General features: G+C 38.0%; 1 protein-coding gene across 1 annotated transcript; it reads left to right on the forward strand.

Annotated features, from left to right (window-relative positions):
* Window positions 1-5,495: 5,495 nt before the first annotated feature.
* Window positions 5,496-106,333, forward strand: PDS5B (PDS5 cohesin associated factor B). The gene is given in 36 exon segments (XM_050331319.1): window positions 5,496-5,612; window positions 25,957-26,082; window positions 28,583-28,786; window positions 32,960-33,046; window positions 33,150-33,247; window positions 34,344-34,470; window positions 41,095-41,175; window positions 43,251-43,391; window positions 49,028-49,143; window positions 50,839-50,933; window positions 53,025-53,102; window positions 53,105-53,169; window positions 54,047-54,198; window positions 56,205-56,318; window positions 57,837-57,918; window positions 64,757-64,805; window positions 66,353-66,492; window positions 66,568-66,683; window positions 67,634-67,739; window positions 69,359-69,519; window positions 70,166-70,289; window positions 71,069-71,227; window positions 71,979-72,047; window positions 75,764-75,900; window positions 80,344-80,467; window positions 85,913-86,117; window positions 89,770-89,884; window positions 90,240-90,372; window positions 91,158-91,277; window positions 91,528-91,590; window positions 94,005-94,150; window positions 96,091-96,196; window positions 99,208-99,650; window positions 99,742-99,843; window positions 102,767-102,908; window positions 103,743-106,333. Coding segments are annotated over 35 exon segments (4,344 nt in total). The 5' UTR covers window positions 5,496-5,612; window positions 25,957-25,974; the 3' UTR covers window positions 103,779-106,333.
* Window positions 106,334-144,179: the final 37,846 nt, after the last annotated feature.

A 144,179-nucleotide genomic window follows, 5' to 3' on the forward strand; every position in this document is an offset into this window, starting at 1 on the left:
GCTGTAGCATGAAACATTTTATTGCTGTCTTCCCATGCATGTCTCCAAAAAGGCACTGACCTCTTTAGGAAGAGGTCGGAGATAAAGAGACATCTACAGCTGACTCAAGATGACATGTTTGGGGAGGGGGTAATATTTCTTGTTTTGATAAAAAGACTTACTTTAGTAGCTCATTTAATCTTGCTAGTGTCCCATTGTAGCTATTAACTATTTAATGGAGAAAGCAGACGAGTAGGTGGAGTGATAGGCTTTCTACAGTTCCTCACACTGAAGAGTAACATCACATCCTCATACGCTCTGTAGTTTTGTTGTTATTTTGTTTTGGTTTTGGTTGGTTGGTTTGCCTAATTTTGTGAAATACCATATGGTATTTAATGACTCTTGTCTTCTTATTAGAAAACAGCCACAAGGCAGATGCAGATAGGTATTTCTGGTAGAATCAGACTTGTTAGCACTGAGATTAAATTGGTACTTCTAAACTTCAGAGATTATGTTGCACGTATATTAAAGCTAGTAGCTTCTGAGCATTGCTGTCTTATTCAGCTGTTTGATTTTTGTTTACCAGGAGACAATGTTGGAAACAGCACACACAGAGACAGAAAGACTCTAAAAATTCCAGTCATCTCAAGTCATTGTTTCCATGTGGCTTCCTTGCAAATTACTTAAGAGACATAGGAGATACTAAAATTAGTTGCAAAGCTAAGTCACATTCATAGTAGTATCAGCTGTTTAGTAGAAGAGTAACACTAAAAAAGTGAACCAATTTTTCTTTCTCTGAGACAAATCACTATACCTGCAAGTCGAAGGTCTCCCTCCTAAATGGCAAACCCCCCTTTCAGTGTGAAGAGCTCAGTATGTAAATGAAATATATTTCATCTGAATTGTTTTTCTAGTAAAATATTTTTGATGCAATTGTCCAAGAGTCACAATTATAAGAGAAGCAAACAGAATGGAAAGGTCATTATACCTATGCTGGAAACAAAAGTATCATTTTCACAAGCATGCTAAATTAAAAAAGGGAATTTAAATAAGTGTGATAAAAAGGGGAAAAATGCACCATGTATTTCTTCAACCTTTCAATTTTTACTCTTCTGTTCTGCCCTGATTTTGTTTATAGAACAGTTTATAGAAGGAAACAAAGAGCACTTTAATTTAAGTGATTTTTGGTAACTCATGTAGTGTTAGAAATTTAACTTGTACTTTGCATTCATATAAAAACCCCATCAACTGGCTTCCATTCTTTGTTATTTGTGCTGTCCCTTCATCTGACCCTGGTGATGACTGCACGGAGGGATTTAGTCAAAAGCGTGCTCTTAAGTCATATGTGTATAGGTAGGGAAGTTGATAAAAACTTCCCAACTTATTGCTATCAAAACCAGGCGTTCTTGGTTTCTGCTCTGTAGTCCCTCCCTTCTTCCATGTGTTAGTTCACCTTCCTATGAACTGACTGATCTTGCTATCCAGGACAGAGTTTTAGAATATTGTTAAGCTAAAATATTTTCTTCTCCTGGTGGAAAAATAAAACCAACAAATCAACCAAAACAAAAAAGATTTTGCTCCCTCCAATCTATTCCTTCCCTGGGAAGTCCCCAGGGAATATAAGATTTTTGTAAGCAATTTTAATATTTCACCATAGTGAATGAGTAGGGATTGCTGAGGTCTGCAGCACTGAGTCATTCTAGGAGCCAGATTCCAATTTTTCTTCATCCCACAGTGAGATGCTGGGGTGGTATGAAAGTCTATTTGTCCCTTCCTACATGTCAGCTTTTTTCCTATTCAGTCCTGTAAGGTATACCTTAGAGCTCTTGTTTTTATAAAACTGTTTTGTTTTATAGCTATTCTGTTTTGAAGTATCCTAAAAGTTGATATGTCTTTACGTATCTCTTTGGTTCAAGTACATGAATGAAAAAAATTGAGGGCAAAACATACATGCAAATGTCTCAGGGTTACTGTAATGAGGAAGGAGACACAGTAAAAAAGTTTAGTGAATCTTCTGCCGTTGGTGCTACCTTGACTCCTGCTTACACTGAAAGGCCAATACCATAAAAGAGTATGATCACGGGGTCACTGAATAAACATAATGTCTTGGGAAAGTGCCAGTATAGTTTCTGTGAAGGGAGAGAGTGACACAACCAGAGACTTTTAGCAGGTTTGTGAGTCAGGAAGTGCGAGGACAAGGACAAACCAGGGAACATACCTGTATTTTCAAAGAGCATTGATGCAGGTTTCTCACTAAAAGCTGTCAAAGTTACCATGCAATCTGAGTTAATGTCCTATACTGAGTTGGAAATCTGGTTGAAGGATGGAAACAGAGAGTAAAGCTTAATGGTTACTTTCCAACAATTCTCTCTTCCAGAAATGTTTGAGTTTACTGATGTTGTTTTATGCAACAATCTTTGATCTTCATCAATGACCTGGAAAAGGGAGTGCACTTAGAATGATACTTACATGATAAACTCTTCCAGGTAACTAAATGACGTGCTGGTGGAGAAAACTCCATAAGGCCTCATGAAAGTGAACGGGTAAAAAGATAGGCTTTGAGAAGTATGTCAGTGTAAGGCAAAGCATAGAATTACCTGTCAAACCTGGAAGTTTAAATTCATGAAATCTTGAAGTCACTGTTGTCAGCTCTCTGAAATCTTCGACTCAAACTGCAGTAGCAACCCAAAAAAAACCTGGTAAACAACAGAGGTCTAAGCCATCAAGAGGAGTAGTACTGAGAGTAAGACAGAAGGCAGTTCTCTTGCTTCTCTGTGGGAAATCTCAGTGTACTCCTATCTTGAATATAGTGTGCAGTTCTGGTCTGCAAGGACACAATGAATTTAAAGAATGAATTGAGAAAGATAACTAAAATTGTCCAAGGGGAGAGATTGTCAATCTGATAAAGTAGGGACTAAAAGGCCCTTGTCACTGCAGTCTACTATTTTCTCCCAACGTTTTTACAGGAAGCTGTGAGAAGGGTAGTGCTGTGTAGTATGTTCTTTGACTATGTTCATCATTGTCACTTGAACACTGTGAAGAGTATCTTTAGCACACACAGTCTGGAGCACAGGTCTTACAAGGAGTGACTGAGGGAGCTGGGGGTGTTTAGCCTGGAGAAAAGGAGGCTCAGGGGAGACCTTATTGCTCTCTACAACTACCTGAAAGGAGGGTGTAGCCAGGTGAGAGGGCAATCTCTTCTCTCAAGTAACAAACGACAGGACAAGAGGAAAGGTCTTGTCCTACCAGGAGAAGTTTAGATTGCATATTAGAAAAAATTTCTTCACTGAAAGGATGGTCAGGCCTTGGAACAGGTGAAGTCAGCATCCTGGAAGGTATTTATTGTGGCACCTGGGGACATGGTTTAATGGTGGACTTAGTGGTGGATTAATAGTTGGACCCAAGGATCTTAAAGGTCTTCTCTGATATGAAATGATTCTATGATTCCGTGTAAAGGATTTGGTCTTTGAAGTTCTGTGGCACCAACCCACTGACTTTCTCTATATGACATATTGCAAGCAAAATATTTATTTTGTGTAAATATTTTTAATCTTTCTCAAGTAAACAGACTCTGTAAGTAACATACACTTGCCTGTACTTTTGGGAGGTGGCAAATCCGGCAGAAGTGAGGCTGTTTACAGGCACCAGTGACACGTGAGACAAAACATTTCTCATGGGGGAGGCTGAGCCTGCCCTCGGGACACAGACAGCGCTGGCACAATCTGCACCGTGCAGCTCTTTTCTGGTAGGACTGCATCGAAAAGGGAGTGGGTGCTTGTTACTCACTCCCGTAGGCAGAGCAGTGGTTCCTAGTACTTTCCAAATCGGTTCGCGAGGATGAGGGAGCAGCGGTGGCGGGCGGGCTCCCTCCGGAGGACCGCGCGCGCTACTGCGAAACCGAGACGGGGAGGGAAAAGGAGTGACGATCACCTCCAAAACACCGATTTTCGAAACTGTGAAGGGTGTCGGTGCAGGTGGGAAATGACGGGCAGAGCGTGGACGAGGGAGGCCCCAGTCACACAGCACCTTGTCCTGCTCCGCGGGATGTCCGACGCTCCAGGCGCCCGGACAGGTGTCGCTGCTGTGACCTGCTCCGTCAGAAAAAAGGGAGCAAAATGTTCGCATCGGAGTATATCAGTGCACTGGTTACTTTCACAGTCATCCACTGGTTTGCAATTTCAATAGTTGTGTGAGTGTTTAACTTTTCCACTGTTTTGCAAGTATCCCTGCACCCATGTGCAAGTGTTCCATAGGAAAAAGATGTGTTCCCCGACCTAGGATTTTTCTACCTCGGTGAGCCCAGATAGACTGCACTAGGGGAATTGAGGGTAAATTTTTTTGCTCTGCATCAAGAAGTTATATCCTTGACTCCAAGTCCAGGATCCTTCCCAATAGAAAGTAATATAAAATTATCAAAGTCTTCCTCTGTTTTCTGTCTGTGCAGTAGTACTTTTGCTTTCAGGAGGAGTGGAACAAACATAATTCACTGGCAAAAATGTAAACAAGGGGAGTTTTGGAACCTGAAAAGTGATTTTTATGTAACAGTTCCTGGTAGGACTGAAGTAGACTCTGTTAGAAAATGAAGGTATTTAATGTAGTTTAAAACTTGAATGAAGATCATGCATGCTGGTTAAAATGTATTAGCAATTTTAGAAATGCTTATAGAAAGTCTGTAAAAGATTTAAAACACTAGTTACAATGTCTTGGCTATTGAAGTGTGTTCCTCACAGTAGACAAGGCCGTGGGTGTATTTCAGCAAATCTATTGAGTATGACTTGCTTTTTTAAAATAATAATCCTCTAAACACTTTTGTGCTCTCCTGATGTGTCAGGAGAAAGTTTTTCACTCAGAGGGTGGCTGGGCACTGGAGCAGGCTCCCAGGGAAGTGGTCACAGTACCAAACCTGTCTGAGTTCAAGAAGTGTGTGGAACAAGACTCCCAGGCACATGGTGTGACTCTTGGGGTGTCCTGCACAGGGCCACGAGTTGGACTTGATGGTCCTGGTGGGTCTCTCCCAGCTCAGCATGTCCTATAATTTTGTGATAAACGCAGCATTTTATCTGTAGCGGTGAAAAGAAACCACAACGCTTTTCTGTTTGCAGTTTCCTGTAAAGGCGCCCCTCAAACCCTTGCACTCAGTGAAGCAAAACCGAAGGGCTCGAGGAGCGACTCCTGGTACTTTTTCTGCTCCTTCTCCGCAGGCAAGCGGCTTCATTCCTTATTGTTTTACCACAATCCTTTAATAATCCGTGTTGTTTAGGGGCAGCGCTTGCCCCTCCGGCTCTGGCAGCTCACACCCGCAGCGGGCTGTCCGCGGCCGCCCCTCGGCCCCTCTCGCGGCCGGCCGGCCGGGCGGGGGGTGCCTCCCGCCGTGCGCGCGCGGGCCGGCAGGGGGCGCTGCTGCCCCGCGCTGGCCGCTCTCGCGCCGCTCGGCGGTTCCATTGGAGCAGCCGGAGCCGAGTTGGCGCCATTTTGAAGCCGGCAGGGGGACCGGGGCGAGCTGCGGAAGGGGAGGGGGCTGGCGGCGATTGGCTGCGGCGGCGGCGGCAGCGCCTCTCCGAGCCCCGAGCGGCGGCAGCGCGGAGCGGACCCGCCTGCGACCAGCGAGGAGAGGCGGCTGCGGCGGCGGCGGGGTAAGGAGCGCGGCACCTCGGCCGCGGGTACCCTCCACCCCGTCCCCGCTCCATTTTCCCTCCCCGCGGGCGGGGAGGCGCCCGCTCGGACCGAGCTCCGCGGCCGGCGCTCCAGGGGGAGCGGGAGGGCAGAGCTCCCCTCGGCCCGCGGCGGAGCTCCCCTTTCCCATCCCCCTCGCCCCTCCGCGGAGCTGCTCCCCTCCCCCCTTTCCTGTCCCCGGCGTGACAAATTAAATTTGCCGCGCCCCCCCGGCCCCCCGGGCGAGGGGGTGACCTTGGCTGGGGTTCCCCGGGGGCCGGGGGTCACCCCCTGGCCCCGGTGGCCCGGCGGGCGGTGTCGCGCCCGGCGCTGGTGGCTCCTCGCGGCGCGGGGTGGCGGGGGGGGGGCGGGGAGGCTGCTCGCCCGTGGCGGGGAGTGAGTGATCGCGGCTCCCCGCGTGTCCCTTCCCTCCCTGCCCCGGCTGTCCCTTCCCTCACTGCCTCGGGTGTCCCCTCCCTCCTTCCCTGTCCCGGGCAGCCGGCCTGGTTCCCACTCCGCGGGGCAGCACCGGGGCTCCCGCCGCCCTGCGCGGCTGCTGCCCGGGCTGGGCTGGGGACACCCCCGTCGCCTCCCCTCCCCTCCCGCCCGGCGCGGTCTCTGCGCGCCGCACTTCGCAGCGCTCCTCAGCGGGAAGAGCTGCCGGGGACCGCGGCTTGGTGGGTCCTTACTTGTGTACGAGCCCGGCTCTTTCGTGCTGGCTTTGCCTTTTTTTTTTTTTTTTTTTTTTTTTTCTCCCCTGCTCTTTCTTTTTCCCTCCCACTTTGCATCAGGCTCTGTTAGAAAGCGCTCGGGAAGGGAGGACGGGGAGAGGGGGTGGGGGGCGGTTGCCGCCGCCTGGTAGATGGAAAACTATGAATTTTACATCTGAATTGCCAGATGGAGAATGGTTAATTTATAGGTTATGTATTGTTTACGTTGAGAGCCTCCGGTCTGGAATCTAGGTTCGTAACTTCATCCCGCTGAAAATAAATCACTATCTGTTCTTCAAAACAAATCAACAATTAATGACGGTGAACAGTCCTGGAAAATTAAACTGCAGCAGACGAGCTCCTCTAGAGCTGGATTTTGTCTTGCCAGCCTTATTCTGACTTTTATGCTTGCTTGCTTGCTGCACGGTTGCTTTCTGAGGGCTGTGATTATTTAGTTAGGCGTTTAACACAACTGCTGAAGCATTCTCGTGTTGGTCTTTGTTTTGTGCTTGCTGTGTAGGTGCTTTGGCTGTAACTGATTTCTCTTTGCTGGGGATGGAATAGAAGGAGCATTGAAAATTTGAGTGCCTTTATAGTTGAAAACGGGTGTCAAATCACGTTTTGGGAAGGGGATAAGATGACATGCATTCTCTCTGGTTTTCCTCTTACAAACCAGTGGAATAGTTCAGTTTTCAGGTGATAGAAATTTTGCCTGATAAGTCTTGTATATAATATAGATATGCTAAACGTTATATTGTGTAAAGTAATAAGTCAAAAACGTGAAACATCTGAACATATACCATGCTCAGACCATCCTAAAAGAAGACTGAGAATGACAGACCATCAGGTGAGGTAGTTTAACAGAGGTGTATGTATCATGTTCATCACAGCGTTCGAAAGCGTGCACTACTGGAGAAAGTAGTTGAGTACTTTAGCACTTGCATGACGTCCTGTGTCTGTGTTCAAAGCAAGGTTGTACTTGATGGCTATAAGGTGGGGGGCTATGGAGTGCATATGTGTGTGGTGTGGTGTTTTGATTTTGAGTTTTTTTTAATATAGTTCCTATATATCTACGTGTCTCTTGCATTCTCTTTACTAGTTAGTATACAAACTGGATATACTGTAGTTGAGTTTTTGATTAAACAACCAGATAAATCAAATTAAAGTGGAAAATCATATGTGTATAGCACTTGTATGCAACTATTCTTTTCTCTTGTGCCATGAAAATATTGAATTTAGACTGTATCTAGCAAGCTTACTTATGGACTGAAATTGAGCAAGTCAACTAAGTCATTATTAAGCTGTAATTAACCATATAAAAACCAACAGTCATTGCTAGCATTTGGAAAAGCACAGTAAAGAAGTATGGGCATGACCTCAGGCTTTATCCATTTTTGTGTTCTGCAGAGGCTCTGTTACCTCCAGTATATCGAGGTGCATTTTCTTTTGGGAAATGTTGCTCTCTACCAGTCTTTCAGGTTATACTCTGTCCTTTCTTCCTTGAGTCATTGAGTCACCCAGTTTATATTCATACAGAAGAGTAAGAGGGTGCATGGTTATGTGCAGGAGTCTTTTAGTTTAGTATTTTCATTTAACTGTGTTTGGAATAAATGTTGTTTTTTTCTTTAAACCTGAGTTTGGAAGAGGTGATAAGGGCTACTTGTTGCACAAGGAGAATTTTCATGGATGCAATGAATAAGAAAATGTAAAGCTGAACAATAAAAGCAGGCAAAATAGGAGATGAAGGAAAATGTGATACTGCAACTCATAATTTTTCCCTACCAGTTTCATTCCTTTCCCTTAATGTTACTTATCCCAAATACATACCCTCCTCTTTCTTGACATCTTTCCTGCTGCCTTCAGACAAAGTTCCTTTATAGAATCAAAAAGTGGGTCCGATATGTCGTACATTATCTTACCACTTGTCAGTACCATTCTCCTTTTAACACATTTCTAAAATAATGTTGTTTTTAATCTTAGCACTAAATGTCAATAATGCAACATGACATTATCTTTGAATAGACTGAGAGAATATCAACGGCTTTCAGTCAATTTTGAAACTGGGTGGTAAAGGAAAACTGAGTAAACTTCTAAAAGGATGTGTTAGTGTGACAATCTTTGGTGGTGAAGTGTTGTGTTAATTTTCCAGATTTGTAGACCCTCTGGACTGTTTGAGCAGCATTGACAGACAGATCCTGGAAGGAATCAAGGCTTTTAAAGAATTGCAAAACATATACTTTAAGAAAAATAATTTTTCCTTGCCCTCAGAGGTTGAACATCTAAAAGTCAAGACTGCGCATGTATATGAATGGCATACCTATTGCTTTTCCATTGGTGGCCTCTTCAGTTGAATGTAGTCTCATGGAAAAGTTGAGGGGTTTTTTGTCTGTTTAGTTCTGACAGTTAAGTAAGACATATCAAAAGTGCAGGGTGTGAATGATAATTAACTTTGTTATTTTAGCAAGTTTGTGGTTTATTTCAAAACCTCTTTAGAACATTTTGGGTTCCACAATAAAAATGCTACTAATTTGAATATTTACTGTAACACATATAATTTGAGGGAATTCCATGTAAAACAACTCATATTTTAGCTGCATTTCCAAGAATGAAAGTGTTAACGCCTCCACTCTTTTTAAAGGTTATTACTGTCTGTCTCAGCATATACTGCTTTTCAACCTTTTCTAAAGTGTGAGGAAGTGCTTGAAGTACTTTCTGAGGATTAAGTCCTCTATTACTTTGTCCCCATCTGTGGAATTTACTATTTCACATCCTATCCTAAGCACTGGAAAAACATTTTACATCATTCTGCGTGTTTTATACTGCCTGATCTTCACCTCTATTTTTTCTTCTTCATCTCACAACAACTTTGGTATTAATATGCTGCAAGAAATAATAATAAAAAAATCTACCATACCTCATTTGCAACAGATGGGCATGTTTGTACTAATCGTCTTGTGTCTGTCACCATTTATATGGTAGTACCGTAACCAGGGATCAGGACGACCCCATCTGGGGTGTTCAAATTTAGACCCTGTTCTTTAAAGATCGATTCCATACAATACTAACTGTGTGTACTTTTTCTCTGACTTTATTGGAAATCCTGGTGGATGTTTTTGCTGCTGAAATGAGATGCTTCACTTGCATGCTTTTTAATGGACAAAAAAAGATATGAAGTTAGCAGTCAGAAATGTTTTTGTCTTAATTGCTTCCATTGTGTAGTCACCTAGACTGCATTTTCATATTATCATAGAATGGTTTGGGTTCAGAGGGATCTTAAAGATGGTCTAGTTCTACCCCCTGTGCTGTGGGCATGAATACCTTTCACTGACCAGGTGTTCAGAGCTCCATCCAACCTGGCCTTAAACACTTCCATAGATGGGGCAAACTTTCTGGGCAACTGTTCTAGTGCCTCACCACTCTCACAATAAAGAACTTTTCCCTAATATCTAATCTAAACCTTCTCTCTCTCACTTTGAAGCTATTCCTTGTCCTATCACTGCATGGTCATGTAAAAAGTCCCTCTCTGTCTTTCTTTTAGGCTCCCTTCAGGTACTGGAAGGTCACAATTAGGTCACCCCAAAACCTTGTCTTTTTCAGGCTGAACAATCCCAATTCTCTCAACCTTTCCTCATAGGAGAGGTTGCTCCATCCCTCACATCATCTTGATGGCCCTGCTCTGTACTTGGTCCAATAAGTTGATGTCCTACCTGTGCTAGGGGCAGGAGTCTTTTTAAAGAGTTCTAGATTCAGCTAAAACGTAATCAGCTTAAGTGACTGTTGAGTGAGGCTTTCCACCTCTGTGTAAATATATTGGTTGACCATGACTTCTGTCAAAGCAGCCACTGGCTCTCTCTGAAACATCTCCAGTGTATCTACATTGTAGGTCAATTCAACATCAAAAATCTAAATTCTGAAAGTCTTAGAAAGGAAGGGAGCAAATAAGAGACTATTAAAAGAATGAAAGAAATATAATAGTTACCCTCACTAAGTACAAATATACTGCTCACGAGGAAGTCCTGAAAAAAATTTACATCAAAACTTCCTGTATGTAATCTTTGGGCCACCTTGAATTTGAGTGTTTATTTGGATGTACAGTTTCAATGAAGACAAATCAGATTTCTAGGAAGTTATTGTTAGGTTTCTCTTCTTAACAAAAAGTTGAGTTGTCATTTATGAAAAATGAGTGGAAGATACTTCATGGAAACTTTTAATTAGATTTAGGGATTCTTTTTACCTGCATCTCTCTTCTTACAATTTGAATGACTTTTCCTGTGGAAAATGTGACAGAGGTGCTGGGCAGCTTGCCGTTAGGTGTGATGCTGTTTCGATAATTTTGTTATTTGAAAATTCAGTATGAAGCATCATGTGTGCTTCCTCAACACAGGAACAAAGTATATGGAAGCATCTACAGCTTTTTGTGCCACCAGTCTGTGAAAGCTTTTGTGAGGGACAATGTCTGTGGATACTCCAAGTACCACCCAGTGCTTTTCAAAGGTCTAAGGGAGACAAATTGTCTTAATTTCATAGTCTTGATTTTCTTCCTCTGGGAATGAAGTAGTCAGAATAAGGCTATAACGTTTTGCTTTCCTGGTTTTTGGAAACAGAAGAAAGAATAGATAAGCCAATGATAAAACCTTCAGAAGATTTGTGAGGGAGTTTTTCAGAGAGACAGTGAGTAGGAGATGCATTTCCTCTTCTATTTGCCCAAATTAATTTATACGATTTTTAGTTCTTGGAAGTGTTTCTATAACTGAAGGAATTAAGAACAGATATTTTCCTACATGTACTGTTTTTGGAAAAAATATTCTGTGCTCTTTTTTAATGACTGATATATCTGTACTTTGAGAACTCAAAACATTTTGAAAGTTTTCCCCAAGTGACCAATGTTGCCTGTAGTAAGCTCTCCATTAGGTTGCCCATACTGTTTTATACATATATATATATATGTAGGAGCATATTTAGAGTAACTTTTTATTTCTTAATTGGACATTGCCGCCTTAATCTTCTGTATTGCATACAAAAAAGCAATATTAAATATTTAAAATATTTAAATAATTAAAACAATATTAAAATTGCAATTTCTTTTTTAAAAATAGGAAATAGTTTAAATTAATTTCTGTCCTTGTAAGGGTATGTTATGGTAGTTTTTTGTTATATTTTTTTTTCAGCTCGCTGTCGCTGTATTTAGGAATTAGAGCTGCATATCAAAGTTGGCGGACATATTTTCCAAAAACTGGGAAGTGTAAAATGAATTGTCAGGGGACTGTGGGAAAGGAAAGCATATCTAGTTGATTTGAATGATTGAATGTCACTTTGGGATACTGGAATTCATTCTTTCTGTCAGTTTCTTGTGATCCCAGTCAAGGCTATTTAAACCAAACTTTCCCAAAGAGTGTATTGCGTATTAGTAGTGCATCCATTTCCTGGGAGACAGGCTCTAGACACGATCTACTTCTGCTTGGCTCAACAGAAACTTTAGTTTCAAATGCAGTTCTGGATAAAATGGTGTACTTGAAGAGTTGTGTCCTAAATTTCTCTAACTGCAGGCAAAATTGGTGGACAGTTCTTAAATTTCTGTTTGTAACTTGAGTTACTTGTCTATAAAATGAGAAGAAAACTAATTCTTGTAAAAAATTTGTGAAAGTGTTGTGGAAGCAAGTTATGGCACACTAACATAATACCGCTGTGAATCCTTACAAAAACCTAATAAGAAATTAAATCTTTTCAGAGTGTGGCTTAAGGAGAATATAAGGAACAGACATAAAATTTTAAGGAGAAAAGTTGAATAGCTTTACTTTGAATGAGAGTGAAGAAGCCCTATGGTGTGGAAAAAAGTAGTGACGGATCAGGTGTATCAGCTCCTTTGTGTGCATTCTCTGTAATATTGTATAAGAAACTTTAATTCTGTTTCCTATCTCTTAAAAACTGATTTTGCAATTATTTCCATACTTTCATTGTTACTTTTTAAGAAAACTTAGTAAACATCCACTGTATGGATGTGCTCCCATGAGTCATTATGTTGTAACCTTTAGCCTCTTGTATCTACCACTACTTGATGGAGTGATGTTAGCAGCAGTAAGTTTTTCTCTTGTAACCAGCATCGAGTGGGATGAGGTATGAGAGCTTTTCAGTGGATTTTTGCAAACATTCTTGATTTTGGTGAAAGGGCAGTGTAACATATGGTGATTGCATGTTGTACTGCAGGCCCTAGAAATGACTTAGTTCTGCTGTGGTGCGTTCTCCTCCTGCCATCTGCAACTGATCTTTCTGCTCTGGTCTCTCTATAGTCACTTCTCTGTCTAGTTTGTCCTCATACCTCTTAGGTTTCTACTTCCAATCCTTCATTGTCTAAGTTCATCTTACTTTCTCTCTCACCTTGTTCAACACTTCTTAGACTTTACAAAATTGTAGAGTAGGTAAGGTTGGAAGGAACCACTGGAGGTCATCGAGTCCAGGCCCTCCTGGCTCAAACAGTATCCCCTAGAGTGTGTTGCTGGGAACTATGTCCTCATGGCTTTTGACTATCTCCAGGGAAGGACACTGTACAACCTCTCTGACCAGCCTGTTTCAGTGGTCAGTCACCCTCACAGAAATGTTCTTCCTTGTGTTCAGGTGGAACTTTGTGTTTCGGTTTCCATCCGTTGCCTCTTGTCCACTTGGCACCACTGAGAAGAGTCTGGCTCCATCCTCTTCACATCCTCTCTTCACATACTTAGTTACATTGTACATATTAGGAACCTCAAGGCTGATACGTTATATAAACTGTGGTGTATAGAAGTGGGGTTTTTTGTTGTTTGTTCGGAGGTTTTTTTTTTTTTTCACTTTTTGTCCCTATTTTTTCCCCCTTTTTCTTTCTCTTCCCTCTTCCATTAGCTTTGCATCTTGGTTGAGTGCCTTTTCCATAACCCCTAAACTTCGTAGTCCATTTGTCTGATACAGCTTGTTAGTCTCTGCAGTGGAGTTAGAAGTGTATCCGTATCTTGACTGTTTCCATGGTAAGCGTAGCTTTTTGTCTTAAAACCTTAATTAAGACCGACTTCTCTTCAGCTGAGAATCTGGCTGGGGTGTGAACAAATCCATCTTTTTCTTCTAAAGAAACAGCAACATCTGGCTGTGAGCAGACAAGTGGATTAGAGATGGATTCATCTGTCAGCAGGATTTACCAGATGTGTTTGTTAGTCTGGTTTAGTTATGTTCACCTTCTAAATTCAGGGGAATGAAGAGAGAGCAACCTATAATGTATACATGAACAGTTCTGATACCTTAAGTATTGGTGGAAACCAAAGTGTTGTATTGTGATTGTATGCTTACAGTCATAGTGCAAGCAGCTATATCTATTTATTAATAATTTAAAGCTTACTCCTTTTGGTTGCAAAACCCATCTCTAAAAAAGGAGTAAAGTTTCTTTCCTATAGATGTTACCTGTGTCCTAATGGATTCTATTTACAGAACACAATCCAGTGGGGAGTGTATAGGGTTTTTTGTTGTTGTTTTTGATTTAGTTTTTTGTTACTCTTCTCCTGGATAGGAGGAGAGGTCCTTCTTGGGGAGTGGGTTACAGGATATTGTAAGGAAGTGATCTAACCTAGTAAATGAGGTACATGTCCTTACTGTGTATCCAGCCTCAACAGATCTGAGCCTGGGCACACAACGTAACATGCGCACTAATGCACACTGCGCGTGTGGCTGTCACTGTGCAGTGAATGTGTCACAGAATCATAGAAACTCTCAAGTTGGGAGGAAGTCATAGGAATCATTGAGTCAAACTCCTTGCTCCACACAGGACTAGCTGAAAGTAAGAGTGTTGTCCATGCACCCCTTGAACTCTGACAGGTTTGGTGCCATGACCACTTCCCTGGGGAGCCTGTTCTGGTGACCAACCACCTATCTGTGAAGAACCTTTCCCTATTGCCCAATCAGAACTTTGCCTGATGCAGCTTCTTTCCATCTCCGTGTGTCCTAATGTGAGTGATGAACTGCAACTGAAGGATAATTAATTATTAAACATTAATTTCAAAACAGAACACAAATCACAGAGTTTGAAAATTTTCCATCAAGAAGGTTGACATAGAGTAGGTATGCTACTGTTTATACTGAAGCCAGGATTAGAATGTATCAGTGTATGTAAATTTCTGAAAGGGGGATACCAAGAAGGTAGGGACATTCCTCAGTGGTGCCTGGTGACAGGTCCAGAGGCAGTGGGCACAAACTGGAACACCAAGTTCCTTTTGAATACACAGCAACACATTTTCACTGTGAGGGTAATCAAGTACCAACACAGGCTGCTCTGGGAATTTACAAAGTTGCTATCCTTGGAGATGCTCAAAAGCCATCTGGATACGCTCCTCAGCAAACCAACTTTAGGTGACCCTTCTTGAGCAGGGAGATTGGACCAGATAACCTCCAGAGAGCCCTTCCAGCCTCAACCATTGTGTCAAAATACAAGCCCATAGGGCTAAATAATTGTAAGAGATGAATAACTGTATTACAAAAAATTACAGAAGTGAGTAGATTATGGGCAGAGACATGTTGGTTGAGCCTTGAGGTGGTTGTCAAAGATAAATTAAGACTTGAACATCAAAACAGTCTTCAGCTTCAACTTATTTTAAGTGATCCCACTGGTAGATTCATGTATGGCAACAGGCGAGTAGACTTGTAAACTTTATTATTAGTCCACAGGACTAATAATACATTTAGTTAACCTGGTTGTAGTACGTCTTCATCTAATTTGTGTTTTGTAATCACAGTTATGGGTTATTCCTCTGTCTTTGGGAACACAATTATTTTTTCAGTGTATGGTTTTCTGTCACAGTTTTGCAAAAGGTAAAAAAAAAAGTTTTAGCTCGGGAAAAAAAGCTGAACTGATAGAAGCCATCTAGGTAGACAACATCTGTTTGTAAAACACCTGGCTGAATGTGGTTTTGGTACTGAGATTTCTGTATGCAGTTAAAATGTAGATGTTTGTTTATGGTTCATATTGATTAGAAGTGAATGCAGTGTTGTTCAACACGACATCTGACTTTGCAGTTCGACACCCATGCTTTCTTTTAGGTCTTACAATTCAACCCATCCCACTAGCATTCTTTGTTTGATCTTTAGCAATTCTGTATCACATAATTTGCAATAGCATGTGAGGCATTTAATTTTGTCTTATTTTAACATTATATGCGAAGTTAGGAATGGAAAGGCATCTCACTTAGGTATATAAATTCTGACTTGTAGCAACTTTATTTTGATTGTCCATCTGGAAAAATTTTCAAAGTGTTTTGCTTCTGTGGTAGCATGCCAGTGTTCTTAACGTGTGAATTTTTTGTTTGTTTGTTGGTTTAGTTTGGTTTTTGATTGTTTTTGTTTTGTTTTGATTTTATTTTTGATCTTTTAAAATTGTTTTTAATTTCTTCTAGTTTTTATTTTTTTAGTATTTTATTAATTTCTTTGGTATTATTAGTGTTGGGGTTTTCTTTGGGGAGGGAGAGGAGGTTTGTTTAAATTTAATTCTTAGAAAAAACACCTCAAACAAAGCAAAAAACCAACGAATGTTTCCTGGTAGGACTCAATAAGGCATTTTAGCCAAATAAATGGTATGCTGAATACCAACTGTTGTTTCCTCCCAGGGGGCAACACAGTGATTAAACTTGATTTGTACCTGTTGTAGTTGTTTATTTTCCCGTTATTTTCCCCATGGCTTCCATGCTGTTCTTGCATGATTTTTTCTCTCCTTCTGTGAAAGTACTACATCTGTTAATCATTTGAAATTATGTAATGCAAGATATCTGAGGTTTCTGTGACTGTTTTTTGTTATGCTGTTTTGAAAATAGTTAATGTAAAGGAAAATAATAATTCCTGCCTCTTTCCCCCCATTCTTTTTTAGCAGTTGGAGGAAGGAAGCAAATCATTCCTGCCTTACTAAATCTTAAAGTAGTTTCCCTGCTAAAAGAGGGCCTTGATATTATGGTCATAAACTAGTGATATTATGAAATTTTGATACCTAGTCTGATTGTTAGTTCTTCTCTTGTTTTAAAGTACCAGCGTAAGAACTTTCATTGTTTCTGGTGATTCAGGTAAAAGAAATATTTTGTGGGAGTTCAAGGTCTGCTTTTTCAAATAACTATTCACATACCATACAACAGCAAGATACTAATCTCCTCTGTATACTGATCTAGCTGTGTTGTATTCTGTTTGGATATTTTGCTGTTACTGACAAGAAAGTTGCCTTAATTTTTAATTTAAAACCAGAAGTCTTCCTCTAATGTTCAGTTTTCCTTCAATGGCTGCGCTATTTATCTTGGAACTTTTGTTTTGTGGTGGTTTGTTTTCTTTGGGTGGGATCTCCTGGTATTTCTGGTATTTATAGAGAGTTCTGAGTCTCTTCCACTTAGCCTACTGAGAGTTTCTTCTTGTTGCCTCTGTGTATGTGCTGTCCTGACGTAATAGACTTTGTGTGCTTTTTCCAGTTGAAATTGTCTGGTTGATAAGTGCTGGTAGCCGCACATAGTATTCCAAACCAGTTCTTGCCAATACCTTGAAATATGTGTTAGATGTTGAGGTCCTGGTTTTGTGGGGGGTTGGTTGTTTGTTCCACAGAATGGGTCAGGTTGGAAGGGACCACGTTGGGTCATCTGGTCCAACCTCTGTGCTCCAGCAGGGTCATCCTAGAGCACATGGCACACAGGATTGTGGCCAGATGGTTCTTGAATGTCTCCAGTGAGGAGTCCCTTGAAGTACCTTGTTCTAGAATTAATGCTGAGTAGCACAACTGCTTAGGAAAATCACTGTGAAACTATACCTGGACCTAGGCATAGGACCCGTCTTTAGATCCTTTTTTTTCCCCTTTGCTGTTGATTTTCTTTGACTTGTAGCATATATTCTTGTTTGGGTGTTCATATGCACTGTTTATATTTACAAACATTTCTCTAATCTTTTCTTTCAGTGTTTTACTGGATGACAATCTCTGTATCCATCCATCTATGATTTCCAATTGCATGCTTATGTAATTAGTGATTTTTCAGTGCAAGGAAAGTACAAATAGTTTTATCACAGACTGATCAAACATAAATTGACCCGGGGTAATATGATAAGCCTTTAAGTTATCCCTGTTTTTAAAATTCTGACTTTAGCGTGCAAATTTTTTTTTAAACTGTTCAAATATTATTGATATCAAATTAGTGTAACTGTACTGACAGTATTACTATTTTTTTTACTCTGCATTATTAGTGACAATGCTGCTTTTATTTTCTTGTACTATACCTTAATTTTAAAAATTGAAGTGTACCACACCATGATTTTTAAATACCTTTAAAAAGCTCTGTTATTTCAGTGATTCATGAATTCTCGAGTAGTGCCTGTACAGTTGCCTTAATTTGAAAATGTGAAGTTCTTAATGTAGATACAGTAACTTCTCATTAAATACACCTGTTACCAGTTGTCACAGCAAAGTTTTATCTGCTGTTTCTTTGAAAATGGGTATTCATCTGGCTTTATAGAATACTTCATAATTTCTTTCTCTCCAGTCATTACTATACTGCATTACTTTTTTTTTTTTTCTTGATTGTAGCCACTGAAATGCAGGTTTGTTTTTTTTTTTAGCTTATTTACAATGGACATCTCAGTTTGGCTCCAATCCTGTCTTTATTTCTTTATTTCCTGGTCTTTGTGGTACAGCTCTCCTGTTTTGAGGGCTGTAATTACTACTTACAATTTTTACTAAGTGGTTGTTTAAATTTACTTAGTATTATGAAAACTTTTCTTGCACCCCAGTCAAGGGGACAAAGAGCTTAAAACTCAATTATGTTCCTTTGCCATGGACATTGTCTATGACTGTTGCGTTGGAATTGTATACATCACCGAATTGCCTCTGTTTGAACGCTGTCAGGACTGGTCATAGTTTGTGTTTTCTAAGATTTTGTATGGTTGCAGAATATGACCACCTAAGGAATGTTTCCCCTAGTACTTGGCTAACTGACAAATATATTGCAGATGTCTGTTTTATCAACATCATATTTGGTCAGCCTACACTCTTCTTTCTCTATCAGATTCTTTTGCTATCATCTTCCAGTTTTTATCTCCTTGTAATTTCTTTTCCTGATGCCATACACAGAAATAAGACATTTTAATTGTAATTCCCACAGTCCCTTTTACTTAGTCTTGGGTAGAAGTATGGAAGCTGAGATCCCACAGTAATAGGGCAATTTTATTTTTTCCTTAGGTGGTTGAATGGTTTAATGGTGAATTCTGTTACGTAGTTTCAAATAATTTATTTTTGTTTTAACCTCGGTGTTTTGACCTTCAGCGAAAGTGCTGTTCCATAGATGGCACAAAAAAGAGGCTGTTTTATTGGTGTAATTTTTTTTCTTTTAATCAAATCTGAAAAAAATGCTGAAACTTACAAGTTGGGTCAGTTGTGTTTATGGAAGCTGCAAGTGTCTGCAACACCACTGGAGAGAGCTGTGTGCTGAGATAAGTTGGTACTGAATACTTTCTAAACTTCCTAAATCTTTGGGAGGCTCACTTTAATGAAGTTTGAAAAAAAAAAATACTATTAGCAGAAATGGGGACTTGCCTGGGATCATTTGGTAACTGATTGCAATTCTCTTTAAGTTGCTTGAGGCCTTTTAGTGAGCAAATGCTGATTTTGGTATCATGTCTGTCTCAATGTTTTGTTCTTTGTTCATATGTGTTAGTTCTTTTCTTGAATCCTTCAAATCCTCTGTACATTGCAAAGATGTCTCCTTCTGCACAGTTACTACCTGCACATCTTTTAATTTTCCACAAAGTGTTTACTTACTATGTTAATAAAGAAACCTGTGCTTTGCTGTATTTTCTAATGGAAGATTGAAAAGTGTTTCCTAACTTAAATAGGTGTTATTACTTACATATTGACTGTCAAAGGATTGCCATTAATGGACTTCTGTAGTGAAACCCAGTGCTTTTCATGTCATTTGTCGGACTGAGGGTGTTACTTTTACTTTATAATGTGGGTCTTTGTTCCAGAAGATCTTTAATTAGTGGTTTCTGGAAATTCTTCCTGTATCAGTCCTTACTATGTAAAGTGCTACCATACAGAAATACGAAGCTAATGTTTTCTTGATACTATGGATTCTAAAAGAGAATGGAAAGTATTCAATCTAGACATTATATCTCAATCGGTATGAAAAATGACCCAGATTTACATGAGCGCACTTGGCCCAACGTTCTGAAATTTTCTATTTTATTCAATAGCAGAAAATTAACTGCCAAGTTTCAGCTTGGAGTGGCTTTTTATAGACAAGTTATAACTCCTTAGCAGTGGATTTATTGTGGAGATAGATCTAGTTTAGTGGCACTTGGATAATGAAAGTCTTTAACAGCTAAGTCACTTCTCAACTTGATCAACATTGTTGTCAAGCAGCTATAAACCAACAGGAATTTGCCAGGATGTAAAAAATTTCTGCAAATTGCTTAAATCATTAAATTATTTGGGTTTTATTAATAATCCTGATGAAGTAGAAAGATGCCTACCTCTTCCACCTCTATATGTTGCTGAGTAATCTCTTCAGGATATCTTGTTGCATCTTTTGAGGAAATTACATCTTGACCAATTTCTTTCAAGACATACACACTGTGTTGTTGAAACAAAGTTAGCAGTCTCAAAGTATTTGTCATGGTTTATATTTATTTATAGCAGGATGTTACCCACTGAGGGTGCAAAGCTAAAACAAAAAAAAAGAGATATAAATAATGAAATTACAAACAGCATGCTGACAGAGGAATAGAGCTTTGGAGTGAAATACGTATTGTGATTGATGAGATGGAAAAAATTTGACTTCCTCACAATATTCCCTGAGACAGTTTAGGAAAATGTACTTGCATCTTCTAAATGGTTTTTGTATTTTTGACAGAATGGCCTGTGACAGTGAGAGGCCACTGATGATACTGCTTGATTGCGGCAAACATGTTGATGAATATTTGGAAATTGTTTTTTTGGGTAGACTCTCTTGTTGGAATGATATGAACTGTGAAAACACATATATTTAATTCTCTACACAACTTTTTTCCATTCTAACCATTTATTAAATTTACTTAGGCTTCTAATAGCTTTGAGAACATGAAGAAAGGGTTAATCTCAGTGGCTCATTAAAACATATCTTGCAAACATAGATGTAAAAGTATGTGTATTAATATAGGTCAGATTTATGTAGGCTTTCTTAGATTTTGTATGCTTAATTTAAAAATTCTGATCTCAAGATGTAGCTATATAATGAATTATGTATAGTTCAATGAAAGTTCTGAAAAATAAAAATGATGAAGAAGTTTTCTATGTTGGTCACTGTTTCTGGTGATTTTTTAAGTCCTCATGTTTGGATTCCGGATTTTAAAGAGGAGGTGATAGTAAGATAGGGGGCAGACTTGCAAGGAATATAGGATTGATTTGCCAGAGCTTGCTTCATCACTCAGATAAGATTTCTACAAAACTATCTGAAGGATTAGGATTTAAACGCATATTTAAATGTATGGATCTCTGGAAAGGTACTGCTGACACGACTTCATGTATGTTAAGGCATAGTTTGCTTAATCATTAGCTCAGTTGATTAAATCACCATAGGCAATGTAAACTGTCAACCAAACAAAATACAGTTAAATGGAGTGTGATTTAAGTCCTCTTTTTAGATTGTTAACTTAACATCCTGTAATGATATTTATTGACCTATTAAGTATATTGCATAGGTACTTAATATGCAAGACACCAATCCGTGTTTTATTTGCATAATCACAATCTGTATATTCTGTTGAGCAAGTAGTGTATGTGGAGTTAGATATTATGTACTGTATAGAAATCATCTGAATTCTGAATCTTTTAATGATATAATGGCCACTAGACTTACCTGGAATTGAGTAGCTGTTGGGTGCTACAGAACTCATTTGTATTTTATCTGAGTTTTACAAATTTTGGCAATGGTATTCATTGCTAATTAACTCATTTTGGATTAATTAATTGTTCCCATCTATGGTTTGGTTGATAATCGTAATTTTACATTAAATATGATATTTTGATTTAGCTTCTGTCACAGGTGGTGAATGACTTTAATCCATCCTATTCTAATGTCCAATAAATGCAGCTTCGAGTTTTGTTTCTTTTTCCATGCTTTAGTTTTCCTCTTATTATACAGAGGGTATGTATTTTGTTTTCTTTCTTTTCTATGTCTTTTCTTGTACTAGTTTGTTCTATCCCACCTCCCATATAATTTAGTTTTTAATTTGACATGCTTTTTATATGTACTATTTTTCAGTGTACCTCTACAGACTTACTCTTGGTTCCCAATTTTAAGTCTTTCAAGTTATAGTTGCAAAGGTGCTTCTGTGTTGAGAGAAACAGTACCTAGACATCTTTAGCCTTACTGTGTAATCTCCTTAGGTATAAAGAGCAGAATCTGTATTTTAAGTGCTCTGTTAGCTTTAAATATGTTTATTTCCTTTGTAGTTTTTGAAGACTTGATTTGTGGTACTATTTAACATAACCAAAGCAACTAAAGCCTGATTGAATCATGATTTTTATTCCTATGTATTAGAATTTGTTATATATTTGTTGAAATTTCTCGTTATATTTATCTCCTTTTTTTGTTTTCTTATAACAGCAGAAACAGTGCACATCTCAATGTTTAGTTTATATGCTTACCTTTGCCTGGTGCAAAGCATCTCATTGTCTGGAGTGTTTTCTTGCCTTAAGAAAAACATCCATATGAGTGTTTTCCTTTTGCATGGATTCCTTAAGGTTGTAAAAGACTTTTAAGATCATAGAATCCAACCATTAATCCAGCACCACTGTATTCTCCACTAAACCACGTCTTTTGAACACTTCCAGGGATGGTGATTCTACCACTTCCCTGGGCAGCCTGTTCCAATGCCTGACTACCCTTTTGGTGAAGAAATTTTTCCTAATTTCCAATTTAAACCTGCCCTTTCCTCTGTCCTGTTATTTGTTACCTGGGAGAAAAGATGGACCTCCACCTGGCTACAACCTCTTTTCAGGTAGTTGTAGAGAGTGATAAGGTCCCTCCTGAGCCTCCTTTTCTCCAGGCTAAACACTCCCAGCTCCCTCAGACGCATCTTGTATGCTTTATCTTTTCTTTCTAATTCTATGTATGGAATCATACTGGATTTCTGAAAACATTGTGGAGAACTTCTGAAATTTCAGTTGACTGTCAGCTGAGTCTCTTGTTGAACCTCCAAGAAGCTGTCAAAGAATTTTCGTTTTTCAAAATGCTTGTCATCTTCTAGTGTATTCCAAAGGAAGACACTGCACCTTTAGAAACAAATTTTAAAACCTTTTGGAAATTCAGTCATTGGATATCACCTCACTGGCTTATGGATTTTCATGCTCAGCATGTTCTAGGTACATCTGGCCTTGAGGCTGTTGCTCTTAGCTGTCACTGTCTTCTTTTTCCATGAGAGAAGTTCACTGAAACAGCTGCTGTAATTTGTCTGTGAAATCACAGAGACTTGCATTTGGCTAGAATCAGGTTGAAAACAAACCTCCTCCTCCAAAAAAAATCCTAGATCCTACTAAATGTTCACTTCTTTTGACAAAGATTATTTTGACAAAGTTCTGCTGGCAATCTAGAAGAACAGGAACTTCTAGCAGAGGGATGTAACAAACAAATTGTTTTATTTAGGTAATGGTTGAAGTGACGTTGTACAAGGGGGTAGTTTAGCATTGAATTTTTTCTTGTTTGAAGGATAGGTTTTGTTTTCTACTGTTTCTTTTCAATTATTTTTTTTTCATCAGTAAAGCTTACCATTAACTTTCAGTAGTGATATGAGAATTTGTACCACATAGGAAGTTTTGAATGTTTGTAATTCTTTATCTCTTATGGTCTAAGTGATAGGCTATTTCATTGAGCCTTTTAAAAACTATTTTTGGCCCTATAAGATTAGATTTATTAATTCTATGGAAAATCAAGTCCTATCTGGTTTTTTTTATACTTCTGAGAGGGATAAGCTTTGTACCACATCTGTAACCTTGGCTGGCTGCTAGGTGCCAACACTGCTGCTCTTTCACTCCCCTTGCTTAATGGAACAGGGAAGGAAATAAGATGAAAAAGCTCATGGGTCAAGATAAATGCAGGGAAATCACTTTCCTCCTTAGCTAACCTCGGTGTCTGAGGGGTTTTTTCACATTTTAATTGCGTTTCTTTCCTGTAACTGCAGTGCAGCATTTTTTACCAGTTCTTAAAATATGTTATCACAGAGCCCACTGTCATTGATGAGCTCAGGTTTGTCAAGGGGTGAGTCCATTTTGGAGCTGTCTGGAAATTACTCTTTTCACCATGGGGGCAACCCCTGGTCCCTTCTCACGGCGGCCGTCCCTTCAGCCTCCCCCTCCACCAAAACCTCACCACATAAACACAATGTAGATGTTCAATTTCAAGCCCAGACCTTGGATGCCACTCAAGCTTAAAAGCTTAGTTGCGGGGCAGTTGGACACATCAGCTGGACAGTTCAACTGGACTATAATGTATGAGTTCCAGTCTTTGAATTATTTCAAAATGTGCTCCAAATGAGACTACATCACCATGTTCTAATCAAGTTTCCACTGCAGTTGATCTGATCTGACAGCTATCCACCACTGGATGGTGGAGTTTTGTTCTGCAATTCCCTTAGTTCCTATTGCTACCCTTGAGTTAGCTTTGATGCTTGTCACACGCTTTTCAAAAACAATTAGGCTTGTTTTTTGACTCGTTGAGCTTGATTGGTCCCACAAAGCATCTGATACTTTTATACGTTCTCCGATTGAGGAGAGCAGGACTCCCTTCTGCTGTGATGAGCTGTTAATTTAGCTATGATATATATCATCTCATCTGAAACCTAGAATGGAGTTAGGTCTCAAACAGCAAGAAGAATGAACTTGATTACATATCCTTGTGTGCTTCTGAGGAGTTTTAGACTTACTGTCATGGCAGTGCATTAAAATATATAATGGGGATAAAGGTGACATCATATTTTCCTGGGAGTATTAGAAAAAGTTACTTCAATGCGTTTTATTACTTCCCAGCTTTCTCATTATCAGTTTTTACTACAACTGCAAGTATGTAGTGCTATTTAACTGTTGGATATAGGTAGGTACAGAGAAGGTGACAGAAACTGAGTTGGCTTTTGTATATCTGTTGAAGTACATTTTCTATCATGCCTGTTGAATGAAATCAGATTATGTTCATTCTACTCCTTTTCCCCATTTCAAAAAATAAAATGTATTGTACTGCGTGTATTGTTTACAAAAATTATTTAAAAGTCAGTATTAACTTTATGTTGGGTAAAAGATTAGTGAAGATAAAGCAAAATCTGTAACTTCAGTTGTTAACCTGAACTATGGACTGAAGAATACAAAATATGTTGACGTTTTCTGGAGGGGTTGGGTGGACGAGTTTATTTCAGGTTCCAGTTCTCCTTCAGTGTAGAATGGCCTTGGGTTGGGGGCCAGTAAGTTTTAATTATGGCTGTCATGGAACATGATGCTAGCCCATCTCTTCTTGTGGATTCTGGCTGATGCTTATTTTTGATGTTTTAGTTCCGAGAAGTTCAAAGTGTACAGAGATCCTTGTATAGGAGGTCCGTTCTAGGGACTTGGAATTCACAGTTCTAACAGTGATGACTGTTAGAAGTGTTTCACACCTTTAGCTAAAGAAATAAAAATATCAAGGCAATGGCAAAGAAATTTGTTTCCTTTGGAAATTCTTCATTTGTAGCTACTTGGGTACCATCTTTTTCTTAAATCTTAGTTGTCCCAACACATGCCATCTCTTTTTTTTCACAGTTTCTTATATTAATTTCTTTTATGTGAGTAAAGCTTTCTGTTCAGCTTCCTTCTCTACAACAGTGGAACTTTGCATAACTTAGAATAGATTAGGTGGCCATCTGCATTTGCAACAGTTGAAAGGGACTGAGAAACCAAGTAACTGAGTTCTTTTCTAAACTGGAATTTAGGAAGAAGATACCCTGCTTATCTGTAGTCTTTTACTTGAAAACTTGGCTTTAATGGCTTACAGACTTACTTTGTCTGCTCTGTTTCTGTCCCTGCTTTCATTCACTATCAGCTGCTTGTCTGGCAGTATTGGTAAATTAAAATAAGTGATGTGTAACACTTCAACAGCGCTGCTGTTTAGGCTTTTGGGGAAATTGTGTTTTCCAAACGAGTAAATAGAGCACAAAGTCCACTTCAAATGTCTCTTCTCTGAGAGTCTAAAAATCCAATCTCGCTAGGATTTTTTATTACCAAGTGGTAATAAATAATAAATAAATAAATTACCAAGAGCAGAGCATACAATATGATGAGAAGATTATTTGTTGCATCTCGTGTGAAGATCAAATACATTCAGGAATGAGGATTTGTAGCTTTTTTCTGTTGTGTACTTGTTGAAAGTTTTGTTGTGTCATAGGATGATCTACCTGCATATCAAAACCATTGCTGTTTGCCACAGTATAAATTAGTGAAACCAATGAAAATATTTTGTCTTTTTTTTTTCCCTGTTTGTATGGGCTTTGTCAGTATGTTTCTAGTTGGATTTTGTTTGTCAAAGTTGTATGGATAAGGTAAACATGAACTAGCTAAACAACATTGTCTTCTTAATTTTTTTCCACACAGTTTTAAAACCGTGAAATCATGGCTCATTCCAAGACGAGAGCCAATGATGGAAAAATCACATATCCTCCAGGAGTCAAAGAAATCTCTGATAAAATATCTAAAGAAGAGATGGTGAGAAGGCTAAAGGTTAGTAAGCAAGTAATTGTTTACAGATTAATGTTTCTTTTAAATAGTTTTCAGGGGTCCTACTATGTCTTATATCTGAAAGGTTTTTGTTTTTTTTTCCTTTGGGCTTTCCTTCTTCCATAGTCGGAAGGAGAACTTGTTGGCTGTTGTGCCTTTTTTTTCTACCACTTTCTTGAAGTGGCTTGTCCAAAAATGAATGTAATGAATTAAAAAATCATTAATAGAAATGAACTGTATTAACTTCAAATACCACTTAAACTTCATTTCAGTATAGTTTCAATGTATTTCACTTCCTATAGTAAATCAGCACTTAAATTGTTTTTCCAGTATTTTCTTCTCTAAAAGAGGCTAATAATTTTTGAAATAATTTGGATACCTCAGAATTCTTTCCTTTTATGCCTTTATACCCTTTGGGTTGATTATAAACCTCTTTATTTTCATTATTATAGCCTGTATTGTGGTGAAGGTAGCCTTTGATACTGTATATTTCTGTCTTGAATTTCTTGACCACTTTATTTGGCCTAACTCTACAGGAAGGTTGGACATATTTGGGCGCTAATTATGTTACTACAGTTCTTTATCTACCCATGTAATCTCACAACAAGGCAGACCTGTATTGTGCAGAAGGAATGCCTGCAACTTGGGCTTGCCCTGTGAAACAGGAGGGAACAGATGTGGGAGAGGAACCTTAAGTATTCTAACAGATGGAAGAGCTTAATTTGGAGTTTGTTTTCTTAAGAAGTAGTGTTAAGTCAGTTGGAACTACTGATAAATGAACAAAACCCAATAAAATCCCAAAACACAAGGATTGCTTCTCCTCTCTCCCCAGTAATCTCTCTATACTTTGGGATTTGGGCTGATAGACTTTAGTCAGTGTACTGCATCCTATGATGTTGAATAAAAGACAACATTTATAAATTTACAGATGAGAGATTCCTAACAAGAGATGTTCTTTGTTGGCAGTTGTGTATTTTTTTCAGCTTGTGGAAATGCTGCACACAGTTCTTACTAATACTTTTCCACCTATAGTTTAATTTCATTTTTGGCCTTGAATGTCTAGTCTCTTCTTTCTGGTATCTTGGTTTGTCAAAGGAGAAGTGTACTTTGTAGGATGTTCTGTATTTCGTTTCAACTGTTTATTCTGCCTGTGAGTTCATCAGTGCACAGGCAGGGAGAAAACTGCACAGTGTTTCTTTTGTAAAGGATTGGATGAAACAGACTACACCATAAGTGTATGGGCCTAAGTATAAACCCAGTTGCAGGAGGTAAAGAACAGTAGTTGATAAATAAGTGAACTGTTAGCTTCTCTGACTGCCAAATTCATGTAAGTATTAGGGAAGAAGCACTTTTCCGTGGAATTTGTTTTGATTTATACAAGCAGAAATGCTGCTGTTTGTTGATGACTATATATTTGTATAAATATGAATTACTGGGAAAGCAGGGAATGAAATGGAAAATATGCACAGTGAATTTCTGTATTAGAATGACTTACCTTAGAAATTCTGTGCATTTTTTATTGACACCTTCTCCAAATTACAATAGATTTGGAAAAGAGATAGAAACTAAATGGTTGGAGTCATGAACTAGCACTTTAGGCAGACAGAAGGTGATAAACACTTGGAAATGATGAATAGTGTGAGAAAAGCATTTTTCCACACTTTTTTTTCATACAGAAGAACCAAAGCATCATCTAACGAAACATTAATGTTAGACCAGCAGTGTAATAATATACTTTTCCATAAGTTTTATATAAGTAAATTCCAAAGCTTATTACTGTAGAATGATGTAGTAAAAATTGAATGGGTTTAAGAAATATGGGCCACATCTGGAAGATGAAGCTCCAAGAGTATTAATCATGGTGGTCTGGGTGTGATTTCAGGCTCAGGAATCCTCTAACCTATTGCTTTACAGGAAGCTGGAAAGCTGTGCTAGGACGACTAGCTTGTTTTCCTATGTTTTCCTTTAAACACTGTGACAGATTGCTCTGGAGATAAGATTACTGATCTTTGTTGTACTGAAGAGTATGGATGTTCCTGTTGTCTGGGAAGAAAGAGTAGACAAAACCCTTACATGTTGCAAGAACACTTTGTCACCTGAATATTTATTCATTACCTTGTTAACTACATAAATCTAACTACTTTTCATAGAAATGAAAACAATTCTGATTTGTAAATTAATAGTATGTAAGGGCACCAGTGCACTTCAGATGGTTCACCTTGTGTCTGGTGAGGATTACATGTCTGCGTAAGCTACATATCTCCTGTGCCTTTTAGTAAAGGATTTTCACGTGCTTGAAAACTTTACAGCTTTTGTGATCCTAATTATGCCGATGTTCTTTTTCGAGTTGGATTTGCTGCTCCCTGGCCAGTTATAGTAAATTTTTTTGAGGGAAGAAAAACCCCCAACCAAACAACAAACTATAGCAAAGTAGAATATTTTCAAGTGTTTTATTGTTTTAGGTATTTCATTTTATGTCCCAATGTGTATCTCTCTTATTCAGATGGTTGTGAAAACTTTCATGGATATGGACCAGGACTCTGAAGAAGAAAAGGAGCTCTACCTAAATCTTGCATTACATCTGGCTTCAGATTTTTTCCTCAAACATCCCGATAAGGATGTACGTTTATTGGTAGCATGTTGTCTTGCTGATATTTTCAGAATTTATGCCCCTGAAGCTCCATACACTTCACCAGATAAACTAAAGGTAAATTAATCTCTTTTTCCACACCAGGTTTTTAAACTAAACAATTAATATACTTGATTACACCTTTCCCCCCCCCTCTTTATTTCTGGTAAAATCTAAGCAATTCAAAGTTTTCGCTTGATTTTGGGATATGATTGTTTGGTCAAGTCAATTGATCATGATATAAAGGGATATACAGTGCATCTTCCAATAACTTGTAGAGTATTGGATTTGTATTGAAAATAAATATTTTATTGAACTGTCATTGGGATTTGCAGGTAGTGGTCCGTTACTTTAGAAGTATTGATATATGTATACCTTTTATCACAATCGCTTGAAAGATAACTAATGCTTCAACTGTGAAAATACCTCTAGGCTTCCAAGTAAACTACCAAGATATGAGCACTTCTATTTTTGTAGATAAAGGCTCAGTTGAAAGAAAGACAAAGTACTTTTGTACAGAGGATGATGATTTCTGATGTGACTTGGAAGATTCTGCAATTACAAACATCACTGATCCCACTAGATGGAGATGGTTGATAGAGAAATGCCAGGTTTGAAAAGGCAGTGCAGATCCCCATTTGTTTCAGAAAAAAAGAAATTTTAGGTTCTTTTGTGGTTTTATTTATTTATTTATTTTTTGGTAATCTAACTTTGTTTCCAACTCTCAAAAGCAAACTGTTTTCCGTGCACAGTCTAGAGTGATGAACTGAGTTTTAGAGAAAATCTACAAAAAGCAGGTGAAAATAATGCTGCAAAAATGTGTCTTTTTGTCTCCCTGATTTAAGAGTGCGTGTGGGCATTTATAGTTTTTTTTATTGGTTTGGTCTTTGTTTATTACACAGCAGGATAAAAAAAAGATGGTTGTGGTGTAAGGTCTATCTACTATCACTTAAGAGGAAATCACTCAATTTGTCATCTAGTGGTTGCACCAGCAATGCTTCCTAAGTAGGGCAAACAGTTCAGTTTCAACTGTAGTACCTCTTCTGTTAACAGGTGTACTGGAGACATACCTAGGGATTTTTGTTAGCTCTGTTTTCTTAATTCTGAATTAGTGTGTGATCAGAGGTACAACATCTACTTACCTTACTTTTTGATTACACCGTCTTCAACTGGAGACAAATGTTAGCTTTCTCTACTGTGCTATATTTAAGTCTGGTTTTCAGGCATCCTGATTTCTACTTCAGTTTTGAGTATATGTTTTCATTTGCTTGTTAGGCTTAGAGTTCTTGTTTCTCTCTTTCTCAGTTGGGCTAAGTTCCTCCTTAGAGTATAAGCATAGTACAACAACTCTGAATGGACTAGGAACTTCCACTGCCAGCACTGAGTTCTGTAATCTGTGCAGATTTCAGAATTCAGTTTCTTGATGCTGTTTTCTAAACACAATTTGAGAAATAAAGAAAAGCCATACAGTAGGTACTTTTACCTAGGGCTGTTGAGGTAGGTTTTTTACAAACCCATTTCCTCTGAACACAGCTTTTGTGGTTGCAGGACAAGCTCTGATAGAAATGTCGAAGAGTTCCCTCCACTTTATAACAGAGGTAAGAGGAAGAATGCTTCCTCTTGGGTTATATCTTGGCACTGTTTTTACCCAGTATTTAATATCGTATCCATACCACAGCTTTGAGTCTTTTTTTGTATATATAGCACCAAAGTTAAAAATGGCAAAGGGAAATGCTGAAAAGGATTAAATTCTTGAGAGGAGAAAACTTAAGGTTTAAATTTTTGCCCTTACTTCAGACTCATTGGATTGCTTTGTAGCTTACACATCATGCAAGTGAGATTCTGAGGAAAGGGATCAGAATTTCAGGTTTCTCTCGTTTATGGATATCATCAATGTAAATCTTACATTCCTTGCTGAGCATTGAAAGAGCTTTGGTAACAGGGATGGAAAATGGCATGAGTAGGCTAAAACCAGAATTGGAACAGGATTGCTCTTCTGGAATCTGGGAACTTCTAACTTTGAGTCATCAGTCTGTGGAAAGCCTACAGCCTAAATCTAATTTTTTGGTGGGAAGATAATCTAATGACTGATATGTGTCCATTGAAAATGACTTGAACAAAACAACTGTGCCAGACTGCTGAAATGGAGATGTTTAAGGGTGTATATGGTAGCAGAACTTCAACACTCTGAATGTATTCTCTGGTGAGAACCATGACTGATGCTTACTGAAGCCCTTATGTGGTTAATGGGCATCAGGACAGTAATCCACAAAAAACATTAAATGTTCTTCCCAAAGTTGAAGTATAAGCATTTTTGGTTTTAGAGTCTGAATTCTAATGTAGACTTGCTTTGTGGAGTCTGATGTGAAAATGTATTGTTGTGAAGGTGTTGTAATTTCTTAGCTGCAACCAAAGTTTATTTTAACCTGTGTTTTGAATTTATAAATGCATGTTCAAATAGTATATTATGTATGCTTGAAAAGGGGAAAAATGTTGGATCATAATAAGTGAGATATTAAAAATTTAGTGAGTACTTCTGAGTTTAGTCTGTCTTGCTTTCTTTAAAACAAAATTGGAAAAAATAATTTAGAAATAAATGATTACTTTTTCAAATGATGCAGTAATTTGAAGCATTCCAATGTTGGACTTACTGTACATGTATGCTATTCTTTAATGTATGTATGTACAACGCAGTTCTGAGAACTTTGCAAAAATTTGGAAAATGAGTAGGGTCTTGGAATCACATTCAGTAGATAAGTGTTCCATACTGAGCTGCAGGATAAAAAGTAAAGATACTTTGTTAAATGACCTGATTGAGATGAACCATCCAGTGTACTAGTTTTCTAGAAGACAGCATTCATTTTGGGTGGGGACTGATGCCTTGCTATTGGTTCCGGCACTAGTTTTTAAGGGAGGGATTCTTCAGATGAGCTTTTGTCTGTGCACTGAATGTTCTTGAGTGGTTGGAGACCATGAGATGTCCTTTGAACTGTGTCACATGGTTTAATTTCAGCTAAAGAGTCCAGATTGTGTGCCTTATAAGTGACCTGAAGTGTGAACCAAACAGTGATCCTTCTCGTCATGCTTTACAATTCAAAATCACAATCTTGATTTAAATTAAAACATTAATGTAGCTGTTAGCTCTGAACAGTGTGCTTACTGTGTTTTTTTACGAAGAGGTGATGATGTCAGATGTCATCTAATTCTTGTTTTTACCTAGAACCACAGTAAGTGCTCAGCTTAATGATTAAAGCTGGATTTTGTGGTTTTAGTGTTAGAAGGAAAGGAACTCCATTCTTATCTTTTGTCTATCTCATTTTTCTTGAGGGGCTGAGGGGAAATGGTCCTTTTGAAAATGTTATAGAAAAGCTTTATGGATTATTTCTGGGTTTTTTCAGGGTTAACAATAAGGCCGTCATGTATCTATTATGGCAACTTTATACCTTTTGGAACTTATTTGATTTACACCTAGATTCTTAGATTATTGTAGATACAGTTGAGGCTGGGAACAGTGTTTCTGGTATACATATTTTTAAATATTTTTATTTAATATAGTATTTGTGAATTTCCAGCTGTTAATAATCTGAATGTGAAAAAGCATTTTAAAAAGGCACCTTACTGTGTGTTTCCATTCTGTTCATAATTGATTATTTGTTCCTTATCACCTGCTTCAATTTACTCTGTGTGAGACTTATTTTGGAGAAGTCTTCTGGTGTTGAAAGTTGATAGAGGAAGCCGGAGGAACTTCGACATATTAGTTTTTGCAAGAGGTGTGATTTATGTCAATATCATGATGACTGACAAATGCACAAATGATACAGTGTGAACATATAATAATACTTTTAGGAAAGCTGTAGTTGCCTACTGCTTTTTCCCCCTTCTTTTGAAACCTATTGCTGTATGAAGTAAAAATGTACAATTCGTTGTCCTGCTGAATAATAAGTTCTTGACTCTGCAGCATGTCAGCCAGTTGCTGTTCTGTTTGTCAAGCTGAGTGCTTTTCTTTGGAAAAGGAAAACTTTTGCTTCCTTAGTAAAAGGTTGCTTTTTAAACCCTTTAAAGAAACATTAAGTATTTTAAAATTACTCCGTGACATTTTCCATGGTGTTTTTGCAGATGATCTTCTTTTGGACAGTGAAATAATATGTATTTTGTAGAGATAAATAATTCTAGTAAGTTAAAAAGGTAATTATTTTAATTTTGAAAGTTTAATTGCAGTTGACTAAATAACTATAATTTTTTTCTTTTCAGGATATATTTATGTTTATAACAAGGCAGCTTAAAGGTTTAGAAGATACAAAAAGCCCCCAGTTTAATCGATATTTTTATTTACTTGAGGTGAGCTTCATAACTTATTTCATAATAACCATTAGATGTAATTTTTCAATTTATTATTTGTATTAACTACTCCTTTTATTTTTTTCTTTCTTTTCCAACACAGAACATTGCTTGGGTCAAGTCTTATAACATATGCTTTGAATTAGAAGATAGCAATGAGATTTTTACACAGTTGTACAGAACGCTGTTCTCAGTAATAAAGTAAGTATTGTCACTCCCAATTACAATATATTGTTGCATAGTTGAGGTCAGTTGCTTCTAAGATAGCTGTTTGGTGTGACTTTTAGCGTTAATGAGCTTAGTTTTGTAGTACAGTTTAACTAAATGTAGCAATATAAATACAACAAGCTGTCAGTTTTGCCTGTCGTAGTTAAACAAAACACATTGCAAATAATCTTTTTCCCCTAAAAGACTTAACTTTAATTGTCATTTACTGTATTAATTTTATTCTATTCTTGAAATTGACTGGTATAATATGTAATTCTAAGGAATTTAGAGGATTATTGCTGTAAAAACATGAGTCAGAAAGTAGTGGAAACTGAAACATACTGCTAGAGATAGTCCAGTCTGTGCCTCTTGCTCAAACCCAGATTGCCCAGAACTGTAGCCAGTTGGGTTTTGAACATCTCCAAGGATGGAGAGTCCATGCCCCTCTCTGGCAACCTTCTAGTGCTCAATCACCCTTATATTTAAAAAGTTTCCTATATTTAAATGGTATGTTCTGTATTTATCTTGGTGCCCACTGGCTCTTGTTCTGTCATTGGACGCCACTGAGTGTGTCAAGAGTCTTACCCTTTCTTCCTAACATCAAGTATTTAAACAGTGATGAGTTCCTCCGTAAGTCATCTCTTCTCAAGCCTAAAATACATGTCAGCCCTATCAGTGCCTTCTTGTATGAGAGCTGCTCCACTCCCTTAATCATCTTTATGACTGTTTTCTGGACTGAGACCGGGATGCAAGTGTCCCTCTTGTGCTGGTGTGCCCAGATCTGGGCACAGCACTCCAACTGAAGCCTCACCAGCGTTGAGTAGAGGGATGTGCTAATACACTATCTTTTCATGGTAGGGATGGATACAGTCCTCTTACGCTTACTATAGTAGTAAATGAGGAGAGCATGACATTCAAGAACATTCTGGGAACTGGTATATACAACTGAGGAACTGAAGTATTGTAACTTCTAAGAAAACTTGTCATTTGCTTATTCTGTTCCTTGTTTGACATCACCATAGGGAGTGCTCTGAATGGAACTTGTACTTTATAGAGATAGTATACTAAGAATTCTTGTTTTTAATTTCAGCAATGGTCATAACCAAAAAGTACACATGCACATGGTTGATCTAATGAGCTCCATCATTTGTGAGGGAGATACCGTGTCACAGGAGCTTTTGGATACAGTGTTAGTTAATCTAGTGCCAGCACATAAGGTAAGACTTAATAAGGCTTAAGTTTTGTTTGTGTTTTGTTGGTTTCATTTTTGTAATCGTGATTTATTGGATGTATATATTCAGATATGTAGATCTTATTGAGAGAATAGCTGTAACAATTGTCCTCGTAATGTTTAGATTTCTCTTAGCAAGCTACTTTTAATAGCCAGAAAATTCAGTAGAATTTCATTGCTCTGATACACTTGCTGTAAGCAAAATATCAGTGGTCGTAGTAATCTAACAGGTTTAATGTCATATGAATTTAAACACAGTTTTTTAATATACTGTCATATCAGTAGAACTGAATATAAAAGTTATATATCCTTTGGAAAGTTTTAATTCATGTAATGCTGTATCAACAGCTCAAACTAATGTGGTGCCCTATGTGGGAGGGGAAAAGTCACAACGACTGATTTGTTATTGGCTCTGTTGCATTTCAGAAATGTTGGTCTTGGCATTACTGAAAGCACACTGGTATGTTTCTGATGCAGCCATAGAATTAAGTATGTGCAGAAATGGTGGTACCTGAAGAGCCCAAGGGATGGCTGTCTTACCTTAATGAGTAGTGTCTTCTCAAAAAAAACAAAAGTGTCCAACAGATGAACTACAGGAAGAACTTCAGAACTCTGCTTGTGTTGTGCTATTTAGATGTTTAAAAAACACGGAAGTCTGACTTCTTAGTTCAGAAAACTGTGTCCTATGAAATCTCTTAGGCTACAGTGTAGAAGATGCCTTATACATATGTTCTGTATGACAAAAAAGGATTCTGGAGAATTATCTAGGAAATGTGGGTTTAGCTGCATATGGACAGTTCTAACAGCTTCCTTTTTTTTTTTGTGTATGTTTTTTTAAATGTTCAGCAAAGTCCTAACCACTGTAACTTCTATGAAAAGTGTAAGGTTAAGAGGATATTAACTGAGAGTTCCTTTGGAATGCCTGCTAGTGTGCTTTTACCACAAGCAATCAATTTCAATAAATAAATAGCACATAAATTATTTCTCTATTGATAATCAAAGATTAATTTTCCCCATTGGAAGTGCTTTAGCTGTGTCCTTCAAGGGGTCTAGTACTTCTGTGCCAGGTCCAGACTGAAATTTGTGTGGCTAATATTCAGATTTATGAAGTAAAGCTTTGGAATACAAGAAACAAAGGCAAGGCTATGCAAAATACTCCAGTTTGTGTTTTCTCAGTTATTAACAGTCTGTTGTTTCATTGTGTCACCTGTGTTCAACTTGATTTAGTTGTACTATTTCTATGATTCATGTTTAATAAGTTCATTTTGAGTTGAAGAATTTGCATCCTGTTAGATTGTCTGTAGCATTAAAACAATTCTGTTTCATAGATTTTAGGATTTAAAGATATTGACTGAATATTTTAATAGGATAATATATTTGGAGAGTTGCATTTTCTTCTGGTTTTGTTTTAATCAAATTGTCTCTTTGGATAGGGTGTTCATTTATAGCTTGTTTTTGAATAGAAATAGTTACATAACTTCATACTGTATCCTGAGTACCTTTTTTTTCTTTTTTTTCATACCAGTGGAAAGAAGCTTCTAATATTTTTCTGTTTAATGCCAAAATCTTCAAATAGTGTTTATTTAAAATTTTGCTCCTCTAACTACTTTCTGTGTCCACTGATGTCATGGTTGAACAGTGTAATGAATTCAGAGTTGAAAATTTTTCCACTTGTGTCCACTGAGCATGAAACTATGAAGATCTTAGGGATAGGGTCCACCATAAAAAAGAACTATGTCTTAGCTGACCTAGCTATTCTACTGTACAGGCTGGGGAAAAGGGAAATGGAATGGCATATGGCAAGTGTTGGTGTAATGGTCAGTAGGGCATCCCCAGATTTCCTAGGGACCAAAAATACTTTTGATGGAGTAGAAGAAACATAGATCTGTCAGACTGAGAGATTGTTGGAGATAAAACCATTGTATCTGTAGAAAGTGACACAGGCAAGTGGTGTATCTTTAATACAACCAGAAGGAAGGTTGGGCATGAGAGGGAATGTGTGGTGGCCTTGCGAACTGAATGACTGTATTGTAGAAAATAGGTGTATTGGTAACACGAGACTGAGACCTGAGTAGTTTAATCTTTATAATTTATCTGAGGAGTGGCCTGTAAGTATGTATTGGGAGCAGAAGGTTCAAGCAACTCCTGGATGCTAAAGCCCAGTGGCTAAAATTCAACATTAGACTACTTGATGCAAAAATTATATTAATATTTTTAAGAGATGTAGTAGTTAATTGAGCAGTTTACCAAAGTTTAATTCAGTGCTGTTACATCTTAAAACCAAGACTATTTTTTCAAAGAGGAAAAATAGGTATGGTCCTTAGTCCTGAGTAGTAAGTGTAATAAGCAATAGTGCCAGTAGGATGGCTACAAAAACTCAGGCATAAGGAGCATACACTGTGCACATGATGTATTATCAAATGTCTGTCTACCGTAATTGGTAGTCACTGAAGTGGTCTAAACTACTCTATGTCCCTTGAGTTTGTCATCCATCTCACTTGGCCAGAATAAAAGCCATACTGATGGTTTTTCATTCAGGCCAACCTGAATGGAAGAGCAGATGACACTAATGTCACAAAGAGGCATGTTGGAGTGTGCACAGGCTTGCTTGAGTAGTACAGCTATCAGATAAGTCAATAAAATGGCAAGCTTGACTTGTCTGATGGTGTGCTCAACTCTTAGTTTTGATGCTGAATTATTTTTTCCCTTTTGTACCTTCTCTTTTCTTCTTTTCTATAAATTCTACTGAAATTCTTTTGATAAGGTTATGTTATCAGGGAATGAAATAAAGTGACCTAAACCCAGATAAGACCCACAAACAAGGGAGAGATAGTCAGTATGAAAAGGCAAGGAAAATTAATAGTTTTCCTTTCTCCTTTAATGGTCTTTTTATATTATAAAGCTTTTATGGAAGACCTGCAAACAATTTTGTGTTTGTGCAGTGTGTTAGAAGGCAAATTGACTTTATTTCCTTGAGTGTTTGCCAGTGTTCCACTTTCAGCCTCAGGAGTGCTACAGGGAATCCCACATTGCTTTACATGCTTATGTCTTAGAAAAAGTGATGTAGACAATTAAATTCCTAGCTGTCTCTGCTATAAATTTGCTTAATAATTAGTATTTTCTATCTTGGCAACACTTCAGCTGAGCTTTTCTTTATGAGCCATCCTTAGAATCCTGTTTACCTTCCCCAACAGAACTAAAGAATCTGTTAGAACTGTTTTGCCAAGTGCTCTTGGATACTAATTCTGCTGCTGTGCCATTGCTAATAAGAATAAAACTGAAGACACTTTTCAAATTTCAAGAAAATAATATGTTAATATGTATGTTTTTGAGGAATGTTTGCATTAGATACAGACTTCACGTTTGATTTTCCTCCTCAAGTTATAAAATAAGGGCTGGATTGACACTTGCTAATCATCTTTTTTAAAGAGAAAAGAAGGGACATGCATTTGTTTTTAGTTGCCTTTTTTTTTCTCTCATTTAAAGGATGAGTACAAATTATTTCATTCTCACTTGTCCTGGAAAGTATTGTCTATGTAAACCCAAAAATGTCTGTGTCATGCTGTCAGAGAAGTTGCTGCTGCTTCTTGTGTCAAAAAGTAGAAGTTTTGTCAAACATTCTAGAGAGGTATGAAAAATAAATTGGTGGAACTGTTAATGGCTTCCAGACGTGTAAAAAAGCTTGAAATACTAGCAATATATACATAAAAATCATGGTAAGAATTGAGACTAAGGTTAACCAAGATAGCCTGTATTCAAATTTTGTTGCTGGAGGCCTCCTAAGCTTTAAGAAAAAAAAAATGTTCTCCTGTGTTTATTAACTTCCTTTTCTGAAAGAAAACTGGAGGTTTTCAGTGCGAAAATCTCTTTCAGATGTTAAGTGTAACCTCAGTTATCTTGTGGAAAATCTGTATTTTGCCTTTTCATGGGTGGTTCTTTGGTTTCTCCTTATCAATCAATACTTTTTTCATTTTTTCCTTCAAAATGTACTAATTACTAATGATTACTTTAAACAGTGTTGCCAGCTGATGACCTAGTTTCTACCCTGTTCAAGATTCTCAAAAGCTGTATGTCCACTGGGTGCCTTAATGCTTTTAGAGGCATCCTGATTAAGATTATTGTCCCCATCATGGGTTTTCTTAAGTCATTAAAAAATCTTGAAATACATGTCAATTTTCTTTCCAAACATATAGAAAGATTAAAGAGAGAATGATAGAAGAATTTATCCAAGCACAGAGAGGAAATTTGTTAAATTAGGTGTTTTCCTTTTAAAATGTCTCTTCCAGGAGAAGGAAGTTTTAGGTGTCTTTCTGGCTGTTGAATTAGGCAGAAGGACAACTTTGACGTTCTATAAAAGATCTTTGAATCTACTTGGTAATGGCCTGGGTTGCTCTTGTTTTCATTTCAACTAAGGCAGTGCCACTTTTTCTTGTTTCTTCTTTTATCCTGAAGCTGGAAAATGAGAAGAAAACTTTCTCACGTGCTTTTGAGACTTCCTTGGTATTGTTGTTTTCAGAAGGTTGGGCCTCTGGATATTTGAGGGTCATGACTAGTGGCACAATTAAATCAAGTATGTGAGGTGTGAAAAAATAGGTAACTTTCCTTAGCCAGTTGTGCTCTAGACTGTTTTTCCTCTTTGCAGCTTTTCTAGATGGAATGAAGTGTAATGCGAATACCTTACTCAATATTGCAAATATCTGCTTCTAGCATTTATCTTGGGAAACATTAAGTTCTGAAGTGAACTGATGTGTGAAAGACACAATCTGAAACTGTAGTTAATATGAATCAAAACAGATCTACCTTTTGGAACTCCGCTGTGCTAGATCTGCTGTTTAGATTTGTTTTGTATGTAAATCAGATCTTGCTCATGATCCAGAGTTCTCTCTTGCCCAGGTGAAAGTAGTTTTCTTTGTTTTGATGAAGGTCAACTGTGAAGTCAAGAAGGATCAGAACAAGAATTGAAAGTGATGTACATTCCTTGTTACAGAGATTTGTGCCTTTTATTTCCTGAGTAGTTACAGCTCTAGCTGAATAACATAAAACAAATGCTACGAGTGGAAATGCCTCTTTTTTATTTCCTTTTTTTTTGTTTTCCTCATAACCATAAAGAGAAATCCAGCATGTGGAACCTTCTCTTTTCTAGGACATGGAACAGCTGTACAATTTTTAAAAACTGTCAGTTATCCTTGTATCTTGATTAGAGTAAGGGAAGAGGAAATTACAGGAAATTACATCCTTGGGATGCTCAAGAATTGGAATTTTTAGTCACCTTCTGTAGTAGTCTCTGAGTAAAACAGATACTTCAGACATGAATCTTCGTAGTCTTTTGACTTCAGTCACCTGACTTAATTCTATCAGTAGGCAAGTCAAAGATTTTTTTGTCTTACATTATCAGAAAATGTTAATCTGTTCCCACTGCTGTTTAGAAGCCTATAGTTCTATAGAGTTTTTTAAATTTCAGGCAGTGTTTTCCATCTCTTTGTGAATCATTTTTTTTTTTACTTTTGGACAACTATAAAGAACCAAACATATGCAGGTAAAAAAATACCCTGAGTGTGGCAGTGCATCTTGTGTTTGCTTTTCATTATGCTAAAATGAAGTTTTCTTGCTTTTATGGATAAGACATATTTAAACAAAAAACAACCAAAACCTGCCCTTTTTTACTGTTACCTTGTGAATTGAATATGCTGGGGTTTTTAAATTGCAAAGACTAATAAAAATTGTGGGAACTATATTTTTATGGAGACTTTTAGCTATTAAAATACTATATATATTCTTGTGTATTGGAGACTTTTCCTTCTTCTTTGTGTTAATCAACTCTGCAGTGGGTGTTACAAGGGCTGAGTTGTATTTTCTTCTGAAAATTATTTGAAAATAATTGTGATATAGAAATTGGAGAAAGGATGTAGCAACTAGAGCGTGGAGAATGTGTGCTGGGAAAGGAAGGAAACAATGATAGAGCAATAACCCAATTAGAGAAATGGAGAGATAGGAATGTTGGGAAGGGGGGCATCTGTTTTCTAAATTTTCTGTTAGTTTCTTTATATTGTATTCTTCACCCTTTTTTGCTCATGAACTAAAATTCTAGGGTTTTTTTCTTTGCTGTCTTGGACAACACACTAAGTGTCTTTGCACAGTACGATGAAGAGGCTGTGATGGTGGTTCATAGGTGACTGCTTGATGCAAGGACAGAATCGTACTTTCTGCCACAATCTGTTCAGTCTTTCTCTTGTGGTGACTTTAAATGTTGCTTTCTATTGCTTTCCTGGTTTTTTGGGGAACCTGATAAAGAGGAGCTGTAAAATATAGGCACTCGACTTCAGTGAGTATCAGTCTTAGATGTGCAACTAAAAGTAAGCCCTCATTTGCCAGGAAAAAGGTTTTCTCTCAGTCAGTATCAGTGAAGACACAAAGCTTTGTTTGGAATGGCTTTGTTTTTTCTATTTTTTTCTATTTTTTTTCTATTTTAACTACTGAAAGTATAAAGAGAACAGGCCATTCCTTTAGTGCATTTACCAGTATATGGTAGCTTTAAATTCTTGGATATTATTTTTAGGATTAATGCATGTGCTTAAAAAAATTCTGTTTTGTTTTCTTTCTTCCTTCTCAGAATCTAAACAAGCAAGCCTACGATTTGGCAAAGGCTTTACTAAAGAGGACAGCGCAAGCCATTGAACCGTACATTACTAATGTAAGTGAAACTGCAGACAAATATGGAAATCAGGTTTTTTAACTGAGCTGTGTTATAAAAAGAATGAATTGCAACTTTTTACAGACTCTCAATTTTCTTTGAAAGAATTATTGTAATAACGAAGCACTGTGTAACCTGTCGTTTTGGGTCTAATTCTTTACTGATATAATCTACTAAGCCTGTAATAATTTTGATTTATGAAATGCAATGGATAGTTTACTTTTTACTTTGGAAGACCTTGAAAGTCAATCCTTAGAGTGACTGGAAGACCAAATGTATTTATATGTATTGTTCTGATAAAAATGTGTAAACACATCGTTTCTGTGGCAAAATTCTTCCTTTAGTGAGGAGATGAGACTACTTAGAAGCCAAAAGAAGTGAAGGTAGAGCAGTATTGTAATGCTGTTATTTCATGTGTGGGAAAAGGAAACAGAATCTAAGAATAGGTGGTAAGGAAGAAAACCTAGTGCATGGAAAATTGTAGCCAATTTGAGTGTAGACATCATTGTCACATAATGTAGACGTCATTGCCACTGTAAGAGAAGATGGATGAGGGGAAGTAAAGTTTAGACAGGATTATACTCTAACTTTAATTGCACAATAGAAAAGACTATTTTTTTTTTTAATAGTTGAGGATGTAGCAGGTCTCATGACATGTATCCAAAACCTCCAGAGCTTGAAGACAATAGCAAATCTTCACTACTTTCTGTTGCTTTCAGACTTGTAATGTTTGTAGTACTTGGAAAGTAGGTATCTCCTAAGATTTTAGAAAATCTTCAGTGAAAACTCTTACTTCTAACCTGCTGTTTGGGAAGGTGTTGCTACATGTATTTTTAATGTTCATCTGTAAGGTTAGATTACAAACTGGGTGACATTTTGTGAGCTTTAAGGAAGTAAGTAAGAATCTTCTATTCATGGAAAGAATGTGCATGGAGTCTTCTGTTCTTTCTTTCCCATGAGTGAGAAATAAGCTGTTCTGAAAGTTTTCTTTCTTAAAACATATCAAAAACACAGTAACAATTAATTGCCTAAACAGGAATATATATATTCCAGGCAACTATGTATCCAGAAAAGCAAAATGTTTCTGGAAGACAGTCTTTAACGTCTCATGAAGTCATGAACACTTTTCTGTTATTTTCTAGTCATTACTAAGTGAACTGTTGACTTTTTCTACTGCATCATTGTTGGGAGTTCATTCTATAACTTTAGAAACTGGTAACTTTCAAGTTTTTAGTTTCTTTATTGATATGATTAACTTTGTCAGGTACAGAGTGATATTTTTCTGTCCCAAATTTGGAAGTAGAAAACTGAAGTGCCAGTTACATGTGTTCTGTTGTCTTAGTGGCAGGTGTAATTTGTTTAGGTATACTTGTGAGTGGTTTTAATCCAAGGAGAAGAAAAATGTTCCAAATTATGTCCTCCCGCTAATGAGTAGAGGGTAGTATATTCCTTCCTACCCATCTGAGAGGACATAGTTGAAAGTAGAGTGGAAATATTTTCTTTAATGAGAAGTATGAATTTTCCCTCAAACTTGTCAAGTTTACCAAGAAAGAATAATTGCTTTACAGCTGTATTGTGCTGCTTGTAAAACAAGTTCTGGAACAGTCAGTTATTAATTCCTGTGCTTTTCTTCCAACTCCTTAACCTGTCAGCTGTTTAATGTAGTAATTAACCAGTTGTTTCAACCTTGTTTTGACTAAATGTTAGAATACTTTTGAAGTGGTGGTTCTTAATAGTGAAATAACTCTAAATATAGTCACATTATAAAAAGATGTGATGTACTGGAACTCCTCTAAAGTTGAGTTTCTTAAATTAGTTGTAGGCCTGCTGGGCTAAACGAAACATCACTTTTAATCTGTTTTCCTCTGTGTATAATAATGAATACAAAGCAGTGATATTCTAGGATTTCTACTACAGAATTCTGATCTACATGTGCCACCCCCCAGCTTTTTTGTATACTAGTGAAATTAATGTTGTAAGATCAAAAGTTAGATTTAGTGGTTGACAAGCGTAAGATTTGGAAAAGTATATATATACATTCTTCTTGTTGTTATGTGCTCTGTTTTATTTTCCAGTTCTTCAATCAGGTCCTCATGCTTGGTAAAACATCAATTAGTGACCTGTCAGAGCACGTGTTTGACTTGATTCTGGAGTTATACAATATTGACAGTCACCTCTTGCTTTCTGTTCTACCACAGCTTGAATTCAAACTTAAGGTAAACAGTTCTTATCTTTTCTCTGTATTTGAAATGTGTATGCTTTGACTGTTAATGTGTTGGGTTTTTTTCTGAGAAGTTCATCAAATTATCTTGCATATAAAACTAATACTTATATGTAAAATATAGTTTCTCTGCACTGTTTAAAGGAATACTCATAAAGCCTTCAAAAAGCATAATTTAACTTCAGATGTATTAACCCACAGTGCATGTATGCATATATTTAGGGTTTGATTGGTAGATTTTTTGGCTTGTATCTTTCAAGCAATAACTCAATTTTTGGATGACCTGAACATTTCACCTGTTTTGTTCCTGGGTTTACTGTATTATTTATTGTGAAAGAGTTAATTTATTGAGTATATATATTGCTGCACTAACAATTTTGTCCAAATAGTAGTTCCGCGACAAGTGTAAACAGAGAATTGGAATGCATAAAAATGCCTTGTAGTAATTGCTGCAATACCTTTTATGATTTTTCAGGATTATTTCATATGTCTGGAGGATAGCTGGCGTTAGCTATTTTAATGAATATTTTCCTTTTTGGCTTTCTTTCCAGAGTGTCTCCATCACTTGGAGAAATGCAATATAACAGTTGGCATTCCCTGCCAACTTATCCTGCACTACTTTTAGTCTGTTTGTCGTTCCCCAGGGTTTCCATGGAATTGGGGACTTGGATTAGTGTAGTATTACTGTGTTTGAAAGTGGTGTTATTAAACTTGAGGGCTAAATGTGCAATGGGTCATTTCTAAATTTGTATGCATTTTTACTATTGAGGATGTAGTTTAGGTTTGTAGCACCTTTGGCCTGTTCTTACTGCAATTTTTATAGTCATAATGGCTTGCTTATGCCTATTATTTTTCCGTACTGTTGGTAGGAAGGCATGCTACACTTGTTGGATGAAGGGTTTTTTATTGCTTTTATCTTTCCATCACATTACTGGAAGAAGTAAGGTTCAATTTACTGCTTTCTGTCTGTGTCTTTGAAGTAGACCTTTTTCAACCTTTAATTCCTGCTAACAGCATTGTTACTAAATTGAATAAACATAACACTTTTATAACATTAAAAGCAGTCTCTGAGGTAGGAAGTTATCTGTTGTCCAGTAGTTTAACTGCATTCCAAAGCTGTCTTCTCTTCAATTCTCTTTTTCTTCAGAGACTTTTCTCCACCAAGAATATATTTCTTGCAGTGAACTTCCAACTATTAGTCTCACAGTCTAGGTGCTGCATGTTTCTCTGATAGTGATACTGGTTTTTTAAACCGATTCCTCCTGGTATCAGCAAGTTTACCTCTAGTTGCATATTCTGTATGTGCAACAGAATTTCTGTGTAATATCTTATTTCTTTGCTTCTAAACATTTAGCCTGGAGAAAAGCAGACTCAGGGAAGACCTTATTGCTCTCTACAGCTACCTGAAAGGAGGTTATAGCCAGGTGGGGGTCAGTCTTTTCTCCCAGGTAACAAGTGACAGGACCAGAAAAAATGGCCTGAAGTTGCACCAAGGGAGGTTTAGATTGGATAGCAGGAAAAATTTCTTCACTGAAAAGGTGATCAAGCAGTGGAACAGGCTGCCCAGGAAAGTGGTGGGATCACCATCTCTGGAAGTTTTCGGTTGTATGGATGTAATGGTTCAGTGGTGAGCATGGTAGTGCTAGATTAATGTTTGGTCTCAATGATCTTGAAAAAAAGTTTTCCAACCTTAATGATTATATAATCGTATGATTTTTGTGGTACATTTTGAAAATGAAATGATGGTTTTCTCCTAATTACTGGGTGAGCTTCACTGAGCCATCTCCACTGCCTTCCAATTGATTGGGCTGTCTTGCTCTTAGCCTCTGCAGCTGATGGGAGTTTGAGGATGTGAACACATGTCTATGTGTTTGTCACTCATTAGCTGACAGAATCCAAATCTCTTGCTCTCCATCTCCCTGAACTTATTTGAACTCTTCGTGGCAGGAAGCCTCCTGGTTTATCTTCATGGGTTTAGGGTCTTATGGAAGTTCTAGACTGTCACTTGAGTGTGGGTAAAATCCAAGGGCTTTCCTGTCAGTGGCCAAATAAATTTTTGACCATGGTTACAGGGGTTAAGAAACTCTTAATGTGAAACTTGTAAGAGAGTTTAGGTGTCTCAGAGATGCCATTGAACATATTTACTATTTTGGATCTAAATGACATGGCCACCTGGTGTTCAAGCACCTTGATATTTTGGTACAACAGTGAGGGCAAAGGTAAAAGCTTCTCCTTGTTCTGCCTCCCCTTTCTGCCCCCATGTATGGTGAGGCAGTGCAGGAAGTTGAGAGGGGACACACACTCATTCGTAAAAGGTCAGGGAAAGGAGGAGGAAGGGTTCGTTCATACTCAGGGTGTTTGTCTTCCCAAGCACCGTGCAAGAGTAGACCCTGCTTTCCAGGAACTGCCAGGACATCTCCCTGCCAATGGGATGTAGTGAATGAATTCCACTTTTTGCGCTGTTTGCACACACAGCTTTTTCTTTACCTGTCAAACTGTTGTTATCTTGATCCATGGGCCTTTTAACGTTTCTTCTCTTCCTGTGTTTGTAAAGGAGACAAGACTGAGAGGCTGGGTGGGTGTTTGGCTTTTGGCTGGGGTCAACCCACCACACCTTTATAGATTTTTGTAAAGAAAAGCTCCTGTGTTCTCATGTGGCAGAATTCTGTTGCTAAGCTCTGTGAAAGCTGTCAAATCATAGTTACTTCTTACTAGTAATTATTTTTTTTTGCCTCATTTTGGAAAGGAGTCTGGGGAATTAGCAGGAGAATGAGCACTGAGATTCATTTAGCTTAACCTCTTCTGTGAGGGTGAGTCATTTGTGCCTGATCTTGGCGTTTTAAGGTGGTGTATTTAGAGATCTAGCACTGACACAAAAGCGACACTGGTTCAGAAAAGAGGTAAAATGCATTACTGTGTAGGTCAGCTTGTAAGGGTAACTGATATTTCTTCATTCAAATTTAATATTTGAATTTTAGAAATGTCTGTTGCAGAAAGTGAATAACAGTTTAAAGTTCAGGAGAGTTAAAAGCTCATGGAGTATTTGGGAAATAACTGTAATGGGGTTTAAGTTTTTATCTTACTACATTACTAAGCAAATATGATGTAATGAATAAAATCAATAAAAGGTTGATGTCTGTTATTGTAGAGCTGCCTTTCTTCCTGGAGATGGTAGTTAAAATTTTTTGCAAGTTTCAGGTTATGTGTCCACTTCTATTCCCAAATCCCTCCAGATCTTTAATGCTGCCTATTCTCTTGAACTCAGTAGTGGTAACAGTCTGACTGACTTCAGATGCTGTTAGTGACAGACCCTATGTCTTGGCAGAAGAACCAGCTACCTGTGTCTTGGGAGCATATATGGGAAACTGAAAATGTCAATGTTCAGTGTCAATTTTTATTGACAAATCATGATGGAACACTATTAAACAGAGTGCTGAATGTAACTAAGAAAAGAGGTGAAGGGTGTGACTCTTCACATACACAATGTCTCATAGAATGGAGAAATATTAAGATTTTTTAGACTTTATGATGCCATTTTTTCCCTCCCTCATAAAGAGTATAGATTAAAGCAGAATAAAGGACTGTAACAGTGATTCATTCATTCAATAAGAAGTAATGAATGATTCTTATTACCTTTTAGGAGCTTATATAAGAATGTCTCAAGGAGACCAACATCAGGGTACAAATTTAGAAAGTACCAGATATTCTTGTCCATAATCACAAAATATTTGTTCTTTCTACAACAAGAATAGACTTTCTACAACAAGACTAGAAACACAAGTTGTTGTCTTATAATTGGATTAGTGACTGATACAGTGAAAGCTTCTGCAGCTAATTCATTAAGGATATTTTAGGTTTTTGTTGTTGTTTTGTTAGGTTTTGTTGGTTAGGTTTTCTTGTTGTTTTGTGGGCAGTTTTTTGTTTTGCTTGGTTGATTCCCCTCCCCTCCACCCCCCATGTTTCTGGTTGGGGTTTTTGTTTGGTTGACTTTTTTCCTATATTCCTGGCTGTGTAATTAAGCAATTGAATGTTTAGTGTGCTCCCAACTCTTCTACCCCCCCACCTTCCTTCCACGCTCTGGAGTGTCTTGCTGTGGATTTGTGTTGGTTACCTAGAAAAATTCAGAGATGCTTAATATTTTTAATGTTTTGTTGGTTTAAGCAGGATGGGATGTGAGTCATGGAGGTTTAACTAATATAAGCTATCAAAAAAATGAAAAATTCTTAATCATGAGACCACAGAATAAGAATGTGTAGTGTAATGGACACTTAATAGCTGAAACTGATCAAGAAAAAGCAATATCATTTATGCCAGATTAAGAGGAGGAGGATGTAGAAGGCTTCCAGTAATGTCAATCTGAATGTTAATTGGAAAAAATTAGTCAGATACAAAAAAACCCATAATAATGGATTTGCTATTAATGCTTCCAATACTTAATACTAAAGTGTATTTAAAAACAATTAGTCTTTTGTAATGTAGAAATATATCAGTGTTAGAAATTACTGCTTCCTTAACTTCTCTTGCTCTATTACTTTAAATGTTTTACAGCTGCTTTTACTGTTCTTGGGGTTCTGAATTAAAATGACATGCTGGCAAACTTTTCAGCCCTCTTAGGATGTTGAATCGGGAGAAATAGTTTGTCTTTAAAGCTGTGGTGTTGTATCAAGGCACTCTGACAGCTATATTTTGCTCTTATTTCTTGTTCATATTCAAAAGCTGATGCTGAACTAAAAAGAATGTCAAAGATGGTAGAAAAGAATAGTCTTTTAAAGTCTTTATTACCAGGGGAAAAAACTGGAAATAATAAGGGATGAATAAAATCTAATAAATATCCACTGATTTTAGCTACTCCCTTGAAAAAACCAGTTATGGTTTTTCCCTTTAATAAGCAAAAAGGAAATAAATTGGTGAACAGTAAGTACATACTAATTGCACAAATGTTAGCTTACGTTTCTAGATTATATATTAAGCTTCAAATGCTGTTTGTTGTATTAAACAAATGATACAAACCAATGATAATGAAAATACACCGATGAAGGCCTTGTTAGTGCTAATTTTAAACATGAAAAAAAGTATCTGTTGTACTTCAGCATTTTTAAAAATAGGCTTAAATACATGACTATATCTTGTGGATCTCAGATCTTGGTTACTTAAACTATTTTTCTCTAAAAACTGTTATTTTAAAATAATTTTCTTTTAGTTAAGGACTATTCTTGAGAACTGTAAACTTTTATGTGCAGACAAACATTAAATGAGTTTTGTATTATGTTGTGTCTGAACCTGTGTAAGCTTGTACATGTACATATCAGATTTCCTAACACAATCTGTAGTCTGTGTGTAAGAGTTAAAAAGATGCATTTATATGTGTATTTTTCACTAGGTTTTATTCACACTGTTTTTTTTCTCTCTGCATTGTTTTTCATTTTCACTGCCTTTATTACTTTGTCTTCTCTCAAAAATAGTGAGAGTTTTTTGTCTTGAGATAGGCATTTGTATACATGAGAAGTCTATTGATCTGTATTTTTGGTGTTTCTGGAAGTGTATTGGTGTAAAAACTGTACAAAACAGAACTCCAGTTTTTGGTTTAGTTTTCTTTTTTAATTAAAAAAAAAAAATCTGTTCATTTTCCAGAGCAATGACAATGAAGAACGTCTGCAGGTTGTAAAACTTCTAGCAAAAATGTTTGGGGCAAAGGATTCGGAGTTGGCATCCCAAAACAAACCACTTTGGCAGTGCTACCTGGGAAGGTATATTCTGGCTTAGTTTCCTGTCTGGGGAGGGAAAAGCATTCAGTGAAGTTCAGGTCAGGTTGTTTGTTTGGTTTCTTTTAAGTGACAGCTAAGTGTGAATTCCTTCTTGCTGTGTTATCTGAAATCTGACAGATAGTGCTAAAGCAATTTTACATATATTTTCTACATCTGTCATTCTCCAGAGTGAGCATTTACAAATCATCCCCTTATAAGTTCTTTTTTTCAACTATCTTTATTGCCATTGTCAAGAAAAATGCATGCTGTATTTTAATTTCTTCAGAAGTGAATCTATTCAATGATGGATTAATTCAAAAGCAACATCAAATGACATTTGCACTATCAGGTGATATTAGAACTGCTTTTGAGGCTTTTATATACAGTCTTTGTATGCTATTTTCAATTATTTTAATTGTTAATAGTGCATTAAAAGAACTCTGTAATATTTACAATGCTGCGAGCATACTTACTCTTTTGGTTTTGAAATATTCTGCCAGTTTGATATAGAAAATATAGCTGGAGCTTGTAGTCAGGAGAAACTTAAGAATGGCTACTATGATGAAAATGTTTTTGATTCTAGTAAATGAGGATAAATTCTAAAATTTAATACAAACACAGTAGTTTATAATGTAGCATTCAATTGTATCAAAAACAGAGTTCTCAAAGAAATGTTACTTTTGAAAGTATAAGAAACTTAATTGAAGGAGATATTTTCCTTGAAAGTATATAAATATTTAAACATGGAATGTCATCAAAAAATACCACATCTCATTGGGCCCAAAGGAAAGTACTTCATTGCATTATGATGTGGATACGTGCAGATTGTTCATAATTACTTTTTCAGCTAGTTATGAATCATATAGATGCATTTACTGCTTTCAGGGATTTTCACAAAATTTTAATGGCTGTGATATTGAAGGAAGCATTCTGAAAATCTCCTGATTTTGAAAACATACCTGGCTTTTACTAAAACAGTTATTCCTTAAGATCTCTTTATTTGATAAATAAGCATTTCAACAGCAATGATGTCCTAAAATTTTGGTTTTCATTTGTTTAAAACCAAGCATTTTGAGGAGAGCTTGAAAATGCATTTAATTTTTAAAAATACTTGTCTGTAACTAATTGCATCAATAGTTTTATTACAAAATTACTTATATAAAAATTGAAAATGAGAAAATACTAGTTTTCAAGCATCAAACCTAATTCAGTCTTTCAAAAAGAAAGCTTGTTAAATGACCCATCTCAGAAGAAATTTGTAGTAGACTAGATGTGCATTTGTTTGCTGTTTGTCATATAGTTTAAGGAGGGGATGAATATCACACTTATAAAACTTTTAGTTGCTTATACATAATGGTTAATTATCTGCAGTGTTACAGAAAATAGTTTAAATGTATCAGACATCTTTCTAATAAATAGTTTTAATGTGACTAGGAGTTTTTCATCTGTACCAGGAGAGGATATTTCTTTTCATGTTCAGAACATGAAATAATAAATGAGTACAAGAATTTTTTTTCCTAAGCTATAGACAAGTCTACTTAATACTCTGAAGTCAGAGATGTTGTAGTCATTCAACTGTGCATAGGAAACTTATAAAAGATATTTTCAATAGTATTTGAGATCGTGTAGAAATATACAAATTGCTTTGGTCGAAGTAATATTTTTGTTATTGTAATGCATTGTCTTGTTTCAAACTAGGTTTAATGATATCCATGTACCTATTCGTCTTGAATGTGTGAAATTTGCAAGTCACTGCCTTATGAACCATCCTGACCTGGCAAAAGACTTAACAGGTATCAGATTTATTATAACATTAGAATACCATTTTAAGTCTCCTGGAAAAGTCAAGAAGGTCGGTTGTAATCCTATGTAACAGTCAGATGTTGTGTAGGACCTAACTGATGTTGGAGTCATCAGCTACGGAGTCCCTGCCTTCAGTGATGTTTCTCAGGCTGAGGGGCTTGTACATAAAGAATGCTTTAACCAGAGAGGTCACTCTCCCTCTCCTATAGTAGTTGCATTCCCAACTGCTGCTGAAGTTAAGCACTATGGGATAATTTATTAATTAGGGTACAGAGCAGAGACTTCAGCTCCACAAAGCTGAAATGTTTAAGTCTTATATGGCTACTTTCTAAAACGTGAAAGCAGTTGTGATAACTGTGACCACAGCTTCAGTTTCACCTCCATCAAATCAAACACAACCTGTAATTCAAGATCTCTGTAGGAAGAAGGCAGCTGGCATTGATTGCAGCATTTAGTCTTAATGTAGTCTTAATGAAACAAAAAAGTTAATTAATGAGAAATGGTCCGTTTGGTTTTGAGACTATATCTCCCCTGATCAATGAACTCCTACTTGTAATTTTTTGGAGGCAATATCTTTGGCTATTTGGTCTAAGGAATGAATTTAAAGGACTGTGAGGTGCATGGAATTGCTTTCCTGCTTGCTGAGCATTTGTCAAGTTGGACACAAATAAAGGCAGACTAGAGTCATCCTGTACTTATGGTATTGTTAAGCCAGCTTACAAAAAAAGAAAAAAGTCTGGGCCTTTCCTTAATGAAATGGTAAAAATACTTCCCTTTAGATTAACAGAATTATATATATATATATATTTTTAACATTGCAGAAAGACTTTGTGCCCCCTCTAATGGTATCCTCTGGGAAATGTAATTTTGCTTGCCCCTCCTCTCTCACCCCACAGCACTTATAGAAGTCAAATTGTTGAAAAATTTCTGACTGACTGGTGTTTGAGACCAGAATTGTTTTGTGTAATGGTAGTATTTTTCATTTGTTTTAGTTTGTGTTCCTGTAGAACTAAAGTTAACAAAAAAAAGTCTCATTTGAATTTAAAATTTTATAACCTCCATAAGTGCGAAACCTTATTTCTTGATGTGCTTGGGCTGATTACCAGGAATGTTAATGGCCAGTATTTCAGATGAGACTTGAAAATTTTCACTGGTCATTGAACAGGTTACTTCATTCAGAGTAAACTTTGAGTTGGCAAAGTTTCTTAACGTTCTTAGTGTTTCACTGATGTATGCAGTGTATTGTGATCTTAGTAACTTCTGTATGCATGTTTCTACCTGTTTGTGCTTCTAAATTAACCTGAAATGCATAGTTCCAAAAAGGTGCATGAACTTTGCCATTTTATTTGGCAGCTTTCTAAAATGGCAATAGGTAGCTGACTTGTTTGACATCTAAAAGCAGAAGTCTTAAAATGTTGATAGTAAAAGATTATTGGTGTTAGTAAATAAGTAGCAGTCGGCTGAAGTAATCTAGAAAGACTGTTTTTAGATGAATAAACTAGGATGCGTCTAAATAAGCATTGTAGTTTGAAGTATGTCACATGATTTGTCACTGCTTACAATGCTTACATGGCTCTCACTGTGGAGTATTCCTGGAGCATGGGAACTAGATTCCTTGTGGATAATACAGAAGTTGTGATTAGGAGTGCAACTAATGTGCTCCAGCAGTCGAAGGTGATGAAGTCTGCAGGAAAAGAGTAGCCTTTAGCCTGATGTAAGACTTAAAAGTGTACGTAGTGTGGTTATCAAGTTCTCAAGCACTGTTTGTTCTGCTCTACAGATCCAATCCTGCTTGGCTATAACAGTTGCTTACATATACAATACATAGTGTAACTACTATAGAAATAATAAAAATAAAAATGTGGCCCCGTAATTCTTACTTCAGTAATGCCAAATAAATATTTGATATTCTAAGCAAATACAAAGTTTTACTGACATTCCAGTTAATCTTGGAGAAAACTATTGGTTTCTTACTGCTGGTGCTCCAAATGGAAGAAAATAATTTTTTCTCCTTCTGTCAGTACTGTGTAGAGTGAGGAAAGTAGTTGGACTGAAATACTGACTCTCTATTTTTTTTACAGAATATCTGAAAGTAAGGTCACATGATCCTGAAGAGGCCATACGGCATGATGTTATTGTATCCATAGTTACTGCTGCTAAAAAGATCTTTTGCTTGTCAATGATCACCTGCTAAATTTTGTCAGAGAACGAACACTGGACAAGCGGGTAAGACAAAATTAGTATCAATAATGGCTCTGCGTTATATTTCTAAACTGTAATTCAACTTTTTAAAAAGCAGTCCTTTTAAAAATTGGTTTACTAATTTTAAAATTACAAATGAAAACCAATATAATCCATAAAATTTTGAAGCAGTCTATCAGTGAGGCATCCTTCCCCCGACTAGAAAGCTACATTTTTCATTGTGCTGTGTTTTTAATTATGATGATGATAGATTTAAATAAATAAATAGGCTGCAACACAACAGTGTTGTTCCAGTTGTCTGGTTCTCCTTGTAAAACATCCTAACATTTTTCTCACGCAATTTTGAAAGCATGTTTCAAAATGTATTGTAGATTACTGATGAAAAATACTCCACCATCAGAGGTAGCTAGTTAACCTGCTTTTAATTAGATAACTGGAAGGCTACAAATCAGCATTATAGCTTTCACATTTGAATAGTATCTAAGTTTAGTTTAATTATGTTGCAAGTTGTAAAATTTTTGAGGTTTGCTACTTATGTTAAAGTACAGTAAAAAAGTTTGATGGCAAACTTTTAAAATTAATATTATCGACTGACCTTTTTTTTTTTTTTTCATTTGGTGATATGCTTTTCATTTTTGCAACCATAACACAAAGGTGTTGGCTTAAATTTGTAGTAATTCTAAATTCAAGAGGCTTACTTGCATGGTAGTTACTAGTGTTGAAAGGTTTAACATAATAGATATGATGCAATATACATCCTAATGAGAAACTGTTGCACAATATAACTTTTTAAAGAATTAAATTATGTTATTTAGGTGTAGAATATGAAATAGCTAAGAGGAAATTCTGCAGTCTTTTCAATTTTGAACTACTAAACTTGGTATCATTTCTTTTTCTCAAGTGGAGAGTGAGGAAGGAGGCTATGATGGGACTTGCACAAATATACAAGAAATATTCATTACAGTCAGAAGCAGGAAAAGAAGCTGCAAAACAGATATCATGGATCAAAGATAAACTTCTGCATATATATTATCAGAACAGTATTGATGACCGGTAAGTCAGGGTGAGAGCAAGGTGATTCAGGGGATAACCGTGTTAACTTGTTATGAAGATTTGTTTTTCATTTGTGCTTAAGTGCTGATGAGAAGGAGGAAGTGATAATCTTGTATGTTTTGATTCAGTGCATTATATAACTGAAGCCAAATGTTGTCCTGTGTTGATTTCTTCTACCTTATTGTTTTATTTCTTACTTTAAGGCCAAAAGTGATTCTAAAGGGTCAGATAGGTTGGAATATTTTTAAAGTTTTTGGTGTACTTCACTACTGCTTCAGTAAAGGAGATTGTTGGACATATTTCAGTAGCTTGTTAATTTTTATGTTTAAAATTCAGTAAGTAAAATTGCTTTAATGATGTTGCTTTAGATTTGCGTGTTGTTCCTACACGTTTTAAAGGTAAGTCTAGTACATGTAGTGACAATGGTTAAAGCATCTCACTCTGGAGAGGGTTAGTTTTTCTGTGCTATAGAAGCTGTGAGTTAGAGCCTTTTCCTGGATTGGTGGTGAAAGGAGTGCCTCTGACATACCAGCTATAGTTTTGTATATCATAGAATCATAGAATAGATTGGGTTGGAAAAGACCTCCAAGATCATCAAGTCCAACCCCTGATCCAACTCTCATTACTATATCATGGCACTAAGGGCCATGTCCAATCTCTTTTTAAAAACCTCCAGGGATGGTGAATCCACCACCTCTCTGGGCAGGCCGTTCCAATGCCTGATCACCCTCTCTGTAAAGAATTTCTTCCTAACGTCTAACCTAAACTTCCCCTGGCAGAGCTTGAGCCCATGTCCCCTTGTCCTGTTGTTATATGAATGTTGTTATTGAAAAATAGGTGGTTGCACATGGGGAACTACTTTGTGAACTACTGTGCTTTGACTAATCAAGGCTGGCTCGTTGGAAACTTTGGAAATGAGCCTTTGGCCTTCACAGCATGTTGAGATAAAAATGGCGTTGAAAACCCATGCACATCTTTTCAAAAATCCCAAACCTCAAAGGATCATCTTCAAAACAAGCAATTATTTCATAGTACCATGAAAATGCGCAGAACTGTCTGGATTTTCAGATCCAATTTTACCCACTCATATTTTTCTTTAATTTCAGGATCTTTTTAAACTAGCTGGGTTTTGGGTTTTGATCACCTGCTCCAGTTGTGCATAAGGAATTTTCTTCTTATTTCTAGCCTAAACATAATGATTTTTTTTTTTTTTTAAGCCTGTTTGATCTACTCTGTTAAAACTGACCTCCGTATTGGACCTCAGTGGGTCCTTCCTGGTATTTAGGAGAGCAACGTGGGCTTAGTTTTCCTTTTGTTTTTTCTTCTTAGTCTTTTCTGGAAAGCTGTCAGGCCCAAACCTTTCTCTCGTGTTGCCAAATAAGGAACTTCAATTTATGCAGAAGCTTTTAATAATTCCTTTGTGGATGTACCTGCATTTTTATTGAGGAAGCAAAAGAAATGGGATAAACTTAGCCCTTGGGGAAGGGGCCATGGAAGGGTGGAAGGAAGTCAGCTTCCTCTGACTGGTATTTGAATGCTCCTTCAGGGCTTCATGATAATGTGTGATATAATCAACGTGATATTTCTTCTTCTATTTTTTTTTAATTTTAGGCCCACTAATTTGGGTCAGTTTATGACTTTACCCCAATACTGACCTGTAATGAAATTAAATGGTAACATCTTATTGGATTGATAATTAAGAGACATCTTTCTCCAAAATCATTTGGTACCCATCTAAATTAATACATCTGATTTTGATAACACCATCTCTTAAATGTCCTACTGCTAACATTAATATTGCATCTTCTGCAATGATAAATTTCTGTTTAATTTATGCTGAATTATATTGGAAGTTAAATAACTTGACCTTTAGGTTTTTGAATAACTCCATTTTTATATTCAACAACTGATCTCTGCATAGGTCTGAGAATTTTTGAATTAATGTTTCAACAATTCAAGTCTGTGTTCTTCCTTCACAGCTAATGTTTCCCAATCCTTTCTTTCAGGTTACTTGTTGAACGCATTTTTGCTCAGTACATGGTCCCTCACAACTTGGAAACAAATGAACGAATGAAATGTTTGTATTACCTTTATGCAACACTGGATTCAAATGCTGTGAAGTATGTGCTGTTCTTTACCACTTCAAAAATAATTTTTAATACAAATATTATTGGAAATTAGTTCTGAACTGTTATGAGTAGCCTGGCCTAGACCAGTGGACAGAAGTAGTTAACAAACCATCAGAAAACAGAACATAGAAATAGTATCTATTTTTGAAGAAAGATTTTAAAAAAAAATACCATTAACTTAATAGAGTGTTTTCTAACAAGGTGCGGTACATTTCAATAATAAACAACTAAAGAATGTAGTGTCAAAGATCTGGAAAGAAGCTTGAGTGCATGGCAGTCCTTTTATGTCTGAAAAGAAATAACACAGATATGGTGGATCAGCCCTATATCTTATCTGACAATTTCTCAGTTAATATACTACTTGTTGCAGCAGCTAGGAACACTGAGAAGGAATTACTTCTTTGTCTTGGCCCTTCAGTATGCATTTTACTTATGTGCTTTCTCCAGCTTAAAATGGGTAAAAATGGGCACATGAATTTGACTGCTAACTGTTATGCTGCTGAAGTAGTCACAGTTGGATAGATTTTGGATAGTTTTACTTGGTTTTTAATTTAGTAGTACTCAGTCACTTGAAAATCAAATACTGGGTTTTTTTCTCGTGAGACTAGAAAAGGCTTTGTATATGAAAGAATGGCTTAAGAAACCCCAAAGCCTTCAAATACTACAAAACCTGTTTGAATATTTGATGTTTGAATGCGCCTGTCTAAAGATACAACTCTTACCAAACTAAAATGAATATAGTATATTAAAAATAAAAAGTTAAGTGTTCTAGTAATTTTTAGTGTAGAATAAGTGTAAATGCAGATTGGATTCTTTTCAGTACTTATTTCATCCAACAAGTGACTTCGGAGTTCTATGGTTTTCGTATGCAGCAGTACTCATTTTAAAGATATTACAGTTTGTTCAGTTAGTTAAGTAGAACCTTTTACCTGTGGATTCTGTAAGTTTTTTAAATGCAGCTGTGGCCTTTTTTTATTTATATGGCTTATTTCTGAAAGTGTGCTAATTTTGTATTTTGTTGAATTTCTCTAGTGCATCTCTTACAGACTTAATCATGTTCCCTTTTCACAATTTATTCATCTAGTAGCTGCTTCCTGTCTGCAAGAAAAACATTGTTTTGATGATAAACATCTTAAACATCTGCTTTAACCTGCTTTTTGGAATGTTTTTAGAAGAGTGATTTCAGGCTTGGACAAATGAGTTCTTAATGGGCCGGGCATCAGTTACTTCCTGCTGCCTACTTCTTTTAAAGGCAGTATATTTGAGCATCTGAAGTAGAACTTGTTTCAAAATCTCACTTTGTTCCAGTCTAATATGACCAAGTAAATTTTGCATATTATCCTGTTAGGAAACTTGTAGCCTTTGCTGACACAGCAGCAGAAGTTCAGGTGATAAGTACAGTTCTGAGTCTGAAGTTGAAAAGAATGCCAAGACTCGGTTTGGACTGTTGTGTTATTCATTGAATAGACCATTTCGACAACTCTTTTAATTTTTTAACTTTTTTTTTAGAGCATTGAATGAAATGTGGAAATGTCAAAATCTGCTACGACATCAAGTAAAGGATTTAGTTGACCTAATAAAACAACCTAAAGTGAGTTCAACTTGCCTTTATCCCCTGGTGAAAATACAGTTTTAGTTAATATACTGGTTTTTAATTCCATTTATTTTATTATCTCGAACTTATTTTTATTAACAGCTAGAAAATATTGTGAAAGTTAACTGATACTCCACTAAACTACACTTGCTGTAGGAAATGTGTATACATTTTGTTAGTAAAACTGAAGAGGAAAACGGATGTTAGAGAAATTTCTAAAATATTTTACCAGTCATTTTAATATTAAAATATTTTCTCCCATGTTTAGTTACATCTTGCCAAGACTGTTCTGGCTCTTAAAAGAGAGTAAAACCAGCATATTATTTTTGACTGCCAAATCAAGTAATTAAGAAAAAGTACCTATATCCTCTTAACTTCTTATGTATGATTAGTAATTTTGAAGAAATTGGAGTATTTTTTGTCCCAACAGGTTGCTTGTTCTTTTCCCTCTTGGAAACTTTTAAAAGATTGTATTGGAGATAGCAGACTACAATTTTTGTTTACAAATTTGCTTAGAAGGGAAAAATAAAAAATTACTTTGCATTTAGGGTATTTTCATTTTGTAAATTTTGTTTTACTTTAGTTACATTATGTTCATACTCATGTTTAGGGTAGAGAAATTATAAGATGAAATTCTTGACATGGTTTGGAATATAATTAAAATTTAATACCAAAAGTTTGGTCTGGTGCTTTTTAAAAAGAAATAATATAGAGTAGAAAGTGTTGCCATGCTCACATATCTATGTGTCTGTGTGTGTGTGATTTTTATTTTCTATATACATATATAGTCATACCGTGGTAAATGTAATGAATTATCCATTTGCCAGAATTCCCTGAAGCAGGAAGGGTGGGTAACTGTGTGGTTGGATCATCTAATTCTGCTTAGAAATGCTATTTTCTTGCCAACAGGGAGACTGCAGTGAAATTCATAATTTTGACTTAGTGTGTTTAAAATGTGCTGTAATGTATTAAATTCTAAGTGCAGTAAATGCTAGTACAACAATAATTGATTGTATTTCAGTGATTATATTAAAATGGTTTGCATGTACTATTTTTTATTCTTTGGTGGATTAAATACATTTATGAATTTAATACCAGAGTTCATAGAATCATAGAATTAACTGGGTTGGAAGAGACCTCCGAGATCATCAAGTCCAACCCTTGATCCAACCCCACTGTGATTACTAGATCATGGCACTCAGTGCCACATCCAACCTCATCTTAAAAACCGCCAGGGACCGTGAACCCACCACCTCTCTGGGCAGCCCATTCCAATACCTGATCACTGTCTCTGTAAAGAACTTCTTTCTAATATCCAACCTAAACGTCCCCTGACAGAGCTTAAGTCCGTACCCTCTTGTCCTACTGCTGATTGCCTGGGAGAAGAGACCAACCCCCACCTGGCTACAACCTCCTTTCAGGTAGTTGAAGAGAGTGATGAGGTCACCCCTGAGCCTCCTCTTCTCCAGACTAAACAACCCCAGCTCCCTCAGCCTCTCCTCATAGGACTTGTGCTCAAGTCCCTTCACCAGCCTGGTTGCTCTTCTCTGGACCCGCTCCAGCACCTCAATGTCTTCCCTGAACTGAGGGGCCCAGAACTGGACACAATACTCCAGGTGTGGCCTCCCCAGTGCTGAGTACAGGGGAAGGATCACTTCCCTACTCCTGCTGGCCACACTGTTCCTGATCCAGGCCAGGATGCCATTGGCCTTCTTGGCCACCTGGGCACACTGCTGGCTCATGTTCAGCTTCCTGTCAATCAGCACCCCCAGGTCCCTTTCTACCTGGCTGCTCTCCAGCCACTCTGTCCCCAGCCTGTAGTGCTGCAGGGGTTGTTGTGGCCAAAGTACAGGACCCGGCACTTGGCCTTGTTGAACTTCATCCTGTTGGAATCAGCCCAACTCTCCAGCCTATCCAGGTCCCTCTGCAGAGCCCTCCTGCCTTCCAGCTGAATGACACTCCCTCCCACCTTGGTGTCATCTTCAAATTTGCTAATGATGGACTCAATCCCCTCATCTAGATCATCGATAAAGATGTTAAACGGGACTGGGCCCAGCACTGATCCCTGCGGGACACCACTGGTGACCGGCTGCCAGCTGGATGCAGCCCCGTTCACCAGCACTCTCTGGGCCCGGCCCTCCAGCCAGTTCCTAACCCAGCTCCTCTCCAAGCCATGGGCTACCAACTTTTCCAGGAGTATATTATGGGAGACAGTGTCAAAGGCTTTGCTGAAGTCCAGACAGACACATCCACAGCCTTCCCCTCATCCACCAGGCAGGTCACCTGGTCATAAAAGGAGATCAGGTTGGTCAGACAGGACTTGCCCCTCCTAAACCCATGTTGGCTGGCTCTGATCCCTTGTCCATCCTGTAGGTGCTGTGTGATTGCACTCAGGATGATCTGCTCCATAACCTTGCCAGGCACTGAGGTCAGGCTGACAGGCCTGTAGTTTCCTGGGTCCTCCTTCTGGCCCTTTTTGTGGATCGGCGTGACATTCGCCAACTTCCAGATCATCTGGGACCTCCCTAGAGAGCGAGGACTGTTGGTAAATGATGGAGAGCGGCTTGGCGAGCTCTTCTGCCAGCTCCCTCATCACCCTAGGATGGATCCCATCTGGTCCCATGGACTTGTGTGGATCCAGGTGGCTCAGTAAGTCACTGACTATTTCCTCCTGGAATACAGGGGGCTGTTTGGCTTCCTTCCCTGTCTACCAGCTCCAGAGGACAGTTGTCCCAAGGGCCATCTGTCCTACTGGTGAATACTGAGGCAAAGTAGGTGTTAAGTACCTCAGCCTTCTCCTCATCCCTGTTAACTGTGTTTCCCCCCAAGTCCAACAAGGAATGGAGGTTTTCCTTGCCCCTCCTTTTGTTATTAATGTATTTATAGAAGCGCTTTTTGTTATCCTTAACAGAAGTAGCCAAATTGACTTCAAATTGCGCTTTTGTATCCCTGATTTTCTTTCTGCATGACCTAGTTATACTCCTAAATTCATCCTGAGTAGCCAGCCCTATTTTCCATAGTCTGTAAGCTCTCTTTTTATCCCTGATTTCCTTCAGAATCTCCCTGTTCAACCAAACTGGTCGTCTACCTCGCCAGCTTGCCTTTTGGCACACTGGTACAGCCTGTTCCTCTGCACTCAAGACTTCTTTCTTGAAGCACGTCCATCCCTCCTGTACTCCCTTGTTTTCAAGGGTTTTTTCCCAGGGTATGCTCTGGACCAGTCTTCTGAACAGGCCAAAATCTGCCCTCCAGAAGTCCAGTGTGGAGGTTTTATTGGTGGCCTTCCTTGTATCCCTGAGTATTGCAAACTCTATTATTTCATGGTCACTGTGGCCCAGACAGCCTCCGACCACTACATCTCCCACCAACCCCTCTCTGTTTGTAAACAACAGGTCCAGTGGGGCCCCACCCCTGGTATGTTCACTTACCAGCTGGAGTAGGAAATTATCCTCTATACACTCCAGAAATCTCTTAGACTGCCTCTTCTCTGCCATGTTGAGTTCCCAGCAGACATCTGGCAGGTTGAAGTCGTCCACAAGAACAAGGGCTGGCGATTTTGAGACATCTGCCAACTGCTTGTAGAATAATTCATCCCTTTCATCATCCTGGTTGGGTGGTCTATAACAGACTCCCATTAGGATGTCAGCCTTCCCCCTGATTCTGATCCACAGGCACTCAACTTTATCATTGGTGATCTCAAGTTCTACAGAGTCAAGGGACGCTCTAACATATAGAACCACGCCTCCACCTCTCCTACCTTGCCTATCCTTTCTGAAGAGCTTGTAACCATCCATGGCAGCACTCCAGTCATGTGAGTCATCCCACCACGTTTCTGTGATGGCAGCTATGTCATAGCTTTCCTGCTGCACGATGGCTTACAGCTCCTCCTGTTTGTTGCCCATGCTGCATGCATCAGTGTACACGCACTTCAGCTGGGCTGCTGATTTTACTCTTAACTCAGGCTTTTCATCCCTGGGCTTCTCTTTGGAGGGCCTGGATTCAACCCCTTCCCCTTTCAAACCTAGTTCAAAACCCTCCTGATGAGCCCCACTAACTTATGGGCTACAGTCCTTTTGCCCCTCCTAGATACATAAAGCCCATCTGATTTAAGAAGACTGGGTACTGTGGAGTTTGCCCCATGGTCAAAAACCACAAAATTTTGACGGTGGCACCAATCCTTTAGCCACCTATTGATAAGGTAGGCTTTCCTACACTTCTCCTCGTTCGTCTCCTCATTCGTTCCAGCAAGTACAGGAACTGAGGCAAATACTACCTGTGCGCCTGTCCCATGAACTGATCTACCCAGTGCCTTGAAATCCTTTTTGATTGCCCTGGCACTTACTTGTATTAATATCATCACTGCCAGCCTGGATTACCAACAGTGGATAGTAATCTGAGGTTCGAATTAGCTCAGGAAGTCTCTTGCCAGTGTCCCTCACCCTGGCTCCGGGAAGGCAGCAAACCTCCTTGTGGGATGGGTCTGGTCGACAAATAAGGCCCTCAATTCCCCTCAAAAGGGAGTCACCTACTTAAACTACCCTTCTTTTTTTTCTTGTAGCTGTAGTTGTAACCTGTCTGGTAGATGGGGTGCAAACTGCAGGCAGATCTTCCTATTGCCTGACCTCTACTTGACTTTCTGAGTCTAGGGCCTCGTATCTGTTGTTCAAGGGCACCTTGGAAGGTGATGGGGGTCGAGAGGGTGTTCTTTTACCTTTGCGAACAGGGACCTGTTTCCATTCCCCCTGTCCACTCGGTTTGCCTCCTGACAGCAGGAGGGGCAGGGCATCACTGTCTCCTGCTGGACTTCCTTGGGGGTCGAAAGAGTGTGACTCCACCAGTCTTATTTCCCTTTCACTTTCTCTAATACTTCTCAGCCTCTCTACCTCTTCCTTGAGCTCTGCTACCATGCAGAGCAAATCATTGACCTGTTTCTTGATATTTTCTGCATTTCAGGTGAAAGTGAAATTTCAACTTTTCCTTTTGTTTTCAGGGAGCTGTGGTGAAAGTTCTTTCTCAGTTGTAAAATATCAAATATAATATAGAATTAAACATGTAGGTTTTGATAAATGCCAGCATAAACATTGCATTCAAGACCATGTATCCTGTTGACATGTTTGCATTTGTCCATCTGGATTTTATCCTACTTTTTGCTCTTAAATGCTAATTCTCTACACTTCAGTATTCTCTTGATTAACAAGGCTGCATGGGAGAATTTAGGGGGCTTGTGATAGAGGTGCCACTGCAGGCAGCAAAACAGTTTTGAGCCAGGGAATTTGTCAATTAACATAAATTTTTAGTTATTTATTTTGGTAATGCAAAATGAAAGCAGACAAATAAACACTTGGAGAAACAGCTTTTGACTCCCCTTCAGGCACCTCTCCTGCCTCTTTGCAGTCTCCAGGCCTCTCATCACTTACTATGCTCTGTCCCTTTGAGATGATGGTAGCACAGCAGATGTAGGTCAGGGCATGGTGGTCCACTTTTGCTGCTTATTGTTTCTTACCCACTGCTTCAGCATGGATTTCTTCACTGTCTCTTTAAAGTCATACTTTCTGCAGTGTCTCTTCTGTTTTTTCAGAGGCACTGTAGGCTCCTCTGTTTGAAATTCTGGTGTATGTTGAGTTGGTGAGTTGGTTATGGAACTGGCTGGAAGTGACTTTGACTGGTACAAGGCAGTCCTGACTTCCTCATACATGGGTCACCCTAGCAGCCCTCTCTTAGCCCAAAGCATGCTCATTATGTCCAAAGCAGTTGCCTACCTATCTTTACCATAACTTTTTATTTTTGTGGTGCTCCTTGTGTGGCTTTTTTGGGGTCCTCACAAGTGATAGTTAATACAATTAAAGTATTGTGTTAAAGATAAGACTGCTTTTTCAGAAACGTAAGCTGAAGGGGCATATGGTCCAGGCATTGTGAGATCTCTCAGAGATAAAGAGGAATGGGAGAAGTAGCGTACAGAAGTTACCACAATGAAACCTTGGTTAGGTAGTAAGGAAAAAAAGAGTTTCACTAAGGGTGATCAAATATGGGAACAGGTAGCCCAGAGATATTGTGAAATCTTCATCCTTGTAAATACTTACCATGCAAGTAGATAAGGCCTGAAGCAAAGCATGATCTAAGTTGGCCCTACCTTGAGTAGGCAGTTCAACTAGGTGACCTACTGTAGTCACTGCCAACCTACGTTGTTCTGTAACTATAAATCTTGGAGCTTCCTAATCTACTGTTTTTCTCATCTTAGAAAACCATTTTGTTGTTTAGTGAAACTCTATAGGTGTTCTCCATTTTTCCTCTTCAGGGTCTCCCTGGCTTAAGCACTATTGAGGAGACTGAAAACATGTTAAGAAACTTTTCATTACTGATGATCATAATTTTCCTAACCTGAGGCAGAACGTCAGACTTACCTTTAAGACAAGTTACTTTTCTGAAGAGCAGAAGCATAAACTGCAGCTCTTGTATACCATTGCTGAAGGAGAAAGGTTAAATAAAATTACAGCATTCTTTTGACATTATACACTAGGCTTTAGATGGAAAACAGTTACAGAAATAACCCATTTGAGTTGTCCATAAGTTATATAGTAGATTGAAAAGTAATAAAGATATTGTACATAGGTATATGTGAGACAGTGATATTGTAGGTATGATCTCCCTTTTATTTCCTGTAACTGTCTGGCATTAAATTTGCAAGGGTGGTTTTGATTTCTAACACACTGATGTGTTAGCAAAATGGGTGCTGACTTACTGATAATACAATATGGAATCTTTCTAACTCGATCTTCAAGTGGAAATAAATAATGTAAAATGTTTACTTAATCCATTTTTCTTTTGTGACTTGCAGACCGATGCCAGCAGTAAAGCTATATTCTCAAAAGTGATGGTTATAACAAGTAAGTCAGTAAAAGTACTTTCATTATCTAAAAATTACCATTGAACTATATTACTTTCTTGCTTTAAAAAATCATTTCCTATAATCTTATGAAAAGAAGTTTTGCAGGAGATAAAATTTAAAACAAATCATGATAAATGTGATGTAGCAATATGCTTTAAAGAATGAAGGCAACTCTATGCAGAATTACTTTCTTAAGAAGTCATCAGTCATGAAGCTGATCACATAACATTTTGGCTGCATCTGTTGTGGACAAAATCTAGATGATCTAGGATGTTAATGTCTATTTTAGGATTTATTATAGAATATATATATTGTTAACTAAACTAATAAGCTATGTACTAACTTACTTGTCTTTTGAGGTTTTGGTATTATAAATGTCATTGAGTGAATGTAAAAGGCTTTGGATTTCAGTAGCAGGGAAGGCACTTTGGAAAATAAACAATTTCTGTGTGAACTGAACTATCAATGAAGTAAAAACCCACCAACACCAAAGCAACACTTTTTGTACCCCCAGCAAACCATGCCAACAACATTAAAACCAGTATGAAGAAAAAAACCTTGCTTTGCAATCTTGAAATTTTGTTTATAAATCCACCTTTTTTAAAAATGCCATCTGTTCCAACAAAAAATATACTATTTAAGACTGTATATTTTTGGAAAAAAATGTGGAGAAAAAACAGAACCTTGCTGCTTTGTTGGCTGTGTTCCAAATCTTTGTTTGATCTGCTTTTTTTTTTTTTCTGATACTTCTAGTTCTGAGTTGCAATAAAAAAAATACAACAAAACAAATTCACAGTAGAGCTTGTTTTGAATTAACTATCTTGTAGTTCTATCCCACATTCTCTGCCAGGTTTGCTTAACACTGACTGCAGGAAAAACATGAAGCACACTGAATAGTGTGCCAATCATTTGCCAATAAATTTTCTTCCTGTAATATAAAATCTAAATACAAAATAAGTGTGTAGTTTAAGACATGCACTTTAAAAGCTCTGTTTTGAATGTTTTAAGCTGTTGAAAAGCTTATGTTTAGTAAATGGGTAATATAACAAAACTACCCTTTTGATGTTTTTCATACTTGTCACATCAAGTGATCTATATACAGAGTATATTTTGCTGTGGAGTGTAAGCTTTGCATTCTGAGGTCAACTTTAGCTGTTAATATTATTAACAAGAACAAGGAGACTTGCTGAAAAATGAGCGTGAAGGGCAAGGAAAGCAAATACTGAGGGGAAATTTATAGAAATTAGTGTCCTCATAGATATGTCTGCACATTTTGAGGTGTATTGTGATTTGTGATTTTTTTGGTGGTTTTTCTTTTTGCTTGTTTGGTGTGGTGGGTTTTTGTTTGTTTGTTTTAGTTTGTTGCAATTTTTTTCTTGCTTTTTTGTGTGGTTTGTTTGTGTTTTTTGGTGATTTCCTTCCTCTCCCTTTCTTGGCTAATTTAAGCACACATAGAAGATTTCTTTGTATGATATTCCAAACTTGTGTAATTTACAATACTGATACTTATGAAAATAAATTGTGATTTATTTTGCTTATTTAAAGGAAACCTTCCTGATCCAGGGAAAGCTCAAGATTTCATGAAAAAATTCACACAAGTTCTAGAAGATGATGAAAAAATAAGAAGTCAGTTAGAAATGCTTGTTAGCCCAACATGTTCTTGCAAACAGGCTGAAGGATGTGTGGTAAGAATTGCTTTTAGAAAGTGAATAATTTTGCAACAGAATTGATTAGAAATTTAATGGAAATTTTTATTTCAGAGGGAAATAACAAAGAAGTTGGGCAATCCAAAACAACCAACAAATCCTTTCCTGGAAATGATAAAGTTTCTTCTCGAGAGAATTGCTCCTGTACATATTGATACTGAATCCATCAGGTATTTTTGTCTGTGTTGTTGGCTGTAGATTACAGGGTCTGGAATTGGGGTTTCTTACTTTTTCTTTAAGCACAAGCAGTAATGGATTGGTTGGGTGTGGTTTAAGGCTTGGTGATCTGCAATATTTTCTGCTGTTTCATGTTGATAGGGGATTTCGTGTTCTTGTTCAGAATATAGCCACAGAAACAAATGAATTATCATTCAGCATAGCTGGGACAACCTGTCAGTTAAAAAGGATGTGTTGATGATGGATAAAGTCTAGTTTGTGAGCAGCTGACTTGTTTTCAAAGAAATTTCTGTCTAGGCTATTCAGCTGAAACATTCCACCCAGAATATTAGCTCACAGTAATTTAACTGAGGAACTATATTATGATGATGAGGCATCAAAACTTTAGGGAAGTGTAAGGCAGTGAAGTTACTGGATGAGGGAAAATGCAATTGCTGAAATTATTATTTAACAGCAGTATTTGAGATAAGCTTTACTGTCAAGAGGAAATATGCAGGAGATACATCTTTTAAATTTGTAGTCAACTCTTAGCATAAATGTTTAATGATTAGTTTTTTTCCTCTTGGTTAGAGACTAAACATTGTAAATAGTTATTTTCCACCAATTATTAAGAATCTCTAGCAGGTAATAACCTCTCCATAATTCTTACTCAAATTTGTTACTTGTAATGCTTTAACTGTTTTCTTATTTTGGTGATCCATCCAGGGTCATTTGAATATAGTTCTTAATTCACAGTAGATAAATGTTTTTTAATTAAATGCTCATAAGTTTTGATTTAGATAAGGGATGAGGGCAACCAGATTATGTATGTAGTTGACATATTTGTTTTAAAACAAGCTTATGTTTTAAATTAGTTCCTTTGATTATATCTCAGACTTATTAAAACAGTGATATATGGTGGAATTGCAGTAACTACAAGGTCATATTTTGTTTTCCTCTTCAGTGCCCTTATCAAGCAAGTAAACAAGTCCATAGATGGAACGGCTGATGATGAAGATGAGGGTGTACCTACTGACCAGGCAATCAGAGCAGGTCTTGAATTGCTAAAGGCAAGTATAGTCCTGGTGGTCAGTGAGCATGTGAAACTTTCTGAAAGAACTTTGTTAAAATAAATTTTTAATTACCAGTCATACTCTCTAGCCATAAGCATATAATGCCTACATGAAAGAATACTGGTAATTATTTTTTGTTCTCTATGCTTATCTTATGTGACACATAAGCAAGATTATTTTGTAAATAATTTAGAAGCTTTTCTGGAAGTCAGAAGTAGTTGTGTGGGAGAACAGCAGCAGTTGAGTTTTCATTATTAGAGTACGAATTCAATGATTTGTGAATATAGTTATATTAGTTCTGGTACTAGTGTACTGATATATCAGTACAATACTGTGGTTCCTCAGAATTCCTCATAAATTACCTCAATTAACATAGCAAACCCCATCAAGTAGTCCAGCTTTGGGGTTGATTTCAGAGACCTGAAAATCTATAGGACTACCATACTGAAGTTTTCAGAGTATTTTAGATCAACTAAGTACTGAATAGATTCATCTGAGAGTGTGTGGCTCTTTAGTCAGATGTGCACATTTAGATAAAAGTGCAAAAAGCCAGTAGCACAAAAATGAATCTGAGTAAGAATGAACCATGTTGTGAAGGACTATATATTTGAATGAAGGCTTTCAGGTCAGTACTTATATATTCATAGAAACTGGCATGACATACTTAAGACTGCACTGAAGAAAGTGGTCTATCCATCATGACAATAATTTAGAAAGGACAAATATAGGAGTCCAGCAAAGAGAATGGCATGCAATGAAATGGGGAGGAAAGTGACTTGGGTAAACTAGAAAACTGAAGAAGTTCCTAGATTTTGAGGATCATTTCTCTGCCATGAGTCAGAATATTACGTGGAAAGAGGCTAATAATCAACAGCCACTTTGAGAAGGCAAAATTTCAGGGAGAAGCAAATGAGGATTTCTTTATTTTATTTCATTTTTTTTAACATGGGAGGACTGTCATACTTGAAAACAATCAAGTCCAAGAATCTGAAGGAGAGGTACAGGATCTGCTAAGCTGCTGTGGAAAGCTTGAGGGACTAGAGACCCTACTGGGTATGTCTATGTTGCTGTTTTAGAGATAGGAATTTCACTTCAGAGCACAATCAGTTGTTCCACTTAGCAAACAAGCATGAAGTTTGGGAGCACACAAGCTGGATTCCTTTCAGAGGAACAAAATTATTAAATGGGCTTCAGAAGCATATGTTGTGTTGCAGTGGCTAAAGTGGATTCAGTTGGTCTAGAAATACTCTGAAGTAAAACTCCTGAAACATGGTTATTGCTTCCTTAGCATGAGTTGTGTTTCTCTAAAGAGCTGCTTCTGCTGTAACCCAGTACTTGCTAATGTAGATGTAGCCACTGAGAAATACATGTTCACAATAATCGAAGAAATTGAGACCGGAGAAATAAATTAATGAGAACTTGTATAAAGACAGAGAAGTTTAGGTGGTACCAAAAAAAAAGAAGTCAGAAGAAGAGAGTCGTGCATCATGGGACAAAAACAGGCAGAGTGTTGTAAGTATTGCTGTCTGGCAGTGGAAGATGATGCTTGATGAAATGTCCTAATGTAAGTGGACCTTTAAAAAATAATTAACATGTCTTTCATCATATTTTGGCAGGTACTTTCGTTTACGCACCCTATCTCATTTCATTCAGCTGAAACTTTTGAATCTCTCCTTGCTTGCTTGAAAATGGATGATGAAAAAGTGGCAGAAGCTGCATTACAAATTTTCAAAAATACGGGAAGTAAAATTGAAGAAGACTTTCCTCACATACGATCGTAAGTTGTATATCTTCCTCTGAGTAGTGTTTGTTACTGTATCAGATTTTGGAAGTTCTCTTCCTTTTACTTGTAGCATTGTCCTGCATTCATGTGGAAGAAAGTATTTCTTTAGGTAAAACAGGAAAGAGATTTTGAATGACTGTAAAATCTAGTGCTTTTTGAAGGATGGAAGTGAAATGAATATATCCAAAATAGTGACAGGTGATATGTCACTGATACTGCTATAATTTATATTTTTATCCTTCAGAATTAGTTCTTTTTCCTGAACTATATATATATATACACACATATACACATATATATATGACAGTGTAAAAACATTGTTTACAATTTAATAGCAATGTGTAGGCAAGAATATTTCCGAAAGAGCAGTTAGTAGCTTGTGCAGATATAAATGCTTGTTTTACCACACGATATTTTATCAACAAAAACTGGGGACTTTTTACTTGCAAGCTATGTAAATAAACTTTTTTTTCTTTTTTTTTAAAGAAAATAAATTGCCCAAACCAAAAGAATTAGCACTTTTACAAGGGTATTGTACTTTATATGTGTATCTGCACTTTTTTGCTAGTTTGATATTTTGGAAGATTAGTGAAAAGATACTTATCTCTTTGTTTGTTTATTTTGCTACACTGCTGTGTAGTGCTTTGCTTCCAGTGTTGCATCATAAAGCTAAAAAGGGACCCCCTCGTCAAGCCAAGTATGCTATTCACTGCATCCATGCAATATTTTCCAGCAAGGAAACGCAGTTTGCACAGATCTTTGAGGTAAAATTAAAGTAACTAAGTTACTTTTTATTGATCTTTTATATTACACGTGTGAAGTAAGGGATGTAGTGACAACTTGTAGTTAATTTAGAAAATATGTTTTGCCTTCTTCCTTTTGTTGTCATAGTTTTGGCCTGAAAAATGGTAGCAGAGGGTGTTTTTCTATCTAATGATCCATCGTGTTTAGGGTTATGTATTTTAACAGTTGATAGAATAAAACCAAGTGTTGGACTATGTGCTAGAACCATGAACTATTTGTGGAAAGAGGAACTGTACACTACTCACCCTTGTTGAGAATGGCCAAAAAGTATTTAAATGGTTGCAGAAGTTATGGAAAACTGAATTATGGTAGTGACTAATTAAATAAACCTTATAGCTATAACTGCAAATGTACTTTTTAAATAGTACCTATCAGCTTCTTATCTTGAAGGCTGAATCATAGTCTGTTACTGAAATTGCTGTCTTGAGATGTAGTTCTCTGACAAAACGTAGGCTTTTTAATCTATTGTTTCCTAAATAGTCCTGCTTGAACTGTTACTTTTTGAACTATCCAGATGTGATAAATATTTTACCTGTCATCTTGATGTTTCTTTTGATTTGTAGGAGACTTTGTGTGTTGGTGAATGTGTCTTTAGATCCAAGTAGTGAATAGCTCTTTTAGAATTGTACTTCTGAAATAGAAATAGACATGAACAACTTGGTACAAAGCTGTTATTCCCATCTCCTCAATAAGACAAAGATTGTATCAGTAATGCCTGAATTTGTTGCCTTTATTCTAGCCACTGCATAAAAGTCTGGATCCAAGCAATTTTGAGCATCTCATTACGCCGTTGGTTACTATTGGCCATATAGCCATGCTAGCACCTGATCAGTTTGCTGCCCCTTTGAAATCTTTGGTTGCTACTTTTATTGTTAAAGATTTGCTAATGAATGATAGGGTAAGTATTTTAAAAATCTTATATTAAGATTCTGGTTCTCCTGTAGTATGATACTCAGCAAGTACTTGGGAAAATTTTTGGCATGCTGGTTCTACTTTTTGCACATGGTCGTCCTTTGATTTCCACGTGTACTGTTTGACTCCACTGAAAATCCACAGTACAGGGAAGGGCAGTACTACTAATTTGGTAGACCTTACAAAAGCTTGTAGACTTGGCTTTTCTTAAAAATGGGAAAACTGTTATAACTTCACTCAGTTTCTTACCTGGAGTGAGCAAGTTCTGATTTTTTTAGTAAGTATAATACATTTGAAAGGAAAATACACTGTTTAAATGGAAGACTGAATTTTAATATTTAAGTACTTTTGTACTGATAGTGATTATAAAGTCAAAAATTGAACTTGTGCATTGTTAGCAATTATTTAGGGAAAGGTTTACTCTCTCAAACTATGTGCTTGAGGTTCTAGTCTACTGGATAATGGAAACTGGAAGTTACTTTCAAAGCAATGACTGTCACAATGTAAAGCAATAGTTTTCAGGTAATAACAACAACAAAACCCTTTATTAATCTTAAATTTGCTGATACTTGAATAGTGAAGTAAGAACAGTATCTCACTTCTGAAATGGTTGCTTCTATAAGATACAGACCAGGTAGTGCTGCTGTATTGTTTTCAGAAGCAAACAGAAAAGAGGAGGTTACAGCAAGTTTCATTGAAGAGTAACAGTAGTGTAACAAGTATAATATTTGGTTTAGCTTCCAGGAAAAAAGACAACAAAACTTTGGGTCCCAGATGAAGAAGTGTCTCCTGAAACGCTTGTTAAAGTAGGTAGCACTTACTATATTTTCCTATGATTGTGTGTATAATAATAAATTCAGTTAATTATCTGGATTCCTAAAGCTCTCAACTGCTTTTCTTTGTTTCCTTGTCATCTTTCTAAAAGTAGAAAACAAATAAATATTTTTAAATTGAGGATCTTATCAGAATACCCATTTTTGATTGCCGGAAGAAAAGAATTTGCTTTTGAGAACATCTTTTCTGATTATTATTTTAGATATAAATTTTCCTATACACTTGCCTAAATTTTTAGTATGGTTTTTTATGGACTTAGTTTTGTTTTGCAACACTTAAATGTGATGATATCTGGTGTACTTAAAGTAAAATTATTTTTTTCCCTCCTGTTCAACATAGGAGTTAAATACTCTAGAAACTTTGTCAAAAGTCTTCCTTTTTTTCTTTTGAATTTTTATGACATTCCAAGAAACTTTCAGTGCTGTTTTGGCATAAAGAAAACATGGCCTTTGAATTTGTCAGTCTTCCTCAAATGAATAAATATGTTACATTGTCTTTGTCTGTGTGCAGTTTGTTATCAGAGGAAAACCTAGATTTAAGGAAAAAAAAAATCACTTAGAAATGGTGGGGGGTTTGTTTTGGTTTTTTACTTAAAAATGTCATCTCAAGCTTGTTGGAATAAAATTATTACATTTTCTGTACTTTGTAATAGATACTGTCACTCAGTTTTTCACTGAATTAGAAATAGACTTATGCTGTGGAAAATATATTCTGTATCTGTGTTTGATTTTTGAATGCCCTTCAGAACAGGGGTAGATTTTTGTTTTCACTTTTTTAGAATTGCAAACATGTTTGTCTTTTGTAGCATGCTGTATTTTATAGCAGTCATTTAATTTCCAATGTCTTATGAGTAAAGTTGCTCTGATGGTTTTAAAAAGTTCTTTGCCTTCTCTCTTGAAATTGTTAAAGTCTTCAAAGCCTACGTCCTTCTCTGCTGGTTTAGTAAGTACTTTGGTTTCCAGCTTGGTACAGAACTCATTACTGGCAAGGCTTGATTTTGTTTGGACTTGATTCATTACCTTTTCAGTTGTCTGACTACAGCAAGGATATTTTTCGTATTTGTGCAATTCCATAGTTACACAGTACACTCCAAAAACTGTTAAAAGAATGCATGTTTGTTTTATTTTCATGAACTGCTAGTTTAAAATAGACATGATTTCACTTCAGTGATTCTACATGTAACTTGAAGTAGTAAATATTAATTGGTTTTTTTACATTTTTAATGATTTGGGAAGCTGTAATAACTCTCTAGAATGTACTTTTATATTGATAGAAGTTTTCATATATTTGGCTATTTGGAAGGGAATTAGCCTATAGCAATTCTTAGGGTAATTTGAAGTTGAAGCCAAGCCTGAAAACTGTTAAGAAGCATTTATTTCTAGGTGAAAACAGGTTATTGTGAAAATTGATTAGCAAATTTAATTAGCATTTGTTAGTACTGAGAAGCCTACATATAATGAATGCTGCAGGCCATGCCATTAGTTTATAAATGATTTCTCTCTGGCAGTGTATTTTTCTTCACTCTGGTTTTAAAAGCCTCTTTTTCCCTTTGTAACATAATTATATATCTAATGGGGATTTTAAAACTAGGGAGTTGGAGAATGAAAGTGGGAATGTCTGCTGAAGACAAAATTTTAGTATCATTAAACCTAACAGATTTAGACCGGTACAAGCCAACATTAGTGTTTTCGATGCTAAAGCTTAAATGAAATGATGTCTGCAGAGAAATGTTTCAGTACAGTATTAACTATGGCTTGGTGAATGATTGTGGCATAAACCATTAACTATGGCTTGAATTCCTAGGCCTGGCACTTGAGTTCTAAAGCAACAATCTCTCTCAACACTGACCTGTTCTGAGTAGCGTGCACCACACAGTGGTTTAAGATTTATGTATTAGCAGTGATATTTCATGTTTTCTTCTATGTCACTGGAATATAAGGTTTCTCATCCTATTTCATTAAGTACACTTTAAATGGGGCTTTGTTTCATTTTTCACTACTGCACAAACATGCAGCATTTATGGCTCTGAAAACTCAAGTTCCCTGGCTAAATACATCATTTATTTGAAGACTAAATAGAGCTAGCATGTTTCTGTCCTCCCAATAAATGGGAAGCACTGATGGTTACAGGTGCTGATTATGACGGGAAGAAACTGAATTTGTAAACTGTGAAAAGATCTGCTGCTATTATTGTTATAATTATTGATTTTATTGCTATAAAAATCTTCTAGTGAATACTTATAGCTGTTCTAGTGGAAGACCCTTTGAAAGCTAGGACAAGACAATTTCATCTGTCCCTCTAACCCCATTTCCATTTTGAGATCAGGAGTAACAGGCATCCTACCTCTTGCTGGTATTCCCCAGTTAGGTGGGGTAAATGTAAAAAGTAAACGGGCATTTAGATGATAATCCTAGAGCTGAGATCTGAATGGACTGTTGTGATCAATTTGTTACAAGGAATAGGTTGATTGTATGATGAATTGAATTTGGTGATACTGTGAACGTTTGTATAAAAGTTACTAGAATTACTTTTCCCACTAAAAAGTTGAAGATATGATGTACAAGAAGTGTCATGATTTTTCAGAAACTTCTGGGTTTTGTCTTTTGATCTTCCAAGTCTGGTGTTTTAGTTTGTTTGGGTTTGTTTTTTTCTTTTTTTTTTTTTTTTCCTCCAAGGATGTCTGTGTGATATAGATGAGCATTTTCATTCTGTTTGAGGATACTCCTCCTTATATTCCTTATTGTCTCTGCTGTCATATTAGGAGGAAAATGAAAAGACAAAGGGATTCAAATACTAAGTAAACTTAATCTCTAAATTGATGTTTTATTTTTTACTAAAGAAATGTGAAATTTTTCAGTGTTTCAGTGAAATTATTTAGTGTTTCAGTTGCTGGATTCTGCATACTGGCAGAAGCTTGCCTCAAAGCAGTTGAAGTTTCCATTGGCAAAAGACAAGTTATCCTAAGTACCAGGCTTTGAGGCTTTCTTTAAATAGCTGTGAAAGAAATATTCTTTTCCAGGAGTTATCTTAGGACAGGTTGATACTCTAACAGTCAAAATGCCTATGAAGTGTTTTTTAATTTACTTGTCTGAAATTTAAACTCAGATATTACATAGATAAGTAGAGAATATATTGGGATTGTTTAAGCATGGGAATTTAGTGCCAAAGTTGTGGGTTCCATCCCCATATTGGCCATGTGTTTTAAGAACTGGACTCAGTGATCCTTGTGGGTCCCTTCGAAGTCAGAAGATTCTGTGATTTGTAGGAATATAGAAAGATGAAAATGTGTTCTGCCTTTTGATCCAGTAACATTTTCACAGTTTGTATAAACTGTTTTGCCTATTCCATGACATTTAATGAATGTAAGCTCAATTAAAATAATGTTTTCAAAGGACAAAATGTGTGATTGCTTAGTTGAAAAAACAGTTCAAACTTTAATTAAATGCATCATTTTATTTGCTGTAGTATGTGCTTGAGACTTTCTGTGAAAAATTGCTGTCTAGTGAGAATGTTTCTAGTTATCTTTCTGGTATTTAAATGAGTTTTTGCAACCCTGACAGGCTTGTGTTTGTAGCAGCAAAAAGTGCTTGGGAAAATACTGTGTGTTTAAATTAAGATAAAGATTATTTTAAAAATGCAGCTTATGGTGTAATTGGACTTTCTGATATAAATTTTCTTCTTTTTTCAGATTCAGGCCATCAAGATGATGGTTCGGTGGTTGCTAGGAATGAAGAACAACCACAGCAAGTCAGGAACTTCTACTTTGAGGTTGCTAACAACAATATTACACAGTGATGGAGATTTAACAGAGCAGGGGAAAATTAGGTGTGTAACAGATGGTAATGTTTTCATGTCTGTGATGCTGGTGTGGGGAGAATTTTAGTCCAAGTAGTACTTAAACTGTTTTGTTAGACTGCTTAAAACTTATACATCTTGTTTCATAAGAACCAATGGTAAGCTTGGCTGGGTTCCCACATAAGGTTGCTGAGCCTTAGTTTTTGTAACACTGTACATAAGCTGTATTTTAGTTTTTATCTTCTTTGCTTTATTTATTTCTTCAAAAGACCATTGCACATATTGCAGGAATAAACCATGCAACTTTCTCCTTCCCACTGAAAATTGGTTTTAATTTTTTATGCGGCTTGCTATTCTCTATGTACTGATGGCTGTGTATGCCAAAGGCCAGTAGGTGGGATTTCTAATAAAAAAATAATTGCGTGTTGTAGGCAACCAGGTGGAAATAGCTGGTATATAAGACACTTCTGCCTGACAGCAGGCTAATCTGTTGAGGCCTCTAAAAGTGAAAGGAAGAGGGAAATGTGTAAAGAGGATTAAGTCTCAATAAATAATTTACCTTTTAGGTGATTGTCAGACAACTTGTTTCACTGGGTATCTTCTTAATCCTTTGTGGTAGGAGAAGTGACAAGTTGTCAGCTACTACTGCTTGCAAAAACATTGAAAATTTATGTCTACACAAGTCATTAAGGGCATGAATGGGTTGTACTAGTGTGAGTAAAAAGGTTTTAATTCTTGGGTAGAGTTTAATGTTATACAGTAATTAAGCAGATAGAACCCATGCTGTGTGTGCAAAATTGCAAACCTGAGAATTTGTCTAGCATGTTATCTTTGTAGTAACTGTGTAGTCTGTCTTGAAGGTCCTTTAAATAATTGTTTCATAGTTTTAAATTCTGTAATATGACCATTCATGACAGTTACTAGGGAGTTGAGTGGCAGTAATTTGGCTTTTCAGCATGACTATTTGGAGCATATGGTTGGCTTATCCAGAAATTTGTGAATAGATCAGTTCTGTAGGTCCTGTGTGCTTTCATGCTTGGAGTGATGATTCCTTACTGTGCCTGTTTTAGAAATTTAATTTTCCTGCTCTTTTTGTACTCAGAAGCAGTAGTAGAAACTTTATATAATGATGTGATCAGTTCTCCATTATTAAATCAAGTTAATGGAGGACTAGGGATCCTCTTAGGATAGGGAGAAAGCTTCAGTGATATGCGATGTTGCTCTGTAAGTAACCATTCAACCCCAGAGCTTGGAGCTCTGCCTGGGGATGGATGATGAGCCAACTGAGAGCTTATGGGTTAGGACTGTAGAGCAGACTGGTATGGGTGACATCATAATGGGTGTCTGCTGGAGGCCTCCTGCCCAGGAAGAGGAAGGGGATGAATCCTTCTTTAAACAGCTAGAAATGATTTCATGTATGCAGTTTTTATCCCTCATGGGGAACTTCAAACACTCCAGTATCCACTGGAGGAGCAACACAGCCATGCATAAACAATCCAAGACACCACTGATGACAGCTTTTTGACACAACTGGTAGATGACCCAATGGGGAGGATCTCTGTGCTGCACCTCATACTTGCCACAAGGAGCAGCTTGTTGGGGATGTGAAGGTTGAAGGTAGCCTTGGCTATAATGACCATGTTATATGGAGTTGAAAATCTTGGTGGCAAGAAGGAGTGTAAAAGGCAAGATCAGAGTGGTGGACTTCAGGAGAAAAATCTTGGGTCTCTGCAAGAATCTACTTGTTGCTAGATGAGCTTGTTCTTAATCCCATTGGATGAGGTCCTGGAAGGAAGAAGGGCCCAAGAAAGCTAATTAACAAATATTCAAAAATCATCCCTCAGTTCTCAAGAGTGGTCAAAGCAGAAGGTCAGGCATGTATCTCAGCAGAACTGCCTGGATGAGAAAGGAACTCCTGGCAAAATTTGAACACAAAAGGATGGAGAATAGTCCTGTGGAGTAGTACTTGGGGACATTGGTGGACATGAGCCAACAATGTGTGCTCACATACCAGAAAGCCAGTCGTATCCTGGGCTGCATCAAAAGCAGTGTGGCCTGCAGGTTGAGAGATATGATTCTACCCCTTTACCCCACTCTGGTGAGACCCACTCCAAAGTACTGCATCCAGCTCTGGGATCCTCCACACAGGAAAGACGTGGACTTGTTGGAGTAAGTGCAGAGGAGGGTCATAAAAATGGTCAAAGAGTGGAACACTTTTACGAGGAGAAAGGCTGAGAGAATTGGACTTGTTCTGCCTGGAGAAGTGTCTGGGGAGATCTTATAGTGACCCTTCAGTACCTAAAGGAAGGCCTATAGATGAAAGGAAGAAATTTTTTATGATAAGGGTGATGAAATACTAGAACAGGTTGCGCGGTAGGTGGTAGATACCCCATCCCTGGAAACATTCAAGGTCAGGGTGGACAGGGCTCCAAGTAACCTGCTTATTGCAGGGTGTTGGACTAGATGAGCTTTTACAGTCCTTTCCAAACTATTCTATGGTTGTATGAGTTATAGAGGAAGTGGAAGTAGAGATGGGTAACCTGGCAGGAATACAGAGACACCATCTGAGACACAGTTAGGAAAGCCAAATCCCAGCTGGAATTGAATAGTGACAAAGGCAAACAGAAGAGCTTCTCTAAGTAAGTAAGTGACAAAAGGAAGACTTGGGAAAATGTGCACCCACTGGTGCATAAGGCACGAGCCCTGATGACAGGACATGTATTCATTATTTCCCGGTACTACATTTTGGGAAAGCTCCAAACTGGTAGAAGGGCAGGTCTCCATTGTCTCTGTGAGCTACACTGCCAAACTAATAAGTACTCTCAAAACCTTAAGCAGAGAGATGATGTTTCAGGCCTGTTAGTTCTGTGTGGAACTTGCTGACACTTCCTGACCTTTATTCTTCAACCTTTGAGAATGCAGTAAGGATATCTTCTTTCTGGCAGTGCTTACTGTGTCCCTACTGTGCAAACCTGACACTGGTCCTTCTGAATTAGAGTAGGCTTTGGAAAAAGAGTAAAATTGTCTATTCAGTACAGAGCGTAATCTTTTAAATTGTACTTGATATGAGGTCATTCTGTGTGAGTCAGTTTTTGTGTTCATGTCTTTGAAACAATGTATAATTTACTAATGATAATTAAGTGAAAGTGGGAGGGCTCAGGAGCCTTTTGACATTTTTTAGGCCCTTAGTCATAGTGTAATCATCTTGGTGTTATTGTCCTCATCAGCCCTAAAAATGACTCTGCCCCTAGGCCTCTTTAAGTCTACACAACTTTACCTTTCAGTGACAGAGTAAGGGAATGTTTTTTTTTAAATTTCAGAGCGTGTGTCTTTTAGCATAGTGTCAGGTAAAGTCAAGATCCTATTTGGAAAATAAATAAATCCCTTCTCTTTTTCATCCTTCACACCTTGAAGTAGTAGGATTGATGACTGTTGAATTGCTTGTAAATCAACACCTGATTTCTTTGAGTTGTTAGCAAATGTAGGTTAGATTCACCAGTCTTGTATTTCTTTAATACTGAATTTAATCACTAAATAATATTTCAACTGTCCCCTCCAGGTCTTTTTTTTTAATTTTATAAGTCATAAACAGTTTTATAAAATTCAAGATTACACTAATTTTCTGTTTCTGGTTAGGTTGAATCAGCTAGGTTGAATCTTGCATGTCTTTATAGTAGGATTTTAATTTTAGTCTATACTAAGCATGAAATAATAGTATTTAAGGATGGGAGGACACTGATAATTGCTGAAAGTACTGATATTGGATATGAAGCTAAATTAGGATTTTCTTGAAATGCTATCTGCATTTTCCTTAAACTAAATCTTACCAAGAGAAAAATTGTCAAAAAATATTGGAGTTTGTAACTTCATAGTTCTATGCTATAGAAAAATTGCTACACATCTGGTATACATTTTCAGTGGTTGCATTCAAAAGACACTTTGCTGTTTTCTTAAAAAAAATTCACTTAGTCATCTACCATAATGTCTAATTAATCTTAATGTATGTTGACTTACAGCATGGATTTTGAGCTAGAAAAAGTTTGGCAGCTTTAGGGACTAGAAATGGGCTACTTCTTTGGCAGGAACCCCTTGCTGAAGAAAAAACAACAAGCTGAACAGAAGTGTTTTACTACCCCTCTCTGAGGGGCAATATGGCCTCTGTTGGTTCAGTGCACTGCTAGAACTGTTTCACACCCATGTGGAACTTTTAGGAAGTTTCGGGGAAGATTTTTATTGCTAAGTTGGGGCAAGGTAATAGATACATGGTAATAGGCTGTAAAATGTGGTGCCACAAAAACTACTTTTGGGTTGAAATTATTTTTGTTGGTATGGGGTCAGCTAAGTCCACGGAAACTTCTTTCTTTTTAAGTACTTGTTTTTCAGCAATGCAAACTTATTGGAATTTAATTAAGCCAAATAAGTGTATAATTTTGTTACTAATTAACCTTCATAATCCATGTGCTTGTTTTTCAGTAAACCTGATATGTCTCGCTTGAGGCTGGCTGCAGGAAATGCTATTGTGAAGTTGGCACAAGAACCTTGTTACCATGAAATCATCACCTTAGAACAATACCAGCTGTGTGCACTAGCCATAAATGTAAGGAAATTTGGTGGGAGTTGTGGGTGGTCAGCAGATGTATGAGTATATATTTGTTCTGTATGCTGCGTATATTTCTGTGAATCTGGTTTTATGCAAAACGTTCATCTTTGGAATGAAATTATTTTTCAACTGCGTAATCCTGAAAACTCATTTTGGATGAGAATTAGATCTGTAGTACTGGGTTGCCCAGTGGGGGAATACTAACTTAAAGTAGTCAAATGTTAGAATACTGATAAACCAGGGAATTCAGTATGTATTTAAAGTCATACCCCAGCTGCATTATGACGTTATTAGAAGCTGAAATGAGATGATATAAATTATGTTGAACTGTGGTGATGAGAGTGACCTTGGTTTCTCAGTACTTGGGTAGAATATGAATGCAGAAATTTTTTTAAAGATAGTTGGCATCCTTTAAATATTCCAAGAAAAATGGAGAGATTCCTCAGTAGATGCTGGAGTTGTCATCCTTAACTTCTGACTGTGAAGTTAGTAACAGAAAGTAACTTTAATATTTTAAGTAGTGATGTAGAGATCCTCAGTATTTCCATCCAGTAGACTTAGCAAATTCTACAGGAATTGATTCATACACCAAGAGCAAGTGGTCATGAAGGGACTTCTGTTGGTGTTACTTGTGTAACTGCTGATATTCTCCTGGCTTTACACGAGTCAAGAAATAACTCTGAAAGGAATCACTTCCAGAAGCTATCGGCAGTAATCATGATATTCTATTCTAGACCTTAATTCCTGAGACTGGCTAAAGCTTTAAAAGCTGCAACCCATTTAAATGTCAGAAGATTTTAAATTGGCATTTAATGTTAGAAAATAGAGTATAGCTCCTGTGTGGATATTTTTTACTTTCATATACAATATCTCTTTTAATTTATTAAGTTGACTGGAGTTGGTTACAGTTAGGCTAGAAAAATCATTCTTATACCAGAGTAAGACAGTCTGTATTAGGCTTGTAGATTGTTTTTATTGTGTTTATGTGAATTTTAAGCTTCTGTGTTCCCATGGAAAGGAACCCTAACTTAGTTTCCAAATGCTATGAGAAACAAGAAAAATGGAACAAAACTTAAAACCACTTAAGCAGATGAAATCTAGCAAAAATGCAGCAGGAATTCAGTGGTAATATTTGAAGGGCTTTATACCTTAAACAAAGTGATACTTTTCAGTCTTCCTATTGCAAAACTGAATAGAAAGGTTGGTCTTATCTCAAAATGAGTTTTAAATATTCTTATAATTCATAACAAAACAAGTAGAAAGGAAAATAGGCACTTACTGTAATGACAGATAAACTCCATGTCTGTTTCAGAAGGGATACTCTAGCTGGATAATGTTATACCAGACTAGCCTTGCCAATGTAGTATTTGCATGTTCTGTTTTCTTGTGATCCCAGTGATCAAAATCTGTTCATTTCTTCAGTCGTTTGCCTCTTGTGGCAAATCTTTCTCTACTGCAAATGTTAACCTTGTAGTTCTCCTCTATCAGAATTTTGCTTCATTGTTTTGACACTCTTCTCAGTATGTTAAGTGCAGGCTTCTTGCCCTCCATTTCATCACTGTCACTTTTTTCCACTCCTCATTTTCCATCTATAACAATCTTAACTGTTCGTGAATATTGCTAACAGATGTGTTGTCACCTCCTTTTGCTATCTTTGTGTCTAATGCTTACTTCCCCTCAATTCCTGAAAGGGAATTTTGAGAGATGAGATTTAAATTAGAAGAATACAATAGAGTTATCAACATTTATAAATCAGTTAGTATCACATTTTACTAAAGCATCATACAATACTTTGGATTGGAAGGAACCTCTAAGGATTATCTCATTACAACTCCCCTGCTGTGTTTCGGGACATCTTCCACTAGATGAGATTGCTTAAAGCCCCATCCGGTCTTACCCTGAACACCTCCAGTGGTGGGGCATCCCCAATTGCTCTGTTCCACTGTCCTACCACCCTCACTGTAAAAAGCCTCTTCCTTATGTCTAATCTAAACCTAACCTCTTCCAGTTTAAAACTGTTGCCTCTTGTCCCATTACTGCAGGACTAGGTAAAAAATTTTTCTCACAACAAGGAGCCTTCTCTTATTCAGGCTAAACAACCCCAACTTTCTCAGTCTTTCTTCCTAGGAGAGGTGTTCCAGCTCTCTGATCATTCCTCTGGCCTTCCTCTGGAATTGCTCTATCTTCTAATGGGGATCCCACAGTGCTCCAGATGGGGGTCCCATGAGAGCAGGGTAGATGTCAAGAATCACCTCCTTCAACCTGCTGGTCCCCTCTCCTTTTGGTGCAGCCCAGGACATGGTTGGGTTTCTGGGCTGCGAGCGTACCTGGCTGGCTCATGTCCAGTTTTTCATCCACCAGTGTCCCCAGTCCCTCTTGGCAGGGCTGTTCTCAATCCCTTCATTCTTCAGCCTGTATTGACACTGAGGATTGCCCTGAGTCAGCTGACTTGCACTTGGACTTGTTGAGCCTCATGAGGTTCCCATGGGCCCACTCCTCAAGCCTGCCAAGGATGCTTCTGGATGGCATCCCTGCCTGTCCTCCAGTGTATCAACAGCACCACTTGGCTTTGTGTCATCCAGTCTTACTGAGGGATGTACTCAATCCTGCTATCTTGTAACTCATGGAGATGAATAACGTTGGTCCCAGTATTCACCCCTGAGGGCACTGCTTGTTACTGATCTCCATCCAGACATTGATTTATTTTCTTTTTACTGCAGTTCTGGGGATATGACCTCCTAGCCAATTTCTTATAGTCCATCTATGAAGACCGTATCTCTCCAGTTTAGAGACAGGAATACTGTGTGAAACTGTGTCAAAGCCCTTATAGAAATCCAAGTAGGTGACATCAGTTGCTCGTTGCTTCACTGTAAAAGGCTATTAGACCAGTCAGGCATGATTTGTACTTGGTAAAGCCACACTGGTTCTCTGTAATCCCCTCCCTATGGATATCCATATGACTTGACACCACTTACAGGGGAATTGTTTCTATAGTATTAGTTCTGTCACTTTTCCCTCCTCATTTATTGATTTTTTTTTCATTTTGTGACTTACTAACTTGTTTTCTAGAAAACTAGAAATTCCTGTCAAAACAGGATTTATACCTTTCCTTTTCACTGCAGCTCTTAATGGATTTTGAATACTTACAAATAACTTTTCTAGATGTTCTTGAGGTCTTTGCAGTTTTCTTTGTCACTGTCAGTTCAGATCCTCAGACACAGAGTAGCTGTAATGGCACTTTTTTTTCCTGATACTGCCATTTTGTAATGTGTAATGACTAGAGTGCAGAATACATAATTATGTGTTGTCACTAATTGCTGTATTAAAGCTGCACTGGTAAACAGGGGTTTTGTGGTGATTAAATGAATGTAGTTCTAGTCATTTAAAAATAAGTTCTGGATGTGTTTGACCAACGTTATAAGCTTACCAGCAGTTGGCTTATTTGATCTGCAGAACAAATTTTTATGTCAGCAGAGCTTCATACTGAAAGAGAGTAGAAAATAATTGAGCGTAGTGTGGAGTCCTTCAGTGTTTAACAGGCTTTAAGACCAGATTTAAGATCTAATAAGCTTTGCTGTTGAAAATGAAATTTAATTGAATGAATAAATATTTTGGATTGCATAAGTTTCATTTGTTTAAAAAGATCCCACAACTTTTTCAGTTTTCCTGGCTAACTCAGAGTATTTCAATTGATGAAAGAGTTAGAGCTGTGTCTGAGTAGTACATGATTCTTTGCAAATATATTTTTTAAGTGATTTTAAATGGTGAAATTGTCATGAATTGACATTAAATTCAGAGATGCGTATATGTAAAATTGGATTGATTTTATGGAGTTTACTTGTATGCTATTAAAAATATCATACATTGGATAAGTTTTATCCCCCTTATTCTCAGTTAACTAGTGTAACTGAGCTGAATTTAAGGTTGTTATAAATACAAAAAGATAAAGAAATGATAATCATTCCAATTGGCCGGACAACACCATCAGTAACATTGAACTATAACTTCCTTGTCCCCTGAGGCAAAGAGGACATGCTTCCTTGCTCAGACACCAGCTAGGCATAGGTTTCTTCTAGGCTTCCTAAAGGCTTTAGACTTAGGTGATGTTACTGAGGAGGAAAAGAAGGCTGTATCTTAACCTTCTGCTTGGGGGTGGATTTGCTTTTGTGAGGCAGTGCATCAAGAGTAGGTCTCACGGTTTGGGTCTGTGGGCTTGGGTTGCTTCAGCTCTGGCTATGGCAGCTGTTTCATGGTTTCAGTCCATACAGGAGGAACATTGCTTGAAGTGCAGAAGGGGAAATGGGGTTGATTGAAGAAGTTTCTTGTGGATTTCATTTTTGATGGAGAAAGAGTAAGGCTTGTTTTATCTAAAACATGATCTCTTTTGATACCATTTGAAATTTAGTAGAGTCAAGATTACCAGTGACTCAGTTTTGGTTCTGCACTTCCAGTTGTCTGATAACTGGAAACCCTCTTCAATCCTTTCTGAACTTTAAAACTGTCATTTGACTACAATAGCTGCTTATTCCTGTTAGTGTTTTTTCTTTACGTTTAGAGAAAACAAATCTTTCCTCTTGCCCTCTTTCTGGAAGGTTAAATGTGCCAAGCTGTTTTTGTGGCTTTGTTTAGCTTAAGCTTTTCTCTGTTTTCTTCTAACCCTTTTCTGCATGTGCTTCTGTTAAGCTTCCATGTCCTGTGTTACTAAATGGTTTGTGTTGTATTAAGTGGTGTACGTAGGTTTTTTCATACAAAAAATTTTAAAGTTCATGTCTTCTCTGGAAATACATTGCTTAGTAAACTGTAGAAGTACAGTTGCTGCCTTCATATTATTTTACTTTGTGTTGTTTGGCAGCTGTTAGACATGGTTTATTCTCTTCCATGGTCAGTCATAGTTGATAGGTGTCCACAGAATAATGGAAATACTTGGTACTCTCTTCAGCGTTTCAACTCATCTGGTAATTGTGTTGAATTTTATTCAGATTTTAATATTAATACCTTGTTGCAAATGTTTGAAATCATAGCAGTAAAATCGACATGGTGGTGGTTACTGGTTACTAAAACGTTTTCGTGTGGATCTTTGACTTTGGCTTCACAAAGCAAGTGGTCCTATTGTAAGCAATTTCATTAACTCCATGCCTCAGTACTATGCTAAATTACACCTTGGGTCCTGAGTGTCGCATCTTCCTGTACAATTCCTGAACCTTAACTCTACTTCTGATTTTAAGGAAAGCTTCAACTGATTAATTCAATTAAATTGCTCTGAATTGGCATTTTAAAAAATCCTTGAATTTCCAATGTTTCTGTGACTACAAGGTCAGAAATTGATTTTTTTTTCATATTTACCTGGGTTTCTGTGTTTTATTTCACAGTCTATTACTTTTAGAAAAGTTTACTGTTATCTCTTCTAGTTTTGACTGGTTTATTGGTTTTTTTTTTTAATAGGATGAATGTTACCAAGTGAGACAAATATTTGCTCAGAAACTTCACAAAGGCCTTTCTAGACTACGGCTACCACTAGAATATATGGCTATTTGTGCACTGTGTGCAAAAGATCCTGTGAAAGAGAGAAGAGCTCACGCCAGGCAGTGCCTTGTGAAGAACATAAATGTCAGAAGGGAATATCTGAAGCAACATGCAGCAGTTAGTGGTAAGAGAGTAGAAGTTGCTTTTTGGTACAAGTGCTGTAGTTCAAATGTAAATGTGAGTAGACTGAAAACAGTGATGATTACCTGGTTTTGTACACAGAACAGCTGTAAATTTCACTTAGTGATATCTAATGAAAACTGAAATTTTTCAGTTTTTATGATTTTCTTTTGTCTGGATTTTCTTTTGATGTTTTTTAACAGGCAATTCTGAGGTCCTTCAGTTTTGTTAAAAACTGTGCAAATGCTTATGCCTAAATGTATTGAAAGTGAAGTAGTTTTCCAAAGCAGTTTTATGTACTGTTTCAATTTAATGGTTAATAATATTCTAAATGAAGTGACTGATTAATTTTACTTCAGTAATTAATAATACGTAACCTTAATGAAATAAATGTTATACTAAATTGACTGTTTGTGCTGCTATATTGAGTAGCTTCTTACCTTATGCTGGCAAAGGTCTATATTTGTAGGCACTTCAGGATGAGTTTATGTACTTCTTTCTTCTCAGTGCCAGCAATCTGATCATGGGAATAGTTTGGAAGCTATTATGGGCTCATGTTAGCTATTTTTTCTTTTATTAAACCAGTCCTTTTGACTTAAAGCTACATATATGCAGTATGACAACACTGGTATATGGTTATAGGAAAAAGTAGACCTTTATGAAGAACTGTGGGCATTTTGAATAAGAACTATTGAAAGTTTTATTTCTTTCAAATATTACTGATTGTTTGGCTTTTGTGAAATAAAGGGGATTTTTTTCATCTTCTTTAGCATAAACCAGACCTGTTTCATGAAATGATCTCACAGATGCCGTCAGATAACTGATTTCCTTTTGTGATTATGAATCACTTTATATTATCCATGTCAGTTTGTCTTTCTTAGTCCTCTTAGATTTTGATCAGGGAATAAGTCTGCAGAGAAATCCTTTTGTGTATCATTAATTAAACTTAAAGAAAAAAGAGTGGTACTTTTCTCCACCTCAGTAACATGTAAAAAGAAAAATAAATTGAGTAAATACCTCTAAGTCACCTTAAGACAATTCCTCTTGAAAGCTGAAAACTCTTTTTAGTAGAAGGAGGAAAATAGAAGAATTCTTGTATGTTTAAAATAGATGCTATGAAGTTACTATCAAAAATCTGTAGAAGAAATTAAGAGGAGCCTAGGTGTGTGTGATTTTCTTTATCCAGTAGAACCTCAAAGTGTGCTTGATGGTTTTTTTTTCTTGCTGAAATAATTGAGTGATACCATTGATTTGATATGTGCTATAATCCATGAGAAGTCTGGATTAAATATAGATTGCAGGATTTTTTGAGGATTACAGTGTTAACTTTGTGCCATTCAGATTTAGCAATCTGAGCTTTCAACAAATAAAATGTCTCAAACTATTTGTGTCCTAAAATATCCATATTGCAGTAGTACAGCTGAAGCTCAGTTCTGATAATAACGTGCTATTTAAATGTATAGGTGTTTGCCACTCCTCTTTCTAAGCATGCAGTAATACAGGGTAGTAATGACTGTAATACCTCCTCCTTTGGAAAACTGTATCTTTGATTAATATAGCTATTTTTCTGAATCTATAAATGTTTTATTTTGTGATACATTTTGTCTTGAAAACTTGGTACAGGTGAGGAGGATATCTGTTGCATATTTTGGGGGGATTTCAGCTTTTGTTGAGAAGATGGTAAATATCTGGAAAACTTCCTAAGGACTAGTACCAGATAGTAAAATGCCTCTTTTCTTCCACACTGGCCTTTTACAGGCTGACGGGAATTATTCTCAGCTCTCTTAAATTCTCTAAATGCTATTCAGAGTGGAAGCCACTCAAGAAGAGACTTATTTTGATTGTGTATCTGTTACTAATTTCATCTGGGTAGAGACGTGTCTTGCATAGGAATTATTGTTTTCTCAGGATGGGCTTTTACTTGCAAGTCAGTAAGCAGAAAAATATCAGGAGTGAAGATTAATTTTTTTAACAAATTTCTTTCCTAAAAGCTCATAAGGAGCTTCATGAAGGGTTTTGGCACGTTGTAGTTTTATATGCTGGTAGAAAAGCCACTCTACGTTTCAGGTTGTGTCTTTCTTCATTAGAGATGAGGAAACAATATGTAATTATTATTTTTAGTCATGACAGGGGTTACATAGAATATATGTCAATATTTGTTCTTTACCTGTTTTGTCTAGAACTGCTTAATTTTGTTTTCCAGACCCAGTTGGAATTATTGTTATATTAGAAATTGTCTGAAGCAGGAAGTTGCTGAAAAACTGAGTTCATGAGCTCTTGATGAACATTCTATTGAAGTTACTAATTAATGCAAATAGTAGTGGGTTGGTTTGCCTGGGACATGTCTAAGGCAAGCCAATTATGCTAGTGTACTGAAGTAATAATTATGTTCTTTTCCTTCCATTTCACATCTTTATTTTTTTATTTAGTAATGCTGTCTGAAATGCAGGACAGTGCTTGAAGTTAATAGGGCAGTGTCAGTTGAAACACATCAAAAGCTGCTTTGCAGAGTACACTGTATTTCAATTACATAAAAATAGCTTGAAATAGAAAGACACTGGGTGGTATTATACATATTTATATATATATATATATATTATGTGGACTGTGCATTACCCCTATATATGCAGACTTCTAAGAAGGTGATAGATTAAAACCTCACTTATGCATGACAATTATTTTGTTTTGTAAAATCTACAATAATGATGTATTTTCTTTGATGTGCACAATAAGTGTCAAACACACCCCATGTGAATACATGTATTGGAGATAAAAATGTTAGTTTTCTAATGTATTAAAAATTGTTTTCAAAAATTATTATTATATGTAATGATTTACAGATGTTTGGACTTATATCTGAATAGGGGATAGTTAAAGGCTTACTGAAAGAAGATTTTCCAGACTTGATCATGTCTTTCGTGACTCTTTACTAGCTCAAAAATGTGATTTTTTTTTTTTTCCCTTCTTCTGTTCTTCCCCCCCGCCAAAGCAGAGCTAGGAATTTCCCTCTTTCCTTCACACATACATTGAAGTGCTTATCCGTAGTCATGTTAATACTATAACTTTGCATTTGCCACAAGCACTTAAGATCAGATGCTTGTACCATAGCAAGGTACACAGAATACTAGCATGCCTTCCTTTACCTGTTGTCTTGCCTGTTGCACAGGATACAGGTTTAATAATTAAGGTGTACTGTGCATCTACTGGTTCCTCTCAGGCATTAGGCTAAAGAAAGCAGTGTGGATATTTACTGTAAAATGTTTTGTGTTTTTTTTATTTTTGGTGTACAACTTGTCCTTTTGTTTTCCTTACCCCATAGGAAAGGATCTTTTTTACTCTGGTTTTCCTCATCAAACTTTGAGATGCTGGAGTTCATGCTGCACAGTGTTGGTCAGGGAATTTGTTACCTTACAGAATACATATTTTGTGATCATAACTCTGAGAAGGCCATTGGCAACAACCCTTAGTTTTTGAATCCCTGAGGAAAATCGACCTTCTATCGGTCATGATGTAGGAAAGAGTTTCTCCTGCAGTCATTGCTTAGGATTACTTAAAAGTCTCAGGGGATGCTAGAAAAATGTTGCCCTTTCCTCTTTAGGAAAAAAGTGTATTTCTTAGTATGTAGTTTTTTGATCCATCTTTCTTCTGCTTTTCAGAGAAACTGTTGTCACTTCTACCAGAGTATGTTGTTCCTTATACTATCCATCTCCTAGCTCACGACCCAGATTATGTCAAAGTCCAGGACATTGAACAACTCAAGGACATTAAAGAGTAAGACTGCTTTTAATAGTGTTATTTCTAAATTTATTGTAAGTGAAATTTTAATTCATTGTGGTACTTTATTGCAGTGTCAAGTGCAAATAATGATGGCAATTATTTCTGTAAAATATTGTGAGAAATAGTATAGATGCTTTTTTAGTGCTCTCTGGTATTTTACAGATGAACTCTTTACCTTCTGCTTGTCCTACATTCGTTTCATTTTTTCTAAAGAACAGTTTTCCCAGAGTTAGACTGGTTCGAATTCATAATACTAGTAAAACCTAGGCTAAATCACTTTCTCAAATGTGCTTGTTTAAGGATTTCTTTTGTATTTTTATTTGTGCGGAATACTGCGTTTCTCCCTTAGGTGCCTATGGTTCATACTGGAAATATTGATGGCTAAAAATGAAAACAACAGTCACGCATTTATCAGAAAAATGGTAGAAAATATCAAACAGACTAAGGATGCTCAAGGACCAGATGATCAAAAAATGAATGAAGTAGGTGATACTTTTTGATTGGAAATTGCATTTAATTCTGGCCTGCTTATGGAAGGGAGTTGCTTCTTGTTTATATACCAACTTCAAAATATCTTTTAATGAAGTTGTATGTATGAGACTATACTTTATATACTGTAATGATAATATTTATTATATTTTAGATGACAGTTATTTTCCTGTGCTTCTTGCACATCTGCAAGAGACTTTTAATAGTTTTCAGTCCTTTTCTTTCTGTCTCAGTAAGATTACTAAATACTAAATAGATACAGCATCTACTGTTTAATTCATCTACTAAAGTGCTTTGTAATAATTAATTTTTAAAATGCAAGAGTAAGCTTAGTATAGGAAGAAAAATAGTTAAATTAGAAGTCTCTAGTTTTTGTATTGTGTAGTGAATGTATCAAACCCTAATCTTTCTTTTGTGGTTTTAACATTACACAATATACAGATTTGTCACTTTTCTGCTTTGCCCACAGAGATGAGTTTTTGGTAGTGGGTGGGTGGGGTGTGTTCATTTGTTTGTTTTAACTTTGTCTTAGAAACTATGGCAAGGGCTGTTCTTTAGTGCAGAAAGATCATGAAAACTATCTGTCTTCAACTGATAGACTTCTCAATGCTTTTGCCTTTAGTGTCTGTATTTCAGTACCCTGCAATACACTGTTTAAGATGATTGCTTTCAAACTGTGAGTTCTTGTAGTTCTGTGCTCAGAAGATATACTATCTCTTGTCGAGATTTCAATGAACTTTTAAAGTGTTGTTTGGTCTTTTAATTTTATTATTTACAGAAACTATACACAGTCTGTGATGTAGCAATGAATATCATTATGTCAAAAAGTACAACATACAGTTTGGAATCCCCTAAAGACCCTGTACTTCCAGCCAGATATTTTACTCAACCTGACAAGGTATACCATGACATTTAATTTTTCTTGAGATAAGTCTGTTAAATTTTGTAAGTTGTAATTCAGTGTTAAGTGTTCCAGTTAAAAATTCAAAAGCATAAATGATATAAAGGAAATCTTTCAGTGTTATCTGTCTGTCCGTCTATCTATCTATCTATCTATCTATCTATCTATCTATCTATCTATCTATCTATCTATCTATCTCATTCACTGATTATTGCTGTAATTCTCCCCCCTTCCCCTTTCTTTACAGAATTTCAGTAACACCAAAAATTATCTTCCTCCGGAAATGAAGTCTTTTTTCACTCCTGGAAAGGTAGGTATGGTGTGGGGGCTTGAGGGGGAGGTGTTTTTTTCTTCGGGGTTTTTGTGTGTTTGTGTTGTTGGTTTGTTGGGGTTTTTTTTGGTGGTTTTTTTTTCAATTGAACTAGCATGCAATTTATGAAATACTTTAAGAGAACAGATTGTTTCTAGGTATAGAAAAGAGATGGGTAGAAGAGAAAACTGCTACTGTCTGTGCTGGGTTGTGGCAATAATAGGCAAAGCCTGTTGTCGTTAAACGGAGAGAGTCCAGAAAAAAATCCCTCAAACAATGCATAATATTTGACAAGTTTACAAAATGGTTAACCTTCTTTTCTGCAGAAGACTACAGTGTTGCCTATGAAGTGACAGCTATGGAGAACTCCAACAGAAATTATTTTTAAAATCTCACTATTAATCTTTGGCAAAGCTGAATACCTTTTACAGGATCTTACAAGATAACTGACTGTTCTACAGTTATGTTAACTTGTCTTTCAAAATATGCATTGTGTTGAATGGCAGTGTTCTTTCTTCACTAAAACTAAACCCAGATACTCTTTAGAATAAAATTGAAATCTAGTAAAGGAAAAGACAAATTGTGGTTTTCATCTGGATTAAGGTGTTCTGCTCTAGATGACAAAGAACAATAATTTGCTACCTTGCAAACAAAAGAAATTTCAGCAACATCATTACCCTTAACTTTGCTAATGAAGCATTAGCTGTGAGCTAGTAACTTAGTAATAAAGGAGGAATGCAAGTTAGGAAAAAAAGGTAGATGAGCATCTCTTTGAGAAGTTGAAAGTCAACGTTTATGAATTGGAATAGATCATCACTGTATTGTGCATTTGAGTGCTTGAACACCATGGATTAGAGATTGGCTTCTTACTTGTGAAGACACAAAAGTTTATAAAAGGAAGTAGTTCGTCTTCCAATATTTGATTTCTCCAGCAGCTCCATGTCTTTCATATATACTAACTGAAACTCTTTTGAATCCTAAGTTAACTTTTATATTATTTTCAATTTCTGGTGCCAGGTACTCTAGCTCTTTTTGTGTTGTTTTGAAATTTTGTAACAAGCAGTAGAGCTGTATTTGACCACCAGAATTTTCAATTGCTTCACCATCATGAGAGGAGCGAGAAATGAAAGTTGATTTAGGGAGTCCTAGATTTGGAAATGGAATACTAGCTTGAGAGGATGTGAGTGAGGTGGGTATAAGCAGGGAACACTGAGGGCAGTAAGGCTTTGAGTGTATCTTCTGTCATAAGGGAGGAGCTGTTAGTTCAGGCCCTGTTAGTCCCTTCTTAGTACCAAGTCCAGTTCAGTGTGAATTTGAAAATCTCTGCTTTTGAGCTCTTTCAGGAAATGCATATTGATTAATGTTTAGTTCTGAGCTAATAGATGTAAATTGTTAAACTGGATTTTGTTCTCCAAGGTTTTTCTTTTGGAAAGCATATGCTCTTTTGCTTGTACTCAGTGCAGAGTGAATCTTTTTAAGTGTAAAGTTCCCTCTGGCTATAAAGGTATAATCGGCACTTACTTCCATGATGCATAGCTCTGAAAAAGGAACACTCAAAGCTGATATGATATGCATGTTGAACTTTTTTAAACTGTCACTAACTGTAGACATAGCTAGAATCTAATATTGAAAGAGAAGATGCATAATTAGAAATGTAGGGATTGGTCTTTAATTCAACATTTTTATACTTGGATGTTTGGCAGAAATGTGCATTCTCTCTCGGAGTAATTGAACTCTCAGCTCTCTCAAAAGTTTGTATGAGCTGGAGGCATTCAGCATGTCTGAAAGATAATCCAGTTAAATTAATAACCTGAAGCTCACCAGTGTCTGGAATTTTGGCACTTATTAAAAGACTAATATTTTTTAAAAGACTAATATTTTTATATCTGTGCAAGAGGTTTCAGAGTCTTCTCTACAGTATTTGACTTTGGAGATTCTCATTCATTCCCAATTGAAACTAATGTGGTTGCCATTACACCTAAGCCAGTTTAATGTCTCCTTTGCTGGAAGGGCCATTGTTCTGCTATTTCTGTTTTGCTAGTACAGGTGCTTATCTGATCCAGATGGTGAGCTAGTTCATGCAGATAAATCAGCAGAAAGCAAACTGCACACAAAGTGCTGAAGTGGCTTACTGCAAGGTCAGGTGAACACTCTGTACTACCAATGAGAAGAGGACAGAATCTAAGGGTACGGAGAAGAATACCAGTTTTGGTGGCAGCTAGCTATTTCATTACAGCTTCCTCAGCTTCCTTCTGGTGTCTGTTGTAGCTTTCATATGAAAATGTTTATCACTTTGTGTTAAAATTAAGATAATGATTGCAGAAAGTGAAATCTGTGAATATTTTAAGCATAGTACGTGTTAACAATATCTGAACGTGTAGCTTAAAATAAAGGAAATATATTTTTGGTTTCAGCCCAAAGCAGCCAATGTTCTTGGAGCAGTTAATAAGCCTCTTTCGTCAGCAGGCAAGCAGTCTCAATCCAAATCTTCTCGAATGGAAACTGTAAGCAATGCCAGCAGCAGTTCAAATCCAAGCTCTCCAGGAAGGATCAAAGGGAGGTTGGTAGACAACAAAGGAGCTTTGATATTTCAAATATTTGTAATGGAAGCTTTGAATATTTCTGTAGTATTTTTTAAGCGAAAGACAGAATTCTTTTATCTTACATTGAAGTAAAGTTATAGTACTACATTAGTATAAGTGAAACCATGAATTTGGCTTTATGTCCCCAGAAATAAATGTCCTTAAAAAAAAAAAAAAGGAGGAAAGGAGAGCCTCATATATTTTGGTTTTTGAGAACAAGGTTGGGGGTTTTTGGGGTGTTTTTCAGGTAGATATATATTGCCCCACACACGTATATATGCACATGTGTACATGTGTGTGTGTACACACACAGCTGCAGTCCCTAGGAACCTCACTGTACAGTTAACAACACATCAGAGATGGTGAGGACTGGTAGGCCATTGTGGTCATCTCGCATGACTTCATCCTCTAGTCCCTGCAGTTTGCTGGACTTTGCAGATAAACATTGTGGGATTTTAGTTTGGTGATGAAGAGGTGAATGTACTGTAATACTACGTAAGTCTCCTAGTTATCTATCTTTAAAAGTTACAGTTTGTGCCAGCTTTGTAGGTTATTCATCAGTTACTGTGTCTTATGTTCATTTTTTTAACTGAAAGTCACATTGTCATTAATTTCTTTTCACAGACATTGAGAGATTGTGTAGCCCCACTATTCATATTTTTTCACAATCTTTCAGGACTGTGAGGAAATGCTATGTTTAAATACAAGGCTTCTCATTTAGTACTTCTGTGACTATTTCATACATGATATTAATTTTACATGTAGTACAGTGTTTTACAAGAAATACTTCTCTGCTAGAAAGTCTGCAGAAAGGCTTATTTCTTACGAGTCATGCAGGTTGACATGCTGGAATACATTATTGACTGGAGACAGGTGGGCTCCAGATTCTCCTTTATATCCATCAAAATGAATCTCAGACCAAATTTTAAAAAAGGCTGCACTTGCAGCCTAACATGTTCTGTCATCTTCACGATCTCTCCAGTTCACCTGAGTTAAACTGATGTTTTGAGTGGAGATGTCAAAGACAGAGAGAAGTGATGGCAGTGATTCTGTATGTATGGTATTCCCAGTTCAGTCTGTCGGAATATATACAGGCAAATTTGCATCTGTTGAGATGATGTGTAAAACCTAAGCTTCCGATTACGTCACATTTTTTACAGCTTTTACTCTTGTAGAAGTGAGAATGTCTTTCACTCACTATGCAGTGTCTAGGCCAAGGATTTAAGGGTTTGTACATTTGAATACCATTTTTCACTTAAACTCATAGCATATTTCTTTTCATTAATAAATGTGCACTGGTATTTAAAATCTTGTTCTGCCTACCCCAGGGCAGATGAAATGAAAGGACTCGTGTATTGGCTTTTGTGCACTACCTTTTATCTGTGTGTCTCAGTGATTTACATATGCAGGAGGCATTATTGTGCACATTTGCATTTGTAGAAACTGAAATAAAAATTAAATTTCTACTGTAAAAACACAACAAAAAGCAGAGGGATGAACTGGTCTCTGAAATTTAAATCTGCTATTTTATTGCCTATATCTCAGCATAGGAAAGTGTACATTCTTTGGCTGGTCTGTCTGTGGGGATCTTTGATTGATATAGAAAAGTGTATGCAAATGGATGCAAACATGCAGATCTCTTGCAACTCAGTAAAACTCTTCTGTTTTAAAAAGCTGCTTATCTTTCTCAGTGGAAAGAAAAGTCAGTGTGGTTTACGATTAAAACCTTTGTCCTGAGACCTAGGTGTTCTGGCTTGTGATACATGGTGACTAGAGTACTCACAGTGAAATGTTTCTTCTGCCAAATTATTCATTTTAGTAGTATATTTCTTAAGAAGATTGTTGTTCTTAGTTTGTTTTTTTTTTAATGATTGCCCAGTATTGTAATAATGGGGTAATACATGTTTATTCATTCTAGGCTTGACAGTACTGAAATGGATCACAGTGAAAATGAAGAATTCACACTGGCTTCACCATTACCAGGAAAGAAAACTGACAAAAGGGAGGACTCTGATCTTGTAAGGGTGAGCTGTTTGGTTGCATTGAGATGTTTCATTTTAAATCACCAGGACAATAAAATAAAAATTCATGTGATAATATTTTATGTCATTCAGGAAAATATGCTGAAATTGAGTTGATATTGTAAACTACTGGAAAATGTGGTTAGAGTTGGATATGAAAATAGAATGAAAAAAAGGTTCAGTTTCTCTGTTTTCATAGAATTGTATAAGTTGGAAAAGACCTTTTAAAGGTCATCAGTTCTAACCGTTAAACTGGCACTGTGAAGTCCACCACTAAATCCTGTCTCTAAGTGTACTTAGGCCTTAGAGAGTGATAGCCTTGTCCTTACTGATGGATTTATATATATATATGTAGATCAGTAATGATGAAGGTTCCTAATAAGGATATAAAACATTATTTGGACTCTCACTCAGATGTAGTGCTTTAATACATAAAACAAATTATAAGCAGGGTAAGTATTATCTTAAGCAGTATTTACACCTGCATCAGAGAAAATTGTAGTTGTATTGTAATTTTAAAATCACATAAAATAACAAGAATTTCACATACCACTAGTAAATTTCAGTTCTTCGTGCCTTAATAGCAGTTGACAATCTATATTTTGTAGTATATCCTGATTATTTTGTAGTATTTGGGCTATGCATGAAAAAGTAATAAGATCAGATCTGTTGAAATTGGATTTTCTTTGCTACATTAAAGATGTTCTGTGTCTGATGTCACGGCCGCTTTATTATTTTTTTTTTTTTTACTTCTCTGACACTTTTCTGTTGTCTTATTATATCAGTCTGGTACATTTTTCTTGGTTGCTTGGGATGTAAGCTACTGACTACTAAAAGTGTCCTGAATTTTTGCTTGTGTTGAAGTGTAAATAATCATCTTACATATCTGTTATATCTTGTGGGAAAAACAAACTGACTTATAACAAAATCAGAAAAATCAGGAATCTCTTGTCAAAAAAAACCTCACTTCTGTAAACTTTAAAGCCTGAGAGTCCAAACAGCTCCTGATGTGCAATTTATGTTTAGAAGCATTAATTTGAACTGGTAACTGAGGAAGCTGAGCAATAAAGCAAATACAGTTCAGTGTTTTGAGTACTTTTGCATGCATTATTGCACTTTAAATCTGTAAGTGAGGTGCTTAAGGTTATTGATTCAGAACTGTTTTTTGGTTTTTTTGGAGCTGGGGAGCACATTATAGAAAGCATTAACTGAGAAACAGAATTTTAATTTCGTAGCAGAAGGTCCATGTTTTAAAGATATCACTCTTCAGGATGTTTATCCAAATTAAATTATAGAGTAACACCTTAGTTCTCAAGTTCTGGGACACTGTTTAACCTCAGGGAGAAACTTTAGTTTGAAAACTGGCTGCAGTTACCGGCTAAAAGGACCTGCAATGACAGATGTACATGATGACTGCAAAGGCAAATAAAACAGAATAATGAGGATGTCACTGATCTAGATCAACAGTTTTGTCACTGAAGACATGAACTGACAGGAGATGTCATCGTTGTTCAAACATTTTTTTTTTCCATCTTCTTCTAGTGTCATTCTTTGTCCTTTAACTTCTTTTCCTTTTTTTCCCTCATATCCTCTCTAGATTTTCTTTCTGTTTTTCATGACAAAGGTTTTTGGATAGAGTGGAAACATGAATTTGTAAGCTGACTTCTAGCTTACGTCACAATGGAACTGTGAAGGAAAAAGCATTCAATTGGGTTTTAAGTTGTGTAACTGTCATTGTGTAGATTACATTGCCATGTGGCAAATACTAATAATGTGCTGAAATACAGTAATGTAAGTATAGAACAAACATTGATATGAAACAGAAATACTGTAAATATTTGGACTTTTGGACAATTTCATGGTCTGAAATGAAATTTGGTACCGGTACCCAAGAAATAGTACATGGGTAATATTTTCTTTTTTTTATTTTTCCCAGGGGTGGGGGTTGGTTGGAGCAAACAGGCCCTAATAGCTGCTTATTGAAATCTTTGCGCTGTTTGTGGCTCTTTACTGTGCACTTTACAGAACTAAAGCATGAAGAGGTGAAGGAATATTTTTTGTCTTGAAAGCTTATGATTCAGAAAGGGTTCTGTCTTTCTTGACATAATGGAGGGTAGGGATGCCATCCAGAAGCATCCTTGGCAGGCTTGAGGAGTGGGCCCATGGGAACCTCATGAGGCTCAACAAGTCCAAGTGCAAGTCAGCTGACTCAGGGCAACCCTCAGTGTCAATACAGGCTGAAGAATGAAGGGATTGAGAACAGCCCTGCCAAGAGGGACTGGGGACACTGGTGGATGAAAAACTGGACATGAGCCAGCCAGGTATGCTCACAGCCCAGAAACCCAACCATGTCCTGGGCTGCATCAAAAGGAGAGGGGACCAGCAGGTTGAAGGAGGTGATTCTTGACATCTACTCTGCTCTCATGCTCTCGGGACCCCCATCTGGAGCACTGTGGGATTCCCATTAAAAGACAGACATAGAGCTGGTTAAAGCAGATCCAGAGGAAGGCCAGAGGAATGGTCAGAGAGCTGGAACACCTCTTCTTCCTTCTACAATTGTAAATTCAGGTTGCCCACTGTCTCCTGTGTTGGTGCCTTGACAGTGCCAGGGTGGGAGCCAGGTGTAAGCACCCTGCAGCTCACAACAAGAGCTTGAAGCCACCGTTTGACAATTCCCATCCTCACCATCTTAAAATTTTCCTATTGGTAGAAAGGCAGTTACGGATGTTCTATCCTACTGTGTTTGATACAGCTGAAGATACAAATGAGGAAGACCTTACACACTCCAGTGTTTTGACTACTCACCTTTCAAATAATCTTTTTCTCTTGCCTGGTATTTTTTATGTAGGTATGTGTTTATACTTTTGCAAATGTTTTTGAAATGGGTATGGTAGACAATATGAGACAACTTGTGTAGCGTGAAGACTCTGTCTTGTTGGGGGAAGTTTCTGCATGTGACTGTTTAATATGGCAGTTTAATTTTTTAGTTTAATGGTGTAATCTTACCTTTTCAGTCTGAGGTGGAGAAGCCTAGAGGAAGGAAGAAAGCAGCTATCACAGATTCAGAAGAGAAACTAGGTATAGATGACCTGAATAAGTTGGGTCAAGAGCAGAAACTTAGAGGTAGTCAACGGGGAAGGAAGAGACCTGCAGTTGTTTCAGAAGCTGATGAAACACAATGGCAAGATGAAAAAAGGCTAAAAGAGGATGTGATAGAAAGTGAGGATGAACAAAACAGTCCACCAAAGAAAGGGAGAAGAGGACGCCCCACCAGAACAAATAATGGGGGAACACCAAAGGAAGAACCAGTGGCCAAGTCATCAAAAAGGAGCAAAAAAAAACAACCACCAGCAGCTGCGGCAGAAGAGGAGGAGGAGGAAGAAGAAAGGCAAACTGAAAACATTGAACAAAAACCAAAAGGCAGGCAAAATAGGACATCAAAAAGAACACAGCAGAGGTAAGTCCATCTCCTTGTAAGCTACATATGTTTTATCTTTGGACATTAGTTATAATTTGATGTTTTGCAATTTGGGTCTTCCTCAAAACAGAGCAGAACCGTCTGAAACTAGTACAGTTGAATCAGCACAGTCTACGCCACAGAAAAGACGAGGAAGGTCATCACAAACACCACCATCTCAGCAAAAAAAAGTGTAAGTGTTCTAAATCTGTGTTCAATGAAAATTAAAAATATGCCTCTGTGCCCCCTAGCAAACCTTTACGGAAAATATTTCAGAATGCTGTAATTGACAGTTAAGAAAATAAATTGCCATTGTTATTTCTAAAATGTTTTCCTTAGCTGCTTCTCCTAGGGCATCTCAAACCAGATCAAGAGACTGTGAGTAAGTTCAGGGTGCTCAGGTAGCATAATCATAGCTTTGCTTTTCTAGGAGAAAAGTCAGTAAAGCACAGGAGGGCCTTGAAGATAGGGCTTTATTAGGACTTTAGGAGAGAAAAGTGGTCCTGTTTGTTTTGGATGGGGGGAAGAATCAAATTGTTACTGTAGTGAAACAGTATTGTGGAGAATTAAGTTTTTCCTGAATCTTCCTAATGTTTACTTTCTGGTTTCTGGCCTTCTTATTATCCACTTGAATCATTTCCACATGAATAAAACGTGTTGTGATCAGTGAAAGATAGTAGCTTCTGAAAATTATGAAGTGCATTAAGCTCCAAAATGAGGTTAAACTCTGGGGCTAGCTTCATTTTCTTGTGCCTGCTGTAGGAAAGTACAGGTATCTCTACCTTTTCTGTACATTTATAGGTAATAGTATATGAAAACAGAGGTGTACAAGTGGTTATTTGCCCAGTTGTATCTAACTGCAGCTCATGGAACAGATTTACTCTTCTAGAACCTGGTGATAAATTCCTTATGCCACTACTTCAGCACATTTACTGTCTGATGTTTTGTATTACTCCATTGTTTTTCTGTCTTCTGGGCTTAGTTAGCATCATATTGATCTTTCTCTGGCAGTGTAATGTACTGATTTGCCTGACCCCTGAGATTTTCCATACCAGACAACTTTGTGTGAAGAATCTTGTATCCCCATTTCACATTCTGGTTTCACACCAGATCACTTGATCTAGCATTTTGCACACACAATATCCCGGCCTTTCTAGTATTCTTACCTCAGGTCAGATCTCTACTGCTCCTTTACTCTATAACCAGAAACACAGGACTCAACAGTTGTTGTTACTACAGAAGTCACTGCTACATGTGCAGTAGAATAAGAGTTGGAGGGTGCTACTACCATGCAGAGAAGACACACCAACAAGTCATTGTTGGGTGACATGCTGTGTGGCGTTTGTCAAAGATTGCCTCCACTAAAAAGTATATTTCAATTCACTTCTCAGTGAAATTGGTGAAGCTGTTATGTTTGTTTACCCCATTTTAAACAGAAAGTAAACTGTATCACTACCTGTGAGCAGTAAGAAATTTACCTCTTTCGTGTGTATGTATGTTATTCCTGGCACAAGGAACCCCAGTAAGTTGGTTCAGGGTTCAAAGTTGTTGGATCCATTCTAGATTTCATTTTAAAAATATTGTGGTTTTTTTGTTTGTTTGTTTGTTTGGGGTTTTTTGTGTTTTTTTTTTTTTTTTAATGAGACCACCCTTTTTCCAAATCCGAAAGAAAAAGATGAGACAGTAGTCATTTTTAAGTCTTTAAAGTACACTGTAGTCAAATCTTTCTTCCTTTTCCCATGTACATATCTACAGCACTTTTAACTGAAGAAAGTTGATATATTGAGCAGGACCACAAGATAGAATATATTTAGTCCAAATACTTAAAGCTTTATGGGCTCCTTGGGAATGGATTTCAAATTAGAATTAGGGATTTTGCCTCTGAGGTGATAATGTATCCTGTGGAGTGATAGTGTATAATGTTTCTGATAGCAAATTAGGTTACCAATTAGTGCATGTGAACAGGCTTATTTTTGTAATATGTGAAAAGATAAACCTAGCTTGTGAGTAATTCTTCTGTGTCATTTTCAATTCTGTTGCTTCTGTCAGTCTTGGAAGACTTGATTTGGGCTGATTTGTGTTACTTCTTAAGGGGTGGTATGCTGGTTAGTGCTGAAACCCCCACTATAATTACTGTATGCAATTCAGAGGTTTTATTTTGTCCAGATTTTATTGGTTCGCGGGACTGAAAATTCCTACCACTTTTGTGGTGTAGTGGTGCCAGAGGACAGTTGTTTTTGATCTTTGCCCTCAATGGAGATTGACATCTATCCATTGTCTGCCTGGAAGAGAGTTTCTTGTTTAATTTCAACCAAAAAGTCACCCAGTTTGGGTGCAGCAAGACTGCATCTGCAGTAAACAGGATGGTTCTGTGATTTGATTCTGGACTGTGCTAATGTAATGTGGGTGATGCTCTTTAGTTTTGGATATATATATAGTTGGGTTTTTTTTAAGATGAGGGGGAATGGCTAGTTCTCAAGTAAAGCAAGTGGGTGCTTTTTGCTTGTGGCACAGGTCCCATAACTAAAACAGACAATTTTAAGATATTGTTGACTGATTGTTCTTGATTATCCTAATAAGGTTATTGTTATCCTGATTATCCCTAGCTCTTAGGATGAGCTGACTTGGAGTACTTGCATTTAGGTTCATTATAGTGTTAATTTCATGAACAGCAATATGAGTTCTTCTAGGTTGTGTATAAACTCCTGTAGAAGTAGAGTACATCTGTTCATTGAGTAGAACAGGGAAAAACCAACAAATAGTATTCAATCTCTGGCTGTTTGGCTTTTCCTGTTCAGTGCTTGGTGTTGTTCACTGCTTCAGCCTGTATTCTGGCACTGAAGAGTAAAACCTTTGGAGGCAAAACTTTTCAACTTTATGCTCCTAGCCCTCTATTATGGAAGAATTTTGTTTTCAAACGCTGTTGTCCAACCTCCTAGTTCCACTTCTTCTGTCCCATGTATGGATGAACTATATAGGTGCATAAGACAGGAGTATTACATAACATGAAATTTTAAGGCTTCTGTTTTTGTAAAGTAGAATGTTTGCTCATACAGTTTTTACATTTGCAGACCCATATGCTGTGAAGCTAATCTTTATTTTTCTTCTCATTGTAGCCGGGCAGGACGTTCCAAACAAGCAGCCAGTAAAGAGAATGAATCTAGTGAAGAGATGGATGTATTTCAGAGTAGTTCACCGGTCAGTGATGACATTCCCCAGGAAGAAGTAATGGAAGAAGAGGAAGTTTCCACAATCAATGTAAGACAGATGCCTGAGATTTTCTTTGTGAGTCTTTGTGGTGATCCTCAGTGTATTGATGATCAGAGAATGACTTCTCCTGTTCTCAGAATGACTTCTGTTCTTAGAACTTATCCCTCCTACTTTAAAATGAATGGGGTGGTTGTCAGCTGCCATTGTCGTGTAGTGGAGCTGCACTGTAGTTTCACAGAGAAGCTGCATTTCTTAGAAAATACCTCTTTTTGTCAAGCATCTTAAAGTTTCTGTTCTGTGTAACCTTTCTCATCTATCTGCCAGAATTGTGTGTTATCTAATGGGAATTATTTTCTAGGTAACTCCTGCTTATTCTTCTCAGCTGAACTGTGATAGTGAATAAATTCAAAACATACACACAAAATAAATAGTACTGGAAAATAAGCATGACATCTTGGAACAGAATCCTAAACCAATTTCTTCCTCTTAGCAGTATATACAAATATGTTAAAATAATTTAACTTTTATATTTATTTCATACAACTACATTAACAATGTTAGTAGTAATACTAAAAATTTAGCCGTGAATGCCTTTACACTTTTGGATACGTCTGATGATTGGAGCATCTGAGTTTATGAAAACAGAAAAAACTGTTTTCGAATACAAGAAGGACACAGGCTCAGTAACATCAAATGAAGTTACATCCTGGTCATTGAACGAGACTTGTGCTTTTGATAAAATAAATAATGAATGCCACTATATACAGTTATTCAAACATTACTGAGCAAGACTGAGCGTTTTTTCCATTATAAAATATATTTGTTCTCAGATTTTTCAAAATTTTTCTGTAAAAACATTAAAAATAATTTTTCTCCAAATAGGTCCGTCGCAGAACTTCCAAAAGGGAAAGGCGATGAGTGAGCATGTAGTTACCAGCCTTCCAGGTGAAAGCTTTGAAGAATGCTTTTAATATAAAGCTTGAGACTGAATGAAGCTGTTAGTGCACAAATGGGGTTGCTGACAAAAAGACAAAACCTATTTTCCTGCCCCTGCATTTGAAGTCCCTAGGTCACAAGCTTTAGCCACACACATGTTGATATCATTAACTGTGGATTTTTGTGAAGTGTAATGTGCGCTGGCTTTGTAGACATATGAACTAAAGAAGAAAACTGTAAATAGTTCTTTTTTTTAATGTTTCTGACTTATAAAGTGCTTGTATAGCTTTTATCTGCGGCTTTAAACTGACAGTATCCCACTGTTTATTGGATCGATTGATTTAAAAAAGAACAGTTTGTTGAAAATTGATCTCAAGCAATATCTGTCAGTGTTCGTATTTGTACTCTTGTTGACATTTAACTGTGAAAAAAAAATCAGTTGAACAAATAGTGCCACTTTCTTTTGCCACTATTTGTCATGTGGAGGAGAAGAAGAAAAAAAGTTTTTGTTTCCTTCATGAATATAACCTAGTGTTTACCTTCAGGCACCTACTTATCATCAGAGGTGCTAAATTACTTTCTTTTACAGTTGAACAATGTTGGATAGAATAATACAAGAGATGCAAATTGTGAGAGAAGTTTTGTTTTACACCTCAGTATTGATGCCAGACTTTTCTGGACTTGTAGTGGCATTGAAAATTCAAAAAGGATTTAAAATATTTTAATTTTAAAAGTGTGTTATTAAATAATGTACTGAATACCCTACCCATTTTATCTTCCCCTATCAGTTTTTATTAATCTACTGTATCAATAAAATTCTGTAACTGAGTTTTTAATAGTCTAGTATGTTAATGTGTATAGATATTTCCTTCTGAACATGATGCAAAGAGCAAATTATTACTACATTATAATATGAAATCTGATATATAAACATTAGTGAAAATACAGTTCTTATTACAATGTAAAGTTAATCACAAAGAGAAATTTTATTGATGCAGTGTGTCTTTATAAAGCTGTTCTTGAGAGCCAAGTGTTTTGTATTTTATAGTGAAGTTGCATGTTTATGAAAAATGTGCTGAAAATGGGATGTAATGTTTTTTTGGAAACTCGTATCTAGCAGTAGTATATGGTAGGTTGCCTCATGAAAGAACCTTTTATTGAGAGTTTATTGTACCTTTCTTTTTTGTTTTTGAGCCAAATTTTTTTGGTATGAAGAGCTAAGTTTTTGTTGGATAACCAGCTGTCAGTTATTACGGTCAAGGTATTCAAGATTTGAATGAAGCTCCATTTTTATTTTGTGCTACCTTAGAGAGGTTGCGTTTTGTTGGTGTGTTTTTGTTGGTTGGTTTTTTTTTTTTTTTTTTTTTTTTTTTTTTTAGGTATAATCTAAAAAAAAAAAAAAGAAACAAAATGCTTATAGCAGTATCCTGTATGCAGTTTTACAGTTTACAAACTGTTTCTTTGAACCAAAATGTATCAGTTACTACACTATGCTTAGCCAAGCACTCATTATACCTTCAGGTGCTGTTCTCCCTCTGGTATCCTACAGTTGACAACACATGAAAAATCAATTTCTAACCTAAAAAAATTTTATTTCATTGAATAATGGAGCATTTTCATATAATCTGTCAATAAATAAGTTATTGTTGCAAGGTGGCCTGTAAAGATCAGAGAAAAGGACAATACTAAACCATGGATTTACTGATTTACAAAGTGTAAGATTACTAGTAAGGCAAGCAATCCTTAGAATTTTTTCATTATGCCTTTTTTTTTTTGTACCAGTGGAAAAAAAGTATTATAAACAATTAGGTTATTCTGCCTCATCTTAACTTCCCTCTCTTCCAGTATTCAGCTTTTCAACATTTGTACCTATAGATATGGGGTTAATGCTGCCTAGAAAGGCAAATATGGTTGATAAGAATTGACTTTTAAATAGTTGGCACAACAGAACTGGCTTCTTATGCTTCAGCAGTGCAAATGCAAGTTGTTGAGGTTTTTTTATGGTATAAAATAATTAAAAACTAGCTTTATATTTTCCTCTTTGACAGAATTGCACTGAAAACATTTATGGAAGATGTACCTTTAAGTCCATTTTATACAAAAAATATGAAAAATTGATGCTGAAACTGCTGCAGACTCTCGAGGCTTTATGTGCATAAACATGGTTAGGTTAAATTTCATCGAATATTGATGCACCATTACTGATCATAATGTTTATTGTAAATTTAAACTATAGTTTTGCAAATGTTGATTTCTTGGGTTATAATGTGTAATTCATTATTTCTTGAGAAATAGGCACAGCCTTTCATTCTTATATTCAAAACTCTTCTAAGTTCATTCTCATCTCGTATAAAGAAAATGAATATTTTATGTACTAACATTTTGAGATCTGCGTACAGTAACTACAGTAGATTATAATTATGTACAAAAGATAAATTGCTAACATTCAGTTAGCATGCTCTTCTGCAATGATAATGTTAAGTTTATAAAAATGTACTGTATTACATTAAAAGATCAAATTGAACTCACTGTAACAAGTTCCAGTATGACATTTTTGTAAGATTACCGAAGTATCTTGCTGTACTTTGCAGCAAATTAAGCCTTTGTTACATTTCCTTTTCTTGCTGCAGTGCAACAGGAAACTCTCAGTGATCTGTAGTTCATATGCAAAATCCAAACAGGGATTGTGATCTTTGTACTAATGTTTAAGAGTAATTCGCTGATTCCAGAAACGTGGTGATCTTTTACTTGTTACCTACTGAGTTAATGAATATTTAGGGTCAAGTAATCCACTAATAGGAAGGAAACATGAAATTGCTTGAAAGTTCTAGTGTGAGTACACCTGTTCCACCTTGGATAGTCTAGAATTCTGTATTAATTATACTTGACTTTGTCAATTGACTTTATTTTCTAGCAAAACCGAACCCTTTTTCAAATATTTTGACACTTGCTCTTTTGACGTTTTGATCTCTGTGAACAAAAACATTAGAATTTACAAAAAGATATTCATATTAAACACATTTTTGTCAAAAATGAATATGCTTAATTTGTAACTTGAAAAGAACTTAGAGTTGAAGATTAAATACATCATTCTGGCATAGCATTTGTCATCTGATAGTCTAAAAAAGACACCACCAAACTTGAGAGGTGTGTGTGCAGTTTTCTTGCTCCATTTTTTGCATGTGTAGGTCTTGACAGATTATCAAAATCTGATTTAATGAATGCACACAGTAGGTTTTGGATCCTGCAAGTTTATATCCCTGTCATTCTGTGGGGTTAATTCTTAAATGCATTCATCCTATGCAAATACAAGTATAAACCCAAGTACATTACGTTTGAATATTCTCACACTTGCTCACACAGGGCATACAAGGATCTTACAACTGTATACCAGGGGTATATGAAATTCTGAGTTTGTGAATGGAGTAATTTTAAAGACTTATCTGTGTTTAATTATGTAGTTCATATATATATATATATATATAGTAGAGATTGATACGTCTCTACCTCATCAAAGTAGGTGCAAATACTTTTTTAAAGAGACACATTCAGGTATACCACTGCATTTGATCTAGGCAGCGTGTTTACAAACACGCATGGCTAAGATGAGTTCTAGATGGCCACCCCTTTAATCTGATGGTTCTGTGATGACCAAAATAATAACATTCACCTGACTAAGACCCTCTGTCCAGTCATCCATTAGGAGGAGTAGAAGAATCTGAATACGTTCTTGTTTCCTGCTGTGCTCACAGATTGCCATTCCGGTCTTTGCATCTTTGTTGGATGTTGCCTTTACAAAAGATATTTACTGATTTAGGTACAATTTCCTAGCACTGGCAGAAGTGTCTTACATTCCAGAGACATAAGCAAACTTCCTGCCCTGTCAGTAGGTTTGTCCAGCATACTTAGGGCACCTGCTTCATTGCGTACTGCAGAGGTCCTGGTATTTTGTTGCTAGTGGAAAGGCAGGAAGCTGAATGTTGGCAGCTGGGATGGAAATACAGAAAAAAAACCCCACCCAGTTTGCTTTAAAAGTTCTTCACATTCTACTGTCTAAAAGGTCTGACTCCTTTACAGCGGTCTCCGAGTGCCATTGTGTTTGTATGGGCAGGATAAACATGGTATAGTACAGTGCGTGTATGCCGTCATGGAAAGGTTTCACTCCTGCACTTTTTTCAGTGCCTCACTACAGTCATGATCTGGTTTTTAGTAGCACTTTCATTTCATAATGGAGATGTATATTTTATATTCTTTTGAGACAGCAGCATTATATCATATCTGTGTAAGAAGGAAGTCTCTCAAATGCAGATTTCTACCCCTGCAAATCACTCTTTCAGCAATCGTGTGATACGTTTAGAATTAGTTTAAAATATAGCTTCTTTGAGGGATGGATAACATCTTATAAGGTGTTTGTTTTGCCTAGCCATGTCTCTGATGCTTGTGTCCTACCTCATGTATGTAGATACAAAGGAACACAGTATTTTGCAAATCGAAGCAGAGTTACTGAATACTGTGCCTGCTTACTTGGAAGTAATTTTATTATTCAAAACAAATTGCAGTTCATAAATTTGCTAGTGGTTCTGAACACATCCATTGATCTGATGGCTTTAGAAACTATGTTCTGTAATACTGTGTCACTATTGTTGCAGCTCATTAATTTTCTATGGATAGAAGACAATTGCTCAAATTAAGACATGCCTTATAAGAGAACAGGTGAACTTAGTAACAATCTAAGTAGTACTATCTTAATTTGGGTTTATAATATAAAGGAGTGTGTTAAAATGAAACAACCTTGCCCTAGAAAGCTTTTTCTTTAGTATGTTGGAAAGACAAGCTGATAATCTAAACCAGCTTTCTCCTAAAGTCACAACACGTTGAAACAGTCTGGTTTGGAACAACTGGCTTTTTTGGTAGATATACTTTAAACTTCCTAGTTCCTGTTTCCTTGTAGTATGTTTCAATTCAGCAAAATTAAATTTTTGTAGACTAAAGATATTTTGAAGAATAGAAGAGTTTTTAATCCTTATTTAATAGAATAATAAGGTGATTATTTTAAGCAAGGAGGTTTGGGGGGTTTGTTGGTGTGGTGTTGGTTTGTTTGTTTTTTGTTTGTTTTTTGGGTTTTTTTGGTTTGTTGGGGTTTTTTTTATAGCCACATCTGTAGATACAGTAAATTGTTACATGTACATCATGTACACCACCATTTTTTTGGAGTCCTTGACCTGCAACATACTGAAAGGCAGCAGAAACTGCCTTTGTGTTTTCCCCAAAATGCATTTACTCTTATCCTTCCATAACCCTTTCAAAATACGAAGAACTGGAGGAAGAAGGGAGAGAAAAATTATGATTTTATTTATTTTATGCTGTATTATGTATGGTTTAGGTGATGAAAAAACAATGTGTGTGAAGGTGTGTGGTTGGGTGAAAAATGAGGTATTAGATATGAGTTACTGATTTAAAAGGTGTTAAAGAGATGAGTAAAGAGTAGAGAACCAACAGATAAATGAGGCAGGAATGCAGTTACTGGATACCAGATGACCTGAGATAGGAGTCCTGTATTCAAGATGAAAGCCTAGATAGGGGAAACTAAGTTACTGATAATGATATAATAATTATCAACATCTGTTTAAGAGAGGAGAACTGAGGATATGTTGCTCTCTTTGATTTGGAGGAGGAGGTTGGAGTGTTGAAATATGTATAAGAACATGCATAGAATTGAGACTAATGCCAGGAGTGTTTGTGGAAAGAGGGCGATGGCTGCTGCTGAGGGCAAATGTCATTAGTAAGGAATTTGGAATAGTTTGGGAAAAGAGGATTCAAACCTCCATAGGTAGAAAGATGAGGTTAAGGCAGCATTCACTTAGGCCCAGCACTGAAACTGAGGCAAAAGAGGTCAAGATATAAGCCATCTGGAAAAAAGTGCTTTCAAAGCTGCCTAATAGCAACAGTCTGCACAGGTCCACACTGCAGATAGCAGTATGTAACCATTGGTAATGATGTCTCCTACAGTGCCTCTCATGAAATCTTTCAATGTGACCTCTTTTCTCAGCAGCTTTTTATGAAATCCTGATAATCTTACTAATCCTGATTTCTTACCTATTTCAGTATACCTTTTTAGCAGCCTGGGATGGTTCTACCCTTTCTTCACATATAGTTGTCTTCTTCTACAGGACCATGTGAGTCCTGTGCCCAACCATTGCTGCTTTTCATTCCTTTAAGTGGGCCCCAGCCAGTCAGTTCTCTGAATCTTTCTTGTTTGCAACATGGGTTCTTCACTGAGAGGGTGGTTGGTCACTGGAATAGCGTTCTCAGGGAAGCAGTCATGGCACCAAGCACACCGGAGTTCAGGAATGTCTGGATGACACTCTAGGTTTATTTTTAGGTAGTCCTGTGAGGAACAGGGAGTTGGACATGATGATCCTTATGGGTTCCTTCCAACTCAAGACAGTCTGTGTTTTTAAATGCTGCTGTTGTGCTGCTTGTTTCACAGCCACTGAGTTATAAGACAAAAGCTGTCATCAGACTGCTGCCCAACTGCAGGGCATATTGGAAAAGGTGTGTACAAGTTTGGTAGTTGACAAGAGAACTAGTAGTTGAACTGCTGCTGCATTTTGATACCTCATTTTCCCAGCATCTAGTGAACCAAGCTCCTTCCAAGGTTATAGTACTTCTCCAAAACTGTGAAGCTCTCTTCCAGTATGTGGCCTGCATTATCCAATGAAATGGCAGGTAAAGAATCCCCTGAAGCGTAAATAGTCAACTAAGTGCTCCCAAATACAAAACAGAGTGTAAGTCAAAAGGAGGAATAATTAGGAGAGATTTAGGCAGAAGTTCAGTTCATTCCTTCTTGCTGTTGATATTAGGGAGGAAACAGGTCTGTGGTCGGAATGTTAAAAAATTGAAGATTACTGCACTAAGGAAGATCCAATTTTGCCAAACCATTTCTGGTAGTCATGGAAGGAACAGGAAAAGTTACTCATAAAATATGTATCACCTCAGCAACATTTAATGGTTATATACTTGGGTACTATCCTGAGAAATGTATGACGGTGGGTTATGGGATATTACACTAATTCTGCATGGGATAGTATTTTAATCTTTGTAGGGATCTAAAAATTAATTTTGTTTTCATCTTCCTAAACTGCTCTGCTCCTTTTATTGTTTATCCTTTTATAACTCCAGTATTTAATATCTGGTCAGCATCCATTGCCTGCTTTCAACTTTTACATTTATCCAACATACAGAAATGAGAGGTGGCCACGACACAGAATTGCTGTAATTTATTGCTATCATATTTTTTTAGGTAAAATATTTGATATGTCAGGAGAACATTTTAAATCCATACTTAATTCATTAATATGTTCAAAACTTTTGACTCTGTCTTCTTAGTTTCTATGCTACTCTTTTATGTTGAATTAGGAACATTTGGAATGTTGTTTTATTTTGTATTGCTTTCTGTTCATGTAAGAAGTAGTCCTTAGTATTGTAGCCGTCTCTGCTTAGGACCTACCATCCTATTTAAATTCAAAACTGATAAGGACTTCTAGTAGTAGTTGAATACTGGGGTCATCCCATTTTGTTTTAAAGGTACTAAAAATACCCAGTGTTCCTCAGTTTAAATTTCTGAGGTGAATGACTGGGACAACTGGAAAGTTTCTCAAGGATCCTGTTTGAATCTGTGCATTCCATATTCTTGGTAATGAAATGTGGTGTTCATTATAGCCATTGTCTCTGCTAGACACAAGGAGATACCCTCACATCCCTTTCTGTTGTCTTTCAGCCACGTCTCTGTTCCTCTACTGTGTTCATTTCAAAAGCAGTGGGACTTTCACCTTGGCCAGAAATTACTTCATATCTTTTTCTTGTGAGCCTTTTGCTTTTAGGTGTAATTTGTCTGTCACAGTCTTGATATCAGAAGGCATTTTTGTTTATTTATTTATTTTTAACCACATAAATTCAGACCCCTGGACATCTTAGCCATTCATTTACCCTGCAGGCATTCTGTCTAGGTGTTCTGCTATTTCTAACCACTGACTGTACAACAGGATAGTAGTCTGTGTCCAGGCCCTCTGTGAAGTACTTCTAGCAGTTCAGTGGTCAGAGTGAGTTCTACCAGGACTTTGGATGACTTTTGGAGCAGTGCTTGAAAATGGGCTGTGAAAATTTGCACCACGCGAATTCCATCATGAGAGCTGATGGGGGTCATCTGGCACACTGATACAACACAGAGCGTGGTGGGTTCCAGTCCGCTCTGTACGGTTCCTTTGTATTACTCATGTCTAATGGCACAAATAAATATGAGGAAAACCAATTTCATCTCAAGAAAAACCCTGACTAAAACTCTAAAGGTCTACCTGCTCTGTCAACAGCAGATGTGCTCTGCTCTTTTCTGCGCATTCACTGGCCCATCAGGCTTTGATGAGCAGCAGTAATTAAAAACAGCCCCTGAGAAAGAAGGTTCATCTCCCACCATCAGTGGAACATGTACCTATTTGCACAGATCCGCTATGGTTGAGAGCCAGAGCTCTGCACGAGGAAAACTCATAAATGAAAAATGATAGAATGGAGTAAGGGAATAAATACACTTTTCAAACCTTGAGAATATTACAGAAAAAAAAAAAAGGAGATTCAAAAGTAATGGATAAAAAATGCAAACTTGCAGATTCTTGTAGATGGCCTTTTAAAGTAATGCATTGAATTCGATACTGGTGGTGTTTGGGTAATTTATTGAGAAAGTGTCTCTATGAATAAAAATCAGAAGTATTTCAGTACTCCACAAAGAGGAGTAACTTCACTGAACACTGCATGAACAGCCATGTGGTGACCAAGTCACGCAACACTTTATCTGCTGAAAGGAAGCAGTATGAATTCGTGTTGCTGAAAGGAGACAGGTTATGCATTTAGATTCTGGCAATGTGGTATCACTTAATCCCTTCAGTTTAGCAAGCTTGCGTCCAAGGGAGCACTTTGGATGAGTCAGTCAGGATGAGAGGTTAGGTGATTTACTGCTGAGGTGGAGCAAGAGGTCAAGGGAGGAATAGGCGGTTACAGAGATACAGAAAAGGCACAGATCAAAATTAGCTTGCCAGTCACTGCTTTAATTGCACCCTAGTGGATGGAGCTGGGACATGAAGATGTGATTTCTGGGATGGGAAGAAGCTGCAAGCTGAACTCCCTCCTGTGCATACCCTTGGTGGTAATCCATAGAGCATTTCAATCCAGGCTGTATTTGAATTACATGAGACAGGGAATGGGTATTCTGGCTGCTTATACCAAAACATGAATTTTTTTCTCTTGTACCTGTAGATAGCCCAGTTCTCAGATTAGGAGGTATCAGTGAACTAGAGGGGTAGAAACAGTGGTTGGAAGAGTAGACTCAGAGGGCAGTGGTTCGAAGGCTACTCTGCCTCAAGGCCTGGAGCACAGGTCCTGTGCGGGGAGGCTGACACAGCTGGGCTTGCAGCATAGCTTTGGGTGACCCAAGAGCAGCCTGTCGATACCGGCAGGGGGGTACTGAGAGAACGGGCCCAGGCTTTTCACAGCAATGTGTGATGGGAGGAAAAGGGAAACAAAGTCAGATGCTGAATCTTGGTGTGAGGGTGGATGCAAGGAGAAACTTACAAACTGACCAGAATGGGATCAGTAAGGCATGGGATCAGGTTGCCCAAGGAGATTATAGTCTCCTTCAGAGATTTTCAAGAACCACCTCTATAAAGCCCTGAGCAACTTGGCCTCACCTCATGGTTGACCCTACTTTGAACTAGATTTTGAACCTTCTGAGGTCCCTTCCAGCCTGAATTATCCTATGACCCCGTTCGTGTAACAGCATAGCTTTTGAAGTGGGAATCACGAAATAGGGCAAGTTTCTCTGGCTTGACAAATTTAGGTCACTCTGTTATAGCATTCAATTTTTATTCCACCTGCCGTTTAGCATCACTATTGGTAAGTGTTAGCATAGGTCAAGAAGACAACAAATACAAAAGGTTGGTTCATCTTAATTTTTTTAAATGTGGGTTCAGAATAGTTTGTCATACATTTGTGACATATGTATATATATTTTTTTTTTCATGCCTGCACACATGCAGGCAGCTTGAATTCAGATTTTCACTTCTAGCTGATTTCTAGGTTGTGGTGTTGTGCTAATGCAGTGTGTATTATTGTTACAAGTCACATGGTATATTCAAGGCCCTGTTTGGCCATGGGCTTAATTCATGTTTCTCCTAATCCACTGAATACTAAATTCTGATTTAGGATACTGTGGTGGACTTTCGATCTGGACAATAAGGAACTACTTTAGCATAGTTAGGCTTGTTTAAATAATTTAAAAATTATTTTATATGGTAAGATGAATATTCCTTAGTGGATGATTGCCAGCTTAAGAAAGACTTGGGTTGCTGGAGACACATATTTGAGGAACTGCACAGCTATTGGAGGAGCCAACAGGTACAACAGTTTGTGCAGCAGCTTCTGGACTGTGCTTTGAAATCTTGTGGACATTCTGAGAGTTTCTTCTGGGACTGATGGAGGACTTCCAGAGACATTTGAGGAACATCACTCTACGGCTGCATGTGAGGATACTGCAACCTCAGACAGGTCTGGCCTGTTCCTGAAGAAAGGGTACTCTGAACTGTTGAACTGGTTCCTGGCTGAAGTGAACATGTACCTTTTCAGCAGGTATGGGGCAGCCCTTCACAAGCACTGTCTGGCAGAGGACACAGCTCCCCGTAGCAGCAGTCAATGCAGGACAGAGCCAGGGACCTCTCTGTGGGCAGCAGGCACGTGCTGGTGAGGATATGCCGCACAGTACAGATCCCAGCAGTGTTGGGTTGACAGCCCTTGTGACACCAGCAGCCTCGCCCCCAGCACAGCTCCGCAGGGCTGGGGCTGAGGGATGCTGGAAACCTCTCTCCAGGGTTGGGGGAGATGAGCTTTGGTGCCTGGGAGGGTCTGTGTTGCCAATTAGCGGAACTGTGGGAGGATGAAACTGTCTGTGCAGCATCAGGGATGACAAGAAAGATCAACCAGACCTCCAGGATCCTGCAGGTACAGAAGCACCAACCCCCCCCCCCAAAAAAAAAAAACAAACCAAAACTCCAGTTAAGGAGGTACAGGCAGAGTCTGTTGGGTGGGAAAGCAGGACTCCCACTATGACAAAGGTTGGGAGCTGATGGTTTCTGGGTCCAGAAGCATGGCTGCTGCTTCCCCTGCAGATCTGCTACCGGGGAGGGATTTGCTGTCTGGCAGCAGACCAGGGGCTGGAAACTCCCTCCAGTGCAGCTCTGTACCTCAGCTGGTAGCACTGGGAGAGAACAGAGAATGGCAGCATTGGGACGCTCTATCTACTGACACAACGTGGTGTCTAGGGAGGCTTGCTGGGTGCTTGGATCGTGCTTTTGCGTGTGGACACCAACAATGGACCTTGGGAGACTAGGAATGACAGGGCAGGGAAAAGGCAACCCATCATCAAGTGATGGACCAGGATGGCAAGCAAAGGGAATCAAGAAAACAAAAGGGCTGAAAGGGGCCAATTTTAAGAAAAGGAAGTATCTGCAGCAGAGCTTTATGGGGAAGAGTCTCCTGCCTGTTATGGGAAATCAGAACATCTGCCTGACTCTCAGCAGTGCTGGTACACATGGCCTGATCAGCAAACAGGAGAAATTGAGGATCTGCATACAATTTCAGGGCTATGATCCAGTTCGGATCACAGAGATATGGTGAGGTAGCTCGAATGGCTGGAGCTCCCCCATGGATGGATCCAAGTTCTTAAGGGAGGTTGGAACAGCAAGGTAAGGAGGCGGAGTTGCGCTGCACCTGAGTCTGGCAGGGGTGCATGGGGCTGTCTGTGGGATGGATGAGGAGCCAGCTGAGAATTTACTGGTCAGGATTAGCGGACAGGCCAACATGGGTGGCATGTTGTGGGTGTCTTCTAGAGACTGGCTGATCAGGAAGAAGTAGTAATTGAGGCCTAAAAAGTCAACTGGAAGAGCCTGATAGCACAGCTGCTCTGCTGGCAAGAACTGCAGATAAAAGGCTGATGGAGCAGCCTCTACCTCATTGCAAAAAAAGTTGTATTTAAACTCATGGTTTTTCATTTAGTTCCCTCTTATAACACTTGAGACTCCCAAGAGTTATTTATGTTCATGGGTAAATGGGGTGTTTTGTTAAGCAGACATAGTACCATAACCAGGACTATTTCCACTGATACGGTATTCCATAGGGATAACTCTGTGTGTTCCTTCTCTATCATAGACCTTATCTACTGAAGAAAAAAATCCAACAGAACAAAGCAAACCCAACAGGCTTTTTCCTGTGTTATGTATGTAATAGTTATTTGCAGGGTTTTTAACTTTCCTTCCGACTAGGATGGCTTAGGGTTTCTTTTAGGATGTGGAAGATGCCATTGCGTGTGATGTGAGCCGCAGAAATCAGGTCAAGCACAGGAGTTCATGACTGGACTAGCATTTGTCGGGGAGAGAGGCTGACATCAAAGAATAGAAAAGTGGTTGTACTGGGAAGCTGTGCTATACAAGAGAGACAGACTGCCTCCAGTAGGGCCAGAAATGGGTGCCTAGGGGAGAATAAGATCAGGATAAAAATACATATTAACTCCCCCGGACATTACTGTTGCTGTGAGTTATTTTCAGTCCAGAGGATTTCCTGAGCTTGTTGTGGTTTAACTGTTTAATAGCTTGCAATGGATCTTTCTTCCAAGTTCAACCTTCCTTTCAACCCACAAAAGCTACACATGCAGGGCAGCAAGCAGCTACTGTATGAACTGCCTCTGTAGATATGTTTCTGAATCCAGTTCCTACTGCTTCCATTTGACCATCCCTCGTGCTGGTGGCAGATGACATGCTGGAAGGTCGGCCCTTGACCACCCTCCTCATGTACTTAGACCGTCACAATACTGCTTCAGTTATCTGTGGTTTGGGGGTTTTTTGAAGACTATAAAGAAGCCATTCCGTGTCTTTCAGAGATGACAACAAGGATAATCAAACTTTTCCCGTTCTGCTGTTTCATTTTGACATGAGAAGAGTGGACTCTCCTCAGTTTTGGCATGGTGATGGTTCTTTATTCCTTCTGATAATTCCTACCACTGTGTTTTCTTCTTTGAGCACTGAGCTGCTGTTTAAATGAAAGCATCTACCAGAAAGTCAGTCTTGCTCATGAAAGGCAACATAGTTGAGAGAGTATCAAGAACAGTTCCTAGCTGTGGGAAAACTTTAATTCCTCCATGAGGGATTGCAGTTCTTTGCGTTATCTAAGTAAAGCTTAAAATGGAAAAAAACAGGAGAAGAGAAAGTACTTCCTTAACCTTTGCTTCCTTTAAATGCTGGTTGTTCTGTGCCTTGGACAGCTGAGCCCTCTTGCTTAGGATCATGAACGCTGCACTGGCGCCAGTGTAAGGTGAGCCAACATTTCATTATCCAGACCCAGGAAAGAATTTCTTCATATGAAGCTGTTCAGTTTCCCTTTACCATGTGTTCTTGTTAACTTCCTTCAACCTATTAAATACTCCCAAATTCCTCAGTAGATCTGTTGCCTTGCTTACTGCAAATTTTTACAAAATATTGCATGTCAAAGTTTACCTAGGCCTTAAAAAGTTTCTGCTGCAACAGCTGCATTCACCATTTCGTTATCAGCTTGCAATTTTTGTAGGTAACCGCTTCTTTCTGGTTTTATTTCTATTAAAGGATAAATTGATAAGTTTTGCAAACCAACCTCTGCACACACCAAAGTCAGTGTGACAGCTTTTGTTTTCAGTGGGATTGAAAAACTGTCCCAGATCAATCTATATTTCATTGAAACAGCGATCTGGCTTTTGTGCCTGAGGAAAGGGTGTGTGTTTCTCAGTTGTATGACTAGTATAGTATTTAATGAACTTACTAGCTGGTAATTAGCTAGTGGCACATATAGATTTACCATAATACTATGCTAGTCTGCTACTAAGCAGTCAAAAGAAAAACTCTATACGCTTGTAACACCTGAAGAGGACAGATCTCATTGGTAGTGCCACTCTCTTAGCAGGAGCTCCCAGTGCTGATTTTTTTGTGGCTGATCTCTTCAAAATTTATGGTCAGCCCTGCAACATCTGATTCTTTACCTTGGGTTTCACTTAGCCTGTGGTACTGTCATCTGTTTATGCTTCTGAGTCTGTCTGTTGCATGTTGTGTTCGTGTTTAGTATCAAAAAGATGAGTTTCATAGTCTTGATTTGATTTTTTTCTAAGTAAATACACTTTTCCAGAGGTTCTTCAGAAACAGGCCTGATTGTGTGAATGACTTAAGAGATGGCTGAATGTGACCAGCAGTGAAAACAGTGCCAATTCCCACCCCCTGTCTACATTTCATGTTGCTGTGAAAAATGCCTCAAAGTGTCTGTGATTCTGTTGGGTAAGATGATGTCTTGCTCATTTTTTTTCTTGGTTATAATGGTACAGATGCACACATTGGACTTTGAGAGAAGACTCGAAAACCTCATGCTGAGGTGACAGAGAGAAGGACTGAGTTATAATGGTTCAAAATGGTTTGGTAGTTTCTCAAAGGTTGAATAATATCTTCGTGCTGGGACACCCTATGGGTTATGGGGAGAGAGATCCTGGGACGCAACTTGGGGTGGCCTGATCTGGGGAACTAAGCATCTGCACCTCAGCCTGGAGTGTCCCACTCACAGCTGCTGTCCTGAAATGGTGGTAGAAGGTCCCTCCCAACCAAGAGAGAGGTGCAAGAGGACATGTGTCTGCACCTTGCCCCTTCCTCATTTGAACAACAGCTCATGGCCCTTTGAGTTGGGCTCTGGCCAGGTGCTGTTAGCATTCCACATACTGACCGAGCAGGTGTTCTTTGTCTCCTCCAGGGGAAGGAGGCTCTGGGCCAGGGAGAAACCTCCTCCCACAGGCTGGGTCTGCTGAACTAGCCCATCCATGCCATAACTGTGCTAAAAATTATCTGCTTGTGCAAGATTTATATATTTTAATTACCATGGTTTGGTGTGGGGGTATCAATGAGCACATTCTAAAAGCAGTTTCTACTTCTGCTTTGTATCCATAAATCCAAGACTGTCAACATGTATTAGGTTTAGCACTGTTTCCGAAGTGTTGTTTTATATTCATGTCGATGCTGTGCATGTATTGAAATATTTTTTATATCTAGGAAATTAATGTTATTGTTGTGGGGCTGTTCAAAAAGGTTAAGGCTGAATTATCAGTGTGGCCAGTGGGCGTTTACAGGAACTGCTTTCTTTGTTATTTTAATCCAGTGAAATTGCTGATAAGGGGCTTTGAGTTAGGAGAAGAAAGAGCAGGTTTGGTGCCTCCACTTTATAGGCAGGCATCTTCTCTGAACTATACATTATGGATCATAATAAATAGTTTAAAAGCACAATATGCAGACAAGACAGCAATATCCTATCATCTGATAATAATTTTGATTGCGGTGCAGTCATTTAAAACTTTGGTCCTTTCAGAAAAGGATAAATGTAGACGCTACAGAATATATATGAAAAAAAGAGGAAGTATAGGGCAAGTTAGGACATGCATGATGGCTTTAAATAGATAAGCAGTGAGGCAATTAATTTGAATGGTGCTGGGTAGAACAAGTGCTCAGGGAGGTGTGGAAAGGAGCTGGAGAGAGCATAAATTCCTGGATACTCCTAGAAGAAGCAGCTGATGAAAGAAGAAGGATTACTTAAAATAATTTAAATATTGACTTGTACTCTGGGTAATTTCCATCTGACTTAGTAGATATTTCTTTTTACCCAGATATTAGTCAAATTCATGCACATTGTTATGCTGAAGAAAGTTTATTTTCTCAAAGACAATGTTTACAGTTTGCAAGATGATCAAACAGATGGTTTAAATTTGTTCTGATACTCTGTGTTTTTTCACAGTCTCTTTGTAACTTAAATAAACTTACAAAGAGACTGTGAAAAAACACAGAGTATCAGAACAAATCTAGATCTGTCTGGAACAGTGTCATTTCCCAGATGAGATAGCTGCTTGAGGACATGCCTGTCTTCTCTCTCTTAAAAAATAATCCTCATCTTCAGTAAATAGTAATGACTGTGGTTCCCTGCCCTTCCAGGACTTTTGCTTCTCTCTCCACTCTCCAAAATGAACCCATGACCTCGCTGCCTCCTACTGTAGCTTCTAAAAGAGGTCCTTCATCATCCATTGTCCACGGACATTGCCATGTTCTTTTCTGTTTCTGTTAGTCACCCTGACTGATCCAGTATGAATCCTGTCTTGCATAAGAGGAAGCTGGGAGAAAGCAGGGCAGAATGGAAGAGGTGATATTCCCTGTCTGCCAGAAGTGGTATTCCCAGTGTGCAGCTATTCAGAAGCGTCGACATTTCTTTTAGCATCCCTCCAACTGTTCTCTTTTTCCATGCTGGCAAAGCACCCGCTGCAGCCCACAAATGATAGCCATGTGGGTTGTGTTCCAAAGGGCTGAACGTGTCACTGTTTGTCCTGTGTGTTACTAGCTGACACTGGTTTCTGAACTTGCTCGAGTTTGTTCAGACTGGCTGGTTTCTGTCCTCAGTAGCAGGCCGAGCTGCCATAGCCCCTGGTCTGCCTCTTATGCAGCAAACACAATTAACAAGGATCTTTTGATGTGCTCATGGAAGCCTTGATCAACTGAGTAGCTCCAGAAGACTTATTTGTGCATGACAAAACAGTGGGGAAAAAAAATTTCTTTAGTTTTCCTGCACGATTTTGGGACAAGGCTGCAAATTCAGCCTTGATTTGCTGTACACATTGCTGGTGCCATTTTAATGATATATGTCTGTTGTCATTGTGAAGGATGAGAATCTACTCCTGGATCTACCTCAGCAAAGATTTTGACAGGGTGCTGCACTAATTTCTTTCCAAATTTAATTTAAGCAGAACAGAATTAGATTGTAATTGGATACCTTTGAACTCCTCTTCTTAGATGTTGTCTCTAGATCATTGTTAGTACAACCAAACAGTCCTTCAAACCAATGTAAAGACCAGCCAAGAGTATTAATCTAGTGGCTGTTTATCAGGCATAGCAATTCAGTGTCAGGAAGGAGTTTAACTACACAGAACCTGAAACTTCCCCTTTCCTTCCTCTCCACATCTTTTATTTCTTCTTTCCAAGAAAAGGGAAAACAGACTGGTATAGAGATCTATGTCTTTTTTTTTTTTTTCTTATTCCTCTCCACATTTTATTTTCCTTTTTTGACTGAATCAGAATCTTTATTTTTTCTGATACATATTCTGACAGTCTTTGGGGATACTAGTGACAAGTAGAATTACATACTATTGTGATAGAAATTTCTTTGCTGCTTTTAGCAGCAGCAGAACAGTCAAAATGGTGGACCGTGTATTTGCCCCTGTTCCTGGTTTTGAAAAGGCCTCAGCAACCAGAGCCTCCTGAGACAAGGTAGTTTGGAGTGGTCAGTTTCAATGAGATCAGAATAACAGCTCAGAAAAGGGTAAGTGTAGACATTATTTATCCCACACTAAATGGCAGTGCACGTCGGTTTGGAAAAGTTAGTAGGTTGGTGGGGTTTTTTCCTATTTTTAGGACAGTATCTGAGGTAAGAAGATCAGGGTACATTCTTTTTAAGCACCTTTTTTTAAAATGATGTATTTTTTACAAACTTGTGTAACTATGTTTGTGCATCTATGAATTCAGGCCCTGCAAGCAGTTTTGGACAAACTGCTTTCTGCTCATGGAGGCAGTGGGGCCTCCTTGCCTTTATAGGGGTTGGGAGTGCTGTGAGGAAAAGAAAATATTGTGATGTAACCATCTTCTTTAGGTTTATATTCTGGTGTATTTCTCTGTCTCTCTGAGTGAACAACGTAACTAATCTTTCAGGTGGCATAGATAATGTAAAACATACACAACCTGTTTTGATGATTTCCCTGTTACACTAGGCTGGATTTCAAATGGCAGAACATGTTTTCAGTTCACCATTATAGTTCTAGTCCCCACATATATAGAGGAAAATTACCTAGTGAAATTGTCATCTGCCCCAGAGAGGGAATGAAAACCAATATATGCAGATTTAAATCACAGAGGCATAGAATGTTAAGATGTTGCAGTGGACCTTAAAGATCATCTAGTCCCAACCCCCCAAAGACACCTCACTAGACCAGGTTACTCAAGGTCTTATCCAACCTGGCTTTGAACATTACCAGGGTTGAGGCATCCATAACTTCTTTGGGCAACCTGCTCCAGTGTCTCACCACCCTTATAGTAAAGAATTTCTTCCTAATATGTAACTTAAATTTTCCTTATGTCAATTTGTACCCATTACTCCTTGACCTATCACTATAGTTCCTGGCAAAGAGTCCCTCTCCAGTTTCCCTGTAGGCCCCTTTCTGATACTGGAAGGTTGCTATGAGGTCTCCACACAAGCTTCTCTTCTCCAGGTTGAGCAGCCCCAACTTCCTCAGTCAAGTATTTTGGTGTTCCAGCTAGCCCGTTCCTCTCAGAGGAATAAGCAGAGACCTCACACTACTTGTGGGGTAAGAAAAGAGGAAAGATCCAAGCCCACAACCTGGCAAAAGTGCCTCCTGCTCTCCAAAAAGCCTGCCAGAGCTCCCTGTCAGAGGTGAGTCCTGCAGGGATTGCACTCTTTGTACACATCTCCTGGGCCTCAACATGCTAGGTCTCCCACCCCATGTGTGCACTTGCCTTTTTTTTTTTGTTCAACACCCTCACACCCATTTTTGTTCTATAACAAGTAACTTGTCATTTGGGCTCCGTTACTTTCTCAGGTGAGACCTTCACTGGGAATTTATTATTTTCACTTCTGTGCTCCAAGAGGGGCACTTGCAAATGGGCAGTAACAGACAAGTGCTGCTGTAAGGGCTTCTGGTGTAATCTGAGGAGACGGGAGAGTGAAGGGATGTGAGGACAGGCACCAGCTAGAGGTCTAGTTAGAGAAGTGTTTGTCGGAGCTGGGTTTCTCCTGTGTTTGCAAATGATCAAGGGATCTGCCTAATGTATTCAAGGACCTATATAGGGATGCAAATTTAGAAGGATTTTAATGAAAAACCTCCCAGAAATGGACATTTTGACATTTTGTTTTTCAGGTAAATGTTCATGATTGTGTAATATAATGTTAGTCTAGAGCAGGTTTGGTGCTGCTGAGGATTCCTGAAGAGCAGCAGGGGTCACTGGATCAGGGGAAAGCAGACAAAGAACAGGGCACCAGCGCCAGAGCTGGAGGAGAAAGGAAAGAAACAAAACAAAACAAAACGAAACCCAGGAAGCTGTGGCTTGAAGGTACGGATGGGCAACTTCATGTGATAAAGGTGCATTTGAGGTAAAACTGCAAATCCCCTGTATAAAAGCTGATCAGATCGTTCCGTGGCTGTTAACGCCGCGCTGGTGGGGGTTGTTTTCAGACGGGCTGCAGCGAACATCGCCGCTCCCGGGAAGACGACGGTGGCGCCGGCCGGGGAGGCAGCTGGTCCGTGTGGCGGACGGCCCGCGTGCTGGTTTTATTACCGAGGGAAGGGAAGAGAAAGGAAAGGAAAGGGAAGGGTGTCCGAGGCGGGTCCGAGCCCTGCCCTCGCTCCCCGAGCGGCCCGGCCCGGCCCGGGGGCGGTGAGGGCGGTGGGAGTGCAGGGGCGCGCGCGCCGGCCGGCAGGTGGCGCCGCCGGCTCCGCCGCGCGCGCGGGGGAGGGGTCGCGCGGCCTCCCTTCCATGAGGGAATAACGGCCGCCCGAGGCGCGGCCGGCGGAGCGGCTCTCGAGGTGGGATATTTCCACCTAAAAAGATGTCAGTCTTCTACAGTGCCTTCTCCCCCTCCACCCCTTTTTTTACCTCCTCTGAAGCTGCTGAACCACCCAGTACCTGGCCTATTACGTTAAAGTTAATGGCTCTCGTTTGTACTGCTGTTCTGCTTTCCTTAATAATGTTAAGGGAAGGAGGAGTATAAAGTGCGGGATGTTTGTTTCAATTCTACTTTCTCAAAAAGCAGAAGTATTCAAAACAGGTTGGAAAAACATAACCCTGAATGAGAATTTATGCCCACAAACACACAAGCGGAATTTGCAGGTAAATTAGTTTATACTGCGAAGATGTTATCCAGTAGAGCTGTCCAACATATCACATCACTATTTGGCATTATAAGATTCAAGCACATGATTTCCATGAAAAAATAACAAACCCCAAAAACTGTCACTGCAAATTGCTTCTAGTTGCTCTTCGAAGTAGAAGGCTTTTTCTTATTTTTTTCCTCCAGTTTACTGACTTTTTAATTTTTCTCCTTGTTCTCTCCTATTTTCTCTAATACCGTAGGGAAAAGAAGTCTAAAGCTTACACGACTTTCTGAGGACCACTTTTCACACTGGAAAGAAAACCTATTAAGTACAGCATTTCCCAAGAAAATGTTACGAACAACTATGTTTCAGAAAATGGGCAGCCCAAACAGATCTTTTAAAGAGCTTGCCTGTTCTTCAGAATGCCCTACCCACTGTGACTGAAACATCAGTTTCAGCTTTATATCACAGAAATATACACCTTGATTTTAGCAGGGAAGTGACCTTCCCATTGTATAGACACTGGTGAGGACAACTTTCCTCAATGTTGTCGTTTGTGTTTAGTGACACAAGTTACTGAGATATAAAGGAAGAGCCATAAAAATAGTCCAATATCTGGGAAAGACACCTTATGGTACAAGACTTACAGAGCAAAACTTATGCAGCTTTTAGGAATGATGAAAGATGTAAAAATAAAAGTTTCTGTGGTTTGGGGGTTTTTTTCAGTTTTGGTGATGCAGCTGAAAGATAATGTACCTCTCCCAGCCTGAGTGTGGCCAGCCTTGTAGGAAGTGAGACACAGTCCATGTTTCCACATTAAGGAATGAAACAGCCATACAAAGGCCACGAGCAGGGTACAATTTCTCTGTTTGGGCCAGTGGTGTGGCTGACCCATCTGGTGTTACTCTCTGGACTTAAGAAGCTTGCTGATCACTTTTTTGTTCTGTAAATACTCCTATGAATGGGATGTCAAGGGGAGAGAGAAGAACTAATTACCCTGGCTTCATCTCTGCCCAATTTCCTCCCTTGCATGGAGAATAAAGCTGGTTTGTAATGGACAATTGTAATTAGGGCTGATCATCTAAATCTGTAGAAGCTCCAGTCAGCCTGGTTGTAGCTCCAAAGAGCCCAGTGGCTGTTTGATTCTACATGAGTGGCAGAACCCTGCATATCACGATAAATCTGACAGGCATTTTAGCTGCTAAACCCCCCTGCCCCAACAATGGCTAGATATTTAGCTGTTTAAAAAGCAATGGCCAGACATTGGTCACTTCCTACTCCTTAGCTCTCAGAAGTGGTTTCAAGAAGGCAACATTTTTATATTAGTGTTTCTACATATCTGGCCTATTTTCACCAGTAGGAAAGACAAAAGTGAGTGAGGAAGAAAATCTCTAGGGACAAAAGTTAACTTTTCCAGAGCACTACTACTTACGAGGAAGATGAAAATATGACTCCTTTTTTTTTTTTTTTTTTTTGTAAAGGAAACATTGGAGTCAGTGATCGCTCAACCATGATAGCAGGTTGTGATGGAATGGAGCTGAGCCTAGGTCCTGTACATGCCATGGGGCTATATTCCTCACTTCTTTATCACTTGTGCTCTGGGAGCTGCCTTCCAGCACTGTGACAGGCTTTTTGTGAAGGACCTTTCAAATTCTGGTCTCTAGTGAGGTTGTGACCCAGGAGGAAGTTTAGTTTCTTATTTAGAGCTTCCCAGGTTAAGCATAGCTTGTCTTTGTCCAGATATGTGTCACAGCAGAGCTCTGGTGTGCAGCACTCATCAGGGAGTCCTGTGGAGACAGGATTCCTCACTTCCTTTGGACTAGTGCTGGCTCTCTTCTTTTTGCTTTTCTTAGCAGCAGGTATGAAGAGACTGGTTGAACTGGTCTCTGCCTTTCAGAAAAACAAGAACACCTGCACCTGCCCAATGTGTCATTCTTCAAAAGATGACTGGAGTCTTCTGTTTCCTAGTACTGGACTGCATTACCAGTTGACTGTTAGCAGGGAAGGCACCTGTGGTGTGCACAAGGCTTGGGGAAGAGAGAAAAAGATGAGAGGACCTACAAAACTGACAGCACTCACAAACTTCAAATGTCTTTCCCACATCTCCAGTACTTCAAAACCAAGGTCTGGGCTCAAGTGTGTCAGCAACAGCCTCATCACCACCAAATAGTGAGGGTGTACCACTTCTGTGTTCAGTGTGCTACTACATGGGTAGCAGCAGTATTCCTATTGTTACAGCATGGTGCTAGTGACACCAGGGCACTGCTCTGCTGTGACCTTCTATGTCGTTTTCAGAACTGCTGCTTAGCAGGATCTGACTCCCTGTTCCACAGCAAGTGTGTCTCTTGTTCCCAGGCCACATCATCTTGTATTTGTACACATTGATTTTCAATCAGATTTGAATTGCTTCTGTCCACCTCTGGCTTTAAGCGAGATGAATGCACAGGATAGGCCTAATGCTCATTGATTTAAAAAAAAAAAAAAAAGAAAAAGAAAAAGTAAAATCACTTTTAAACTACATTGCAGTGGCTCCTGAGCTCACTGGGAGAAAAGCCCACTTTAAAAATCAAGCTCCAACGGAAGCTAAAATGTACACTTTGGAGTGCTCCTTTGCATCAATTCTATCTTCTTAGTATGAAAGTCAAGAAAATAAGCAGGAGTTATGTTTCAGGCTCCCATACAGAAAGACAAGGAGTGCAATCTCTTTCTCGTTTTCCTTCTGATTACATTGTCCTGTTCAATATGTGACGTGGAGCCATGTTACAGCAAAGCAATTTCATTTCTCAGAGAGATGAGAACACAGAGGACCATCAGAGACTGAAAAATACCAAGTGAGGCATATCAAATACCAGATAGAACATAAGCTCCCCCACCTACTGTGTGCTCAGCCCTCTATTCCTGACAAATTGAAATGGGATAGTGTTGAAACACTGAAATACCCTGACCCTTAAAGCCCCAAATGGTATCCTGAGGAAACTGAGCACTACACCTCAGAGAGACATGTGAGTCCTCCTCAGCATGCTGGGGCTCAGGGTTAGAGTGAAACCTAGTATAATTGTAAGATCACCCCCTGTTTCCTTAGGGAATATGGTTCTGGGCTGTCTTGTTAAGGAACCAGAAGGCTGGATGTAACATTACTTGTTAATGAAGTTCAAGGGTGATAAAGGGCAATAGGAGTGGGATGACAAGAAGAAATAGCATGAGCAGCAGGTGTGGCCTCCCAAGCTAACTGGGAGAGGGCTTGCAGGAGCAAAAAAATGTTCACGTTTTTTCTAACTGCTAAAGAGCTGTTTACTTGCTGTGCTGATTGCCTCTGGCCAATTTTAATCTTGAGAGTATGCCTGCCTTGTTCTGTTCTTTGATCTCTTTCCTTCTGAGTCAAAACACAAAGATGTTATTAAGATAAATTAGTAAAGACAGCTCAGGAACTGGGTGGGAAATGCTGATCATCATCTCCCCTGGAGATAAAGTAATCCCCATGCTCAATCAATTCAGAGTGTGTAACGGCCCTGGACAACTCCTTTGAAACATGGGAAAACAATGGTGCTCTATGAATTGATTGTATTTGGCCTAATTATAGAAGAGCTTTGAATAGGAGTACTTAGAAATAAATTGGAAAGAATGCTAGAAATATGCGGTGCTGAACAGGCTAGCATGGGCTGAGTACCCTGTATGCTGCAACACTAAATATCCTCTCTCTGTGCAGGCCTGGTTTCATTCAGTGTCATAAACAAAGTAGAGAAAGCGTTCTGGAAAGCAAAATGGTATATAAACTCTAGTAAAGAAAAACACATGGGAGTGTCTGAATCGGGCACTGTTTCCGTTTGAGAGCAGCCCTCAGGAACCATTTGGTTTTGAGCAAAATGAATGAAAGTTGAAGTTTGTGCTTTTTGTGCTTTGAATGCTTCTGTGCTCAGATAATAGATTCGTTTGGGAGCATATAAATTAAGCTGGTTAACTTTAGCAGTTGGAGATGACAAATACCCTAAAAAGAGAAGGTAAGTTTGAGAGTTATTGTGAAGAAAGAGGAGATTAATACCATTAGGGTATTTGGAAGATTGAGAAAATAATTTCACTGAGAAAACTCTTAGACTCAGCCCACAATAATAATAGAAACCATCACCTATTGATATAATTTCTCCTAGATGATACAGTAAAGGATGCTTTGCACATTGTCTTTTTACAAAGATCACTGTAAATCTGAGATATAAGATAATTAATGTACAGTTGCTATGATTTTTATAATTTATGAAAGTCCATGAATGTGTAACAGTGCCCATAGACCTGAAGGGTATACCTCAGAAGCAGCATAAAGCACCGGGGTACAGTGCAGAACACAGGATGGGGTAGTATTTCAGTGCTTACAGTAATGTTTGTAACCTTCCACTGAGCCTAGCAGGGAGTCTAATCCTCCTAAACAAACATTTGTGAGGGTTTTTTTGAGGGGGGTTGGTTTTTTTCCTGTGGTAACTCCAAGACTGCACTTTGACTTGCAGGCCCGATGAGGAGTTTATTTTCAAGTATTGGTGGGTAGAAAATCTAAGCATATTTTGACAAGCTTCTTCCTAGAAAAACTTGTATGGTAGGAAAGGGTGAAGAGTAATTGTGAATATAGGCATCTCTTTATTTTTGTTTCAGAGCACAGTAGAAATGACAGTATGATCAGGGGCTGGGATCAGACAGGATAGGAGGAACCAAGAATTTGAGAAAATCCTCCCTGAGAGTCCATTAAATTGGACATTTGTGACCTTGAACTTTGAATTAAACATAGGTGAATTTTTGTTAGTTTCAAAGTTCTATTCAATCTGGTCTAAAATGAAAAATAAGAGAAGTGAGCACAAGAAGGACATGTTTCTGAGGCATAGGAGTTGCTCTAAGAATGCCATAGGGAGCTGCACAGCAGGAGGTATTTTGAAGCTGACAAGGTCAGGACAGAGTGAAGAAATATAAAAGAGCTATGGCATGAAGTATCATGATTTTTTTCCTCCTTCGTTTTTTTGTTCTAGGCTTCTCCCAGAAGAATGCTGATGAAAAGCACAGCATCCCAATGTTCACTTCCAGAGTATGATTGTGTTGCAGTTGAAAATGGGATTAAGGAAGGTAGGGAAGCTTCTTTCTTGCAACTCATCCATCCATACACACAGTGCTTGCTTCAGGTGACGTTCACTGGGATCTAGCATTCAGGGCTGATGCAGCATTTCACTGCAAGTTAAAAGGGTCCATGTCAGAAATGACAAAATTGGCTTGGAGATGACTTTTGTAGATAATAAAATAGTAGCTTGCATTTAAATGGCACATTTTATCTATAGCTCTTGAACTGCTTTGGCATAACATTTTAAGGGACAATACTGCCTCAGTTTATTAGGATAAATATTAGCCCTGTGTCACAGATTACCAGTGACTTCCTCAAAGTCATGCAAGGAACTGCAGAAGAACCAGGAATAGAACCTAATTAAACTGGCTCCTAGGTCTCAGGGCCCATTTGTGGCTTAGCATTAAGCCAGGTCCTTCTCCTCTGTGAAGAGAAAGAAACATTTCCCTGTATGTTCTTGACTGGGCTAAAGTAGATGGAAAAACCAGTCACCAGCAAAAGAAACCCTATAAGCTTTTTCACCTTTAAAGCAAGCTAACTTTCTTTGAGGTAGGAAGGAAACAGTAGAGTTACCAATTAGCACAGCTGGGTCAGGATAGATACAACTGTTAGTAATAATTATGAAAAGTTAATTACTTCCAAGTGAGACTGAAGTGATTGCAAAGAGGAGGCTATTTGACCCAAGTTCCCACCCCTGGTTGTGACTATGTGCTATGATAAAGCTTTTCAAGGACGAACTACATTTGTAGGCTGTCATGCACCCAAACTTTGTGTAGCCCTGTAGCTCAGTATTTACTGTATTCATGGTAACACACATTGCTGTTGTTTGTAACAGGACAGAGGTTTTGCAAGAGCTCTGCGAGACCTCAGGACTTCAGGCTTTGTCTGGGCTTGTCTTGGCCTGCCTGGGGCTTTGCTTTAGTTTGTTTAGCTGCAATGGCAATTTCCTAACGAACAGGTGACTGTTACACAATGTACTCCGCTTTTGCTTAGGTTTGTACATGTAACCATTATGTTTGTGATGTAACCATAATTTTTATTTAGCTGAGAGTGACAAGCAGTTATTTCTTGTGGAATGAAGAATGCAGGACCCTAGCAAAATGATGTGGCATGGAGGACAATAAACATGATATCATGGCAGAGGCTCAAAAGGAAAGCTACTGTTTGCACTGCAGAGGAGTACAGATCTGAGATGTCAGTAGAGGGCTATAAACAATGAATCAGTGGTCAACTGTCTAATAGTTAAATAAAGGCAGACCTGACAAATGGATAAAACTGGTTTTAGGTGTAACAAAGAGAAAGTATCCAGTGTACATAAAATCTTATATATGGTGTGAGGCCAGCCACCTTAGGATTCAGGTGGGCAGTGACAAGATGAGTATAAAGCAGAAAAGGGGTAGATACTAAGAGATGTGTGTTACAGTTTCACCTTTGTCATTATTGAGACTTAATAGCATTCTTCTTTTTTTTCTCCTATGATAATTAGATCTAGATTAAAAATTCAGTGATTGCAAGTTAAAGATTCAGTGACAGTAACAATTGGCTTCACTTGTAAGTTGTGACTTTTTTGCCATACCAGGACTTTTGAAGAATGTGCATCCAAATGTCTTCCTAAAAAGATTGCCATCACACACTGAGAATACTAAGCAAGAAGCTGTGGTGGTAAAATTGCTCAGAAATTCCCTTAAGTCAATACTATGTATTTTCCTTAGCCATTTATTTACAAGAAAATGAATAGCTTATTTGATCCGTAGGAGGTGAAACAATGTAATAAAACGCTGAAAAGGCATCTCTATGATTTATCTGTTTCACTCAAATATGTATCTTTTACTCAGGATGTTTGCTATCAGTACTTCAATAAGCTTTGGGAAAAGTTGTTTACGTCACTTGTTTTTGGAGGAAAGGAATCTGAGTGGATCATTTGTTTTTAAGAGAAAAGCTGAAAAGTTGTTTGTTATTGATTCATCCACTGCATACAATAAATATTTCATTCAGTTATTTATGAAGCTGTATTCAAAGTACAATGCATTGTATCTTTTTTTGCCTTATAACATCAATATGCTACAAGAAACTTGTGATAATACAAAATTTATTGTTATTTTTAGGATATGATTTGAATCATATGCTTTTATAATGAGATTTGGCACATGTGCTGTGACTTTATGTTTCCTGAGCCAGTATGAATATTACCATACCTTATCATAAAACAAGCCTCTAATTAAAAAACATTTTTATATGTAATTTATAACAATCTGGTGGATTTATTGGAATATGCCATAATTTTCTTGTTTGGTTTAAATATATTGCTTGAAAAATCTTCTAGTACATCAGTCAAATTTCTGATAGTGAAATTTTCCTTTGAATTTTAATGACAAATTTGAGTCAAAATAAAGAGACTTTCATTCTAATTCTGATAGTGGTGCTGTTGGCTATCAAGTAATTTCCCATTAAGATACAGCATGAAAACGGTATCATGGTGAAATAAGCATTTTGAGTACCTGTATACTCTGAGAAGTAGAGTTCTGGATTGCTTTCTGATGTCAAACTTGCAAAGGTCTTGTAATGTGAGATCTTTTTTCCGCAGCAGATATTCCCCTTGCAAGCATCTTGGGTTTTGAGCTGCAGCTCAGATTTCTTCCCTGAATCGCGATACTTGGCTTGCAGCTTTGTACTGCATATTGGGACTTTGTCCCAGAAAGTAGGACAAGCAGTGATGGGAGATTTGGATTTTACCAACAGCATATGACTGGTTTGCAAATTGCAGGATTGGGTAAATTATCTTAAAAACCCATGAAGATTAAGAAACAAGGTGAGATAGTGGCCAGCCATCCTCATTAGCTCTTGCCAATGCTGCATAGCAAAATTTCATTAAGGACTGTGTAATGGCAGGTCATACCAAAGTATCTTGCATGAAGTGACCAGTGTCTTTCCTCCTGTCTGCCTTGGCACTACTTGTTCTGATCGCCTCTGGAAATGGAGTTTATAAACTCTTACCTGACTCTCATGTGCTGCCAACTGGCCTACAGAATGTAGCTGGAAGTGAGGATGTCATTTGAGGGGTTTCAATTTATATTTCTCTTTCTCCCTCTGCTGCCTTCAAGTTTTATGTGGTCTGCAAGCATCTTCATGTCTGAAGAATATCTGTACAACATCTGACATATTGCTGAATGCAGAGGAAAACATATGAGCCCTTTACTGCTAAGCAGACAACTTCATAGTAAAGTAGTTATGCTGAGGATCCACGTGGATACTATTGAAAAGAACTTTTGTATACTCCACATATCTCAGTAATAACATTAAATTAGTTCTGGATTTTTATTTTCCCCTGTAACTCCCATTTACTGTAAAAACCTACAGATAATCAAGTAAGGATAGCAAGTGTAATTTAATAGAATGATTGAAGATATGTACAAGTTAAGAAAAAGTAGTTGAAGTGCATTTTATTATCTTCCCTGCTGTTCTTGATGGCATCGTCTGTGTTGGATTAAACCTCCCTCCCTCAAACAGTGTCTGCCATCATGTCATCTCTCGTTCTTGCTGAACCACAGAACAGTTCTGTTGGTCAGACAGGAGCTGCATCTCCTTAAAGGCCTGCCCACACTTGAGCCTCATGTCACACAGTCAACGGAACTTCCTCCAGCATAATTGCTACTCACCATGATAGCCACCGCCCTGTGACTCACTCAAGTCGTGCTTGACAGCCCCGCTCAGGGCTCACAGGGCACTTACCTGGAGGCTATAAAAAACCTCATTGGAGCCTGTAACCTGCTCCGTAGTATTTTAGGGCAGATACAGCTGCTGTGAGGTGCGCACAGGATAGGGGCTGCGATACATAACTGTCCCAGATATGGATGTAGCTTTGAGCTAAAGGGAAATCAGAACCAAAACAACTGACCTTCTTGTTGCTGTGTAAAAGTTGGCATTGGCATTGTCTGAATCCCTTCTTCTACCAGCTGGCTTAGCTCTTTAGATTCCCGTTCTCCTTCCTCCTGTCCCAGCCCCTCCCTCTGCCATTGTCAATATAAACAACCTCCATCCTGGCTCTTATCAGTGACAGCAAGAGAAGAGAGCTGCTCCTTTTGCACAGACCAGATGCAGTAGGACCATAAGAGAAAAGAGAAGGCCTTTTGTTTTGAACATCCCATGACGGCCTAGGATTGACTAAACTGCTGCTTGCTACTTGCTGTGTGCATCTGTCTGGACGTGTGTCTGGGTAAAATTTTTTCTGGTCTGCCTTGAAAATGACAAAGGCTGGCAGGTTGTCTTGGTCTCAAAGAGAAGCTGTCTCCTCCTCCAGCATGTGCATGGTTTTTGTCAAAGAATCTGGGTCCCTGTACTTGTCTGCCTCGTGAATTACCTGAAATACACAGTCGATGGATAGTACCTGTCAGCACATTTCACTAGACAGCTCCAGAGGGGAAAAAAAGAGTTTAAATAATCATCTCTCTCCCCTGTGCATCAGGAAAGAGTGATAAAAAAATGGAGATAAAAGACTATTGAAGCCTTAGGACATTTCATATCTTTTCCCTGGGGCAAATGCAGGTCTCTTTCCTGCAGTAAACACATTTCAAGCTGTTCAGTTTTAAATTTATTTAGTGACAATACTTCTGAGGCTTCCCTGGAGAGGTTATTTTGTAATTTAATAGACGCCACTGTTGGGAAATTTTTTTCTTGTTCTAATTTACTAAGCACTCAGTGGTTTTCATCTTTAAAGCACATTACAGATCTTAAATAATCTGCAGACAGTTACTGAAAGGTAGCTGAGCTATCATCTCTCTCACCCTGAGCCTTTCTGTTAATAACTCTACATGAACTCCATTCAACTTAATTCAAACATATATTTCTGCAGTTAAATCAGAACTTATAGTATGATAAAATGGCAGGTCAGGGACAGATTTTTTTTTTCATTCTCGTGTTTTCGTTTTAAGTGTGCAACTTGCTCATCATTTCACATGTATCCTAGCATTTATCCCTAATAATGTGGTTTCTTTGCCAGCTGCATTTCATTGTTTTTAGCTCTTCCCCAAACAACAATTCTTCCTTCACCTGCTAAGGTGTACAAAGTGTGCATGGTTGATTTATCTGACAGCGCCTTGTCTTTGCAGGTTCAGCTCCCTCTCCTGGTGCTACTTTGCCTACCCTCCTTCTAGGCCATCTTCTCCATTGGCATCAGACTCATCTGGCAGCTCCAAGGACCAGCTTGTGGTCACATCTGTGTTTTCTCTCTCCTCCCAGCAGCAAAAGATACTTAATTGCCCAAAGCCACCAGAGAAATTACTGCTGTCTCTCCTTCGTGCCACTCCATGTAGAATGACAACTCCACTGCAGCTTGGAACAACCTCCATGTCTAAGTACCGGAGGAACTTACCAGAAGGACAGAGGTGTCAGGAGATAACACCAATGCCCAATAATGTCCTTATGGAAGGAAAAGTGTACAAAGAGTCTCTATTCTGGTCTGTCAACACATTGAATGCCTTTCGTTAGCCTGTTGTCCAAAATGTCCTAGAGATGGCTTGGGGCCCTGTTAAATTGCCTTTAGAGAGCCTATGTCCTTGAATGCTCACCCTGAATGCTGGGCTGCTGGGGAGGAGACTGAGGTGGGCATTGATCTACACAGCTTGGTGCCCTCTGAGAGCCCCTCTGCATTCTGTGTGAACCTGGAGCCAGAGCCAATGTGCAGTTTAAAACAGATTGGTCAGAACTAAATGTTTCAGGTTGGACAGACAGGGAGGCTGCTTGTGAGGGTTATGTGGTGGCCCTGTTTCACCCCTTTGTCAGCCTAAACAGAGCCCTAGACAAGAAGTCTGTTTCACTTGGCCACTTGTATTTGAGGGCATATATTTTTGGACTAGATTTTGACACAGAGATACTATAAACCAGCTTTCAGCTGGGACAGTGGCCATCTCTCTTTAAGCAGCAGTTAAGAAAGAGGGCTGTGTGCTTTCAGGCAAGAATTGTGTGTGCCGTGCCAGTGTGAATTGCCCTACATTTCTGCTACCTTGCAATGTGTACACGGCTAAAAATAGCACTGGCCTTTTAACCGTCACATGAAACACCCAGCACTTACCTGATAGTAGGCAAACATGGGCGCATGGAGCTTGGAAATTCAAGGAAGCGATCAAAAGAGTATTTGTACACTTTGTTCTCCTGGTAATTCCTCTCATGGATTGGGCTGTCATTTTAAATGTAGCAAGTGACTGTGTATTCAGCTTCCGCCACTCCAGATGGCAAAGTTCACCTGTTTTGCATTTTGTAATCTTGTATTTCGGGGCAGTGTCTAAAATGGTTGCCTTTTTAATAGTTAACTCCAGGACAGAGTTACATACTGACTCAAACCCAATAAAAGGCTTAAAGAAGTATTTGCTGTAGGACCTTGGCTTTGTAATGTTCTAGTCCGCCTCCTCTTTTCGCTTGTGTTAGCCTGCACAATGCAGAGCCATATGTTACCCTGACACATCTGGCAGAGCAGAGTTGAGTCTGATGTTAAATTTCAGGTCAGTCAGAAAAAACAGTTTTAGTCACTGTTATAGGTACATTCAAGTTGAAGTCTGAAAGAAAACCTCTCTGTATATTTGTATATTAGTAGCTAATCTTTTCTGCTGAATGCCACATAACGAAATACTCCTCACCAGCTTACTGGCTTTACTGGCATTTTAATGTTGGGGTGATGATCTTGGATGAAGGCTTGTATCCTGCACAGTTTCACCGATAGCACATGCCTTCCATTTGCATCTTCTCTGTGAGGTTTGCACTCCATTTCAGATTTGACAGCAAGACTAATACCAGCCCTCCTGAGCATCATGAGTCCTGAGCCAATATGTTCCCCTGGTGAAATCCCTAAATCATGCTACAGTACCTGTTCTAAATAGAGGGACAGAAGCTATTCCATAATCTGGGAGTGTGAATATCTGCCCTGGATGAAAGTGATGGCAGAGGACAGTTTTGTTGAGAAGTGGTAGAAGTAAGTGGGACAGCTGAAGGTGCAAAAGCTGTACAAAGCTGAAATGCACAACGGGGTAGAGACCCTGTGGCATATGCAATATCAGACATTTTAACCTTGTATTCCCTGGTTTGGAGCTTTCTGAACTCTTGCTTTCATACTTTGTCTTTCCAGCTCTCAAAATCTGTGCAACAAGGCAACAAAGCCTTTTAGGGTAATTGTTTTAATTCAATTGTTTACCTTAGCAAACCTAATGAAAGCAATAAAGTTTACCTTAGCAAACATAATGAAAGCAAAATTACTGTACACAAAAACTTGGGGATTTTTGGTGTTATTCTGATCTAGGGCAGGCAGAGTGTTTCTAGTGATATAAATCAAGACACTGGAGGAAGCGGAAATTGTGTAGGCAGGTGATCATTTGGTTGAAATGCATGGTATGTATAAAACACAGTCAACCATTCTGTTAGCATTCAATCTGTGGGAATTTTATGATTAACATAAACAGGAAAGTTGCTGAGTTTAGAATTTCTGTCAAAAGGTGCCAGAACCTGCAACCTTTCTACTGCTCTGCGGTGCAGGGCTAGATGGAGGGTAGATGAAATTTTGCTGTCTCAAGTTGACTTTGAATATACTTGCAAAATAGATAGTGGTAACAAACATCCCCCCAGACTGTTTGGCCTGGTTATATCTCTTATTCTCTGGTACTGCATTAAGGATGTTTTTAAGTATGTATTACTGAAGTATGCCTTCCCTGGGAAGAACTGCTTTACTTTTTCTGTCCTTTAATTTCCTTCCCTTTGCTTGGCACTCCTGGGAGGTAATCAAAGCATTGAAATCACCACTACTTGCATTGAGGTTAGCAGTATTTACAAGTACTATTATAACTAAATTATCTGGCCATCCATCCCAAAAGTCTCCCTGACATAGCAGCTGGGACTGCTGAACTTCACTGAAGGAAGCACTGCAGATGCTTGACTGGGTCATATCTGTTTATCATGTCTGGTTTATCTTTTCCTAAGATAAACATCCTACACCAGCCAGTCTCCCTGCTAATAAAAGTGTGTCCTATGTCTCCAGTTCTCCCAACCACCTTGCCATGTGGTATAACCTTTGATCATAAAAAGCAAAATGAGTTAACTTGCATATGAATGGGATTAGTCAGTGTTCAAACATGGACCATACCAAAGCTTGAAAATCACAAAGACAGATGTTTAAAAGGCTCAGCACAAATGGCATCTAAATGGACACCTTTGCTAATAGGTTGATAGCTAGTAAAGGATGAGAAGTAAAGTTTAGATTTGCACAGCACAAAACTGAAATGTTCCCGTGAATCTTCAGAACATTTGTCCTCAACAACTGTGGATTGCCAGGTAATAGATCTCAGATTTAGTAAGAACCCTAAAAACAAGCCAAAAGAGCCTATCCCCTCTGGGATATGTCAAGGTACAGAACATTTCTGTAGTACTCAGTAAAGTGGCTCAATCAATATCCTGCAGAATGACCTTTGTCCCTAGAGGACACTGCTCTGCCAGTGACTCTGGTCCTAATAGCTGATTGTCACTGTGCCTGCTCTCTGACCAGAAAATTGCCTAAAAAGGGTCTGGAGAAAGAAGGAGTGACTGAAAACCCTAACACTTCTGGTACAAAGGCCCCCAAATTTCATGTGCTAAGTGAACACAGTAGTAGAACAGCGGAGATGAAGGGTATTACTGATGTGTTATATGATGCATGCAACTTCAAGCATGCTGTAAACAATGTTGCTATTATATTTAGTAGTGCAGCTTAAGAGCTAGATTTGCTGGGAAGGTCAGTTTAAATAATTTAGAATAAATATTCTAAATAGGAGAGTCATGAGAAAAGTATTTAGTAATTTTTTTAAAACTGCACAATATTTTTATATTTGTTGCTATGTTAATCCCTCATAAACAGATTTTCATTAGCATTCTTTTTTATTGAATGCTAAGATTATTGCAAATGAAGGTCATAACAAAAGTTTTATACCAGACAAAACTGCAAAGCAGCCCTGCTAATTACTGCCATAACCTCACTGCACAGATGCCAAGGAAAACAGCTAGCAAGACTGCTGGAAAAATGCCCTCACAAGTGGATTTCAACATTGCATATATGGGCATATATGGAATGTCTGGGGACTTCCCCATGGCTTGTGTGCAAGAAACAAGGAAGATGTTTGAGAGAGATAAAAGAAAAGTGACTTGACCCTGCAGAGCACAAAGCTGCCAAACTCCCAGTGGACCTGTGTAGGATGGAGCATTTGCATCCCCAGGAATTGATTGTCCTGTGCAGTGTAAACAGTTCTGTTTTCTTTCATTTCAGGACCTTTTTATTCCTTAGCTTTATTAGTTATCAAATAACTCTTAATGATTTCTCCACAGCTTTTCCATGCTTCACCCAGAATTGAAGGAAAGGCCCGTTCTTCATGAAGAAAATGCATTTCATTCCCTTATTACTGGGTGGCCTGATACAGACAGATATAGAGAGGTATATGCCTTTTCTACATCAACTGCCCCTGATGTGTATAGACCAGTCACCACCTGGCTAATACTGATTTTTTGGATGTCAGTGACGGGATGAAACAGGCAGTTTCCTGTCTTGCAGCAGTAGTGTGTATCTGAATTGATTCTTGTAAATTGCACTGAAAACAGAACCTGTAATACAAACATATTAATGGCCAGTCTTCGCGAGCGAAGATCCGGGGAAGGTCTTTCCACCTTCCAGCCTGCGCATTGGATTTTTTAGGTGAGACACAGTGTGCGCGGAACTGAGCCCACCCTTTAATCCTAAGGTTCATCTGCCGGGGCCAAGCGAGCTTGGACGGTGGCAGCGAGGTCCTTAGGACGTAGATGGATTGCCTATTAAGGGCTAACGAGCCCCACCTGCCCAGGAGTGGCCCTGACCGGGAATCGAACCCGGGTCTTGGTGGTGACAGCACGGCGCCTTTACCACTAGACCACCAGGGGCTCCTACAAACATATTATTCATATGCCTTTTGCCGTAAGAGTTAAAAACATAAAAATTTGCTGTAAGACCAAAGCTGTAGTAGTTATAGAGCTTTTTAGGTTTTTAGGGGGAAAAGGATGGGTTTATTGTTTTAATAGCTATATAAACAGTAGGAAATTGTGTGCCTAGATTCCAATTTGCACATGGAACAGTGACAGTGTCATGTTGGTGAAGGGTTTAGAGCACAAGTCTTATGAGGAGTGGCTGAGGGAACTGGGGTTGTTTAGCCTGGAGAAAAGGAGGCTCAGGGGCGACCTTATCAATCTCTACAACTACCTGAAAGGAGGGTGTAGGCAGGTGGGGGTCAATCTCTTCTTCTAAGTCATAAGTGATAGGACAATAGGAAACTGCCTCAAATTGCAGTAGTAAAGGTTTAGATTGGATATTAGGAAAAATTTGTTCACCAGAGGGGTTGTCAAGCACTGGAACAGGCTGTCCAGGGAAGCAGCGGAGTCATCATCCCTTAAGGTATTTAAAAACTGTGCAGACGTGGCACTGAGGGACATGATTTAGTGGTAGACTTTTCAGTGCTGGGTTAATGGTTGGACTTGATGACCTTAAAGGTCTTCTCCAACCTTAAACACTTCTATAATTTTATGTAAGTGGGTTCTCAGCACTTGAACAGACATTGAACATTCCTGAGATTAACATTCAATGTTTAAAGTAAATTTAATTTAGCTGCTGCTAATGATCCATACTAAATGCATTGTCTCTTATGAAACAGGGGCAGGTATGGAAGTTGCAAGGGAGCAAATGCAGTGATTTCCTTTTGGTGCATGTAGTGCTTCCATTTTTCCTTGTTCTGGGAGCGTGAGACCATGGGAATCTGCTTTTGGTGCTTTTATGTATGAGCTATTCCACATTTCTAGTGGGCAGAGAGAAACATCGACCAGAAGTTCTTGATGATATCATGGCCCTACCCAAGTTCAAGTGCTTTACCTTTTATCTGTCAATCTCCTCCTATATTGATAGCTGCTGGCTTTGGCAGGTAGGCTACTTGCTGACCTTGGACAGATGTGTGATAACAGAAGTTAAATGGCCTGCCTGCAGTCAGAAAGCAGAGAGTCTCATTTGCAGAAAGTGCCTGCTCTTCAGCCTCAAGACTGTTTTTCGAAGGCAGTTGCCTTCCTGCCTTGGCGAGGGATATTCCTACTTTGATGTTTACAGTCCAGAAAAATGCGGTTTCAATCTGTGTTTAGACTGCTAGATTCTGCCAGTGCTTTCTAATGGCTCTATGACTGGTGTTGAGGAAAATCAAAGTTGTTATCACTAGGCTGAACTGCAATGTATTGGAATCCTCAGTCCCAGTGGAAAATTTTCAGTCACACATGTCTAGAAAAAAATGGAAAACCATTGTCTTGAGATAGTAATTTCTAAGACCTGGAATAATATTTCTTATGGGTAAAACTCTGCAGAGTGAATGTATCTCCCAACTACCTTGTAATGTCACCTGAGTTTCAGTGCTAGACTCTCATTTTTATAAATATCGACTCCTTCAATATTAGCTATTTCAATCTTTACAATGTAATATTATTAATATTTTTAGTAATGACTCTTAGTTATAGTCCAATATTACGATCATATATTTATTAGAAATGCAATATCCCAGTGACAGATTAGATTCTGCATTTTCAGGAATGTAACTTTTCTATGTCTTAGTATTGTAGTGCTGCAAATTTACCCTTCAAACGCAAACAGCTTTTCATGTATTTCTGAAGTATGGTCAGCAATCTTTATACTTTCTATTAAATTTTGGTTTTTAAAATTTGTGCAGTTCCTAATCTGGGGAGTTTAAATAGACCAGGATCCTTAGGAAGTAAATCTCTGAGTGTCCTCACAGACAATGAGGGAAAGTTGGGTGATGCCCAGTTCTTTTGTTAACATGGAAATGTGCCAAGAGGGCAGTGGTTCATTCTTTTACCCCAAACACTGTGTTCAAGTTTCTTTCATTCAGTTGTGTAATACAATTTCCTCCTCCTGTGAAGCAACACTAGCTCAACATCCAGGAAGAGTGGACAGAGTAGTCAGTGAATACAGTAAATGGCTCAATTAGCATCAGAATTTTGAAAGTATTTCTTAAAGTCTGATAAAATTGTTTGGTTTATGGGTTGGTTTTTGAAAGTTGCCTCAGTCATTAGGGATCAGAGTAAGAAAATTACTACAAACTGGCTTGAACCACAGCATCTGAAATAAAAACACAGCCTTGAAAGTTTTGGTTGTTTATATTTACATCATCCAGTTGTAGCAAGGGAGGGCAGACACCTGTTTGGATTTTCTGCAAGATTTCCTCACATACTAGAACAATTTTAGCTCTGGGGGTTTGCTTTGGGCCCATTTGCAGTTACAAGAGTATACAGCTGTGGAATAGCAGTGAGAAAGGCCAGGGTTACATGGAGGAGTAATTATTCACAGCTACAGTGCAGGAAAAGACAGGATGTTGGTTAGATTGCTTAGCAGCTGTATTCCCACAGTCCAAGCTCTATTGTGTTTCCATTGAGGACCTAACGTGCTTTCTGTTAAAGTAAAGCTGTTTGTGGTGTAGGAGGATATATTTAAAGTGAGAAAAGCTTACTGGACTTTTCTCATAATTAAAGCACAGTCGCTCTCCACTTATTGCTTTTCCTAATACTCACACTGAAATCAGACTTGAGCACATTAGCCTGCTTTTGAACCAGTGCTTATTACAAGAGGCTATGTCTGTCTTACTGCTCTCACTGGAAGTCTTTCAATGTCATAGCCTTGGTGGAAAGACTGATGGCCAGGTCTGGACTACCACATGCACTGATGTGGCTTCCTGTGAGGTACTTGGCAATCTCTGCCTGAGTGAAGCATTTGCTGCTCTCCATTGACCAATGCTCCTCATGACTCCTGCTTGACAGGTAGCCTAAAGGGATCCTAAGCAGAGACGTCTGTAGATTCTGTCCCTGGCAGCCCATCCTATCCCTTCTGATTATCCCTGCTGCTACTTGTCTAGTAGCTGCTCAACAGCCTTAGTTCACAGGTACTGAGGTAATTGGCAATGATTTAAACTGCCAAGCTGTAAAATGAAATGATGTATACCAGGAGCTGTCTTAGTGCAAAGGTGTCCAGGCAGCTGTGGGGCTGGAATATATGCTGTCCACCCTGCAGCAGCTGGACTATGCAGCAGAATGGGAGCATCCAAGAAAGGAATGAAGCAGATAACTGGGACAGAGATAGGTTTCAATCTCCGCATTTAGTTAGCAATACCAGCAGGAATTTTAGAGGTAGAAAGCCCTGTATTAAAACCAGATGTCACTATAGAACCTCACACATAAACAACATATAGGCTGGGACTGAGAAAAAAGATAGTGGTGAAACCATTAGCAAAAGTAAGGTTAAGTTGCATCTTCAATTTTTCATGTGTAGCCTTCCAAGGTTCTGATACACAATATTTTTCTCTTTGTTTAAAATGAACTTTGTTCCCATATTGGCTCAGTGTTTGTGTGCACACGGAACTTCAGTATGCATGGAGGAGTCACAGAAAGGCAGTAGGGAGGGGTGGACAGGTGAGACTCATGCTCTTATTAATGACATTGTTCTACAGTACAATTCTAGCAATAAAGGTGATGGTTATCCTTTTTCTGTGGCCTGGCATAATGGGTTCTGGGGTGTATAGAGCAGACAGTGGTTCTCCAGGGAAACTGTGTACAGCTCATCCACAGCCTCGATTACTGCTCTGGATATTGCATATACTCTTGTGTGGCATCATATCTTGGTATTCCTGTGCTGGCTGCACATCACCTGGGCTTTTCTTTGTTTTCCCACATACCGCCCACCAGAGAATAGGCCTTACACATCAGAAAGTGAGATAAGAAATGGTGCTCTTCCTTCAAATATTAAGAAAAGCCAAGCAAGTGAACTACCTTCAAATCAAGAAGGATGTAATTTCTCCCTCCTGCACTTTTAGCTGTCTCACCATGCATGCTCTGGCATGTGGTACCAGGAGAGGCTGGGAATAGGGGTATGGACAGTGGGTGTCTCTGTGTCTGTGTCATTGAACTCAGATGATGAGACACAGAAGGCAGAGAGGGTTGCCTGTGTCTGGAATGTGTGGAGGAAAACATAGGTCTGGTTATAGACCTACTCTTTAAAAACACTGTTTCCCAGGAGTATGAATCCCATCCAGGCTGCCTGCCTTAGCACAACCCCTGCATCAGGAAATAGCCTCCTACACTACCCTGAAATGATTCTTGGTCTTAATTTAATGTCCACAGGAACTTCTATAGCAGCAGTGGTAGTTCAAATGGAAAGATTTATATATTAAGTTCTCCAGTGCTCTCTCTATCCAAGTATCTTCCCTGCTGGTACTCGAGATGTGAAATAAACATGTGGAGGAAATTTTTAGGAAGTCTTTGTTACTATCTCTGTTATGTAACACCACTGAGGCTTATTCAGGTTCTCCGGAAGTAAAATGTGTCTCTTTGCAGCTCATGAACATGTAATAATGAAGAGGTGTCAAAGCAGACAATTTTTGGGCTTGGCTTTGGTGGTGATTTTTTAGAAATATCTATTAACAATCTTTTGGTGGAGGCAAAAGGCAGTGTGAACCTAGTTTAATACACAGTTTATTTTGGAAGTCATCTTGCTGTAGTAGATACCAAAGTCAGAGGTCTTTCCTGGCTCATACATATGGAAAATATGTATGTTTCAGAAGTTGCCAGATGGAAAGCTGAAAACTTAGCATTTTTTAAAATTTTCTCCCCAGTTAAAAGGGAATATTCTACTTTGGCTCTGTTTTGTTGTACTTCACTTCAGAAGCAAACTGCATAATTGGTCCAATATATTTTTTGTAGACATGGGATGTGGCTGAGTAGTCATAACACAAGCTTAGTAAAGTGGCTCTGTGTATTCTTTCTGTGCCTCATCCTTCGCTATACTAAGACCCTGTCAAATATTTACAGCAACATAACCCTTAGCATCTCATGCAGTATATACATGAGCTGTAAATATTGGTACTCCTGTGAAGCTAACATTGCCATGAATTATAGAATAAAATCATAGAATCATTTAGATTTGAAAAGACCTTTAGGATTGTTGAATCCAACCAGTAACCTAACACTGCCAAGTCCACCACTAAACCACGTCCATAGGTACCACATCTACACATCTTTTAAATACTTCCATGGATGGTGATTCCACCACGTCCCCGGAAAGCCAGTTCCAATGCTTGATGACTCTTTTGATGAAGAAACTTTTCCTAATATCCAGTCTAAACCTCCCCCGGCACAACTCAAGGCCATTGACAGCAATCACTGCCCTGGTCCTGTCAAGCTAACAGGCCTGTAGTTCCCC

The sequence above is a fragment of the Myiozetetes cayanensis genome, unplaced genomic scaffold (genome assembly GCF_022539395.1).
Source record: "Myiozetetes cayanensis isolate MyiCay16 unplaced genomic scaffold, myiCay2020 scf5-8, whole genome shotgun sequence".
Taxonomy (NCBI): Eukaryota; Metazoa; Chordata; class Aves; order Passeriformes; family Tyrannidae; genus Myiozetetes; species Myiozetetes cayanensis.